At 41.3% G+C, this 144,179-nt stretch overlaps 1 protein-coding gene across 3 annotated transcripts; it reads right to left on the bottom strand.

The window, feature by feature from the left end:
• Positions 1-48,274: 48,274 nt before the first annotated feature.
• Positions 48,275-100,492, bottom strand: LOC149460351 (uncharacterized). 3 transcript variants are annotated; one of them, XM_089679941.1, is made up of 18 exons: positions 100,389-100,492; positions 77,707-77,730; positions 74,080-74,109; positions 70,642-70,674; positions 70,019-70,045; positions 69,683-69,715; positions 67,515-67,535; positions 67,370-67,390; positions 67,089-67,109; positions 63,450-63,470; positions 63,330-63,350; positions 62,432-62,452; positions 62,182-62,202; positions 57,953-57,973; positions 54,585-54,605; positions 54,460-54,480; positions 52,867-53,009; positions 48,275-50,344 (listed from the first exon to the last, which is right to left on the bottom strand). In XM_089679941.1, exons 1-18 carry the CDS (start codon positions 100,450-100,452, stop codon positions 50,333-50,335), a joined length of 576 nt encoding a protein of 191 aa, XP_089536067.1. In that variant the 5' UTR covers positions 100,453-100,492; the 3' UTR covers positions 48,275-50,332. The 3 variants fall into 3 exon arrangements, with proteins under 3 accessions (XP_089536067.1, XP_089536068.1, XP_089536069.1); XM_089679942.1 differs by lacking the exon at positions 63,450-63,470; XM_089679943.1 differs by lacking the exon at positions 70,019-70,045.
• Between the last annotated feature and the right edge of the window lie 43,687 nt (positions 100,493-144,179).

Raw genomic sequence — 144,179 nt, 5'->3', positions numbered from 1 at the left:
GGTCCTGTACACTGTTAGCCAAAAAGTCTCTCACATGTAGTATGCCCATACTCGGGAGAAGTAGAAAAATGTATTTTGGGGTGTAAATCCATATATATCCATGGCATGTGTGAGCAATATATCATTTAAGTGACAACTTTGTGTAAAATATATTTATTTTTTTTGTCATTTTCCAAAAACTTGTGGTAAAACATTTTTTTGCTATTGACTCAACATGCCTCTCAGCAAATAGTTTTGGATGTCTACCTTCCAAAAAGGGGTCATTTGGGAGGGGGGGGGGTGTTCTTAGAAGCTTATGCCACACATCACTTGTTCTTCTAACCACTTGAAGACCAAGCCTTTTCTGACACTTTTTGTTTGCACAATAAAAATCTGGATCTTTTTCTAGAAAATGACTTTGAACCCCCAAACATTATATATTTTTTTACAGCAAATGCCTTAGAGAATAAAATGGTGGGTGTTGTTATTTTTTTATGTCACACAGTACTTGCGCAGCAATTTTACAAATGCAAATATTTTGAAAAAAATACACTTTTTTGAATTGTAATGCACCAAAACAGTGGGGTTGATTTACTAAAGGTAAATATACTGTGCACTGCAAGTGCAGTTGCTTTAGATCCTAGGGGAAGCTCTGCTGATTTCTTTCAACCAATCATGTGCAAGCAAAAATGCTGTTTTTTTTTTTCCCTGCATGTTCCTCTCAGACCTAGAGCAACTGCACTTTCAGTGCACTTGGAGAGTACTGGCACTACTCAGCCTATTTTCCTTTAGTAAATCAATCTCAACATGTCCTGTTAAGGAGATAAGTCACAGCCATCTGAATGTTGGGTGACAAGTCTCAATGTCCCGTTATTTTTGTAGGACACAGTTATGTAATGTAAAGTGTCCTACTGGCTTCTCCTCTTGGCAAGACACTGAAGCCAAGTTTTGATGTCATCCAGACTTCAAAGAAAATATTATTTTGAATGGTGAAAAGTAAGAGAAAAAAGGGATGCTTTAAAAGGGTGGGGGAAAAGGGTACAAAAAAGACTTCATCAGAGATGGACTTTAAAAATTGAAGTTTTTTTAATGTATACTTATTTATCTTGTATATTGCTGTTACTCTGTATCCTGCTAGTCTTTCTCTCTTTCTGTGTGTGTGTGTATATATATATAATTCCATTAAACACTTTGAAAAACATTCACAATGTCATGAAATATTCTTCAGTAATATATATATTAAAAAATTCAGGGATCATATACATAACATGGTATAGGCATTAGTAGACTCACTATTAGCATAGTGTTTTTCCATATTGTGTAAACTTGCACTACTAGTGAGGTGGTACATTCATACTATACATCCCTGGGGCCAAGCATGTGGACGTGAGGCCACCTACGGTGTTTTGGTACTTATACAGCCCTTGAATTACAGCAGTCAGTAGTGGGAGAATTATTTGTAAGCAGGCTGCAAAGGCAGTGATCTCTTGCAGCCTCATGCAGGATGTTCCCAGTCTCTGATTGTTGCCTGCAGAGGGTCTCCAACCATAACTGTAACTTCAACAATCTCCTATAGTAATTCCAGAGAATAAGGAGGAATTGTACCAACCTGGATACGTATTATCAACAAGCCAGCATTCTAAAACACAGATTCATAGAGAAAGGTTACGAAGAGTCCGCACTAAATTGCACTTTAGATGAGGTCGCTAAACTTGACAGGAAATTACTATTGAATGGAGTGGCCAAATCACGCCCGTCCAAAACATGTCCGTTTGTAACCACCTATTTGAATCAATACAAAACAATAAATAGGATCATAAGGAACAATTGGAAAATTCTTAAGGCTGACCCTATACTAGCACAGATCCTGCCTGATAAACCTGAAATCACTTTTAGGAGGGCACCCTCCTTACGTAATAAAATTGCCCCTAATGTGATTAATCCTCCCCCAAGTATCCCGTTTTTTAATAATTTAATTGGCTTTTATCCTTGCAACAAGTGTGTGATCTGCACATGCAATGGGCATAGAAAAAGGAGAGTGGACAGCTTTATGTCCTCAACCACTGGTAGAAATTACAAAATTGATAACTTTATAACCTGCAACAGCAGGTACATGGTTTATTTGCTTCAATGCCCATGCAAGAAGCAGTATATAGGCCGCACAACACGACGCCTAAGGGATCGTTTACGTGAACACGTTTATAACATCAAACGTGGATACAAGGAACATTCCCTCTCCAATCATTATCGTAGGTGTCACCACAGAGATCCATCATCTTTAACATTTACGGGAGTTGAAGTTGTACAATCCAACTGGAGAGGGACAAATAAAAAACGGGCCGTATCACAGATGGAGTCAAGATGGATCTTTGAGATTGGATCTATGCATCCCAAAGGACTCAACGTTGAAATGGATATAAATTGTTTTATAGATAATAGTTAAATATTTTATCCATTTTAGCCAATATAATATTTTATCCTTTTTATCATATCTCCACTCTTTTGGCTAAATAGGTTTTTATAAACGTCCTAACTAACTGTTTTCTAGTTTGCTTTTAGGCCATTGCGAATTCTAATTTTTAATTGTATACAATTTTATGATATTTTGCTCATAATAATTTTCATTGTTTTATGGATCTTTGGATCTTCATATTTTATATTCTACGTATTTTTATGGGTATTTTATGTTTATTACTTTCATATATTTTGTTTTTATAGTGATAAGAACATAATGTACATGTTGTTTTCTGATTTACATATTTTTTATACATATGTTTTCTTGTGTCACCTTTCCAATCAAAGATTACCTTCATTTATATTTATATATGTTTAAGGTGGGTTGCGGAAAGTATTTTATGTAAACACCATATATATAAGGATGGCTTTGAATTTAGCATTCTTACTGATAATCCCAATAATATGGGCATACAGAGGGTGTTTTATTATACAATTACGTGATTGCTATTATTTTATATATGGCATTGTTATCATCTATATGTGCGTAAGTTGTCATAATATTTGCATATGACTAGCCTGGGATAATATATCCGGGTGCCCATACACGTTACCCTGATTACGAGTAGTGAGGATATCTCACTCAATATCATTTGCTTCCCTTTTCCGGTTCTCTTGCTTGGCGGTGACACAATTATATTTGGACTCCAGTAAAATGGCGCCGCACATGCGCGATCGAAGCGGTGGATTCAACGCTCACGCGTTCCCCGTATATATCATTATCGCGCATGTGCGGACTTCAACAAAATGTCGCATGTTTGAAGACATAAGTCTATTACAAAATGTCGCACGTTTATTGAACGAGCGCGGATTTTTCTCTATATATATATATATATATATATGCATTATTAAACGTCCTGCGCCCAGAGCATACCCCCTATGAGTAAGTGCGGTTGCACGAAACGCGTCAGGGAGGAACTGCGGCACAGTGACGTTTACCACCGCCGGCACCACTGGGGTCCCGGCGGCTAACTTTCTTGTCTGGTCAGTATTGTCTTATTATACCCTTTTTGCTGGATGAAATAAACGCACGCACGTTTAAGCGGTATCACGCTATTCTGGCCTCCTTGTTTCTTTCTGGGGCTCTCTGGTGAGCTTCCAACTACCTGCAGAGTAAAGAGCTATAGGGGACAGAGCCATGCATGACAGCTGAGGGTCTACATCGTAGAGATTGCCCAGATCTTGCCTTTGATGAGTCCTGGAATCATACCTTGAGAGGGGTTATCTCTTACATGCGCATATTGGTTGTGCATCTGGTGAGTGCACAATCTTTTACCAGTTTTGGATATCACCATACATCACCTTTTTTTGGCTATCACCGTGTGTCAACAGAGATCCTTCACCTCACCCTACTCACTGGGAGATTGTGAACTATATATTTGTGTGTCAATTGAGACTATAAGGGGCAGTATAATAATCATACCCTGCCTGCGTTTTGCAGTGATATACTCTTGCACTTTGATATCTTGCATGTTTTAATATATAAGCGCTGCACCTTTTTATATGTGAATCTTTGGAGGTTGTTTTTGGTACCTTTTGTGTTCAGCAGCTTCGTTACCTTTAGCGCTCACTTATACCTATTTTTACAGCAAATCTCCTATAGTATGTTGGCAGTCTCTGACAGTGTTCAGTAGCATTACACAAAATAATTATGTGCCACAGATGGAGTGCACTATATCTTGTAAGAGGACCGACAGTGCTCTATATAATACAGTGACGTTCAGTAGGAAGCACTAGAGAGAGCAAGCTGATTTAAACAGCAGATTAGAGGAATCTACTTCTATGTACCATTACCATTTTTTTTAAGAATTTGAGAGCAGTGAATATATAGCTTTCAGGTCAGGCTTTACTACATTCCATAATATACATGTAGCTGGATGATTTGAAGGGAATCCTCAGGGTTGAACTCATCATGTTTCTGCTGCTTCACCATTTATTCACAAGCTTTGGTGGTCCTTGGCCAAGCTGTAAAGTCTTAATTGCTGTGGAGAAAAGTGACATCAGGGACTTGGATATGCTGTATGAAAAGGTGTCAAGAATCAAAGTAAGATTTACAAATGTGTTGGCAGCTAAGACAGTCTATACATTTTGGCTGCACTTTTAGCTTCTTATAGTTCTACTTCAGTTTGCAGGAAAATCAGCCTGACAGGTAATATTTGTAAAATACAACACAAAAACACAATGGCTACATGTGTAGCATGTTACAAATTTCAAACGTTGACCAAATTTCTTCAGTGATGACACCAAGGACTCCCAGCTGTCAATTTACATTATCACAGCTTGGGGTGCAGGTCGTCATAATTGATGTTAGATTTACATTGTGGACATTGTAAATGAAGTGGATTACATCAGCACATGCTATAATTGGTATGAAATTACAATAAAGGGGGACAATAAGGGGGGGGGGGGTAAAGTGGATGACAGAAATGATCAACCTTTGCTGTTTTCTTGTATAAATACAGTTTTTCAGTTGGAACAGAGTGATCTCTGGGTGGATTGGCCACCCGAAGTCTGTTCATAAACAGTGCTGGGTAAATAAAAGACTGCCGATCCACCATTGGAAAATGTACCATGGTAGAATGTTGGTTAAACAATATCTAACTCTGGAATAAATAAAATATTTATATTTTATTGTTCACTATTAATGCACATAATTATAGAGGTCCAGGGACATCTTAGTGATTTATAATGTTGCTGCTATAAGGACTGCTATATTCAGAAGTGTTTGAGCAACTCTATTTAGCATCAATACATGCTTTTTCATCAAATGGTAATAGACCCGCTGTGACCAGTGGAAAGCCACGAGTTCTGTTAGGCTATTTTTGTTCTTGCTAATGTGAAACCTCGCTGCCAGCCAGCTTCTTTCAAAATATCATTACTGTGGCTGTAAACCTTTGCAATGGAAATTAATAAAACATTTTTATAGAGTGTACTGGCATCAATAGCACTTAGTGTGGATCCTGGCCGCTCTCTCTTTCAGTTTTGGCAGTTTTCTCAGACACTAGGCAAACCTTACTAATGCCACCCCCCCCCCAGCACACAGGAGATGATTGGCAGTCTCACTGAGATGATGATATGCATGTTTCCAAGTTTCCCATGGAGGCTGTTAGGGGGTATCCATTATCTCCTCTCAGGTCTCAGATTACACTCTACACTGTGCTGTGCTGGCAGTGTGTGATGTCAGATTCGCACACCCTGCCTCCAAGAAGCTGAAACATACTATCTGATCTGTGTACATTAGAGGGTTCTGGAGGAAAAAGTGTGTGTTTAATGCGTACCAATTCATTGGGTTTTTCTAAAAGACTTTTACAGTTAAAAGACCACAGATGATACCGTAGTGTAAAATAGCAGGACACTACTGTTGGAGAATTGACCAAAATGTACTAGAGACAAAAGGATATCATTTTAAAACAGTGAATCTGATGTTCATCAAACCTTCACTACAGGTGCATGTATTTTAAAATGAAAGTGACTAGTTCACCTGCAGTGAATGTTTGGTTGAAAGTCACATCCACTGTACTATAAATATGCTCCAAAGAGTACAGTCAGTTATTCTACTACAAGAATTACAAGAAGGACCACAGATAACACAATAGTGTAAAACTGGCAAGAAGCAGGACACTTTTAACAAAACTAGGCCCAAATATACTAGAGACAAAATGGTCTATTTTTAAAGCAGTGAATCTGACACTCACAAAGCATTTGGACATCAGCATTATTAATCTGGGGGGAGAGGAGTATTAGATGCACTAACAAATTTGTAGACACTAACAATTTGAAGCCAAACAGTTTTTTTCCTTTTGAATAAAAGATTTACATGCAGTAAATGACAAAAGCTGGCCATTGTAAGCACCCCTGCCAGTGGTAGATGGTTTGTCTCTTCCCTCTAATTGCTACATGTGCAGGGCACACTTGTTCTTTTGAAAAAGAACAGACTTAATGGTCAGATCATCAGGTCAAAATAAAAGAAAGAGAGCCTGAAAAAGAAAGCGAATGTAGGCACCATATCTAAGAACTGGTAAACTGCAATATAATAAATGTTTGCTTTTGGGTTTAATATCACTTCACTTTAAATGAAAGTGATTGATTCCCTTGTAGTGCATGTTTGGGTAGGGTGTGAGATGGGGAAACAGCTCTCATTGTTTGAACACTGTTTGTGTGGAGTAAATTAAATGTTCTGGACTGACATTCTGCGGTTTAGCCACAAGATGCCACTGTTTTCCTAACACAGCCTCAGACTGCATAGATATTTCTATATTGATGAAGAGGTGGGGTTTTCACTCAGAGTTTAAAGAACAGGAAGAGGAGAGAGAGGAGCCATGTTTGGAGGATGGTGAATGAAGGAGCCGTGTGAGCAGAGAATCTGATGGCATACAGGTGTGAGAGCATCCCTCAGTAACCAGAGCTGCAGCTAAGTGAAGTTGATTGTGTCCAAGACCCTGATCCTGTTCAGAGAAAGGAAGATTGCTGCCAGGAATGCTGATGAGAGCAGAGGAACAAAACAACATACACTGCGATACCGCATGCTTGTTGGAGAGATATTTGTTCTGTTCAGAGTCACCAGGGGATACAAAGCAGACCAGAGTTGGTAAGATTGTGACCGCACCTCATTTCAGTGTTGGCGCCTAGAGACTGAGATCAGGCCTATAGTTAGTTAGTTAGGGTCTCTGTTTGTGTCAGGCCACAAGTGTATTAGTGATCATTGGAAGGACTTCATAACTTAAAGCGACATTTCACATTGGAGAGCTGATAAAATCCCACAAACTCAAGCCAGACTGGCGTTTTGCTCAGAAGGAATACTCAGGCATGTTCTACAGGACCAGTTATGGGAGGGGGAATACTGTAGATTTGTGTAAGATTGTAAGCTGTTGTGCTGCACTGCAGGCTAGCCCATACCATACACACATACACTGATTCCTGCTCTTTTAGGGTAATAATAACAGGTAAGGTGTGTCAGCTTAGTTGTGCCCGCCAGCAGGTAAATTACTTCACTTTCTACCTTTATCCATCAGAAGGCACCGTGCTGTGCAGCACAATGGTCTCAGCCTTTGGGCTGGGTGTATGTAAGTTTTATTCTCAGCATTTGTAATTATAGACCAGTTAGTTTAACCGCTTAAGGACCGCCCTATATACTGCTACAAGGCGGCCCCTGTGCGCAAAATCACGTATATAAACGTCATTTTGCATTTCCGGGTAGGCCATTAGCGGCCACGGGTGATTACCCGCTGGCTCCCGGTGATTACTGGCGATCACCGACAGAGAGGAGGGCTGCTTTGCTTACCAACAGTTCTTTTCCGTGTCAGTTTGAGCACACTGCTCTGGACGGCTGAGCAGAGCCATCCAGAGCAGTGTGCTTAGAGTGAAGAACACCCCCCTTTCCCTAGTAAAACACTTCCATCACACAGTTATCCCATTGATTGCTCCTCATGTTAACACCTTCCTGCCCAGTGCCATTAGTACAGTGTCAGCGATTTTTTTTTTTTCAGCACTGATCACTTTATTGGTGTCACTGGGGATGTCAGTGACACCAAGTCAGTTCTCCCCAGTGTCAGAATGCCATTATTATTATATATAAAAAAAAAAATTCCAGTATCTATATACCGCCATTTGTAGAACCTATAACTTTCACGTAAACCAATTAATTTACACGTATTGGGATTTTTTTTTAGCAAAGACATGTAGCAGAATACATTTTGGCCTAAATTTATGATGAAATTTGATTTTTAACTTTTTTTACTGGACATGTTTAATAGCAAAAAGTCTAAAATATTGTTTTTTTTCTCAAAATTGTCGGTCTTTTTTTTTTATAGTGCAAAAAATAAAAACCGTACAGGTGATCAAATACCACCAAAAGAAAGCTTAATTAGTAGAAAAAAATGATGTAAATTTCATTTGGGTGCAGCGTTGCATGACCGTGCAATTGTCAGTAAAAGTAACGCAGCGCTATAACGCAAACCACTTCTTTAACTGCTTCCAGACCGCCCTATAGCAGAAATACTGCTACAGGGTGGCACGAGTGTGCAAAATCATGTGTATATACGTGATTCGCACTCCCGTGGTTTTCACGCCCCTCCCAGATAGCGTCAGATTGCCCATCAGTATAACAGTCATCACATTTAACCCCTTGATTGTCAGGAACACGCTTATACATGTTAAACCTCCATTGCTAGTATAGTGTCTGAACGGATCAATATCTTTTATCAGATCAGCACTATACTCACATTATTCACATTAGTATAGTGTCCCCAAAAACACAGTGTTAGCGGGATCAGCTCCGGCACCTGCCAGCACCTGCGTTTAGCCCCTACGCTTAACCCCCTTCTTCCCCAGCAAATGCAGTGTCTGTAGGTCACTGTCACTTGATACATTGCACACAAAACTGCAGTGTTCTCAGAATTAGGCCTAATATTTGCTAGCACTTGCCGGTAAATTGTGATGACTCTCATATGCAACAGAGTGCCAGTACTAGTCCTGCTCTACCTTTTGGTGAACTGGCGAGCACCAGCAGCCTAGTACATCCTGGTCTTTCACATACCAGCACTGCAGTGTCACTTGGTGGCGTGGCAAGTCCCATAAGTGCAGTACAAGCCGGTGCGGTGGTGAGCACAAGTATTGTCCTGCAACCACCAAGAATTCGCATACAGGCCCGTAGAGCCCCTAGTATCCTTCCGGATGTGCTTACAAATCCCGATTGGCAGCCCACAAATTCTGCAGCACCCATACTTCCCCCATTCACTGCCCAACCCGGAATTCAGGTGGAAACAGCAAATTTAACTACTCCCCTTGATTGTTTGGAGTTGTTTTTCACAGAATATCTGTAGGCATTGATTGTGGATCAAAGCAATTTATATGCACAACAATTTATCGCTGCCAACCCAAATTCAAACCTTGCCAGACCATTCGCATGGAAACCCATTACGGTTTCTGAATTTAAATTTTTTTTTGGGCCTAACCTTCAACATGGGCATTACTAAAAAAAATTAATTGTGATTATATTGGTCCACAGACCCGATTCATCATATCCCCATGTTCTTTGCTGCCATGGCCAGGCATAGATATGAGAATATAATGTGTTTTATGCATTTCAACGACAACACACTCTTGTCCTTGGGGTGACCCTGAGTTTGACTGGCTCCACAAAATTTGGCACCTTGTAAATCACCTTAGCCAAAAATTTGCAAATGTCTATACTCCCCAGCTAAAAATTTGTGTTGATGAGTCCCTCATTAATATTTCTGGCCACCTTGCATTCAAACAATTTCTCCCTAGCAAGCGAGCCAGATATGGGGTCAAGATGTTTTGGATTTACGAGGGAAAAGATAGTTACGTGGAGCCCCCCGGATGCCCAGACTACATAGGGAGCAGTGGCAAGACAGTTTTGGACTTGGTGTCATCCTTTCTCCATATGGGGTACCACTTATACGTGGACAATTTTTATTCATGCGTGCCACTATTTAGACATTTGTACAATCTTGGAACTGGTGCTTGTGGCATCGTGCGACCTAATGTGTGCCCACCATTAGAAGTGGGTGGATGCATGGAAGTATATTCTAATGGTGGGCATACCACACACTTTTTATGGCAAAGATTTCTTCCCTGTTTTTCATTCAGCCCACAGGCTGCATAAAAAAAAACCAAAAAACAACATATATACCCAACAAGGACCAGCGACATACTGGTACATCACTGGACTTTGAATGGTTATACCAGGATGATGCCTACAGCTTGTGCCATTAGGGGAACCTGAGAATGCAGCTGGTGTTTCTGCCAGCTGACCATAGAGCTGATTGGAGACCGGAATGGTGCCAATCATCTCTATAGTGTAAGAAATCGGAAGCTTCGAGCATTTCATCACTTTAGCTTTACAGGATATAAACAACACCATTTGTAAATTGGGAAAGCATCTGATCACACCGATCTTGGTGAGATTAGATAATGTAAGGGCAGAGGAGACCCCATATTTCACAAAAAAGAATATATGCCAATGCCCATTGAAGTTATAGGGGATATTTGCATTGCCTGTGACAGCATTAGAAGTGATAAAAAAAAACAAATTAAAGGGACGGTGTAAAAATAATAAAAAAAATCAAAATAACCAAAAAAAGAGCGTCCTCGCCCACCCCCTACTCTGTGTCAGTATGTAAACAGTGGTTGCACCATGCATATGAGGTATCACCATGAACGTCATATCAAGGGCAGTAATTCTAGCACTAGACCTTCTCTGTAAATCTAAAATGGTAGCTTGTAAGCATTGCCTACGGATATTAAAAATATATTCAGTTTGTCGCCATTGCACAGGGCATGCGCAGTTTTAAAACATTTCATGTTTGGTATTTATTTATTCTGCATACCATCATCTTTTATATTGTACCAAATAATTGGCCAATATATTGTGTTCTTGTGCATTAAAAGTAAAAAAAGTGTATTTTTTTTAAATTTGCGTTTGAAAAATTGCTGTGCGAGTATTATGTGACATAACAAATTGCAGTACCGACCATTTTATTCAATAGAGTGTCTGCATTAAAAAATATATATAATGTTTGGGGGTTCAAAGTAATTTCCTAGCAAAAAATACTGATTTTTTTCATGTGAACAAAAAAGGCTTGGTCTTCAAGTGGTCAGAAGAGTGAGTGATGTGTGGCATAAACTTCTAATGCTGGGCATAAAATGCCCCCACCCACCAAAACAACCCTTTTTGGAAAGTAGACGCCTCAAACTATTTGCTGAGAGGCATGTTGAATCAATAGAAGAATTTATTTTTTTACCACAAGTTTTTGGAAAATGGCAAAAAAATTTTTTTTTCTTTTTTACACAAAATTGTCAATTAAATGATTTATTGCTCACACATGCCATGGGTATATGTAGAATTACTCCACAAAATACATTCTGCTACTTCTCCCGAGTATGGGGATACCACATGTGAGAGACGTTTTGGCAGTCTAAGTACAGGACCCCAAAATCCAATAAGCACCATCATGCTTTTTAAAGGGCTTTATTTCCTCATTACACTTCCTGACTACCTATCACCGTTTTGGAGGCCCTGAAATACCAGGATAGCACCAACCCCCCCCCCCCCCATGACCCCTTTTTGGAAAGTATATACCCCAATGAATTTGATAAGAAGCATGGTGAGTATTTTGCAGATCTTGTTTGTTGCCACGTTTTTGGAAAATGAAGAAAAAACAAAAACATATTTTTTATTTTATTTTTTTATTTTTCAAAACCTTGTGAGAAAAAAATGAGATCTGCAAAATACTCATCATGCCTCTTTTTAAATTCTTTTTAAATTCCTTGGGGTATCTACTATCCAAAAAGGGGTCATTTTGGGGTGTTTGGTGCTATCCTCACATGTCAGGACCTCTGAAACTGAAACTGTGATAGGTAGTGAGGAAGTGAAATGAGGAAGTAACGCACCTTAAGGCTTTCAAAGTGGTCATTGGATGTCAGGCTCCTGTATGTGGCTAGGCTCCCAAAAAGTCTCACACATGTGGTAACAGAATGTATTTTGGGGTGTAATTCCACATATACCCATGGCTTGTGTGAGAAGTATATAATTTAAATGACAACTTTGTGTAAATAAAACATCATTTTCCAAAAACTTGTGGAAAAAATAAATCTTCCATGGACTCAATATGCCTCTCAGCAGATAGCTTAGGGTGTCTACTTTCTGAAAAGGGATCATTTGGGGGTGTTTGTACTGTCCTGGTATTTTAGCACCTCAAGAAATGTGATGGGTAGTCAGAAAGTAAAAGATGTGTAAATTGCATTATCTGTGCCATAGTTTGTAGCTGCTTTAGATACTTTCACACAAAACAATCAAACACTTTTTGGAATTTTTTTAACTGAAAACATGTAGCAGAATACATTTTGGCCTAAATTTATGATGAAATTTGAGTTTTTTGGATATTTTTTATGACAGATATGAGAATATATCGTTTTTTTCAAAAACATTTTTCAAAACATTTTTTGTTTATAGTGCCAAAAATAAAAAGCGCACAGGTGATCAAATACCACCAAAAGAAAGCTCTATTTGTGTGAAAAAAAGGACATACATTTAATTTTATGTACTCTATTGCCCTATTGCATGACCACGCAATTGTCAGTTAAACTAGTGCAGTGCTGTATAGCAATAAATTGCAGTATCTATACCATAGTTTGTAGATGCTATAACCTTCACACAAAGCAATCAATATACACTTATTGGGATTTTTTGGGACCTCTAAAAATGAAGCAAAAAAAGTTTGCTATGAACATGACAGTAGCTAAAATTGACTGCTGACCTAAATTGAAGATGCATAATTAAAGTAATTTCGTAAGGTGTATGTGTGAGATGAAGCTCATGCACCATCCAGCATTGCAGTAATCCGTTATAAAAAAAGTTTCTTCTAAAAGATCTTGTAGAACTTAAATCTCCCTGGAAAGCTTTGGTAGCAGTGTTTCCAAGGAGCACCTGTGAGATCTTCCCTATGTCACCAGTGCCTCACTATACCAGGAGGTGACTCAAGAATGTTTATAGGTTGGCATGCATAGCTGTCTGCCCAAGGGATTTTTAGTTTTGAGAGGGAAAGGTCGACTTTAGTAGCTGAAGATAAAATTTACTCACAGAACTAAATGACTCATAAAAGTTGTTCATCCTTTATTTAATGGTTCATCTGAGGTTTCATTGAGCTGCATTCTGCCTAAAAATACAGTTTAAAGTGAATCTTGGTAAAATATAATTTCCAATAAAAGGGTCTCTGGTGAACACCACCAAACTATACTATAATGAAGAGACACTTCAGAATCCAACACTTCTGAGATTTCCTGCTCCCTACCTGCACTTTGTGGTTCCTCTATGTGTCCCTTTATTTATTATTGTGTAATGTAAGAGTTGGCAGGAGGAGTCACTAGTGCAGCAGACAACCAGGAATCAAACACTCCTGGAAATGTTAGATTCTAAAGAGTCTCCAGAAGAGATTTCTCTACACTACAGCAGTGTTTCTCTACACTACAGCAGTGTTTGGTGGAATGGGCAACTGTTTCCCTTGCATGGAGCATTTTTTTTATAGACAGATTCTTTTAAAAATATTAAACCTTTAAATTAAGTAAAATTAACCCCAAACCACTACGGTTTTCATTTCAAGATGACATCAACTAATCAATCCTTAATTCATTTTTTTCTAACCTTTTGGAACCTTTTCTTACCTGTTTTTTTTACGTATATTACCCCAACAGTTCAAAGTGATTAAAAGAGAGACTTGTGCTTGTGAGGGACCACTTGGCACCCCACCTGGGTGCCTCTGCCAAACAGTGCCCCCTGCCCTCCAAACCCTTCCCGCAGACTGATAACTAATACCAGCCCTTTATCCCAAGCATCATACACAGACAAGATGTAAAGGTAGAAACCAAGGAATAACTTTATTGAACTGAAATACAGTTTTTTTATACACTTCAAAAATAGTGGCAGTCCCTACTTGAACAATAAATGCACACCTAGGAGGCACACAATGGGGAAATTACACAATGGGAGAAAAACACCCCATACGTAGACAGGATAGGCAAACACAGGTACACATAACTCCTTAATACAGATTACACATAACAGCAAGAGACCCCAGCATCAGGTTTTTTTGAGCTGATTATAATCTGCTTCGAGCCTAGGAGGGGGTTGGAACAGTCAATGCTGGTTTTGGCATAGAGGCCCCAAATCTCTATCCATGTCCTCTAGTTCTCAGAGTCTGTGTGTTTTGGGGAGACATGGACTTGAATCTAAAGTAAAACTATTCCACAGGTTCCCCAGGCACACACCTCCTGAGAATAGAGCCCCCTGAAATGCCAGGACCCATAGTCAGAAGGCAAAAGGTTAGCTTGCAGTCGTCTCCAAATTCTCCTGTCCCATTTGGGTCTGTCACAGTGTTTGCAGCATTTTTATTGCTTATTTTTATTTCTCAAGTGCGGGGTATTTATAACAGTGATTATTTTAATTTAATTTAATAAAGTGAAAGGTATATATTTTGCCATGTGATCCCTGAAACCAAGTAAATATGAGGCATACACTTCCCCTACCATAAAATCACCAGCAGTGGCATTAAAGACATTTTCCTTCTTTGTGAAAGTGTATTGGCTTTCCTTTATGGCATAGCACACATATCTGTGAATTCTTTGGAACCACAACATCATACACGCATTGCTTGTTCTTCCTCTCTTGGCAGATGGCGAGTCGGACCTTCATGGGGCTTGTAATGTACTTTTTCTTCATAGCTTTTCTGCAAATGCTCAGAACTGTTTTCTCAGACTCAACAATGAAAGTGTTCTTGGCTCTGCACTTCCCATGGATAAAGAATAAGGGATACTTCATTTTTTCTTTGCAGTTAATGTTCCGTGAGCCAACTATATGTTTGGTCTTAAAGGAACTCCAGTTTTGACAGCTGGACAGATGGGTGAGGCTGATCAGTATGATGATAATCAGAAAGCAAAATGTAGCCTTGGACATCCTGGCTGTTGGGATCTGAAAAGACATGAAGACAAAGAAATTTATAGATTCTTACAGCCTGGCACCTGTTAAACCCATCTTGTTTTGATTCCTGATTAAAGTCACACAGTGTGTGAATTACCACTAAGGGGAACAGGGATTGCTGCACACATAAATCTGCTTTAGATGCTCTTCATCAAGCTTTGGAATATAAGCGTGTGCGGATCTGTGCTGTGCATATTGTGTAAGGCAAATGATGGTTTCTCTTCAAAAGGATGCAACTTGCCAATCAGTTGACACGTCCAATCCTGTTCTCACTCTCAATGAATGACAGCTTCTGGGCCCCCCCAAAAAAGGGTAGGGGTCTCCTAGGTGATGTCATTGACCAAATATGGACATTGACATTAGAGTGGCGGGATCAAACACATTGGCCAGGTATGGGTCAGGGAGACATTCTCCCTTTTTTTTTTTTTTTTTTTGTTTTGGGTTCCCCCCTTAAAATCTGAATGATCTGGTATGGAATTATGGGGGCCTCATTTTTGTGGGGTCTACCTGCAGGCCCGGAGATGGAATGGAAGAAGCTCAGACCTTCACTGGCTCCCAGAGCAAGAATCACCTGCATGGTAAGGAAGAAGAGGCCCAGCTGTAAAGGTCTGGCAGCAGCCACCAGCAAACTAGTGGTACAGGAGCGAATCTGAGTGAGAACCCCTGCACTCAGGGAGGAAGGAGCTGCCTTTTTGGGACTGTCCACTTTTAAAGGAACAAGCACCAGATCCCCTGTTCAGGGATACCGCCAGATTGTTGGGTGAAGAAGAGGAGTTCATCTATGGTCTGGGGTGGTATATTAAGGAAACTCTTGCTAGCTCTCCAACAAAGTCTGTGATGCAGAGAAGGCTTGTAAATAGTTCCAGAAAGTTGCCCTGATTTAATAGTTTCCTTGGGCATCCTGTACACCTCTAACCCTATCCCAGATCAAATCCCCTAAATAAAACATCAAAACAAAAGCTCTAGGACTGACCTGTGACTCTGGATGCAAGCCTGTGTGAAGATGTGTGATGCCTGACTGTGCAGGACTGTAGGGGGACCCAAATCTTTTAGCGACTCCTAAGGGGGTAGTGCTATACTAGTTTCTTGACTGCCATTCTAATCCAGTAGCTTTAAAAGTTTCTAAAACAGAGCAAATGTGCTCATCAGAACTTCTGCCTTCTGCATGATTGCTCCACATAAGCATGGCTGGCTTTATGATTAGACATCATAGACCTGTGTCTGCAGCTGGCAAAGGAAAGATACAGTTTTCCCTGTGTAGGTATTGGCTACATATTTTCCCCATTATCTTTATGCAGAGATATCCTATAAAATGACCACAATGCTCTAAGCCAAGTTAAAGTGGTTGTAAAGGTTAAAGGTTTTTTACCTTCTCTGCAAGAAAGCAAAAAACCTTCTGTATGTTGCTCCCCCAAACCCCTCCCTTATACTCACCTGAGCCCCCTCTTGATCCAGCAATGTGCATGGGAGCCTCGGCTGTCCCGAGTCTCTCTTTCGTCATTGGCTGAGACACAGCAGCAGGTATCATGGGCTCCCACTGCTGTCAATCACAGCTAGTGAGCCAATGAGGAGAGCGAAGGACTGGGCCGACCTGTGGCTTGAAGTGGGTTGCTATTGGGGCACTGATCAAGGGGGAGAAGCCAGGATCATCGACAGTGGACCTGAGAAGAAGATCAGGGCTGCTCTGTACAGAAGCACACACAGAGCAGGCAAATATGACATGTTTGTAAAAAAAAAATGAAGCTTTACAACCACTTTAATGTTTTTGAGCAATACATGGTAGATTATTTTTGTTTTATTGAAGAGTACATTTTCCTCCTTAGGCTATATGGTTGGGAATGCAGGGATGTTGGGAACTAAAGGTTGTGTCACTACAGGCTCTGCAGATGGAAATCAAGCCCTGCAGGTAAGTAAAAGTACCAATACCACACCATTATAAAACCACTACATAAATAAAAAGGTGAAAAGAATACTAGGTGGAAATACATTTGAATACACTGCAAAGATAACACCTACTTAATTATATATATATATATATATATATATATATATATATATATATACACAGAGGATAAAAATAGCTTAGGTTTTGTTCAAAGTTAAAGTTTAAAACAGAAAAAGATAAAAGTCAGCAGCTACAAAAACTGTAACTTTTAAAAAATGGACACTTACCTGTCCCTGGATCCCACGGTGTCCTTCTTGCAGCCCGTTTCACCAGCCGCATTGTCTTCCTGGCGCCGACATCTTCAGTGTGGGCACCCGGCTGTGACAGCTTGTGGCTTCACAGCTGGGTGCCCACTGCTCATGCGCAAGTAGCGCTGTGCTTTGTGAATGGTCCTGTAGTCTTCTGGGACCTGTCACACGTCCCAGAAGACTATGGGGAGAGAGGGGGGAGGACAACTTCAGCTTACAATCTCCTAGCCAATAGCAGCGGAAGTGGGAGTGGGTACCTGTCAATTCCCCCTCCCCCCACAGGTGCCAATCCTTAATGGGGAACTGCCCCTTTTGGGTGGAGCTCCGCTTTAAATTGATTGGCACTGACTTGATTCAGTACATAGCTGTTCAAAAAACTGTACAAGTGTGGAAAACTTAACAAAGTGTTAAATATGTTGCAAATTTTGATTATTCAAATGATGGATCTAGGGTTGGCATAGCTCATCAAGCAGCAACATTTTTTCTTCCTTTCTGATGTTGTCTTTTTACATAATAGCTTATTTACAAAGCAGTGAATCTGACATTTACCAGATATTCACTGCAGGAGAATCTTCCAGATACATGTGTTTTAAATGACAGTCATTGATGCACTACAAATACATGTTTAGTGAAAGTCATTGCTTTCTATGAATGCCCCATGTTTACCCTGTTAAATACATACGGAAAAATAAATGTTGGGCATCCGTAACTATAAAAGCTTTCTAAACCTATGTCTCAGATTATCAACATTGGGGTGTTAATCATCCAGTGCAATCTCAAAGAGATTAATCTGATTTAATAAAATCTTGGACTTCAGTAACTGGTGTTTTTAGTAGGGGGACAGCTTATTTCAAACTATTCTGTGTTTTGCGAACTCCCTTATTTAAAAGTCCACTTTCCTGTACACAGTAGTTACAGGAGACATATACTGTAAATGATGCCTTATATTTGGTGCAAATCTCCACTTCAAGTGTTTGCCTCAATCTGGATCAAATATTAAGCCAGGCAAAATAATTTTCTCCCCTCTTGAATCTTCACATTTATGCTGTCTTACCACATAGGAACTTGTTAGTGTGCTGTTATTCACTTTGTACACTTTCTTTGTCAGAGCAGAAATAGACTACTTAAGGGCCGGTTCACACCATAGAAACTCAGTCCAGATGTGTTCCGGATGCGTTTCCGCATACGCATTTTTGGCGTATTCCGGTACGTTTTTGATGCGTTCCAGAGTGTTTTTGATGCTTTCCAGTTCATTTTTCCCCCTTTCTTTTACTTCAATTTAAATAGGGACATGTATGTTCCAGTGCAGTTTTGGTGCATTCCAGTGTGTTTTTGATGCGTTCCAGTGCAGTTCTGTGCAGGATACATGCAGCCTGTTCTGCAACTGGAACACACTGGAATTGCAAACACTGATGTGAACTATGACATTGACAACCATATAACCTACTTTCTGTGCATTTTGGATGCAGACAAAAAGCAACTGAAACACATGCAGTGTGAACTGGCCCTTATCCTATTAGCAATGTATGTTAACTTTGCAGAATATTGCATGAATCAATGTTAATGCATTGCCACACACTGTACAGGTCAAAGGGCGTCTAAAGCTGAAAAAAAATATTCTTTGAAAAATTGCATTGGTCCAGATACCTATTACTTTCCTCCTCCCATCACATCTGCCCTGTTGATTTACTTGTACAGTGAGCAAATAGTCAGATTCAAGTTAACATTGCAAGATATTGCATGTATCATTAAAGCATTGCAACACAGGTAAGAAAGAAACCTAAAACGGCAAATTTCTGGTCCAGATGACTATCACTTCTATGCACCCACATCTGCCACAGTAATTACTCTCTCAGCAATCAAGAAAAACTTGCAAATGATTAGATTACTTTAGGCCGTGTATCAACAGGCTTTTATTCATCAGTTCCCATACAAGTCTATAGGAATGCAAAACCTTCTTGAAGTAGGTCAGGTTAGGAGGAGGTCAACTGTAGGTCTGATGGACTTATCAGTGAATTCTGAACAATTTCAGAAGCATCTCAAGATATCAAACTGATGCCATCAACACAAACCCAAAGCTTTCTGACACAGACTACTATTGCATGTCATTCTATTCTCCCCAACCCCCCTGAAGATTGCTGTGATATACCGGCCTCCTGGATCCATACCCCGCTTCCTGGATGACCTCTCCTCCTGGCTACCCTTCTTCCTCTCCTCTGAGCTACCCACCATAATTCTTGGGGATTTCAACATCCCTGTCAACCTCGACAACCCGGACACAGCCCGTCTCCTCCACCTAACCTCCTCCTTTGCACTTGCACAGTGCATACAATCCACCACCCACTCCGACGGAAATATCCTGGACCTTGTCTTCTCCAACCGCTGCGCTCCCCACAACCTCACTAACACCCCCTTCCCTCTCTCTGACCACAACCTGATCACCTTCTCTATCTCCTCGTCCTCCAACGCCTACCCCTCCAAATGTCACACTACTACCAGCCGTAACCTCCGCAACCTTAACCCTGCCTCCCTCCACTCTGCAGCTGATCAACTCCACGACCGCATCCTCCCCCTGTCCTGCCCCGACTTGGCTTTGACCGCCTACAACAATGCGCTCTCAACAGCCCTTGACTCACTAGCGCCTTTAACCACACGCAACATCAGACCCCGACCGCTCCAGCCCTGGCAGACTGATCACACCAAAACCCTCAAACGACAAAGTCGTGCCCTAGAGCGACTATGGCGCAAAACCAAATCCAAACAAGCCTTCACCCGCTACAAATCTGCCTTCCACACCTACACCTCCTCCCTCCATGCTGCCAAACAGGCCTACTTCTTGACCCTCATCAAGGCCCTCTCCTCCAATCCTCGCCGACTCTTCTCTGCCTTCAACTCTCTACTCTCTCCACCCCCACCTCCACCCAGCACCTCACTCACTGCCCTTGAGATTGCCAATCACTTCAAAAACAAAATTGACACAATTCGCAAGGACATTGCCGCAACTCACACACCCTCTCAACCCCTCCCCTCTCACACAGCTACCCCCTTATCCCCCCTCCCCCTCGACATAACCCGCAGGGACTTCGTCGCTGCTCAAACTCTCTCCAACCCCCTTCACCCTCACTCAGCTACCCCCTCATCACCCCTCTCCCACAGCCCCACCACTGCTCTGACCTCCTCTTCCACCCCACCCTACATTCCTCATACTGAAGCTCCCCCAACACTCCACACCTTTGACCTTACTACCATCGAGGAAGTCTCCAAGATCCTCTCTGATGCCCGCCTCACCACCTGCCCCCTCGACCCTATCCCCTCACAACTCCTACGACCTTCCTCCTCCTCCATCCTACGCTCCCTCACCCACATCTTCAATCTCTCCCTCTCCTCAGGCACCTTCCCCTCCCCTCTGAAACATGCACACATCACCCCCATACTTAAAAAGCCCTCCCTGGACCCCAATGACCGGAACAACCTCAGACCCATCTCCCTGCTCCCATTTACATCTAAACTCCTCGAGCGCCTAGTCTACACCCGCCTATGCTCTCACCTCAATGACAACAACCTCCTCGATCCCCTACAGTCCGGCTTCCGTCCCCTACACTCCACCGAAACTGCCTTACTCAAACTCTCCAACGACCTGCTAACCGCCAAAGCTAATGGCCACTATTCAGTGCTCCTACTCCTTGACCTCTCTGCGGCCTTCGACACAGTCGACCACCCCCTCCTCCTCAAAAAACTACACTCCCTCGGCCTCAGAGATTCTGCTCTCTCCTGGCTCTCATCCTACCTGTCACAACGCTCCTTCAGCGTTACCTATAATGCTACCACCTCCCCCTCACTCCCCCTCTCTGTTGGGGTCCCTCAAGGCTCTGTCCTCGGGCCCCTTCTCTTCTCCATCTACACCTCCTCCCTTGGCCAACTCATACACTCTCACGGCTTCAACTACCACCTCTATGCCGACGACACACAAATCTATCTCTCAACCCCCCACCTCACCCCCTTGGTCTCAGCCCGAATCACACACCTACTGAGCGACATATCAGACTGGATGTCGCTCCACTTCCTTAAATTGAACCTCTCCAAAACCGAGTTTCTTGTCTTCCCCCCAGCCCGGACACCACCCCCCATTGATTTCTCCGTCACATCCAACAACGCTACCATCAAACCCGCCCTGCAGGCCAGAGTACTGGGTGTCATTCTGGACTCCAACCTATCCTTCCAGCCCCAAGTCCAATCTTTAACAAACTCGTGCAGACTCCACCTCCGCAACATCACCAAAATCCGCACGTTCCTAACCCCAGAAACCACTAAACAGCTCATCCACTCCCTCATCATATCACGACTCGACTACTGCAACTCCCTCCTCACTGGCCTGCCTCGCCGCTGGCTATCCCCTCTTCAGTCCATCCTGAACACGGCTGCCAGACTCATTCACCTTTCCAACCGCTCTGTCTCCGCCACCCCCCTCTGCCAATCCCTCCACTGGCTTCCGATTGTGCAACGGATCAAATTCAAAATCCTAACGCTGACGTACAAAGCTGTCCACCATACTGCCCCATACTACATCTCTGACCTAATATCCAAGTACCGCCCAGCACGCACACTCCGCTCCTCACAAGACCTCCTTCTCTCTAGTTCCCTGGTCTCCTCCTCCCATGCCCGCCTCCAGGACTTCTCCAGGGTGTCACCCATCCTCTGGAACTCCCTGCCCCAACCCATCAGATTATCACCTACTCTCCTCTCCTTTAGGCGCACCCTGAAAACCCATCTCTTCAGGGAAGCCTACCCCACCCCCTGCTAACTTGCCGACCTCCTCCACTCTTCCTACCACTCCATCCCCCACAGCTATCTCCTCCTGTGCCACCACCCCCTCCCTCCTAGATTGTAAGCTCGAAAGAGCAGGGCCCTCAATCCCCTCATGTTTTGCATTGTATTGGTATTGTTCTGTCACATGTTCTGTCTCCCTTTGTAATGTACAGCGCTGAGCGAACTATTGGCGCTTTATAAATATTGTATAATAATAATAATAATAATTCTTCTCTGCAGTGAAAATGTAACTTTCCTTAAAACTGTTCTTCAGGTTTAATACACATGTGAAACACTGCATATCAAACCAACTCTTCAACCTGATTATTCCTATTACAAATTTAACTAATGAGGGCTTTAAACTACTTACTATGTGCGGAGACTGGGTATGGTAGAACCTGCTGTTCTTCCTCCTGCCAAAGTAATGAGCCAGGTACTTTATAGCGGATGGGTAACCCTTCAGCACATCCTGTTATTTGAGTATGCAGAGCAGGCAAATCAAATTTACTATTTAAAGGGATCTTGCCACAAATATATAAAGTAGAAAAAAAAAGATTCCTATGTAAGAAAGAGATATAATACTTACCTGTCCTGCCATCCATGGCACAGATCTTTGCTCTCTTCAACAGCTATAGTGCCTGGGGAATACTATTCATCTGGAATGGCTTCTTCATAATGACAATAATGGATCAAGCCTGAGCAATTTGTGCCAACATACCATTTATGCTTCTCCCTCTTTCTACCCTCCACAAGGCTTTTAGTTTCAACTACATCCCAAAGTTGTTAGGTCATCCCATACCATTTTGCAACCACTTTCCTACAATGCTATAGCCAAATGACGGCTACAGTGCAGTTATCCAGTTTAGGGAGGGCATCATATGACATCCTTCCAGAACACACTCCCAGCGCATGCACCTGGTACTGTCTGTGATTGCTGTGTCCTTTGGACACAGCCGATCACATGACATGGTAAAAGGCCAATCACAGTGGCCTTTTGCCATGTGACCAGCTGTGTCCAATCACAACTGATCACCATGTAAATACACTTGCTGGTTATCAGCAGTACTTTCCTCAGGCAGTCACAGTATGAGGAAAGTACTGCTGATAACCAGCAACTGTCAAAGGATATATATGCACTGATAATCAGTGCCTTGATTATCAGTGCAGCCCCAAAATTGCCCATCAGTACCCAACAGTGCTGCCCATCAGTGCCCAGTAGTGTTGCCCATCAGTGCCCAGTAGTGTTGCCCTTCAGTGCCCAGCAGTGCTGCCCATCAGTTCCCAACAGTGCCACCAGTCAGTGCCATCAGTGCTGCCAGTCAGTGGCACTAGACAGTGCCTTTCAGTGCTACCTATTAGTTCCCATGAGTGCTGCCTACCAGTGCCCATAATTGCTGTCTATTAGTGCCCATCAGTGCAGCATCATCAGTGCCTCCTTATCAATGCCCACCAGTGCTACCTCATCAGTGCAGCCTATCAGTACCCATGAGTGCTGCCTATCAGTGCCGCCTCATCAGTGCCCATCAATGCTGCCTATCAGTGCTGCATATTAGTGCAGCCTCATCAACGCACATCAGTGAAGGTGAAAAAATACCTGTTTGCTAAATTTACAATAGAAAGAAAGAAAACTTTTTTTTTTTCAAAATTTTCGCTCTTTTTTTCATTTATAGTGGTCCCAGTAGTGATTAAATACCACCAAAAGAAAGCTCTATTTGTGTGAAAGAAAAGATAAAACTTTCATAGTGTGACAGCGCTGAAAGCTGAAAATTGGCCTGGACAGGAAGGGCGTAAAAGTGCTCAGTAGGCAAGTGGTTAAGGCTGACTGTGAGGGTTTCTCTTCACTGCATAAATATGTATGTCCAGATGAAACGAGTTTGCACATCTACGTGACAGTCTATCTACTGATTGATATTTAGGGAGGATGGGTCTGATGTGGAAAGTAACAAAAACAACTAGGCAGTGAATTTCCAAAAAGAGCAGGAGGCTTTATTAACATCAGCTGCAGCTGGGAGCAAATTCATTACTTGCTCAAAGAAAGAAGGAACGCAGGCCACATTTATAAGAATTTTTGATCATAGAATTACATGTAGTTCAATACGATTGGTTACTAAGATCTACATCATTGTAAATAACCATAAATCTGACATCTGTCATACATCTAGACAAACTTATTCATTCCCACAATTCCTATATGTTTATTAACAATTATTTATAACTGTTTTGTCTATATTTCATATATATAGTTTATATATACTGTATATTTATGCAAAGTTAGCTGTTTTATTTAATATTTTTCAACCCCTTCCTCCTTGATTGTAGGCTCTAACGAGCCAGGCCCTCTGTTTCCTTTTGTACCAAATTGTATTGTAACTGTAATGTCTACCTTCATTTTGTAAAGCGCTGCACAAACTGTTGGTGCTATATAAATCCTGTATAATAATAATAATAACTATTAATATATACATACACTCAACAGCCACTTTATTAGGTACACCTTGATAGTACCAAGAAAATATCCTCACACCATCACACCACCACAACCACCAACCTGAACCGTTGATACAAGGCAGGTTGGATCCATGCTTTCATGTTGTTTACACCAAATTCTGATCCTACCATCTGAATGGCACAGCAACCAGTCTGCCCATTCTCCTCTGACCTCTGACATGAACAAGAAATTTTTGTCCACATAATTGCCGCTCATTTTCTCTTTTTTTAAATACTCAGACCAGCCCCTTTGGCACCAACAACCATGCCACGTTCAAAGTCACTTAAATCCCCTTTTGTTCCCCACTCCGATGCTTGCTTTAAGCTTCAGCAAGTCATCTTCACCACATCTAAATGCCTAAATGCATTGAGCTGCTGCCACGTGATTGGCTGAGTGGCCGGTGAGTGCATGTCAGATATAGTGTTTTCCTATTCAAGTATATTTCAAAGTATTAGTAAAAATGGTTGTAAAGACTCAAGGTTTTTTACCTTCATGCATTCTATGCATGAAGATAAAAAGCCTTCCTGTGCAGCAGCCCCCCCTAATACTCATATAAGCCCCCTCTCAATCTAGTGATGTACACTGGAGTCTCGGCTATCCCGGGACTCCCTCTCCTCATTGGCTGTGAGGCCGAGCTGGGGCTTCATGTGTGAATGGACACACGGAGCAGCGGCTGGGGAGTGCACGTGCTCGGGTGCCCCCCATAGCAAGCTTGTAAGAGGAGTTTACATTATGATTAAGGAGCCCTGACCTCTGTCTGGACAATGCTTATTGGCCCTGTGCTGATCATATGCATTCTTGCAAGAAACAAAAACCTCTCTGGCAATGCACACCAAACTGAGCATGTCCAAAGTGACTCCACACGATATGTCTTATCAGTAGATAAGAGGGGGACACTGGAAGAAGGGGAGGATCAGCGAAGTTGGGATCAAATAAGGGTTTTACACAATGTAGAGGAATAACCCCTTAGGTTCCACAGTGAGTATAACAAGCATGCTTTACTGCATACATATAGACTGATTTCACTATTGTGGGTTTAGTAACACTTTAAGACACAGACAGAGCCTTACCTGTGGCCCTATCGACTTAATTAATGTACATGGTTTTCCCATGTCATACGCTAAGTACTTCAGACAGTCTAGGATCTAGTTCATTTTTTGTCAAGGTTGTTTTTCTTGATACTGATCAAGAGGTCAACTTTAAATGAATTCAACTTTAAATGTAGATTTTCCATATTATGAAATACAGGCGTACCCGGATTTACGAATTTAATGAGTTCTGTGGGACTTTTCGAAAGATTCATAAACTGAAACACAGTTTCCCATAGGAATGCATTGAAAACCATTCTGGAGGTCAGAAAACAGTAAAAAAAAAAAAGTCTTTTATCTGTTCAAAACTCTTTATAAAGTGCACTTTAAAAGCATAAATACCGTTCAGGGACATGATTAAAAATTAATTCGTAAATGCATTGAAAACCAATTAATCCACTCCAGAGATCAGAAAAAAGTCAAAAAAAGTTTTATCTGTTCAAAACTTTTTATAAAGTGCACTTTAAAAACATAAAGGGACATGATTAAAAATAAAATTCGTAAAAGCATTGAAAACCAATTAATCCATTCCGCAGGTCAGAAAAAAGTCAAAAGAAGTCTAATCTATTCAAAACTCTTTATAAAGTACACTTTAAAGACATAGTACTGTACAGGGACATAATTAAAAAAGAATTTGTAAATGCATTGAAAACCAATTAATCCGTTTGTATTGCGGAGAAAATTTGTAAACTGAGGCAATATTTTCAATGGATTTTCATTCGTAAGCCGAAAATTATGATAACCGAGGCGTTCGTAAACCGAAGTACACCTGTAGTATAATATACCTTGCTAGAGCCTAAAACTATTGCTTATTATTGAAATAATAGTCATAATGATGATAATATAATACTACTAATAATAATAATATTAATGTGAATAATAATTATATTATCAATAACACATTAACAAACTAATATGAATAATATGTAATTCTACTACAGGTCATGTGACCACCATTATGTGGGCATGACTAGCTTTAGCATCATACAAAGTGATAAGTCCCCCGACCACAGACCACCACAACTACCAGGTTAGGGTTGGGGGGAAGAAGCCCTTGTGCATCCTTGGATAAGGGTCGGCATAGGAGAACCTATGCATTTATTTTTGAATGGGGTCCCCCTTAAAATCCATACCAGACCTTAAGGGTCTGAAATTATTTTGGGGAACCCCACGTGTTTTTTTTAATGCTATCCCTGTCCTTTTGTCTACATACCCCTATCAGCCGGAAATACTCAATACATCACAAGTATTCAGGTCATAGATCCCAGTGATACAAAGCCACAGTATTACCCAAAGCTAAAACTGGTACTGAGGTTCATACTGTGAACATGTAGATCTTTTGGCTTTGATTTCATGAGACGGGCACTTTGTCATTGTTTTAAAAGTTGACCTTTTCTTTTTCATGAATTTACATAGCTGCTTTACATATTTGAGTTTATTTTAGGATCATCACATGCATATTATACAATTAGTTGTATAAACAATTTAACATTTTGCTTATTTTATATTTACTTGTACATTTAACAGTCACATATAAAAGAGTTATTGTGTACTTTGGAAAAACCCCAGAGGAAGTTCCTGAAGGTGTTTTAATTTTACGCCTTACACAAAAGGCAATTGTGAAGGTTAGTGTAATGGACATGTTTTAGGGCCAAGAGTTAAAGCTGTACCATTGGCATTGCTAATGTGGGGCACCAACATCTCTTGTGGGGTGCACTGGGTTCTAAAGCTGTGACTGGCTACCAATTGTTCTTTATTATATAGCTGTGTTACCACAATTGCCAATACCACATGCCCCGCATCTCATGGGGGTAAGGGGGAATTAGAGGTAAGGGATGAGAGTCCTATTACAGATGGGATTTGAGAATGAGGGTAACATCTCTTCAATGGGGGAAATTAGGGAGAAAGATCTGTAGGGTTTGGGGAGAGGTAATTTTTGGTTGTAAACAAGCCTGTGTGTGACCTCGTCCTGATCCATGCACTTCATATATTGCAAATTCCTAACTTCTGCATTTTGTGTTAGGCATTGCTGACCCCTGCATCCTGTGCAATATAGACTCCTGAGCCCTGCACCATATGAGAGTTTTCCCGCCTGGTGCCCTGTACCCTTTGCAATAAATTGTCCTGAATTCTGAGCTCTGTGCTTTGTGCACTTTTATGATATGCATTTCTGACCCCTGCACCCTATGAACTATCAGCCATGCATCCTATGCATTACGCACTCCTGACTCCTGCAATCCGTGGTGAATACACTCTGTAAACTTTGCCATGGAGTGTCATAATAAATAGTTACACACCTACTTATTCCAATTACAGTGGTTAGACATGAGTAGCAACTATTCTATACTAAAATTTAACTTACCTGTGGATTCAATAGGCTCTGTGTCTTTATAGGGTGCTGCTGTGTTGAGCTGTGATCCCCGCAGACAGGGTCCCTCTTTATATACCACTGTGTTACAACATCAGGCATGTCAGCATTTCCCTCGCTCATTTGTAAAGCTCATGTGAAGGTTGCGACAGACCACAAATTAATATAATTTATTGCAACATTTTATCAATTGCAGTATAAAACAGGGAACTTGCTTGCATCATTTTACTCGTCTGCATCTCTGAGTAGAAACACAATGGTAGAAAAGGAAATTGCAACAGCTAAAATATTATTATTTAAATATCTGTCAAACCACTTTTTATTGCATTTTGAAATCTAATGCTAAATGGAATTTTTACTTTTTCATAACCATTGAAGAACAGACGTCCAGAACAAATGTAGCAACTTCAATGACCTGACAGTTATGGCTAATTTTCCTACCTAAATAATTTTTGCATTGTTTTTAAGGAGATACAAGTCCTTTATTTGACATACTGATTTAAAAAACACACTGCCCATTTTTTTAAAAAAACTGATAAATGTAGAAAAAAAAAAAGTTTATTTTTAACCCATTACAGTTTTTGATAAATGTTTTCAAACTTATTAAATTAATGTAGTTTTGTACATACTGTAATGTTATCTAATACCATACTGTATATCCCCAACCTGCAGATGGCCCTGTGCATTGTTTGTAACCAAACTTCATGTAACCGTCATGGCTAACTAATACATAGATGAATGGTGCACTCCACTGTTGGCTCTTCTAACTATATTCATTAAACAGTAAAAAAAAAATACTGCATACAAAGTATATCTACCCCAAAACCAGACCTCATTGATGCATTTCACAGCTCCTGGTATGTTTTCACCATGGCTGGCTGCCATGTTGCTCACACGATCGGGTACCATGCTGATTAGTTCCTGATTACTAGTCTGATGCTGGTTGCTGTCAGAGATAGCACTGTCTCATTCTTAGGAACCCTTATACGTGTGTTCCTAGTTCTGAAACAAAACGTACAATCAGGGGCAGACTGACAACTCATGGGGCCTCCGGGCAATAGGGGATCATGGGGCCCCTGTGTCCTTGCCCACACTCAAAGCACACCCAAAAAAGCCTAGAAAAGGTACCATGGGCATTTCATGGGGCCCCCTACTGACCCCGGGCCCTCGGGCAGTACCCAAGTGCTCGAATGGTCAGTCTGCCCCTGCGTACAATAACATGCTATCAGTAAAGGCCCGGTGCCCAAGACAGTGATCATGGAGAGGTTATCATTTAATTTTTAGTTTACTCTAATAAATCAAAATCTCCCCAACAAAACAAACAGAATTAACTATTCCCACTCCAAAAATAAAAAGAAGTTTGCCTTTAAATACACTTTAAGGGAAAAGACCAAACAGCAACATGTACTGCTCTAACTTTTATTGCACAAATAAAATATTATCTGGACTTTGTTAGACTGCTAACTCTAATAACTTGTGTACATGGGTATCATACAAGTCAATTCAGAAACAAATCAGGAGGAACATGGAAGGAACTCAAATGTATCTCAAATACATTTAGTTATACCCCTGAACATAATTGCTAATATAACTCAAGTAATATGTTTATGGTAGAAAGTATTTTATTTTTAGCATTAACATCATTGACTCGCATTTAAGATGGACTTGTGATGCTTATTTTATCAGCCACATAGACCTGTGTAGAAACCTCCTAGATAGGTGCTAGGTTAGGTAAAGTTAGTTCTGGCTCACTGTAAACAGGCTGCATGTGTCTATCTGGGAGAATTCTAGAATGCAGGCTGGAAGAGTCAAATAGGTATCTATATTTGCCCCCCGAGGCAAGCGTGCTGTGTGCTTGTGGTTCATTGAGGCCTCAGCTGGGCTGGTTGGAAGGCCTAGTTTGCTGAAAGCTGCTAATGCTGAGTGAGGGGCTTTTCGTCTTAAGATCTAGTGTGGTATCACTGGGAGAAAGTGTATGGAAGATATTGCAAGGAGGCAACCAGCTATCTAAGGATATTAGTGAGTACAGGCTGGTGTGAGAGATCCTAGAGACTGTGTGCTGTTGCCACCCCTCTGGTGCTATAGAGTTAGCTGTGTGTAAAGGGGACATTGTGTCTAATGTCTTGAAAAGCTCAGTCTATTTAATTCTTAGTGAAAGGACTCTGCTCAGATCTCTAAGAAGAAGATTTATATTCTCAAGTCTCAAAGCTCAGTCCATCATCTACTTGTACTAGGACTTGGCTCATAGTTCTAAAGAAGGAGTTGAGCGTCCTCAACTTGCTACTAAAGGTTACCGGACTATCCCATAGTTACCATGCTTCCATCCAAGTTTACTTTCTACAATATAGCACCAGAAAAACATGCCCCAAGTCCAGAGGTAGGCAAAGTTTCAGAGATCTGCCTGGACATCATGAATAAAATCAAATATTCACGGGGAAGGGGGGGTGCCCTTTAAAATAATAACTATCAAGCCGACGATAAAAACAAAGCATAGTGTCCTGAGCCCCCTTCCCCCACCCCCACTAGTTTCTTCAGCTTCCTTTCAGATCATCCCCCTCACAGTAGTGTATTCTGCCCCTTCCACAGTAGTTTGCTTCCCCCTCCCCTACAGTCGTGCCCCCCATACAGTACTATCCTCTGCTTCTTCATAGCAGTGTCCTGCCCCCTTCACATCACCCCCCACTATAGTGTCCTCTGCCCCACCTCCACTCCACAGTAGGGTCCTCTGCCCCTCCCCCTATAGCAGTGTCCTGTGCCCCCCTAAGCAGTGTCTTCTGTCCCTCTTCACATCACCCCCCCCAACTGTAGTGTCCTTTGTCCCTCCCCCTATAGCATTTTTCTCTTTCCTCTTCACATTACACCCCCCACTCTAGTGATCTCTGCATCCACATAGCAGTGTCGTGTGCCCCATTCACCCCCCCCCCACTGTAGTGTCCTCTTCTCCCATAGCAGTGTTCTCTGTCCCCCTCACACCCCCCACTATAGTGTCTTCTTCCCCCATAGCAGTGTTCTCTGTCCCCCTCACACCCCCACTGTAGTGTCCTCTTCCCTCCCATAGCAGTGTTTTCTGTCCCCTTTAAACCCCCCTTCACACCCTCCCCCCCACTGTAGTTTCCTCTACCCCTCCAAAAGCAATGTCCTCTGTCCCTTTCACACCCTCACCCCACTGTAGTGTCCCCTATGCCTCCCCAGGAGGGGAGGAGCTTTGGAGGATGTCATGACACACGTATGGTGTCGGCGATCAATACGGGGGGAGGAAAGGAAAGGGAAAAAAGAGGGTGTGTGTCAATCAGTCAGCCCTCCTCTCCTATAAGCAAGAGTCTCCCTATCTGAAAAAGCTACATTTCCCCCCATTGATAGTGTCCGGGGGGAATATCTAGGGCAAAGCTCCCCGAAGGGCCTATTTAGCAAGCAGAAATTCAGAAGAGTTCTTCCCAGAGAATTCGATTAAGTACATCTCAGGTAGTCCGCAGTGGACTTAAAGTGAATCCAGTCAGACCAGATAGTGTGAAATTTCTGTATGTTTTCATGCAAAACATGAATAAGCTCTTCCATTTCCTCAGTTTTGTTCATTCGCAATAAACATTCTCTAATCGTTGGAATAGTCTGTGAGCGCCAGTGGGTTGGTATACACATTCTAGCCGTGTTCACCATGTGTATATCAAGGGATTTGAAATATTCCCTTCTAGGGAGAGTGGAATGATGCAATAGATATTGAGACGGGGTAAACTCCAGGGGCAACGTTGTAATTCGACAAATTATTTTATGGACAGATGACCAAAAAGGTGTCAACTCCACCAGATGTGAAGCATAGATCCCTCCTGTTTTCCACACCTCCAACAGAGGATAGATACCTAGGGGTAGCACTTGTGCAAGATCGTCGGAGTTCTATACCATCTCGTTCTGACTTTATAGGCGTTTTCCTGAACCGACACTTTAAGTGAGCCTTTGTGCACAGACTCATTAAGCTTTTCCCAGTTGTCATCTGGGAAAGAGATTTGAAGTTCCCTTTCCCAAGCCTCTCTCGCTCTATCCGGTACAAATTGAGAGTTTGCTAGCAGCATAGAATATATTGCAGAAATTAAATAATGTTGGGGTCGCTTTTGAGTACACAGGGATTCAAAAGCCTAGTCCTAGGGACCTAGTCCTTCGTAGAGGAGATTGATTCAAGGTATGCAAGCGTGACAGATTTACCCCGAAGGAAGAAATGACTGCTCAAAACATCTTTGTGGGGCCACTCTAGTTCCAGAAACGAGTCTGATAGCCCTGGAGGAAAATCCTTATTACTATGAAGGGATGTTAAAGGGCCAGGGCTAGACAAAAAAAAGTGGGGACTTACATGCTTCCTGAAAGCTTTTGAGGGGAGGGACCTATGAGAGGATGAGTTAGCACATTTTTTGGCCAATGTTGGGGAGGAGTCCAGGGTAGGAGTAGCAAAGATCGCTGACTCAAATCCCTTTCCAAGTCTACCCATGCTTTTCCTGTAGCATGGATATATCTGTCTACGATATCAACTAGTTGTCAGGCTAAATAATATTTATGGCGATCCAGGAGGCTGATACCACCTTGCAGTTTTGGGAGGGTAAGCTGGGAGTATTTAATTTGGGGTGCCAAGTTTTTCCAAATAAACTGGGAGCAGGAAGTCTTATATATTTTAAAAAATAGTTTTGGGAGAGTAAGGGGAATAGTTTGCATTACATACAGCAATCTTAGAAGTATGTTCATTTTAATCAACGCCGATCTTCCTAACCATGAGATATTGAGACCAGCCTACTGTTTGAGAGTGTCTTGAATTGTATTAAGAATTGGTTTAAAATTTTTATCATAGAGTTCAGCAAAAGAGGCTAGGATCTGAATACCTATGTAAGTAATAGCGTGGCATTAACAAGTAAATGGGAAGTGTTCCTTACATTGGGTCACAACAGACTGCGGCAGAGAGATGTTAAGAGCATGAGATTTATGGTAGTTAATCTTCAGATTGGAGAGAGTATTAAAATGTTCCAGTTCATGGAGAAATACAGAAAGCTGGGGTGATTGCAAAGACAACATGAGATCATCAGCAAATGCAGCCACCTTGTATTCCCTACCTCCTATGGAAAGGCCCTTTATATCTGGATTTCTATTCAAAAAGGGCTCTAGTGTTAAAACGAAGATGAGGTGGGAGAGAGGACAATTGGCATGGACATGAGTAGTCGGGTTGGAGCACAATGCTAAAATATTGGACATCATCCTGGGGAGTAGCCCGATTGCTCAGAGAACTTCCTGCATGTATGGCCATGCTACCCTATCAATTGCCTTTTTGGCATCAAGGGACATAAAAAACCCCTGGATCTTACTAAATGTAAGCCAATGATGAAGTTTGAGCACTTTAATAGTGTTATCACGAGTCTCCCTTCCCAGAACAAAGCCCACCTGGTCTAGCCCCACCAAGGAGGGCAACAATGGAAGTAGTCTGTTTATTAATATTTTTGGGTACAGCTTTATATCTACATTTAGAAGTGATATTGGTCTATAGCTCTCAACTCTGGATGCGTCCTTTCCTTCCTTAGGGATTACAGTAATATGTGCCTCTAAAAAGCTTTTAGGAAGGGGTCAGAGTCTGCTAGAGAGTTAAACAGCTCCAGTAATCGAGGTGCTATTACCTCTTGGAAGCATTTATAGTATTGTAGTGTCAGGCCATCTGGACCTGGGCTCTTCCCTGGTTTCATCTGTTTCAAGGCAGTTATGAGTTCTTCCATGGAAAGGTTGCATTCAAGGTCATGAGCCACCTGTTGGAAGATAGCTTTCAGGCCATATGTAGCCAGAAACCATCTAATCTGTTGGGTATGGGAAATGGGAGCAATATGCGTTTCCGAGCGTAAATTGTAGAGACTCTTATAGTAGTATTTGTTTATGTGTATATCCTGCTTAATTCTGTCCTCATTAATATACAAGCAAGAAGCCCAACTACTATATCAACCTTTCTCACTCTTTTAACCCTAGAGGAACCATTGAAATAATTTTCATGTGTCAGGGAACCCCTGCTAAGATTAGCCCATCAGAGGTCATAAGGAAAATTTGGGTCATTGGAAGCTACCCTTACAGTGCTGGTTGGAATGCCATCTTTACAGTTTGCAGAAAATGTCATTGCTTGCATGTAACAGGTTCTGCCAAGTGGCAATGGACCTAAAACTATGAAGGCACTATCAGATGGAAGTTCAATTAGTCACAGCTCAAGGTACACCTAAGAACATCTTGAGGAACCCTAGGGTTCAACAGCACCATGGTTGAGAATGCCTTCTCTACACATTTAACCCTTTGTTAGGATAGACAGAGTTCAAATCTAGTTGCAATTGATAATGAAGATTAAGTTTTCGGCCCACTGTGATTGGCCCTTTACTTTGTCATGTGATCAGCAGTGTTCAAAGAACACAGTGATCACAGACACCGTCAGGTGCACGCTGCTGTTGGAACGTGGGGAGCGCGTTCTGGAAGGATGTCATATGACGCCCACGCTATAGCCATCATTCAGCTATAGGGCAGTCAAGAAGTGGTTAAATAGAAGCTTTTAAACAGTATCATGCTATGTGCAGTGAGCTTCCTTTCTAATTATATTGTCTATGCGGGAATAAGTGTAGCAGCTTGAGTGACTGAATACCTGCGGTCCCACTGTCCTGCGGTGTCAGATGTATGCCCTGGAAACCATCCATGTTGGTCCTGTGAGTTGTTTGAGAACCTGGGAAAGACATGTGAGCGGGTCCAGAGCAGGAAGGAGCGTGGAATGGTGGAATAACAACAAGTTGTCACAAACCTGTGGTAGTGAGCCCTTGTAGACCACCAATTCGGAGTTCCCCTGGGCGCAGAGTCTAAGCCCCAGCCTGCTTCTCCACCAGATCCCCTGATGGTGGGAATGGATTTGCAGCAAGCTAGAACAAGGTCGTGGCCCCCAGGTACGCCCAGCTGAGGATGCGGAGACCAGTCGCGTAAGCAGCGTGTAATGGCAGGAGACAACAGGGAAGCCAAGGTCAGGACGGGGGGAAATCAAGCACAGTCAGTGGAAGAAGCCGGGGTTGGTACATGGATAGTTGACTACAGGAGTAGTAACAGACAGGAGCTCAGAGAACTAAGAAGTTGCTCAAAAAATGTGGGCTAGACTGAGCATGTCTTAGTTTGAGACAAGCAAACTAGGAAGCGGTCCAGTTAGTGATGGAAGGGAAAGAAATAAAACCCAGAGAATAGCAGACGACACCCATAGGTGAGCACAGACAAACCACACAAGTGAAAGGAATCAGGAACAGCACTACAGCAAGGAGGTAAGAATACACAAACAAGAAACTGAAGGCTAACTAACTTGTGCCAAAAGTGCTTTTTGATCTTACAGGGTAAGGTGTTTGGCTATCTTTTCTGGTGCTGGTGACTTTTTATAACTTTATTATTTTGAATATAAAAGACTCTTTTGGGGGACTTTATTTTAAACATAAATTGCTTGTGGTGTATTGTAGATTTAAAGGGACATTACCTATGTTTGTGATACCTGAGGATGGAGCTTTACATATATGGTTTTAGAACTATATGTACTTGTTCATGGAACTTTTAATGTATAGTTATACTATTCTACATCACTGTATGTATTGTTTTGTATAGAACTCCAGGAGATGATGGCACTGTATATATTAATGTTTAAGATAATGTAATTCATGATCAAATATTATATCACATATTAAAATAATACTTTGTGACTATTAATTACAATACAGCTAGGTTAAACCAAGCTAGTAATCTTCAAAAAGTAACATTTGCTTATTATACTAATTATTGACTAGTTGCTGAAGTAGTCTTCTTTCTAAAACATGTGACTCACTTTTCTCAAAGTGTGCTGATGATGTCTGCAGGAAATTAAAACATAATGAAAATTAAAAAGTAGGCAAAAATGTAATATGAGCAATAGGTGACAATGAGGAACTAATATGACTTATAATTACTAAAGCGTGTTACAGATGAATATAGAAAAACAAAAACTATGAGGCAAAGACACTCATACCTCTGAGCTGTATTTAAGCTAACTTTCTGAAAGCTTATAGAGGCTGCACTGTTACATAGGGAAAGATTTACTAAAACTGGTGCACTCAAAATCTGATGCAGTTGTCCATAGTTGCCAATCAGCTTCCTTCTAGCTTCAACTTGCTTCATTAATCTTTGACAATAAACCTGGAAGCTGATTGGTTTCTATGCAGAGATGCGCCACATTTTGCTCCGTGCGGTTTTAGTAAAGACCCCCATAGTGCCCTGATTGTGTCGCAGAGACTTTACTTTGAGGAACTCCTATTTGCACATTTTTATAGTCTGTTAGCATTGTTCTGTACTGTATCTATATACTCTTTGCCATTCTGACTCTGTCTATTATTACTCCCACTCTGAAGTTACTTAGTAAACTTTAAGTTACAGTTGCCCTCTATTTGATCATTTGGCTGATTACACATACAACAGTGACTGGCCAAGATCTGTCACATGAATTGAGTCACATGCTCTTCCATATTCAGAAGTGCTGACAATTTCGTCAATCTTGGCAGCTAAACACCTAGTGGTTGGGGAAGTGAAGGAAGGTTAGGTATGGGCAGATGGTGGGGGGATTACAGTAAACCTGGAACTTTTCTCTGCATGAGCAAAGCATAGGTTTGCTTTGAAGTGGATCTATACTGTATTAAGAACCCTCTCTAATCTCCCTCTTCTGCTGCTATTAAAGCAGAACTAAAGTGTATCTGAGCAACACTAACTGAAAATACTGTTTAATTAATGTTTAATATTCAGAGTAAACTCCTTCATCTATCCATGTCTCCATGCTTTATTATGCTGAGAAATGACTTTGATTATTATCACCCCTAACATTTCTAGCCATGACTATCTTGAGAAAGGGCAAATGATACATGTAGGATTTAGTTCCTGGAATCCATCTGCCGTTAGCTCAGGCATGCAGACAGGAGGGTGTGCTTAGCTGAGCAAGCCTCTCCTCCCCTTCCCTCCTGAGCAAGTTCAATTTGTGCAGGACAGTAAGTGCCCTCGACCCCTTTGGCTGAGATCAATGGCTCAGCATTTTCTTATCTAATGAGCATAAGTGGGATAACAGAACAGTGATTTTTTTTTTCCTTATACTTTATGCTCTTTTACCATCTAACATCTAGCAGGTGTGCCAGGTTTGAAGTCTTCTTTCAGCCACAGAGATGCTTGTGACTACTCTGTACTGCCTCTATATCCCAAACACATATGCTTTTGGCAAAGAAAATGGTAAGGCAAGTTAAAAAAAACCCATTGCCAAGTTCTACTTTTTACCCACATTAGGACTATTTGAAGAGTCTTTGGTAGGGTAGACACGTTCAGATGGTTGGACAATGCATGCATCTCTGGCTGTTTCATATTTAAAGACAGGGCATGGCATCCTATAAACATTTTCTGTTTCATAACATCTATACCCAGCTTGTAGTGGGGGCGTGTGGGAAGTGGGCCATTGAACATGTACTGTTCCAAGTGACTGCAAGCCCACCAGGTTCTTCTGGATTATTCTAGGCACTGAGAATGGGGCCACTTGCCACGTGCCCTGCACATCATGGCTAGATCTAGGGGGTGCTGGGGTGGGCATGGGGGGAGGCTAAGCATTCCTCCTCCTGACCAATGTGTTGTGGGATTCCTGCACTGCACAATGGTCAGTGGGATTTTCCTCCAGCTTCTCTGACTCGCCCCCCCCCCGTACTGCCTCCCTTCAGAAATCCCCTGGCACCCCTACCCTGCAGCACTGCTTGCTGGATTTCCCTCCTTTCACTCCTTTCTCCCACTGGCTGCTGCTGAGGTGGAGATCTGTGTCAGGAAGGGGGGGGGGGGGGGGACTGGTAAACATATCATGTTTACCAGTCCCTTTCAGAATGAACACTGTGAGAAATCATTCCTGTGTTCATTTATTACTGAAGCATAGTAAACACAGTTTGCTATGCTTCAGTTTAGGAATGAATAGGAGTCTCTGTGCAGAGACTTCTATTAATTTAGCTGAGGCTTCAGAGAAAGGGAATGAGAACTGTCTGCATTTGGGGCCGTGCACCTGCACCCACACTTATGTCAGCTTGGGGCAGCGACTGTGTCCGTGCAGCTGCTGCGTCCCAATTGACATGAATTTGGCTGCCTGCTCAGGGATGCACAGAACACCTGTGCATCCCCATGTGCATAAACAGGGCCCTCACACTGGCATACGCACCATGTGATTGAGGCCTTAGTAAAAATTTACCAGTAATTTTGTAAGTTATGTTGTGTTTATGTGCGCTAAAAATGATATAAATGTATTTTTAGATCGCGCATGATATCTGTCCCTGCTGCACATGGGGTACCTTTACTGTGTTTTGCTCATCAATGCCTCGGGACAAGGTGGGGGTATCTTTCAGTGTGACTCAACATTGTGGAGTGAGTAGCGTCAGGCACCTCCGACAGATAGGGCAGATGACTCAGAGCACTTTGCAGGTTTCCATGTAGCACAGGGTGAACCCGACAGTTGGTTGCTACCAGAATCTGATGAGAAGAGAGGACACAGGCATTGTAGGTACTGGCTCTGAGGAAGAGGCAAGACCTCAAAACGCGTCAACCATTTGGAGATCTATTAGTCTCCATACAGACATCATCTAGTGAGATTGGACCTTGCTGTACTTCATATGGTGTGCCTTTGATATTTTATCCTTTTTGAGTATATCACCATTTTTATACAATAAATTAATTTTTGAAAGGTAATGCACTAGACCCGTGCGCCCTCTGTTTGTTTCTTTGTATGCACCAGATTCTGATGGCTGGTAACAATGAACGTGATGGAGCTCAGCATCTTCCGGGACTGATTGCTACATACTTCCCTTATCAGCATCTCCGTCATTTCAGTGAGGACACCTCGTGCAGGAGCCAATCAGGATGCAGGCATGATTAGTCAGGTACACTATTTCTGGGCAAGCCTGGACAAGTTCTAACTAGCCAACTACTACCATTGTCTCTTTGGTGGTGGTCTTCAGGTGTATGAACAACTGATGATGGCCAATACAAACCTCCCCCAGATCCGGATCAGTGAGTCAGACCCAAAAAGCCCACCAAGAAACTACGAGAGCGGCGGCAAAAGAGTTAAGCTGACTACTGTAGGCAACTTGCCTACAAGCTAACCTGTAGAACCTCTGCCTACCATAGGCAATCTGTACAAGCTTGCCTGTAGAACAGGGGTGTCAAACTGGCGGCCCTCCAGCTGTTGCCATACTACAAGTCCCATGAGGCATTGCAAGGCTGACAGTTACAAGCATGACACCCAAAGGCAGAGGCATGATGGGACTTATAGTTTTGCAACAGCTGGACACCCCTGCTGTAGAACTTCTGATTACCAATTTGTATCTGTACAATGGTTTTACTGACATTGATATATGTGATGACACTGTTGCATTACTGTTGAGACGCTACAGTTTTACAGCTGACATATTCACTCCTCTCCATCAGAACCTTCCCTAACAAAAAGTATCACACTTTTTTTTATGTAGTATTTTTCTGAGAATTACAACTTGAAGCCAATGGTAGTCTCTTGATATTTTCTGCATATGATAAAGTGAGCAACTTGTCACAAGACCATATGTACCATGCAGCGCTGGCTAAATTGGCTAAATATAGCTAATCTGAAGAACATATTTAAAAAAGATATATTTTTAAAAATATATATTTTTCAAATATATTCTTCAGATTTTTTTTAACATATAAAAAAGTAATTTTAACATATATTTTTACATATATTTGTAAATGCATTCCAAAAATGTAGATTTGTATTTTTAAGGACATACAGTATATTTGAAATTTTATTTTTCATATATTTTGTAATAAAAATGCATTTAAACACTTTGAAAAGTGGCTACAGCACGGAAAGAGCACCCCGGTTGTCAGGGAAAGTGATAGCAGCAGAGAAAGGTTCCAGACAAGTAGGGACAGGCTAGGGAGTCACAATCCTGTACTGCAGCCTCCCCTTTTGGACCGGACCAGCAAGGAAATATTTCACCCTCTGAAGACAGACACTGTCGGTGCATCTTTACATGCTGCTTCTCTGCCCTGAACTAAACTGGCACTTCATCCTTACATTTTCCAGTTCCTAATCTACACTCTGACCAGAAAGAGAGGGGAATCTTCAGGATAATTATATATCTGCGTAATATCTATACGCTTCTGGTTAGTGCGCATTTCTATCATTTGCACTGGAAAAACAATGAGCACCAATACAGGACTGTATTTCTTGTGTGATCTTCTATTTGTAGTTTATTACTGTCATCTACATTTGCAAATACTATACAGCGCCGCATTTTTATATATCTGTATTTATATTGGGATTTTATGTGCATTTTCCTTTAATGTTCAGCTGCTGACAGTTTGGAGCGCTCACTGTAGCATTTCTTTCGATATATATATATATTTTGAAATATATTGAATATGGCCAAAATTGTAGCATTTCAAATAAATGGCAATATATTTGGGAAGAATATTTTTAAAATATATTTCAAATATATTTTTCTTCCATTTGGGTATCCCTGCTATATCTAAAACTGAAACAAAAATTCAAATACAACCACTTTAAAACATCAGTTATAAACTTTAAGATAAAATCAACCAAAAAACTTTATATTTGCTCTTTAAATAGGAAGCATTTTCGCAGTCAGTAATTCTGGTGTATTTTCTTACATCAGCACAGCTAATACATCACCTTCGTATTGTGATGTGAACTGGGAGATGCCAGACTGACTGATAATATCTGCAAACTTCTAGGTGAATTTGCAACATTGCAATTGTTAATCCTTTAAATTTCCTTACTTCAATGTGTCAGTGTACATAGTACATATATTTGTGGTCTCTTTTTCTACTTATTAATGTTCCACCAAAGTGGTTAATGTGCTGACTCAAATGCTGGCGATCTGCAGTACCATGGTTTGGAGTTCTGAGTCAACTGAAGCCATGTGATGCCTTGCCTGGGTTGCAGACGTACTTCTCTAGTTCCTGTGTGGTTTTTAATGTCTTGCTACATGCGGTGAAAATGACTTCTAATGACTTCTTAATTTCCTAGAACAAAATTGTAATATATGTTTTATCCATTCTATATCTTCTATATGGAAATAGTGTTAAAAAAACAAAATACACTAACTTACAGTTGAATATATTTGTTGGATGCTTGACAATTGCACTGTGGCAAATGGAATTCCATCTGGACCAAGTGGTTTATTGAGTCTGCTCACGGTTTTTTATTTTTGTTTGAGGATGTTTAATGTCACTTACTTTTGAATGACTAACTGCATCTGCTGGAAGTCTGTTCCAAGCATCCACTACACTTTTGGTAAAATAATACTGTCTATTGTTACTACTATTGTTACTACTTTCATCCTGCTAGTTTGAGGCCATGCCACGTTGTTCTTGAGTTCATCATCATAATGAATATACTGTCCTCCTTACCCCAGGAAGTCCAGGAAGATTAGCTACAGTGACATGGGCTGTAAACTTCTTGACAATGTTGTGCACAGTGGACACAGGAGCATTAAGAGCTCTGGAGATGGACTTGTAACTTTGAGATTCTCCATGCTTTTCCACAATTTTTGTTCTCAAATCCTCAGACAATTTTCTGAAGCTCACTTCTGACTCGACATGAGGCTTCGAATTTGAACGATACAACGCTAACACTTAATGTTTTGATCATGTGCACAGCACTGTGTGCTGCCCATAGTATTATTTGCATAGGAGTTTGAGGACCATTAAAAACACCCCTCAAATGCTTGCTTTCAGTGCCAGTGTGAACTAGTCCTTTCTCTTCTCCATGCTCCATGTGGCACACAGACACATACCACAGAAAGGTTGAGTCAATGTTTCACTATTTTAATTAGTTGCCGGAGTGATTTCTGTATTGTCAGCACCTATTAATTGATACAGGTGAGTTTAATTACAAATCACAGGAGCATCATAAACTTTTGCTGTTATAAACTGCAATTATTTCTTAAAATTTTGAGGAGTTGTCAATTTTGTCCAGTCCATTTTTGAGGTTTTGTGTGGAATGTGTAGGATTTGGTTTTGGTTTCTCCATTTTTTTGTGTCATACCAATACAAACAAAAGAAATAAACACAAGAATGTCTAAATATTTGTAATTGCAACAATTTTCTGGGCAAGGTGGTGCATTATCTGACAGAAATTCAGGGGTGCCAATATTTTTGGCTATGACTGTAGGATTGTGTATATAAGATTGTATATTTTTTTTCTTTTTTATTGGTTGAACAAGATGGAGTTGTGCCTTTTTTTCAACCAGACTAATTATGTAACTATGTAACCAGGCCCGGACTGGGAGGAAAAATAGGCCCAGGAATTTTAGACTGAGCAGCCCCAAGCCCGGGGACCCTTTCCTCAGAGCCCGGTGGCGGAACTCCAGGGCCGGTTGCAAGAGTGACCTTTTGCAACCCTGGTAGTTCCGCCACTAGTGTCAGTAGGTTTTTATTTTTATTAAATTTTTTACAATTTTATATTTTATTTTTTTTTTTGTAGGAGAGAAATGAGGGAGAGAAGGAAGGAAAGGGGGAAGGAAGGCAGGAGGGAAAGAAGGAAGGAAAGGAGTAAAAAAATAACGCACACTGATTAGTTGCTAGGGGCTAGCGCACATCATTACCACTCATGGCCTGGTTACTAGAAGTTACCGCACATCATTACCGCTCACTGCCTGGTTGCTAGAGGTTACAACACATCAGTACCACTCACTGCCTGGTTACTAGAGGTTACCGCACATCCTTACCGCTCCCAGCCTGGTTGCTACAGGTTAATGCACATCATTACCGCTCACTGCCTGGTTGCTAGAGGTTACAACACATCAGTACCACTCACTGCCTGGTTACTAGAGGTTACCGCACATCATTACCACTCACTGCCTGGTTGCTAGAGGTTACAACACATCGGTACCACTCACTGCCTGGTTACTAGAGGTTACCGCACATCATTACCGCAGCCTGGTTGCTACAGGTTAATGCACATCATTACCGCTCACTGCCAGGTTACTAGAGGTTACCGAATATCATTAAACCTCACTGCCTGGTTGCTAGAGGTTACTGCATATACTGAGAAAAGGTTAACAGAAGGCAAACTGAACACAGCTTGTCAGCACAACAAAGAGTTAAACTCACAAATTGTCTTTTCAAATATCAGTTTGCACACTTTTTCCTCAGTTCGTGGTGTCTGCGGCAGGTGGCAGCAGTGACACCTATACCCGACACCAGGCTATGGCAGGGGTCCTCAAACTTTTTAAACAGGGGGCCAGTTCATGGACCTTCACGCTGTTGGGGGGCCGGACTATAGTTTGAAAAAAATATGAACAAATTCCTATGCACACCGCACATATCTTATTTGTAGTGCAAAAAAAACCATGAAAAAACAATACAATATTTAAAATACACTGTACACTGACACACTGGACACCAAAATGCACTGTACTCTGTAACATGCTGGACACTGCAATGCACTGTACTCTGTAACGCGCTGGACACCGCAGTTCACTGTACACTGTAACACACTGGACACTTCAATGCACTGTGAACTGTAATGTACTGAACACGCAATGCACTGTACTCTGTAACGCGTTGGACACAGCAATGCACTGTACTCTGCAACGCGCTGGACAACGCAATACACTGTACTCTGTAACGCGCTGGACACCGCAATGCACTGTACTCTGTAACCCACTGGACACCGCAATGCACTGTACTCTGTAACGCGTTGGGCACCGCAATGCACTGTACTCTGTAACGCGTTGGGCACCGCAATGCACTGTACTCTGTAACGCGCTGGGCACCGCAATGCACTGTACTCTGTAACACGTTGGGCACCGCAATGCACTGTACTCTGTAACGCGCTGGACACCGCAATGCACTGTACTCTGTAACGCGTTGGGCACCGCAATGCACTGTACTCTGTAACGCGCTGGGCACCGCAATGCAGTGTACTCTGTAACGCGCTGGGCACCGCATTGCAGTGTACTCTGTAACGTACTGGGCACCGCAATGCAGTGTACTCTGTAACGTGCTGGGCACCGCAATGCAGTGTACTCTGTAACGTGCTGGACACCGTAATGCACTGTGCACTGTAACGTGCTGGGCACCGCAATACACTGTACTCTGTAACGTGCTGGACACCGCAATGCAGTGTACTCTGTAACGCGCTGGACACCGCAATGCAGTATACTCTGTAACGCGCTGGACACCGCAATGCACTGTACTCTGTAACGCGTTGGGCACCGCAATGCACTGTACTCTGTAACGCGCTGGACACCGCAATGCACTGTACTCTGTAACGCGTTGGGCACCGCAATGCACTGTACTCTGTAACGCGCTGGGCACCGCAATGCAGTGTACTCTGTAACGCGCTGGGCACCGCATTGCAGTGTACTCTGTAACGTACTGGGCACCGCAATGCAGTGTACTCTGTAACGTGCTGGGCACCGCAATGCAGTGTACTCTGTAACGTGCTGGACACCGTAATGCACTGTGCACTGTAACGTGCTGGGCACCGCAATACACTGTACTCTGTAACGTGCTGGACACCGCAATGCAGTGTACTCTGTAACGCGCTGGACACCGCAATGCAGTATACTCTGTAACGCGCTGGGCACCGCAATGCAATGTACTCTGTAACGCGCTGGACACCGCAATGCACTGTACTCTGTAACGCGCTGGGCACCGCAATGCACTGTACTCTGTAACGCGCTGGGCACCGCAATGCACTGTACTCTGTAACGCGCTAGATACCGCAATGCAGTATACTCTGTAACGCACTGGGCACCGCAATGCAATGTACTCTGTAACGCGCTGGGCACCGCAATGCACTGTACTCTGTAACGCGCTGGACACCGCAATGCAGTGTGCTCTGTAACGCGCTGGGCACCGCAATGCACTGTACTCTGTAACGCACTGGGCACCGCAATGCACTGTACTCTGTAACGCGCTGGACACCGCAATGCAGTATACTCTAACGCGCTGGACACCGCAATGCAGTATACTCTGTAACGTGCTGGGCACCGCAATGCAATGTACTCTGTAACGCGCTGGGCACCGCAATGCACTGTACTCTGTAACGCGCTGGACACCGCAATGCAGTGTGCTCTGTAACGCGCTGGACACCGCAATGAAGTGTACTCTGTAACACGCTGGGCACCGCAATGCAATGTGCTCTGTAACACGCTGGGCACCGCAATGCAATGTACTCTGTAACGCGATGGGCACCGCAATGCACTGTACTCTGTAACGCGCTGGACACCACAATGCACTGTACTCTGTAACGCGCTGGACACCGCAATGAAGTGTACTCTGTAACACGCTGGACACCGCAATGCAGTGTACTCTGTAACGCGCTGGACACCGCAATGCAGTGTACTCTGTAATGCGCTGGACACCGCAATGCAGTGTACTCTGTAACGCGCTGGACACCGCAATGCACTGTACACTGTAACACACTGGACACCACAATGCACTGTACCTGCTGCCTGGTGTTCTCTCCTCCTCTCCTGTTGCTCCTCTGGCTGCAACAGAAGAAATCAGGGGCTTCCAGGCTGCCTAGCTATTTTTTTTTTCGGGAGAGTGGATAAACGGCTTTGGCTGGCCGTATTTGGCCCGCAGGCCATTGTTTGAGGACCCCTGGGCTATGGGATCTCTTCCAGCGCTTTCCCCTTCACAGTCTGCTGACCTGCCATTTCCGCCCCCCCCGGCCCCGACAGCTGAACAGCCGGCCACAGAGAGGCATAGTGAGCAGTGTGAGCACAAGGAGCAGAAGAGCTGCCACAGCTGCTTTCAGAGTCCCAAGGACATGGAGCCCGGCAGCTGAGCTAAGTGCATGGATGAGGCTTGATGAGGGGCACAGGCTCAATGAGCAGCCCCGCTGCCACAAGTGCTTTGAGAGCCCTAAGGATATGTGGCCCTGGCCCACCAGGCATTTGCCCAGTGTTCCCTATGGCCAGTCCGGGCCTGTATATAACTATATTCCTCAAACCTTGTACCATTTTGTGGCAGTCTATAATCTCATTTTAACTTACTATTACGGTTTTGTAAATGAGGTCTCTAGAGCTGAACAAAGTATTCTAAATGGGGTTTAAATAAGTGCTATCTAGTGGTTCTTTGTATAGTGGAATCAGGGCTTCCATCCACCTATGCAACAGACATCATCGGATCTCTTTATGAAGATAAATGTCATCATACCATGTGACCTTGTGGTCACCATATCCATGTTCTACTTTTGCAGAGAGAACTTACAGTAAGTGCTCATGGCAAAGTAAAAGGTAAACCCCTGATAACGTCATATCGGACGAAACATATGTAGAGTGGACTCTGACCCTGCTGGTATCACACTCTGCTGTCTCGGGAGGCTGCAGTGGCTCTATACGTTTTTAGCAGATAAATGAGTGTTTTATGTTTGATTTTATAATAAATCTTTTATGCACTGTTAGAAACCTCTGCTTATCTTGTCCTGAATGCTTACGGTGTTACTGAGCAGCATTTAAACAGCAAGGCAGAGACACGTGAAGTGCTGCTGTGTTGGAACTGCTGTGGATCAGGCTGCAGTATATTTGATGTACAGAGATATCCATTCACCCAGGGAATTACTATATACATGTTGTCTGCTTCTGCTTGGGAGGGTAAAGTTCTGGTAAACCTAATACTTCCTCAGGGTGATGGGTGCCTTATTTCCATTGTTTGCAGATCCAGAATTTGGGTGTCACTTTATTTTACACTTTTCCTACTGGTGGATGATAGGTTGCACTCTAATTGATTGATTCCACAATGAAGCCTTTTAATGCTGCACCATGAGAGCCCTCTTTTTATCTTTTCCTGCATGCTAATGTAATGTAATGTAAAATGTAATGATTTTGAGCAAGATTTAACCAAGGCAAGGTGACTATAAACATCCTGCTGTGTGGGAAGTGTTTGTAGATCAGACTGCAGTGCACACAAGGCACAGATTCATCCATCCATTAGTTCCAATCTGTCCATTGTAATACATGCATTGTCTACCTCTACTTGGATGGTTTAAATTGTGTAAGCCTAATTCTTACCTATTGGTGACAGGTGCCCCATTTCCATTGTTTGCAGATCCCGGATTTGGATGTCACATTGTTTTTCACTCTTTATATATTGGTGGATGATTTGTTGCACTTTAATGAATTGATTTATGGATATTTTTTAAAACTAATTATGAAACATTTTTTGAATTTTTTATTGAGCCCTTTTATATAAAGTTTATGTGCTCCATAATTTATTTTTTTGGTAGGCGCTACAAATATTTAGTGAAAGTATAAAGTTCACTTGATAGGAGCCCCCCTTTACTAATCATATTTGCAACGCTCATACTTACATAACATGCTTATGTTACATTACAAAAGCCCCATTTGCCTGTTGGAGTCAAATAAAATGTGAAGTACTTCTGGAGGAGCAATAAAGGCCACTTTCTGCTTCTTCTAATGATGAAATGATGGATGGGTAAATAACTTGTTTCCTTGCCTAACCTTTCTTCATTTCACTCCAGCAGGATGGTAGGGGAAGTGTGGGTAAGTATCAGGAACAATGGGCGGAAGGGGTTGTTAGGTGATTTTTAGACGTGCAATATTTTCATTATTCAGAGATTTGGATGTATCTGAATTTTCAAATCACAATAGTAACAAATTTCAATGAATCTAAACTAAGTTATAATGAAATGACTTATGTGAATTTGAAAATAAATTGGAATTTGAAAATAAATTTGAATTCGAAATGGAAATGGAAACATATTGCAATAAATACAGTAAGGTATAAACGTGAAATAAAATGACTCCTACTTAGGCTGCTGAATAGAATAGAATAACAGAATAAAATAGAATAGAACAGAATAGAAGAGAAAATAATGGAATATAATAGTACAGAATAGAAGAGAAGAGAACAGAATAGAATCTAATATGATAGAATAAAATAGAATAGAAAATAAAGAAATAAAATAGAAGAAAATAGAATAAAACAGGATAGAATATAATAGAATTTAATTTACAAAATAAGGAATAGAATAGAATACAGTAGAATAGAAAAGATAAGAAAAGAATAGAATGAAATAGAATAAATATAGCTGTCTTTCAAAATTTGAACTTTAAATTTACAAATAAAAAATATACCAAATAAATTATATATATATATATATATATATATATATGAAACATGTTATTTGCTACAGTTCCTTCACATATCCACATTCAGTTTCTTTTCGCTAAATATTCATCTTTTATTGGTTACATATTCCTGGGGTTATAAATACCAGGAATATTTCTGGTAAACATGTAACCAAACAGGACAAATCCAGGAAGGCAAATAACCCTAGATTGGAACCATATATATAGACAGACCTCCTAAAAATTTTAAAACATTAAACACATTTTAAGTTATTTCAAATATGTATTTATTATGGTTTCTAATAATATAGATATCTATGTAAATAATTGAATATTACATAATATAATATATAAACAAATATATTTTTCTTTGCTGTTTCTTATTTACAGTGGAAAGGTCTTTTGGAACAGAGCAAGTACAAGGTACATACCTTATTATAGCAGACATACTGTACAGCACAACAATCATGTAAATGAAAGTGTATATCTAGTAATGGAAGGTTATTGTATTACTAAATAAATTCACATTATAGCAATATTTATATACTGTAGATTTCTACAAGGCAGTACTCCTGGGAAATTTGTCACAAAAGAGAGAACATGTTACACAAATTCTATACAATACATCAGGGTGAGGAGATAACATTAATAATATTTACTATTACAAGCTGATCCCCAGGCAGATAAACAAGGAAAAAAAATCAATGCCGTTTTGTATTTATTGATACATCAATCCATGCATTTTTATAAAATGGAAACCATGCAAGTACCCAAATTTTAAACTGGTATTGGTCTCTTGTAGCCCAGAGCAGCAGACCTCAGAGTGAGAGAGGAAAAGCAGCACAAGGAGCCAATCAGTTCATGAGCTGAAAAGGAGCATGCTGATTGGAGGAGAGAATAGTGACAGGGAGATGATCTAATCACTGTGCTTCTTCCCCTTCACTGTCTAATCACAGTTTAGGGGTGGGTCCATGAGAAAGAAATCGGGTTGATTGGTGCTTGCCAACCCAGAAGACAAATGACATTAAGTAGAAGAAAAGAAGTATTGCAGTGGAAACTCAGGATTGAAGGTGAGTATTGAAGAATTATAGAATTTTGATCCATCTATGGCCATTTCCTTATAAGAGGAGTCAAAATAGAGATCGATCCAGCAATCCAGCACTGTTGGAACATTTGTGTGCGATCAGCATATGCAGCCAATCAGCTGCAGCACTGATCAGTGTATTCTGACAGTAATGGAGTCCCGCTGCCATAATACAATAGCTCATCAGGGAGGGTTTCCCCATCCACCTTAAAGATGTTTCATTCAGCTTTTTTTAAAGTTTAACTCTGTTCACAATATAAAATTAATTCTCAAGTAGACCCTCTGTACAGTAAGGGTCCACTGCTCATTTTGTTTAGGGTGGGTTGTAAAGCAAAGGAATTCTTATTTTATTTTTCATTCCTGCACACTTCTTTCCAAGGGGCATCAAGATGGTCCTGCAAAGCAGCTTTTTTCCCAGTTGCGGGGGTGATTCTATTACTGTCACCATATATAATGGAGAACCAGCGATGCTAAAGTACATGAGGATGATGAGGTCTTCCCCACATTTCAGGGCTGGAGAGGGATTGGAGAAGCATTTCTTCTACCAAGGAAGAAAGGAAAATGGCATACAGTATTCTTTTCTGTTATGTTACCCTATGTTGAAGTACCATTAGACTCTAATATACAGAGAACCACCCACAATTTATGATTATAAGCTGATCACAGGTAAGATTTTAGCGCTTAAAGGGTCATTCCACTGAACTGTGACATTTTAGTAATAGGTGAAGCCTAGTAGGCTGAGTGAGCCCCTTCATTTTTATGTATTAGGTACCCCGAGAACAAGGTTTGCCTTCCATATTTCTTATACATCAGTTTCTCTTGCATTTCAGGTGTTTTCTCCCACCATTGTGTTTTCAATTTCCTCCTGTTATGTTCTCCATAATATTGATAAAATGTTTTATAAATCCAGCACACAAATTGGAAGCACTCATAATGGACACAGCAGGTGTGCCATCCTGTGCAGAGATCCCACCAATAGAAATCTTGAGAGATATAAGAAACGGTCTGGTAGCCTAATTCTCCAGCAGTACTTGGATTGTAGCTGGTAATATGGTGTAGCTGGATGACCACAGCTAAATCGATATTCTCTTTCCGTCTTCTGTTTTTGTTCAGGTATTGCCTGGAGAAATTGTACTCTACAAGATATCTTTACTTTACAAAAATACCTGCAAAGAAAATTAAAGGCAAGTTCACAAAAAATAAGGTCATTCTTTTCTTTTTAGAAATGTTTGCACAAAGATCGTAGGTTTGGAAAGAACAAGACTCACAAATTTCAGTTTTTGGCCTAGTGCACATGGCCCTATTGATTTTATGTTGGATCTTGCTATCAACATGATCCTGCATAATAGATTTTCCACATTGTATCTAAACATCCGCTTATGTCCGTATTAGTTGAGATCTTGATGTTTACATGTTCGCCCTATATGCGTCATTTGTGTAGTGCCGATGCAGGCGCAGAATTAACTCAGCCTTCATTCATTCTGAATGACTGAAAATAGAGGTCGCTGTACCCCTGCACCGCATGAATTCAGGGCTGATCATTCAGGGCTGATGTGTAGACATCAATAATGTGCAATCGGTGGTGGTGCAGGCACAGAATTACCCTTGCGTTCAGTCATGGTTTTGAGTTTGGAGAGACATGTCAACTGAAAGGAGCATGTGAGTGACCATTTCAGGTTCTGCTGTACAGACCAGGCCAGGTTGAGCTGCATTCAACAAAGCTGCTAGTGAGATGAGGAGCAGACTGCTGTGCCAAGCACTGAACCTGAGGTGTTGAGAACACCATTCTGGGGAGACTCTTCAGCATCCCGAGTTGCTGTGAGAAGTGCATGCATCCATACTGCCACAACTGCATTACCATTTAAGGGGGTCCCCACCGCATGGCAATTTGCATTCTCCCCAGACTGCCACAGAAGAACTGGGTGAGAGGGTCACCAACCCACACTTCAGTGCTACTCATTACAATTAGTTCTTAAAATGTCCACGCAGACCTATTTGGGGTATATTCACTTCTGGACACTGTTGAGTTAAATACATTGCTGACATCTATTGCTGTAAGCTGCTGCCCTTTTCACACTAAAGCTGCAATTGAGCCCAGCCTCCTCTTTTCCTGCTTATAGGACCCCTTGTTTCAGCAGCATTTACCTTTGTTTAGTCAACCTAAAGAGGCACTCCTACTGTAAGGAAATATAGCTTATTAACTGGCATCCATTTTGTATAATGCCTCCATTTTAGATGTGTGAACAAGTTAGTTTAGTTTTTGAGTTTCACTTGTTAATTCTTTCGTTTCATAGCTTTGGTTTCTATTCTGATGAAACGGAACTACCTTATATGGTATCCCTCAGTTTCTGTTCTTCACGTAACTTTATTGATAAGAATGGAATGTTTCATTGGTCATCCTAAGATTAAGTAATGCCTACTGAATTCTGTATAACAGTTCTTGTCATGCATTAAACTTTCAGAGATTTAGCTTTCACACTTTGGTGTCTGGAGTTTTATTTCTCCCAGGCCTAATCGGGAAAATATTCTAGGACATTTTGGGCTACATACAGAAATTGATCTTTTTACCTACTAAGTTAAACCCTTCCTTATGGAATTTTCCCATTAACTTGTCATCTTAAAGTGAACTTCCCCATTGACTCCATACCTTAAAGCAACATCACCCTGTTTGCACTCCAACGTAAAGGGTCCAAACTAAGCTGGCAGAAGCTATAATAAAGCGCTTTTCAGATGAAAGAGTCTGTCTGGTATCAGCACTGGTGTGCTGGAGATTTGTTAGCCTGACTCAGAGCTCCTAAGTGAACTAGTTAGTTTTCTTATTGGTAGCCATCTGAAGTCACTTGGAGTGTGATCCCTCAGTCAGAGAGCTATTGTTAACACTTCTGGTACTGGACTACATATTTAGTCTCACTTCAGAGGTAATGGTGTTAAATCCACTGTATTGTTATTGCCTTCTCCTTGTGTGTTAACTTTGAATCTTTGAACTGTTGTATTACCTTACCACTCTAAACATGCCAATATAACCAGTTCACTTTATTACAGTCAGTGTGTGCCCTGTTTGTCTCGGCAAGTGTATTTTTGTGGTTTCAGCAGAAGTGAGGTTCCACCTAGGGCAAGGAAAAGAACAGAGGACCCAATACTACCAGCAGCTCCTGTGGAGGTACAACACAACCATGTTTAAATTCACTTACTCATGACTGACTCGCACCACTGCTGGAAGACTGTTCCAAACATCACTGTTCTTTTGGAAAAATAATACTTTCTAAGGTTAATTTTGAAAGTTTCTCCTGTCATTTTGAGCTCATGCTCCTATGTTCTTGATCTTGGCTTCATATTACAAATAATGTCCCCCTGAACTCTTTTCATATAATTAGGGGTCTACTTCACTGGATAAATGTCACAAGCATTCGCCCAGCTGTCACGAATTCTGACCCGATTTTCTGTAATATTTCCTTTGATCTACAGCTTCATCAGGAAAATTCACTTTATGGGCACTAGATGGAGGTGACATTTGTCCTGCTAATTGTTTTTTTTCATAAATAGAACCCTTAGTGTATCCAAAGTTTTCAGTTGTGGCCCCTCTTTTGCCTTCTTTTCCTAAAGCTGTACATATTAAGTTCCTGATTTAAGAAAATGTAATTTGCATTTGATAAAAGGACTTTTGTTTGAAAATTGTATATATACTTACAGGTTTAACAAAAAAGCAGATGACGCATACCACCAGAACTATACCAATTGCAACGAAGATGAGGATAATGATCAATTTCCAAAATGCTATACCAATAAATTCAGGCTGTGGCTTATGATATGTCTCTACCTGTGGCCCTACTCCTGTGTGAAAAATAGGAGAACAGAAAAATTTGAAGTTTGCTTTCAGTAAGGAAAAATATAGTTTTACAATTGCTGATTGTCCTTTCAGCTGAGCTTCCTGTATTATCACTCATGGTAAATTCTGCATATATAGTAAGTCAATTTAAGTGTTTTAATCAGAGCACAGTGACAGGTGCTCTTGTACTCTTAAAAGAACAACCCCCACCCCACTGTGCTGATTCCCCACAATCCTCTTCCACTCTGTGAATCCTAACCTTTTGTAAGCTCTGGGTTGAATGGCATTGGTTTTACACATGTTAACTTACTCCTCTTCTTCATCAAGTGATGGTGCTCGGTGCATGACCAGTTCTCATCTTGGGAAAAAGTTGCATGTTTTTCCATACCCAGGAAAACTAGATGATTACCAAGGGCTTTCATGGAGCAACTGAATGGTGGGGGAACTTGGCAAAGGTGTAAGGTTTGTATAAGAGAACCCAACACTGACCACAGACAGATCAAAATTTGGTTGGTTCAGCAGGGATCTGCTGGGGGCGTGCAGGAGGGCGCTTTCTGGAAGGACATCATATGATGCCTTCCCAGAACTGGACAACCGCGCTGTAGCCGTCATTCGGCTATAGCGCAGTTGGCAAATGGTTAAATGAACAGCAAAAAAAGAAAACATTTAGATTAGCACATGGGGTTGTTGATGTGAAGGTGGTAGAAATGTAATATAAATGTATGGCAAGGTGGTATATCACACCTAGTGTGGCACATAAGCAACAAGCAGAGAAATCACCTTTATGTTGGAGAGGGTGCGGGATAAAGGGAACAATGGCACATATATGGTGGGACTGCCACCATACAGGGAGTATTAGGTGGAAATAATACACCAAATACAGGTGTTTAGGGGAATGAGTATTCAGAGAGATCAATGGGCTTGTTTATTTCATTATACCAACCACTCAGTGAAACAATATACTGTAAGAACATGATAATATACCACCTGATTAATGCAGGAAACGGTTTAATTCTGAAATTCTGGCAGGCTCACGATGCACCAAAGATAAAGGATTGGGTAAATAGGGTGGATTATATCTATAGGATGGAGGAATTATATCATATTGCAGAGGATAAAATAGGGAAATTAAAAAAAAAAAACATGGGAAAGTTGCAAAGAGTTTAAAATCTAAAAGGGATATGTGGAGTTGGTGGAGCCTTGATGAAGAAAAAAGAGAAAAATTTGTTAAATGCAAGGAAAGATATAGGAGAAAGATAGACCTGGAGAAGGAAGTCGGAGGGAGTAATGGAGGAACAGGAGAACTAGGAAAAAGAAGATTGGGAATAAAAAAAAATCTTTACTACCAAAAACATTGCCTGTGTGTGAGGGAAGGGGTGCATTTTTCTTACTACCCGGGAGTCTACTCAATATATTATATGGGTAAAGTTTTATGAAGATTAAAATTTCACTAACCTGCTACATTCATTGTAGTTGCTGAGGAATAATTAAAATAAATATATTGTTCACAAGTGGGAACTACACACATACCATACTTAAAATTATAGAAAGATTATCATATTACATGAACTTTTACTAACCTGTTACATTGTCTGTAGTTGCTGTGGAATAATAAAATAAATGAATGATTTAAAAAATGAGTATTTTAAAGCTCTACAGACACACACAGCTTATACAGCTTCATCAGAGGTGGGCCTATGACTTCTTACAGTCATAGTAAGTTCTCAGTCTAACAGGTCGACATTTGGTGTCATTCAACCCAGAAGACTGAGGACATCTAGGGTGGAAAATCATTACTGTGTGGGAGAGAGCCAGAGAGGAGGTGAACATTGCAGCCATGGCAAGTGGTTTCTCCTCTACCTTGTCCAAGGCAATTTATCATCTATTATTTATTTATTGTTTAAAATAAAGTCCCTATGATCCCCTTATACTTAATACATGGTCCTGTGATGTTCCACTGCACTGGTTCCAGTGAAGGTGACCGGTCAGCTGAAGAATCTCTGTTTGTCTTGTTTCTATCCCTATTGTTAGATGTTGACATCACACTTTCACTGTATTCACTACAGGCCTGTTTAAATTCTAAGCAGGTAAAAAGTTGGTATACACTTAATCAGGATTGGGCTTGGACACTGCCAGAAGAAGACTGGAGGACCATGATGCTGCACTGTTGATGAATTAAAGTATATTTGTGTCTTAGAACAGAAACTTTTAAAATATATATATATTTATTGTTTTTGTGTGCTGGTGTCCTCAAAGGTCTGCAGCATGGAGCTGGGAGAACAAAGTGGTCACCCAAAGAACAATATGGGGTATGAATACGGTAACGTACATTCAGCAAAGTGCATGTAAGACAACTGGGTAGAGCATGCAACCTTCTGTTGGCAGTAATGGAGAATACCCCTGTCTCCACCCAGGATAGAGTTGGTTAATCTCAATACCTCAGGGGTCCTGTTCCTAGATCCTCATAAGGGACTTCAGGTAGGTGATGTAATTGTTATTGGAGAGAAAGTAAAAACCCATCAGTGGTTAGAACACAAAGGCACCTTGTGGAATGTGTATCAATGTGTGTCTACTGATTAATTGAAGTTAATGTATTTTATGAACATCAAGTTACTTTATTTAATCAAAGATGCATTTTTATAGCTCAAACTTGTAACTTTCTCAGTTTAAAGGTGATACAAAGATGTTCTGTACTTCCTGGTTGTACAGGCTTCACCAGAGTGTGTTTGTGTGGAGCTCCGTAGAGACACAGTTGATGTAACTTGATACTTGTAGAATACGATGACTTTGATTATGTATAGAAAACAATGTGCGCTACCACAAATATTAGTAAATTGAATAAAAACTTAATAAAATAATGAAATGTGATTTGCTGCAAAACAAAAATAAAGTAGTGTTTTTCTACTCATAATATTAGCACATATAATGATGTACAAAAATATATAAAATAAACAGTGCCTAATAGTGCACAAAAAAAATATATATACTGTATATATATATATATCATATCATCAAAGAGTCTTGCAGTGCACAGTCATCCCAAAGATTATACATTATTGTGCTTCCACTGATAGCACTCCATATCAAAATAAATTCAGTGCTCCTCCACCTGAAATGGAATGGCTGCTCACCTCGGGTTGTGGACGTACAGTAAATAGCAACATAGGTCTATCAAGCATGATCATCCCATACATGAACTCCAGATGGCAGCAAAGGACTTGTACTGTGTAATAACAGGGATAGCAATAACTATCACCCACAATCACCCACCCCATGCTTTGATGTTTTTTTTGCCTTCCTCTGGATCAACTGTGGGTATAGGATTATAACTGTTTTTTTTTTAATGGTTGAACTTGATGGACTTTCGTCTTTTTTCAGCCAGACTAACTATGTAACCTCCTCACCACTCAGCCTGAGCATATAAGGAAGAGAGAACAGCCTCCAATCGTGTAAAACCATTTAATAAATGTAAAATATGAATAACAAAGTTTTCACTCACAATATAGCATGGTATTTAATGTGTATCAGCATGAAAATCCGAACTTCCGGTCCACGGAAAGTAGCTTTCCTATCCCTGATGAAGCCACGTGGGTTGGCGCAATGTGTGGGGCGGAGCTTAGTGACATCACTTCCAGTCATGGAGCCGTGGGCCGGAAGTTCAGATTTTCATGCTGATACGCATTATATACCATGCTATTTTGTGAGTGAAAACTTTGTTATTTATATTTTACGTTTATTAAATGGTTTTACATGATTGGAGGCTGTTCTTTCTTCCTTATAGGCTGAGAGGTGAGAAGGTTCCTGTGGGTGATCGTATTACCATCCCTGTTATTATACAGTACAAGCCCTTTGCTATCATCTGGAGTTCGTGTATGGAATGATCCTGCTTGGTAGACCTATGTTGCTATCGTGTTTCCCCGAAAGTAAGACCTACCCCAAAAGTAAGACCTAGCGGTACTTTTTGACGTACCGCTAATATAAGCCCTCCCCCCAAAAGAAGACCTACCTCCACCAGGGGTGGACTGACCATTCGGGCACTGCCTGAAGACCCAGGGTCACTGCAGGGCCCCATGAGAGGCTCAGTCCGTCCCTGTATGTGCCGCTTCTCAAATAGGCAGGCATTGAGGGGACGGACAGTGAGGCAGGCACTTCGGACACCTCTCAGCAGTTTCAGCAGAGGGGCGGGTCCACATCCCTGCCATGGGTGCTGAAGTCGGAGTGCTGGAGGGGCGGGCAGAGTGTGCAGCAGGTAAGTATGTAATCCCCCGACCCTGGTGACATGTAGTAGGTGGGGGGGGGGAGAAAGAGGGCAGAGAGAGAGAAGGCAGGGGGGGGGGGAGAAAGAGGGCAGAGAGAGAGAATGCAGGGGGGCTTGCTTTAAAACGTACCTTTTTGTGGAGCTGGAGGAGACGTCAATAAAAATAAGACCTACCCAAAAATAAGCCCTAGTGCATTTTTTCCACCTAAAATTAATATAATACACTGTCAAATTTTCGGGGAAATATGGTATATAGGTCCACAACCAGGGGTGGACTGACAACTCATGGGGCCTCCAGGCAATTGGGGATCATGGGGCCCCTGTGTCCTTGCCCACACTCAAAACACACCCAAAAAAGCCTATAAAAGGTACCAGGGGCATTTTATGGGGCCCCCTACTGACCCCGGGCCCTCGGGTAGTGCCCGAGTGCTCGAATGGTCAGTCCGCCCCTGTCCACAACCTGAGGTGAGCCATCCTATTTCAGATGGAGTGGCACTGAATTTATTTTGGTATGGAGCACAATTAGTGGGAGAGAGAGAGAGAATGGGTTTTTTGCTTTCTCTCCAACAACATATACATTTATTACCTATGTGTGGGTGAAGGGGTAAACACTATCGCATTTTTCCTGTTCAGGAGTGCAGCCAGTATATTATATGGGTAAACTTTTATGAAGCTTAAAATTTCACTAACCTGTTACATTCATTGTAGTCCCTGTGGAAAAATGTAATGAAAGAATTAATTAAATAGTAAGTCGACAGGCACGCAGTAAAAAAATGACAAAAAGGAAAATATTATGTGAGTATATTTTTAATCAAGATTTAAGATTTACAAACCTGTTATATTCATTGTAGTTGCTGAGGAATGATTGAATATATAAATAAATTAAAAAGATAAAAAAGCTTTTCTAACCTGTTATATTGTTCGCAGTTGCTGTGAAATATTTAAGTAAATATAAGGTTTGATGAATGGGTATCGTAAAGATCTATACATATACACATATTTATTTCAGGTACTTATATAGCACTGTCAATTTTATGCAGCACTTTACATATATATTGTACATTCACATCAGTCCCTAACCCTCAAGTGTACAATCTAAGGTCCCTAACTCACATTCATACATACACATACTAGGGACAATTTAGACAGGATCCAATTAACTTACCAGCATGTCTTTGGAGTATGGGAGGAAACCGGAGTACCCAGAGGAAACCCACGCAGACACAGGGAGAACATACAAACTCCAGGCAGGTGGTGCCGTGGTTGGGATTTGAACCTATGACCCTAGTGCTGCCAGGTGGGAATGCTAACGTGTGTGTGCGTGTGCGTGTGTGTACACACTGCTCAAAGAACACTTTGAAAACACATCAGATCTCAATGGGGAAAAATTTCATGCTGGATTTCTATACTGATATGGACAGGGTAATGTGTTAGGAATGTATGGATACCCCATCGTTTGATGGAAATGAAAAATTTCAAACTAGAAAGGACTGAATTCAAATGCACCCCAAAAATCAAAATGAAATAATGATGCAGCAGGCTAGTCCATTTTGCTGAAATTAATTTCAGAAACTCAAAATGGTACTCATTAGTTTGTATGGGCCCCACGTGATTATGTATGCATGCCTGACAATGTTGGGGCATGCTCCTAATGAGATGATGGATGGTGTCCTGGGGCATTTCCAGGGCATCTGGATCAGGACCATGGCATCTGGACCAGGGCATCACTGAGCTCCTGGACAGTCAGTCTGAGGTGCAATCTGGTGGTGTCGAATGGACCGAAACATGATATCCCAGAGGTGTTCTATTGGATTTAGGTCAGGCAAGCATGGGGGACATTCAATGGTATCAATTCCTTCATTCTCCAGGAACTGCCTACATATTCTCGCCACATGTGGCCGGGCATTGTCATGCACCAGGAGGAACCCAGGATCCATTGCACCAGTGTAGGGTCTGACAATGGGTCCAAGGATTTCATCCCGATACCTAATGGCAGTCAAGGTGCCATTGTCTAGCCTGTAGAGGTCTGTGCATCCCTCCATGGATATGCCTCCCCAGAGCATCACTGACCCACCACCAAAATGGTTATGCTGAACGATGTAACAGGCAGCATAACATTCTCCATAGTGTCTCCAGAGTCTTTCACGTCTGTCACATGTGCTCAGGATGAACCTGCTCTCATCTGTAAAAAGCACAGGGCACCAGTGGCAGACCTGCCAATTTTGGTGTTCAATGGCAAATGCCGATTGAGCTCTATGGGGCCGGGCAATGAGCACAGTGCCCTTCAGAGGACGTCGGACCCTCAGGCCACCCTCATGAAGTCTGTTTCTGATTGTTTGGTTAAAGACATTTACAACAGTGGCCTTCTGGACGTCATTTTGTAGGACTCTGGCAGTGCTCATTTTGTTCCTCCTTGCAGAAAGGAGCAGATACCGGTCCTGCTGCTGGGTTAAGGACCTTCTACGGCCCTGTCAAGCTATCCTAGAGTAATTGCCTGTCTCCTGGAATCTCCTTCATGCTCTTGAGACTAGAGGATAAACAGCAAACCTTCTGGCAATGGCACGTATTGATGTGCCATCCTGGAGGAGTTGGACTGCCTGTGCAGCCAGGTCCAGATATCTCCCCATGCTACCAGTAGTGACAATGACTCTAGCCAAATGCAAAACTAGTGAAAAACAGTCAGAAAAGAGGAATAGGGGAAAAAATGTCAGTGGCTTCCACCTGTAACACCATTCCTGTTTTGGGGTTGTCTCATTGTTGCCCATCTAGTGCACCTGTTGATAATTTCATTAACACCAAAGTAGCTGAAACTGATTAACAACCCCCTCTGCTACTTAACTGACCAGATCAATATCCCAGGAGTTTAACTGACTTGATGCTATACTCTGACTAAAAAGTGTTCCTTTAATTTTTTTGAGCAGTGTATATACACTATATTGCCAAAAATATTGGGACACCCCTCGAAAGCATCAATCACCTCCATGGCCACAGGTGTATAAAATCAAACACCTAGGCATGCAGACTGCTTCTACAAACACGTGTGAAAGAATGGTTCCCTCTCAGGAGCCCGTTAAATTCAAGCGTGGTACCGTGATAGGTTGGCACCTAGGCAATAAGCCCAGCTGTCAAATTTCTGTGCTACTAAATATTCCATGGTCAACTGTTAGTAGTATCATAACAAAGAGGAAGCAACTGGGAGCAACAGCAACTCAGCCATGAAGTGGTAGGCCACGTAAAATGACAGAACGGGGTCAGCGCATGCTGAAGCGCACAGTACTCCTAAGTCGCCAACTGTCTTCAGCGTCAATAGCTACAGACCTCCAAACTTCATGTGACCTTCAGATTAGCACAACAACAGCGTGTAGAGAGCATCTTGGAATAGGTTTCCATGGCTGTGCAGCTGCATCCAAGCCTTACATCACCAATGCAAAGCCTTCGATCGGTGTAAAGCTTGCCGACACTGGACTCTAGAACAGTGAAGACGTGTTCTCTGGAGTGACGAATCACAGTTCTCTGTCTAGCAATCCAATGGACATGTCTGGGTTTGGCAGTTGCCAGAACGGTACTTGCCTGACTGCATTGTGCCAAGTGTAAAGTTTGGTGGAGGGGGGATTATGGTGTGGTGTTGTTTTCAGGGATTGGGCTTGCCCCCTTAGTTCCAGTGAAGGGAACATTTAAGGTGTCAGCATATCAAGACATTTTGGACAATTTCATGCTCCCATACTTGTGGGAACAATTTGGGGATGGCCCCTTCCTGTTTCAACATGACTGCACACCAGTGCACAAAGCAAGGTCCATAAAAACATGGATGAGTGAGTTTGGGGTGGAGGAACTTGACTGGCCTGCACAGAGTTCTGACCTCACCCTGATAGAACACCTTTTGGATGAATTAGATAGGAGACTTTTCATCTGACATCAGTGTCTGACCTCACAAATACACTTCTAGAAGAGTGGTTAAACATTTGCATAGGCACACTCCTAAACCTTGGGGACAGCCTTCCCAGAAGAGCTGAAGGTGTTATAGGGTGGGCCAACTCAATACTGAACCCTATGGACCAAGATTGGGATGCCATTAAAGTTCATGTGCATGTAAAGGCAGGCGTCCCAATACCTTTGGCCAATATATATATATATATATATACACACACACACACGTAAATCTCCAAGGAAAACTTTTAAAGCTTCCACTGTGAATGCAGAGTGCCATGCTGGTTCTCCACCATGGGTGAGCCCGTGACATCCTGCACTCATAGTATTTCCTCAGTATTTCCCCACCTATTAGCTAAATGTTCTGTGTACAGCAGCTCCATACACAAGAATGGTTGTACCTAGCTGTATACTGGTATACCTGGTACTTGCATAAACCCGTGCATGCATGCAGGTGTAAACCTTGATTGCAGACTGTTGGCATACAGCCATTCTTGACTATGTGTTGGCTCTATAAAGCAAGTTTGGCTCCTAGACAGGGAAATATGCCCATACTTTATGTATTATGGCCCCAGGCAAAGATGTGCAGGAGTCCTAACAGGTTAACACTGGAGATCATTGATTCCAGGACCTTCCACTATGCTGGTATCAGTAAAGGTGATCAGTTAGCTTAAAGAGCTCTGTTTGTCTTGCTGCCATCCTTTAGGTTGACATCATCAAACCTACACTGTATTCACCACAGGACTGTTGAATTCTAGCCAAGCAAATCGACAGTGTCCATGTAAGGGACAGGATAGGACATGGACATTACCAGAAGTACCCTCCCCACACCAAGATGGGAGGACTGGGATGCTAGACTGTGGATGAATTCAAGTATATGTGGGTTTTAGACCAGAAACTCTATAGGGGTAAACACTAGTGCACTTTGTTTCCTGCCAAGAAGTGCAGCCAGTATATTATATAGGTATTCATGAAGATTAAATTTCACTAACCTGTTACATTCATTGTAGTCCCTGTTGAATAATTTATTGAAAGATTTAATGAAATAATAAGTCCAAACACAGTTAAAAAAAAAGTTTAGATATTAAATGGGTTTACAAATCTGTTACATTCATTATAGTTTCTGAGGAATAGTTGAATGAATACATTAATTCACATTGAGGACTATACATATATCTAATCTAATAGAAAAGATTTCCATAGTACATGAAGTTTTAAAACAGACTAAAAAGCTTTACTAACCTGTAACATTATTTGTAGTTGCTGTGGAATAATTAAAGAAAAATTATTTAAAAAATACATTTTGTAAAGATTTATACAGATTTATATAAATACACAATTAAAGTTCATAGTCAAAAAACAACTTTTTAGGTTTCATTACCCTGTGGGTGCAGGGTGTCATACTGATGCTCTGTCAGCAGTGGGCCCATGACAAGCAACAAAAATCACCAGTGGTTTACCACTCTACCAAGTCCCAGGCAATATGTCATTAAAAAAATGTAGTTCCTTTGACCCTGTTATACTTACTTTAATGCACGGTCCAGTGATCTTCCATTAGCTGACTGGTCACCTTCACTGCCAACTAGTGCAAAGAGGTTCTGTTTGACTTGTTGCTCCTCATGTTGAATCAGAAAACCTACACCGTATTCACTACAGGACCATTATATTACATTCTAGCCAAGCAAATTGGCAGTGTCAATGAAATCAGTACGGGACATGGGCACTATCAGAGTACCCCCCCCCACCCATGGGCAGACTGGCCATTTGGAAACTCGGGCACTGCCCGAGGGCCCGGGGTCAGTTGGGGGCCCCATGAGATGCCCCTGGTACCTTTTTCATAGGCTTTTTTGAGTTTGGGCAAGGACACAGGGGCCCCATGAGCCCCTATTGCCCGGGGGCCCCATGAGTTGTCAGTCAGCCCCTGCACCCCCCCCCCCCACACACACACACACCAAGATTAAAGGACTGGGATGCTGGACTGTGGATGAATTAATGTAATGTATATATGGATCTTAGAACAAAAACTATACTGGAAAAACATTGCCTGTGTATGGGTGAAGGGATTGCATTTTTTACTGCCTGGGAGTCTACTCAATATATTATATGGGTAAAGTTTTACGAAGATTAAAATTTCACTAACCTGTTACATTCATTGTAGTTGCTGAGGAATAATTGAAATAAATACATTGTTCACAAATCAGAACTACTCACATACTTAATATAATAGAAAGACTATCATATAAGATGAACTTTTACTAACCTGTTACATTGTTTGTAGTTGCTGTGAAATAATGAAATAAAAGAAAGATTTAAAGAATGAGTATTTTAAAGATCTACACACACACACACACACACACACACACACACACACACACACACACACACACGCACACAGACTTAAAGTCCATCCTCAAAGAAAACCCTATCAGACTTCATTATACAGCTTCGTCAGAGGTGGGCCCATGACTTCTTGCAGTCATAGTAAGTTCTCAGTCAAACAAGTTGACATTTGGTGTTATTCAGCCCAGAAGACTGAGGACATAAAAGGTGGAAAATAATTACTGTGTGCGAGAGAGCCAGAGAGGAGGTGAACATTGCAGCCATGGCAAGTGGTTTCTCCTCTACCTTGTCCCAGGCAATTTATCATCTATTATTTATTTATTTTTAAAATAAAGTTCCTATAACCCCCTTATACTTAATACATGGTCCTGTGATGTTCCACTGCACTGGCTCCAGTGAAGGTGATCGGTCAGCTAAAGAAACTCTGTTTGTCTTGTTTCTATCCATATAGTCTGATGTTGACATCAAACTTACATTGTATTCACTACAGGCCTGTTTAAATTCTAAGCAGGCAAAACGTTAGTATACACTTATTCAGGATTGGGCTTGAACTCTGCCAGAAGAAGATTGAAGGACCATGATGCTACACTGTGGATGAATTAAAGTATATTTGGGTCTTAGAACAGAAACGTTTAAAATATATATATATATTTATTGTTTTTGTGTGTTGGTGTCCTCAAAGGTCTGCAGTAGAGATGAGCGAATTGAACTTGGCGAAGTGGAATTCGTTTCGAATATTAGGAAAAATTCGATTCGCATTGAATCCAAATTTTAGCAAACTTCGGATGCACGTATCGAATTTTCCCCGATCAGCCGGCAAAAGTGTCACTGCAGAGAGCTCCGCTATTTCTGACAGTTCTCTGACAGTTCTGACAGTTCATTTACAGCGGTTGAAACATTGTATCTATTTGTTTCCATTTAGGATACAGATGTTTTTATTCGGAAATAAATAGATACAATGTTTCAACCGCTGTAAATGTGAAGGAACTGTCAGAGAACTGTCAGAAATAGCGGACCTCTCTGCAGATACACTTTTTGCTGTACTGGAATTCTTCTTCTTTTCATTCTTCTTCTTCTTTTCATTCTTCTTCTTCTTCTTTTCATTCTTCTTTTCATTCTTCTTCTTCTTCTTTTCATTCTTCTTCTTCTTCTTTTCATTCTTCTTTTCATTCTTCTTCTTCTTCTTTTCATTCTTCTTCTTCTTCTTTTCATTCTTCTTTTCATTCTTCTTCTTCTTCTTTTCATTCTTCTTCTTTTCATTCTTCTTCTTCTTTTCATTCTTCTTCTTCTTTTCATTCTTCTTTTCATTCTTCTTCTTCTTCTTTTCATTCTTCTTCTTTTTCTTTTCATTCTTCTTTTCATTCTTCTCATTCTTCTTTTAATTCTTCTTTTCATTCTTCTTCTCATTCTTCTTTTCATTCTTCTTCTTCTTCTTTTCATTCTTCTTCTTTTCATTCTTCTTCTTTTCATTCTTCTTCTTCTTCTTTTCATTCTTCTTTTCATTCTTCTTCTTCTTCTTTTCATTCTTCTTCTTCTTCTTTTCATTCTTCTTTTCATTCTTCTTCTTCTTCTTTTCATTCTTCTTCTTCTTCTTTTCATTCTTCTTCTTCTTCTTTTCATTCTTCTTCTTCTTCTTCTTTTCATTCTTCTTCTTTTCATTCTTCTTTTCATTCTTCTTCTTCTTCTTTTCATTCTTCTTCTTCTTCTTTTCATTCTTCTTTTCATTCTTCTCATTCTTCTTTTCATTCTTCTTCTTTTCATTCTTCTTCTTCTTCTTTTAATTCTTCTTCCTCTTCTTTTCATTCTTCTTTTCATTCTTCTTCTTCTTCTTTTCATTCTTCTTCTTCTTTTCATTCTTCTTTTCATTCTTCTTCTTTTCATTCTTCTTCTTCTTCTTTTCATTCTTCTTTTCATTCTTCTTCTTTTCATTCTTCTTTTCATTCTTCTTCTTCTTCTTTTCATTCTTCTTCTTCTTCTTTTCATTCTTCTTTTCATTCTTCTCATTCTTCTTTTCATTCTTCTTTTCATTCTTCTTTTCATTCTTCTTCTCATTCTTCTTTTCATTCTTCTTCTTCTCATTCTTCTTTTCATTCTTCTCATTCTTCTTTTAATTCTTCTTTTCATTCTTCTTTTCATTCTTCTTCTTCTTTTCATTCTTCTTCTTCTTTTCATTCTTCTTTTCATTCTTCTTCTTCTTCTTTTCATTCTTCTTCTTCTTCTTTTCATTCTTCTTTTCATTCTTCTTCTTCTTCTTCTTCTTCGTCGTGCCCCGTGACTGCCCAAATGAGTGAAGTGTGCGGTGATTCTAAGATCGACGGCACTCATCTGCATGTCATACTGACTGACAGTATTATTTCTCTTCCCCAGCAGACTCCAAGGGCATTTAAATTAAAGGTACAGTGTTCTGCACTAATATAAAGGCTCTCTGAAGCCTAGAAACCCTTTTAATAAGTTAAATTCGCGGCGAATAAATTCGCATCAAATCGAATTTCTCCCGCAAATTCGGCGAATCAGCCGAATCGAATTTTTGAATAATTCGCTCATCTCTAGTCTGCAGCATGGAGCCGGGAGAACAAAGTGGTCACCCAAAAAACAACGTGGGGTATGAATGTAGTAACTTACATTCAGCAAAGTCCCTGTAACACAACTGGGTAGAACATGCAACCTCGGGGGTCCTGTTAACTTTTTCATAGTTGCTGTGGAATATTTAAGTAAAATAAGGATTTATGAAGGGGTATATACAATATATATATATATATATATATATATATATATATACACACACACACACGTAAATCTCCAAGGAAAATCTTTTTAAGCTTCCACTGTGAATGCAGAGTGCCATGCTGGTTCTCCACCATGGGTGAGCCTGTGACATCCTGCACTCATAGTATGTCCTCAGTATTTCCTCACCTAGTAGCTAAAGGTTCTGTGTACAGCAGCTCCATATGTGCAACCAAGAATGGTTGCACATATCTGTATAATGGTATAGATGGTACTTGCATAAACCTGTGCTTATGCAAGTGTAAATCTTGATTGCAGACTGTTGGCATACAGCCATTCATGTCTATGTGTTGGCTTTATAAAGCAACTTTGGCTCCAGGGCAGGAAAATATACCCAAACTTTCAGTATCATGGCCCCAGGCAAGCATGTGCAGGAGCCCTAACAGGTAAACACTGGAGATCATTGATTCCAGGACCTTCCACTGTGCTGGTATCAGTAAAGGTGATCAGTTAGCTTAAAGAGCTTTGTTTGTTTTGTTGCCATCCATGGGGTTGACATCATCAAACCTACACTGTATTCACTACAGGACTATTGAATGCTAGCCAAGCAAATCGACAGTGTCCATGTAAGGGACAGGATAGGACATGGACATTGCCAGAAGTACCCTCCCCACACCAAGGATGCAGGACTGGGATGCTGGACTGTGGAAAAATTAAAGTATATGCGGGTTTTAGAACAGAAACTCTATAGAGGTAAACACTAGTGCATGTTGTCCTGCCCAGAAGTCCAGCCAGTATATTATATAGATATTTATGACGATTAAATTTCACAAACCTGTTACATTCATTGTAGTCCCTGTTAAATAATTGAATGAAATAATTATTGAAATAATAAGTCCACACACAGTTAAATATGACAACAAAAGCTTAGATATTAAATGGGCACATTTTAAACAAGATCTAAAATTTACTAATCTATTGCATTCATTGTAGCTGCTGAGGAATAGTTGAATAAATAAATTAATTCATAAATAAGTACTTCAGAAATACATAATATAATAAATAAAATTACCATATTACATGCAGTTTAAAAAAAGAATAAAAATATTTACTAACCTGTTACATTCATTGTGGTTGCTGAGGAATATTTGAATAAATAAAATAATTCACAAATGAGTACTACACACATATACAAGTGTATAAAAGAAAAGATTACCATATTACATGTATTTAAAAAAAAAGATGAAAAAACTGTACTAACCTGTTACATTGTTTGTAGTTGCTGTGGAATAATTAAATAAATAAATGCTTTGATAAATAAGTATTGTAAAAATGTATAAAACTCACAAGCATAAACACACACAAACGCACACACACATGTAAATTCCATCTCCAAAGTAAGGCTAGAGAGTTTAGTAAGGCTTTTCAAAGATTGTGAGATTTGTCCAAAAAAGATATTAGTCCCTCAGAGTGTGGAGTGTTTAAACAGCGATCTTTGAATGGGGATAAATGTATTGGGTGGCTGGTGCATATCTTGATGAGGGTGCTAATATAAAATGTATTCTAAAGATATTGGAAGATTTTCATTTGGGGAATCTTCCAGTGCTCCTTAAGGTACTGGAAGAATTTAATATCATTCATCTTTAGAAGACTTTAAACATATGTTATGCCCCTCATGAACCATCAGAAGGTCAGGGAATTATTTTAAGCAGGAATTAGTGAGGGGTTGTGGAGGATACCTAATAGTGGTATATGGGATAATATAACGTTCCTGGACTATTTGTTCAAGTTCCCAATAACTACATTGCTTCAGGGATTGTTTTAGAGTGGGATCTGGTATGGGGGGGGGGGTCTACGTTTCAGAGGAATCCAGTTATTACATTGTAGAAGGAAATTGGTGTGCTCCGTATGATATTCTGGTGCATATAGGTTATCTGTGTGTAGAGATGCTAGAGGCACTATATAGACCACAGTGTAATACTTCCTCAGGTTTCAGACACTAATTTCACAAGTCAGTTTGCGGTGGTATAAGACTTCAGAAGCCAATCTCAGCCTTGGAAGGTAATTAATTTTAATGATATGTATTCTGCCAAACCACAATATTGAGAGGGTATGTCAGGCAGTTAGAAGGTCTGAGAATTCCTTGAAAAGGGATGGATAGTTTGCTTTATATAATGAGTCTAAGAGATAGGTATGTATGTAAATAGGGAGTGGTATGTATACCCAATAGGTTAGAGTAGTGGGCCAAATGAGTTTGTAGTTCATATGGAGTTACTGGAGGAGTTTGGATTTATGGGTTGAATTTAGCTGCTTTGATTTAGCTTAATTAAAATTAGGTCCTGAGAGGGTGTTAAATAGGGTAGACAGGCCCTTAAAGTCTGGTATGAATTTAAAAACTGACATGCGGTCCACCTCAAATTCTATACCATATCAATTTCAAAGGGGAACCCCACTTAAAAATCAAGAAAAAAAGAGTGGTGCCTCCCCTAGAAATCCACATCAGACCCTTAGGGGATGGAGCCATTACAAGGCCACATCCCTGAACCTGGTGGGGGTACCTTGTTGATGAGGACATTAAAAATATGGTAGATCCCTAGTTATTGTCCTTCCCTCTATGTGAATGAATAAGGGGTACACAGTACCCCTACTCAATCACAAAAAAAGAAAAGTAAATTAAAACACACTACATTTTTGACAAGTCCTATAATAATAATAAAAAAATAAATAAATAAATTAAACTCCACCATCAGTCATGTCATCCAGCGCCCTGCGCACTCCCAGTACATATGTCGGTGTCTCGCAGAAAGGTCTCGATTTCCCCTTGCAATTGGGACTTTTTCCAATCATGTGACTGATGTGACAGCAAATCACGGTGGCCACATGACTCTAAATCCCCGCCCCACCTCCTGGCGTCTGAAACCCCTTAAAGGGCCAGGAAGCGCCTGTGTGAAGAGGTTAACATTCAACTCCCATTAACTTCAATGGGGTTTGGATTTGGAAACCAAACTTCAGTCATGTTTGCCAAACCTGCCTCAAACTGAACCAAGGTATGTTTGGCTCATTCCTAGATGGAAAGTTGACTTCTTGGGCAGTCTACCACACCTGAAAAGTCTATTTTGTGATCTGTGAAACCACAAAATTTCATCCTAAGAAATATTCCAGGTGACATATTTTGTTTTTCCTCTTGTCCATATCAACATCTGGCCTTAAGTACCACCAGGGACAAATCTCAGCTTTAGCCATTCTATTTAAGAAACAATTGGCTATTTCCTAGGTAAGGTCTCATAACCTCTGGGCTGTGCAACCAGCAAGAGTTTATATTGAATACTATATCCTGCACAAGCTTTTTAAAAATGACCTTAAACTCTCTCTCTCTTTCTATATATATATAGATACAAAACTATATAGTTGATGACTGCATATACTGACCTGTTGTTTCAGAAGTAGCTGGGCTTGTTGTAACTGTGGTATAACAAATATCATGTAGAAATCAATGATACTGCTTGAAAGTGTTAAGACGATGCAGAGAAAAGAGATGAATAGATAGACAGGCAGACAGAGAAAGAAAAAGAAAAGATCAGATCTCTGGGGTTGATTTACTAAAACTGGAGAGTGTAACATCTGGTGAAACTCTGCATAGAAACCAATCAGCTTCCAGATTTTATTGTCAAAGCTGAAGTTAAAAGCTGATTGGCTACCATACACAGCTGCACCAGATTTAACACTCTCCAGTTTTAGCAAATCATCCCCACTGTGTTTACTTACTTGTTGCAGAAGTAGTTGGACTCGTAACTGTGGGTTATAAATCAGATATAGAAGTAAATTATTCTATGTAAAAAAATGTTAATATGATGCAGAAAAAGCAGACAGAGAGATAAATAATAGCAGATAGATGCAATGTTTTATAGATCACTGTGCTTACTGACCTGGTGTTTCAGAAGTAGTTAGATTTGTTGTAAGTATAGGATTAGAAATCGGATAAAGAAATCAGTGATATTGTGTAAAAATGTTCAGAAAATGCAGAAAAAAAAGTTAGATAGATAGATCACTCGATCTGTGAGGTTTAATTTGAGAGTGCAAAATCAGGCTCATTTCTACATAGAAACCAATCAGCTTCTAACCTCAGCTTGTTCAATTAAGCTTTGGCAATAAAACCTGGAAGCTGATTGGTTGCTATGCAGAAGTGAGCCTGATTTTGCACTCTCCAGCTTTAGTAAATAATCCCCATTCTGTTCACCAACAAGTAATTGGGGTTATTGTACTTGTGGGATATAAAAGTACTGATAAATCAGATGTAAAAGTAAATGATACTATGTAAAAATTAAGATAGATAGATAGATAGATAGATAGATAGATAGATAGATAGATCAGATTCTGTAGATACTGACCTGTTGTTTCAGAAGTGGATGAGATTGTTGTAACTGTGGGATAATAAATCAAACATGGCAATTGATGATACTGCTTAAAAAATGCTAAGAAGATGCTTAAAAAGGTGGATAGATAGATAGATAGATAGATAGATCGATCAGATAGATCCTGGCCCCTGAGCTCTGTGCACTACTTAATTCTGACCTGTGAACTTTGTGAGTTACCTAATCCTGTGCCATGAACTCTGTGTGTTACTTAATGCTGACCCCTTTGTTCTGTGTGTTACATAATCCTGAGCCCTGAACTCTATGTGTTATGAAATCATGACCCCTGAACTCTATGTTACTTAATCTTGACCCCTTTATTCTATGTGTTACCTAATCCTGAGCCCTAAACTCTGTGTGTTATGAAATCATGACCCCTGAACTCTATCCGTTAGTTAATCCTGACCCCTTTATTCTGTGTGTTACCTAATCCTGAGCCCTGAACTCTATGTGTTATGAAATCATGACCCCTGAACTCTATGTGTTACTTAATCCTGACCCCTTTATTCTGTGTGTTACCTAATCCTGAGCCCTGAACTCTATGTGTTATGAAATCATGACCCCTGAACTCTGTGTTACTTAATCCTGACCCCCAAAACTCTGTGTGTTACTTCATCCTGAACCTTGGACTTTATGCATTACTTATCCTGGACACTGTTACTACTCCTGACCTTAGAACTCTGTGCGATACTTAAAACAACAAACAAAAATTCTCAGCTCACTTACCAGCCAGCCTGCAACAAACCAAATTACCCTAACAGTTCACATTAAAACAAAGGATTTACTTTGCACACATTTGCAAATATATGTGTAAGCTGCAGAGGCCTCTTCACAGCACCCCAGATATACTGGGATGCCATAAAGTGGCTTCTGCAGCTTATGCATATATTTGCAAATGTGTCCAAACTAAACCCCTTGTTTTAACTTAACTTCGGCAGAGTAATTCAATTTGTTGCAGACTGGCTGGTAAGTGAGTTGGGGGATTTTTGTTTGTTGTTTTTTGACATGCATTTCTCTTCCATGTGCTCCTTGCTGCAAAGACCAGTTATAGATTGGGGTGGTTACTATTTGTCTGTACTGTTGGTAAATTAGTGAGGGGAAGCACTGTATGCCTTCCCTACCATTGTGCTATTTTTGTGTGTCCAGTGCGTTCCTACGCCTTCAAGGAGGGGTGGGCTCCCTCCAGGCATACCTGCCCTTAATCTATGCATTTATATATGTATTCCAACTTTGGAGACTCTCAAAATGTATAGCGTTAGGGCTGCAGATATACTGGGGTGCAGTGAAGTGGGCTCTGCAGCTTATGCATATATTTGCAAATGTGTGCAAAACTAAACATATGGTTTTAAGGCGACTTGTTCGACAGGGTCATTCGGTTTGTTGCAGGCTGGCTGGTATGTGAGCTGGGAATTTTTGTTTGTTGTTTTTTGCCATGTGCTGCCCTTCTGTGTACTTCTGCCTGTCTGTTCTTTGTCTTGCTTAATCCTGACCCTGTGCGTTACTTAATGCTAACCCTTGAACTCTGTGTGCTACTTCATTCTGATCTTTGAACTTAGTGCGTAACCTGATCTTGACTCCTGAACACTGCATTACTTAATCCTGATCTCTGAATGTCTATGTTTTACACATTCTTGACCCATATCAGCATAGGCTCAGGTTTAATTTACCATTTAACCATTTAAGCTCTGCCCACTGTAACAGCAATTTGGCTGCACCTACAATTTTTGGTGCACCCTACACCTCAATATTTCACATCTGGCCATCTTTTTGCCAGTTTAACAAATTGGGCATGGCTTTGTGGGTGTGTTAAGTAGGGTTCTCTCAGATTTAAATTTTGAAAATTTGGTAACTTCAGTTTAATGACCTCTTGTTTCATAAGTGTAACCAGAACCACTGTTATTAGAATGTTCAGGCTTTACAATGCATTATTATGGTGAACTTCCGGAGTGAGAAAAAAGGAAGGTCATGTGTGTAACGGAACCGAACCCCAACTGCAGTAGGGTATTTCCGTTAGACTCCCGCTTCCCTGTCCGAACACCAAGCACAGACCCCACCGCTGACCCTACAAGACTAGAGACCACCAGACTTGAAGGAAACCAGGAAATAGACTCCTTTATTTTAACACAGAGACAAGATATAGACACAGGGTGGGGCAATACACACCCAGTAACAAGAAACACATCAACAGGAAGTCCCATCAGGGGGAAGGGCTGCTGGAAACACCCCCCACCAAGCCAATACACAAACACATAGGTCCCATAATAGTTTTCTCCCAAGTAAGACACACAATAGAACAATGGGATACAACCACATGGCATTAAACAATGAACAACCCCCACCTATGTATGTCTACAAAATATCAGGACATTTCAACCTGCACCCCTAATAGGCATAGGGTGACTTACACATAAGAGGGATATGGGGAGCTGAGATGGGGTCTCCTCACTTCTCCAAAGTGAGCTGTGTTCTATGGGCCCCCCACCCAAAGTGACTCCCGTCACAATGTATTAGAGAGAGAGAGCCGGGGAGTCTGGATTACTTTGTTCTGCACTGGCTTCGGGACCTACACGTCCTGTAGAGTGGAGAGATCAGCTGCAGGCTACTGGACTGAGACAGAGACAAAGTGGTTTCCTGCTACAGAAAATCTTTGCACTGAGGTCTATCGCTGTTGCCGCCAGAGGAACCAGAGTGCCAAACCCAGTCCAGCTGACCACTGCTGCTGCTACACAGCGTTCCATTAGGTTCACCAAAATCCACCACTTTTCAGAGAGTTGTTGGAAGCCACCTGAGATCCAATACCAACTTAAAGGGGACCCCCCCCATGTGAACAAGGAAGCTTGATTCTACAAGTATTTAGGAGCTGTTAAATGGACTATTAATCGATTAGTTCTTTCAAGAAGGCCTGGGCTTAGCTCTCTCAACCCAAGTGCCCATAGGCAACGTAGCCCTGATCTGCATTGGCACCAGTCTATTGTTACCTTATGCTGTTCATTTAGTGAGAAGAGCTATGGTTTATGCTGGTTTGATATGAACTTAAGGTAGCACTCTAACCATATCAAGTAACATCCTAATATATCATATTCTGAAAAGAGACCCTCACTGTTGTATTTTGCTTGTCTGAACATTATTTAACAATATACTTTGTTAGTTTACCACAAGGTCTCAGGTGTAATTTCAGGGAGACTCCAAGGTATTAACAAAAGCTGTTCATCTCTACCTATTGTTGTGCATACCAGAGGAGTCAGTGGTACTGAGGTCTTTATCAAGGTCAAGGTGAGAACAGAGGACTCATCATAACCAGTGGCGGGAGTAGCGCTACGTAAGATAGATAGATAGATAGATAGATAGATAGATAGGTAAACAGTTACTTTAGATAGATGCAGATATGTTTTAGAGATTACAGTGTTTACTGACCTGTTGTTTCAGTAGTTGTGCTTGTTGTAGCTGTGGGATGACAGATCATATTAACACGTTAATGATACTGTGGGAAAATGTTAAAAAAGATGAAGCATAAACAAAATAAATAGATAGATAGATAGATAGATAGATAGATAGATAATACCAACCAAGGAAAAGACTGACCACTTACCTTCACGCAGCCTGCACTGCCACAACTCTGCTCTATTCAAGATAACATGCTCCATTGAAACCCGCTGGGAAACAAACACCTCTGAAAGCGCCAATCGCCTTGGTTCCCCGCAGCTCTAAGTCTAGGTTCATGCGTGCACATCGTGAAAACAGCAACTTATTCATTTAAATAGGCAGCTATACCCATGAGAAATGCAAGGAAAGAAGTCCCCGCATCTTTTTTAAAAATGCGTTGCATGGAGCATTGTGACAACAGGGGAATTTTGCTGATGCGTGGAGGTGCCTTTAAGAATGAGTGGCACCCTGTTATTTACTAAAGAGGAGCACGTTTTTGTGCAGATCAGGAACGCAGGCAATTATGCATGGATTCCTGACCTGCATGTATGTGAACCTAGCCTCAGTCTTGGTTTCAGTTTTTGTATGCATGGGCCCTAATCATAGCACACTTTGCTTCATGGCACACAGAAGCCTTCCTGTGCACCAGTAATTCCCTAGAAAGCAGGCATAAATAAAGTGTTACTAAGCCCACAACAGTAAAATCAATCTGTGTATGCAGTAAAGCATGCTTGTTATTCTCACTGTGGAACTTAAGGGGTTAATCCTCTGCATTATGTAAAACCGCTGTTTGATACTGTCTTCTCTGATCCTCCCTTCTTCCAGTGCCCCCCTCTTATCTCCTGATAAGACATATTGAGTGTAGTCACTCTGCTCATGCTCAGTTTGGTGTGTAGTGCTAGAGAGGTTTTTTTTTTCTTGGGAGAGTGCATGTGATCATCACAGGGCCAATCAGCACTGTCCAGACAGAGGTCAGGGGTTCTGCATCCTCCTAGAGCAAAATGAAAACTCCACCTTCAAGCTTTAACATGTACTCTGCTGGACACTGATAGAAGTCACAAGACTGCTCTAACTGCTGATGAGAAAACGTATTTAGCAGTTTATGACTAGAGATGAGCGAATTATTCAAAAATTCGATTCGGCTGATTCGCCGAATTTGCGGGAGAAATTCGATTCGATGCAAATTTATTCGCCGCGAATTTAACTTATTAAAAGGGTTTCTAGGCTTCAGAGAGCCTTTATATTAGTGCAGAACACTGTACCTTTAATTTAAATGCCCTTGGAGTCTGCTGGGGAAGAGAAATAATACTGTCAGTCAGTATGACATGCAGATGAGTGCCGTCGATCTTAGAATCACCGCACACTTCACTCATTTGGGCAGTCACGGGGCACGACGAAGAAGAAGAAGAGGAATGAAAAGAAGAATGAAAAGAAGAAGAAGAAGAATGAAAAGAAGTAGAATGAAAAGAAGAAGAAGAAGAATGAAAAGAAGAATGAAAAGAAGAAGAAGAAGAATGAAAAGAAGAAGAAGAATGAAAAGAAGAATGAAAAGAAGAAGAATAAGAATGAAAAGAAGAAGAAGAATGAAAAGAAGAAGAAGAAGAATGAAAAGAAGAATGAGAAGAAGAATGAAAAGAAGAATGAAAAGAAGAATGAGAAGAATGAAAAGAAGAATGAAAAGAAGAAGAAGAAGAAGAATGAAAAGAAGAATGAAAAGAAGAATGAGAAGAATGAAAAGAAGAATGAAAAGAAGAAGAAGAAGAATGAAAAGAAGAAGAAGAAGAATGAAAAGAAGAATGAAAAGAAGAAGAAGAAGAATGAAAAGAAGAAGAAGAAGAATGAAAAGAAGAACGAAAAGAAGAAGAAGAATGAAAAGAAGAAGAAGAAGAATGAAAAGAAGAATGAAAAGAAGAAGAAGAAGAATGAAAAGAAGAAGAAGAAGAATGAAAAGAAGAATGAAAAGAAGAAGAAGAAGAATGAAAAGAAGAAGAAGAAGAAGAAGAAGAATGAAAAGAAGAATGAAAAGAAGAAGAAGAAGAATGAAAAGAAGAAGAAGAAGAATGAAAAGAAGAATGAGAAAAAGAATGAAAAGAAGAATGAAAAGAAGAATGAGAAGAATGAAAAGAAGAATGAAAAGAAGAAGAAGAATGAAAAGAAGAATGAGAAGAAGAATGAAAAGAAGAATGAAAAGAAGAATGAGAAGAATGAAAAGAAGAATGAAAAGAAGAAGAAGAAGAATGAAAAGAAGAATGAAAAGAAAAAGAAGAAGAATGAAAAGAAGAAGAAGAAGAATGAAAAGAAGAATGAAAAGAAGAAGAATGAAAAGAAGAAGAAGAAGAATGAAAAGAAGAAGAAGAAGAAGAATGAAAAGAAGAATGAAAAGAAGAAGAAGAAGAATGAAAAGAAGAAGAAGAAGAATGAAAAGAAGAATGAAAAGAAGAAGAAGAAGAATGAAAAGAAGAAGAACAAGAATGAAAAGAAGAATGAAAAGAAGAAGAATGAAAAGAAGAAGAAAAAGAATGAAAAGAAGAAGAAGAAGAAGAATGAAAAGAAGAATGAAAAGAAGAAGAAGAAGAATGAAAAGAAGAATGAAAAGAAGAAGAAGAAGAATGAAAAGAAGAATGAAAAGAAGAAGAAGAAGAATGAAAAGAAGAAGAATGAAAAGAAGAAGAAGAATGAAAAGAAGAATGAAAAGAAGAAGAATGAAAAGAAGAAGAAGAAGAATGAAAAGAAGAATGAAAAGAAGAAGAAGAATGAAAAGAAGAAGTATTCCAGTACAGCAAAAAGTGTATCTGCAGAGAGCTCCGCTATTTCTGACAGTTCTCTGACAGTTCCTTCACATTTACAGCGGTTGAAACATTGTATCTATTTATTTCCGAATAAAAACATCTGTATCCTAAATGGAAACAAATAGATACAATGTTTCAACCGCTGTAAATGAACTGTCAGAACTGTCAGAAATAGCGGAGCTCTCTGCAGTGACACTTTTGCCGGCTGATCGGGAAAAATTCGATTCGTGCACCCGAAGTTTGCTAAAATTCGGATTCGATGCGAATCGAATTTTTCCTGATATTCGAAACTAATTCCACTTCGCCAGGTTCGATTCGCTCATCTCTATTTATGACTGCTAAAATAATTGCATTTCCATGTTCTGTGTACTGTGGGAGACCGGATATATTGAATGCAGGGTCCTGGGTTTAGTAACATTTTAAGATGTACATTTTTTGTTCATACACTCTGCGGCTCTCACTAGTTCCTCTCGCTGACCAACACTTGACTACTGTGTCCTGTTTGAGGTGTTGGTTGGTGGAAGGATCCGATGAGCACTTTGGGAACCAAGGATATTGACACTCCCAGAAGTGTAAGCGTAAGGATTATCATGGTCTTCTATGGAGTAGTGTTGTGGCAGCACAGGTTGCGGAACTAGGAAAGAATGCAGCATCTTCCTTTGCAAGTGTGCCTGCTCATTTTACTTTTTTTTTATGACAGGGTCTTTTTAATGCCCTTGTGAAAGGTTTCATCTATCTCTCTGGATGAATGGAGCTCTCTTTCAGACACATTCGTGAGCACAAGTAGTAAAATCAAATATTATAGAAACTACATTATAGGTATTCTTACTTGGTATGATCTGAGCAGAAATATCTGCAAAATAAAGAAATACATACAATTACAACAGAACAATTACAAGTTAAAACAATAAGGGGTCTATTTATGAAAAATAATTGTTGCTCAAATGTCAGAAGAATACCAAGAAACTGAACGAAATGTCACAATAATTTTTGTAACAGATTAACCGCTTCCCGGACACCCTGTAGCAGAACTACTGCTACAGGGTGGCAGGGCTGTGCAAATCACGTATATATCCCTGCCGGCACCTGGCGATCGCCGAGTATCACTGACAGGGGAGAGACCTGTGTGTAAACAACACAGGTCTCTCTGCTGCCAGCAATAACATGCTGCTGTGTATTTCTCTGGACAGAAGATAAATACACAGCAGTATGTCTCTCCAGTGTCAGAATACCCACCACAGTCATGCAGTCCCGCTATAAGTCACTGATCGCCGCCATTACTAGTATAAAAAAATAAACATTCCAGTATATATACCGTCATTTGTAGATGCTATAACTTTCACATAAACCAATTAATTTACATGTATTGGGATTTTTCTTTTAGCAAAGACATGTGGAAGAATACATTTTGGCCTAAATTTATGACAAAATTAGATTTTTAACATTTTTTACTGGATATGTTTTATAGCAAAAAGTAAAAAAAAATTTTTTTCAAAATTATCGGCCTTTTTTTTGTTTATAGCGCAAAAAATATAAAATGTACAGGTGATCAAATGCCACCAAAAGAAAGCTCAATTTGAGCGAAAAAAAATGCTTGTGTTGTCGTCTTGTCATCCATCTAATGGCCAAAATGTGATATAGTTTTCTGAAATACCTCAGTGTGAAAACTATAATGGCCACAAGATGAATGATCCAAGAATTAAAGTGATAATAAACCTAAAAACATTTTTTTTCTTAATGCATTGCTTGCATTAAAGTAAAACATGTTTTCTATTTGTCTGTGCTCCCCCTTCCTGTGAAGGGGAAGAGAGCAGAAAAGAGATCTGTGCATGACTGCATCTCTTCTCCCCTCTCTTCCTCTTCACAAAGGGACTCCAACAGCAACAGGAGCCATTGGCTCTTGCTACTGTCAATCAAATATATTTAAGAGGAAGTGGGGGGGTGGGGCTAAGTCCTGCTGTGTGTCTATGGAGCGTGGCTCCATAAACACACAAGTCGGGAGTGTGTGTGTCCCTATAGCAAACAACTTGCTATGGAGACACACAAAGAAGAGGGGGAGCCAAGATCGCTGGCGGGGGACTCGAGAAGAAGAGGATCAGGGTCGGTCTATGCAATACCACTGCACAGAGCCAGTGAATATAACATTTTTGTTATGCTAATTGAAAAAAATGTCAGACTTTCGTAACACTTTAATCCCTTATGAAAATTATAGTGACATTTTGCTCAGCTTGCACAAATGATTCAGACATTCATGCAACAAATGTTTTAGTTATATAAAAGTTGTATAAGATATAATATATATTCTGTATATATAGCGGTTGATTTGCTAAAACTGTAGAGTACAAGACCTGGTGCACCTGTGCATGGTAGCCAATCAGCTTCTAACTTGAGATTGTTCAGTTAGGCTTTGGCAACAAAACCTGGAAGATGATTGGTTTCTGTGCAGAGCTGCACCAGATTTTGTACACGCCAGTTTTAGTAAATAAGCCCCATAGTAGTGCTGCCTGGTTAGTATTGAGGTATGTACTCCAATTCCTCCTTTCCTGTTGGGACAGTCACTGATGTGTACAGAGGATGTGTACAAACGTCCATTTCACTTGAAGGACTTTTTGATACATTTAAAGGTTAAAGTGATTGTAAACTCTCATCTTGTAAAACAATCCATTCAGTTTAAAATAGAAATGAACAGCAACACATTAAAACTGTTATAAATACCTCTTTATAAGTGATTACATACTCTCTGTTCTCAGCTGCATAAGAGCTGGGGGAAGAGAAACAGCAGCACACTCATCTTCCCAATGAATGGCTGTACAGGGTGAGGGGAGGGGGACATCTCTGTATCGAGGAACAGGTAGGACCGAGGAGCAGGTTCTGCTGCACAGAAGAGATGAGCGGCCTGCCCAGTATTCTAACACGGCGGTGGGAATACCAGGCCGGGCGCTCCATATTCGCTCCATAAGACGCACAGACATTTTCCCCCATTTTTGGGGTGGAGGGGAAAATGTGTCTTATGGAGCGAAAATTACAGTATATATATATATATATAAATAATTATACAGGATTTATACAGAACCAATAGTTTGCACAGTGCTTTACAATATACAGGGGGACAGTACAATTAGAATACTCATTACAGAAGGAATAGGAGGGCCCTGCTCATGGAGCTTACAATATAAAGGAAGGGGGAGATGGTACAGAAGCTGACAGCTGCAGGGAATGACCTGATGGAGGTGACTCAAGTACAGTTCTTAGGTGGAGGTGGGGTAGGCTTCCCTGAATAAGTGAGTTTTCAAAGATCACCTAAAGGCGGATAGGGTGGGGGGCGAACAGATGTACTGGGGTTGGGAGTTCCAGAGGATGGGAGGGGTTCTGGAGAATTCCTGGAGGCGAGCATGGGAGGAGGCAACAAGGGAGCTGGAGGGCATAAGAGGAGATGACAAGGTATATATATATAGAGAGAGAGATAGATAAACATATATATACAGTTGCAAGAAAAAGTATGTGAACCCCTTGGGATTACGTGGAGTTTTGCATGAATTGGGCATAAAATGTGCTCTGAACGTCATCTAAGTCACAACAATAGAAGAACACAGTCTGCTGAACATAATACTACACAAACATTAGATGTTGCCATGGTTTAATTGCACATAACATGTAAACATTCACAGTGCAGGGAGGAAAAAGTATGTGAGGCCCTAGCTTAATGACTTCTCCCAGAGCTAATTGGAGCCAGGAGTGAGCCAAGCTTGACTCCAATCAGTGTGATGATATTGGATGTGTTGCTGACAGCTGTCCTGCCCTTAAAAAACATACACCCGTTTTGGGTTTACTGGTTTGAAGAAGCACTGTCTGATGTGAACCACACCTCGCAGAAAAGAGCTCTCAGAAGACCTACGATCAAGAATTGTTGACTTGCATGAAGCTGGAAAGGGTTACAAAAGTATCTCCAAAAGCCTTGATGTTCATGTGTCCACGGTAAGACAGACTATCTACAAATGGAGAAAGTTTAGCACTGTTGCTACTCTCCCTAGGCGTGGTCGTCCTGTAAAAATGACTGCAAGAGCACAGCGCAGAATGCTACATGAGGTAAAGAAGAATCCCAGAGTGTCAGCTAAAGACCTACAGAAATCTCTGGCACATGCTAACATTTTTGTTGACACATCTACAATAAGGAAAACATTAAACAAGAATGGAGTAAATGGGAGGACACCACCGAGGAAGCCATTGCTGTCCAAAAAGAATATTGCAGCACGTTTGAAGTTTGCAAAAGAGCACCTGGATGTTGCACAGCACTACTGGCAAAATATACTGTGGACAGATGAAACCAAGATTGAGTTGTTTGGGAAGAACACACAACACTATGTGTGGAGAAAAAAAGGCACAGCACACCAACATCAAAACCTCATCCCCACTGTGAAACATGGCGGAGGGAGCATCATGGTTTGGGGCTGCTTTGCTGCCTCAGGGCCTGGACGGATTGTTGTCATTGATGGGAAAATGAATTCCAGAGTTTATCAAGACATTTTGCAGGAAAACGTACGACCATCTGTCCACCAACTGAAGCTCTGCAGAGGATGGGTGATGCAACAGGACAATGACCCAAAGCATACAAGTAATTCAACAAAACAATGGCTGCAACAGCACAGAATACTCCTTCTGGAGTGGCCCAGTCAGAGTCCTGACCTCAACCCGATTGAAATGCTGTGGCATGACCTTAAGAGAGCGATTCACACCAGACATCCCAAGAATATTGCTACACTGAAACAGTTTTGAAGAGGAGTGGTCCAAAATGACTCCAGATCGTTGTGCAGGTCTGATCTGCAACTACAGGAAACGTTTGGTTGAGGTTATTGCTGCCAAAGGAGGGTCAACCAGTTATTAAGTCCAAAGGTTCACATACTTTTTCCTCCCTGCACTGTGAATGTTTACATGTTATGTGCAATTAAACCATGGCAACATCTAATGTTTGTGTAGTATTATGTTCAGCAGACTGTGTTCTTCTATTTTTGTGATTTAGATGACGTTCAGAGCACATTTTATGCCCAATTCCTGCAAAACTCCACGTAATCCCAAGGGGTTCACATACTTTTTCTTGCAACTGTATATATACATATATATATATATATATATATACACCCACACCCACACACACATATATATGTATATATATATATATAAATATATATATATATATATTTTTTTTAAATTTATATATTTTTTTAATTTATTTTTTTATCTTTATTTTTTTAAATGTATGCTGTGTGTACGGGAATATGTAACAAATGTAAAGTAGGTGTTGTCCTAATTTGGCTGCAAAAGTGGAAATACACTTTGCCATCGTTTCCCACCCAGGGTGTAACTATTGAAGTATCCGCCTGTATGACTGATCGGGGATACAGGAGCCCAGAGGTCTGGCACACCCCGAACCATCAGATTTTTGCTGGACACCCCTCTCATCCACACAGCTGCACCATCTGGCAGGCACTTTGGATGTACTGTATATAGAGGAATGGATCAGTGCAACAATGCTTTAAAAAATACTACTGCATGATAAAATGAATGACCATTGTCTTAGAATGAGACAAGTTCCCCACATGGGACTGACTTTAAAATACAGTTTAAAAGAAAGATACGTGAAAGCTGACTCCAATGTGTCCCACAACATCAAAGTGTTTTTCTTAAAAAAATACATAACAATTATTATTATTTAAAGTAGAAGTAAACCTGAGACAAATAACATTCAGTTTATTAAACACAGCGTATCATAAACAACTGCCATTTAAAAAAAATAAGATACTTGTCCTCTGCTATTTTCAGCCTTTGTTTCTGCTGATTTGTTGCAATCTCTTTGCAGCCACTTGTCTTCAATCCACTCCAGCAGTGGCTGTGTGGCATTTCTCATTTCTCTGTGTAACGTGTGGCACTTTTTTTCTATATCCAAATACCATATAAAATGGAGACAACGCAGGAGCACAATTGAGAGATACAGAAAAAGTGTTGTTAACCAATACCAGGAACTGCCCAAACAAGGACTGGCAAGACTACCAGGTATTATATATTGAATGTTGAAGATTTTAACATATTGAAAGTTTCTGTTAACATGACATTACCATGATAAAGCTTCTATGGGATTTTAGTGATTGGGTTTACATACTGTGTACTAAAGGGTCTATTTATAAAAAAAAGCATTGTGCTAATGTCAGAACATTCACACAGTTTTCGCAAAAAATCCCCATAATGTAACTAATATGTTTATTTCTTTTGTTCATCAGCTCCAACTAGTGGCTAAAGATTTCCCGATTGAGGTATTTCAGCAAAATACAGCACTATAGCCACTGGATGGAATTGACAATGATTGGAAAAAAACACATTAGACACATTATCGGTTTTATTCTTGACGGCTGTGCAAATGAATTTATACAGCTTTTTTTTTTCTTTTTTAACTAGAGCCTTTAAAGTCAATCTAAACTGAATCACCTAAATCTCATAATATTTTACATGTTGATGTAAATTCAAAAGTGATTATCAATCTTTTAAAATATGCTGCTTTCATTAAAAAAAAAAAAAAAAAAAATCCCTTGTGACCCTGAAATGAAGGTCCGTGTTTCTGTACTTTGTGTATAGAGTGACAGCTCTCTAATACTGTCTCCCAACTGTTCTGTGTTGTCATGAGGTTACACCCTCTCCCAATGGAGAATATTAGCAGATGTTCTAACACACATGGGACTGCACTATCGCTCAGAAAGCCAGCCATGAAAATTGACGTACAGCAGTAGATGGATTGCATGTAGACAAGAAGTGGATGCAAAGCAGCTGCAAGAGATCAGCAATACTGAGAAAAGAAAACAAGTATTTTATTTAAGTGGAACTGCAGGAAAAAGTACTTTTTGATGTTTTCTGCATCCAGCTTAGGTACCTCTTATTCTTGATTTACTATATTGTAAGTCCACAGGCTGGTTGGGGATGATAAAAATCTTTTTATAGTTGTTTTATGTTGCCTATCGCTGTCAGCTTTGATCTTTCGGGTGAGCTGCTGTGATGATAGGAGTTCACTCACTCTTCAACTTGCACATTCAGAAAACATATTGTATTCAATCCACAAAATACAAGGCATTTTGTGAATGGATAAGGAGGTAGGGGAAGATGAACGTCACAATCTCTACACAAAAATGTAGGTAAGTATGTGAAACAGTGGGAACAGGAGGGGAATTGGGGTTGTCTATACTTGAGGAGGGGGTTCTGTACTGAGGGGTCTACTGGTAGGGAGGGGAATGAGGGGGTGTCTGTACTGGAGGATGCTCTGTACTGAGGGGTCTGGACTGAGGAGGTGGACTCGGAGGAGGCATTTAAGATAGGGGTCTGTGCTGGGAAGGTGGAGGGGTTCGGATAGTGCTGGGGGGGAAGTCTGTACTGAGAGGTTTGTACTGGGGAGTCCTATCAGTGCTAAAGGGGGCCATTTGTGCTGGGAGGGGGGTCCATCTGTACTGAGGGGTCTTTGCTGGTGGACACTGAGTGGTCTGTGTTGGGGTATCAGCCTGTGCTGAGGAGTCTGTGTTGTGGGGTCAGTCTGTGCTGAGGGAGAATTTGTACTGAGCAGCTTGTGTTGGGGGGTTCATCTGTACTGAGGGGTCTGTGCTGGGAAAGTCAGTATATGCTAGGAGGGGAGTCTATAATTGGGGGTCTATGTTGGGTAGGGTTGTTCTGTGCTGGGAGGGTATTGATACAGAGGGGTTTGTGTTGGTGTGGTCAGTACTTTGGGGGTGGGCTGGGAGGGGAAATTTAGGGATGCTAAAGAGGATCCATACTATGGGGGGTATGGGCTTGTGGGGGGGGGGGGTGATTTGTACTCGGAAGAGGGGGTAATTTTACATGTATTCTATAAAGTGGCCTGTGCGTTAAATACCCCTGACCTGTACTATAGACACTAATTTTCCAAAATTGGAGAAGACAGAATTGGCAACCAACTTCTATCTTTCATTTTCAAGGTTTAACTGAAGAAACTGAAGGTAGAATCTGATTAGTTCCCATGTACAGCTGCTCCAGATTCTGGCTGTTCCAGTTCTGAACTGCACACATGGGCAGAGGGAGACACAAAATCAAAGCCATGCCTCTCCTCCTCCACAGCAGTGATTGACAGAGGCTCCCAACATTTGCCTTTTTTGTGTCTTTTGCTCTGCCTATGTGTGCAGTGCTGGAAGGGGTTGCACCTAAAAGTTTAGTTCGAAACAGGAACGTGCACAAAGTGGAGACTCCAGTGAGACCCCATAGGTCATGGCAGGCACAGGGGGTATCCACATAAAGCATGAGGAACATTGGAGGATTGGAGAAAAAAAATGTGCAGGTAAGCTCTGCTACCAACATCTCATTTTACAAAAACATGGCTGTATTATCACTTTGAAAGAGAAGTATGGCCAAAGCATTTTTAGTCATACTTCTCTTCTGGGTCCCAGGACTGCTTGCGTTCCTGTGACCCAGAGTCAGCATATAACAGGCTATTGTTCGCTGTCAGCTGATGTTACAGAGTTGATCCATTCTCTGGAAGGGTCCCAGCCATACTGTTGGGATGCACCCAGCTGCTTGATTTACAACTGGCATTGTCTCCTTGTAACTGGGAGCCAAAGCCAGCTGCACCCAACTCGTCTCCTGCCCGGTGCACTGGAGAGCACTGGAGGGGCAGAGTGGAGAGCGGTGACTGACTGAAGCAAACCGAGAGCTGGGTGATCAGTGGTCATGTGATTGCTTCGTTCTCAGGCTTAGAGCCGATGTGGGACAACTGCAGCATAGAGGTGGGTATTTTTTTTTTTTTATTCCTATACTTCTTTAAACTCCAAATGTTCTACATTGATCAAATGGCTAACATAGTATAAAACTGTACTACTCAGTCTTAGCTACACATTGACAAACACACATTTATTATTTAATGCTGATACATACCTATGGAATGCATCAAAGCAACATTTTACAAGATGATATACTTGCCCTGTTTATTTATCGATCTTTTAAATAAACCGTTTCACCGAAATGAAGAGGATTGTAAAACCGCTGTGACAGCTCAATGTTTATTTCACTCACCTGAAGCTAGTATATTAATTAAGTGATTTGTAAATCAGGGAAGAGGAAGGGAAAAAAAACCAGTTCAGAGAAATAATAAACACTCAACAGTAACATTTGCTCTAAAGTGTTGTGACAACTAGGTGGCACACTGTACATTTCTCATATAACGACTGTACATTTCGTCTTCTGATAACAATCCTGACAGTGCTGCTGCAGATCCCTGACACATTTCTTCCAGGGTATGGAAAGAGTAAGCACGCTCCTCCTTTGTCTCAAAATTCAGGACTCAAACAAGAACAACACAATCTGGCAGTGTATGCATCTACTGTACAATATCATACTTCCCAATTTTTGAGATGGGAACGAGGGACACCTATTAGCAAATGTATGTAAAAGAGAATTATACAAAAAAAAAAGAAGAGTTAAACTCACAAGTTTTTTTTTTTTTTGTGCTACTACTATTCCTTTATATTGGCTGTTGAAGTTTACAAATGCAACAATTTAGAAGCTGGATGAAAGGTTTAGCACTGGGAAACACTTTTGGAAAGATAAATAGTACATTACATATACAACTATATAGATCTGACTGAATGAGGAGGAATGAGGAGTAAAAAGGGACAGAGGGACTTTGTTCCAAATCAGGGTTAGTCCCTCGAAATCAGGAACAGTTGGAAGGTATGCAATATAGCAGTTACTGTATCTCAGCACAGTGCCTTCTCCTTACTACAAGAGCACGTTAAAGGGAATGTATAGTCTTTTTATATTTATATGGGAAATATGTTAGCTTAATCCTTTCTGGCCTACAATATTAATGCTACCCAGCAAAATGCACTTCTGGCCCACAATATTAATGCTATCCAGCAAAATACCCTTCTGACCCACAATATTAATGCTATCCAGCAAAATGCCCTTCTGACCCACAATATTAATGTTACCCATTGGAGCTTTCTTTGAAAGCCAGCAGCTTACATAAGTGGTTGCTTTTAACTCTTTGGCCTCGGGGCCTCCGGACATTTTAAGAGGTTTTAGATGGGGTAGGGTTTGTGATCATGTGACTGCTTTGATTGGCTGTCACAGCAGTCACATTATCAGGGAAAGCTCCCAATTGCAAGTAGCGAACAGGAGCTTTCTGTTAGTCACTGATAAGTGTGCTGGGAGTACACACAGTGCTCGCTTTTGTCACAGTTCTCTTTTGGTTTGGGTAAGCATATATGCAGGCTCTCAGTGGTAAGGCCCACCCTTTGAGTCCACCCTATGTGTGCAGCCGACAGGCTCAAGGTTCTTTACCTTCATGTATTCTATGCATGAAGGTAAAAAACCTTCTGTGTGCAGCAGCCCCCCAGCTCCCCCTCAATCCTTACCTGAACCCCCTCCATTCCAGTGATGTATTTGAAAGCCTCTGCTGTCTGGGGACTCTTCTTCCTCATTGGCTGAGACAGCTGAAGGAGCCTATTGGCTCCCACTGCTGTCAATCACAGCCAGAGAGCAAATGAGGACAGAGCAGGGGGTGGGGTGAGCCATTGCTCTATGTGTCTTATGGACGCACAGAGCAGCAGCTAAAACTACAATTGCGGGAGCGTGGAAAACACTCAGTTTCAATGCGCAGATTGAAGCATAAGGTCTCATGGATTATGGTTCATGGAAGGGTTGCTAGCATTGTTTGCGATAAGCAACGCCAAATTGAGAGGACATGGGAACTGTGGACAGCCTACGTGAACGTGTCTATTACTACATCTCATGCTGAATGCTTAGGTTATCTCTTCTTCCTGCGACTCCTAGGTCTCTTCTTCTCTCTTCTAATTTTTCCTACTTTTTTTTTCCTATTCCTCATTGCTTTCTGTTTCTACCTTTCGGAATTTTTCATGTGTACCCTTGGTAATTTATAGTAGCAGCCCACTAGACTAAATTGACTTATTTTCCAGTGTAGATGACTTGTTGTTGTTGAAGTTTTTTGATGTATGGTGACCACTTTATGTTTTATGTCAAGTTATCAATGCTTCCAGTTTTTCAGCAACTATGTCATGTACTGGATTACGTAATGGGGACTTTTCGGGCCCCTTGTTCAGTTTGCACTATGGAATACTATATTTCTATCTAATTTGGCTGTTTGCAAGTGATGTTTAACAAACTTCAATAAAAATGTATTTGACATTAAAAAAACTTCCTAATTAATGTGCTGTTGGTCATCATAAATAAAAAAAAAGGGAGGAGTACAGTACTGTCATATTGGCTAAACAAGGTCATGATTATAGCTGTATCTTTCAACACACACCTATTACTGAAATGTATGTATTACATACATGGACAGGGCATGTCAGTATCACCAAACTACATTAGACCACATTAATATGTTAAAAAAGGAAAAAATGCTTCTATCCAGGTTCCTCATGTGGCCTAAAGTCAACATCACAGGGTCTCTAGCTTCATGGTGTTTCAAGTCATTTAAGTTTGCAGAGAAGGTAAGAGTCATTTAATAAAGGAATAGAAACTGTTTACTTTACAATTGGATGTTACTAAATAAGGTGAACCTGTGCTCACTTTCAGTACCCAATCATAAAAAAGGGAACATTCTCTTTGCTAAGTGAATAGTCTCTTCTCCTTTACTAAATCAACTCCAGTTCATTATCTTCAGTAAACAAAAAAACTTTGGTATGGGAGGCTTATAACGACATTTGAAGACTGACAATGCGCAACCATTGTGAGGCCCTAGTTAATATCCAAAAACAAAAATGTAATATATTTCAACTTACCAGTCCTTAACCTCCCTGGCGGTATTCCCGAGTGTAGCTCGGGGTAAAATGTCAGTACCAAAAGCGGTAACCCCGAGCTACACTTGGGCTTACCATACGGCGCTGCATAGGGAGTCCCTGCAGAGCTTACCTTGTCCTTCGCTCCCGCGATGTGTCCCCTGCAGCATCCCCGGCCATCTCCTCCGGCCGATGCCGGCATCCGGCTTCTGTGTTCCGGTCCCTGTGACGTTGGGACGTACGGGCGCCGCCGGCGGTGGGAAATTTGAACATTTTAAAAAATTTCATTTTTTTCAAAACAAATTTTACATAGTAAAACATTGCTGTTTCAACCCATTTCACATACATATTGTCCCTAGTGCTTTGTCCTGTGCCCTGCCTGCATTTTGTCTGTTCTTTCTGCCTGGAAACTGAGAAACGTCCACGGCGTCCAAAAAGTGTCCCTTTATGTCAAAAGCGGGTTTAGATCAGCTAGAGAACAGCGATAGTAAATCAGAACCACTTGCAGAATTGAGTGATAATGATTTGTGGGGAAATTCGTCATCAGACACTGAAAACGATTTTGCGACTTTGCTCAGCAATGTGCGAACTTGGCGCTCTATTTCAAATTTCAGTGTTTTTGGTTTGATTATATTATTGAATTAAATGTATTATTATTTTATTATTATTTTTTATGATTATTTATTACATTATAATTTATGATGTCGTGTTTCAAATTTTATCATACCCGGGATGTTTAATAGACTCTTGTTCGGACAGATTTCAGTGAGTTATTCCTAAAAATTACAGCCTACAATAAAAAAACTACATATTTCCATGCAAAATAATGGTACCGCTTTCAGCACCAAAAATCTGAAATAATCATACCGCCTGGGAGCTTAAATTTGATTAATTTTCTGTTTTTTTAGGCCTCTTGCCCTTTATTTTCACCTAGTGATCCTGCCAATAACACACTTTCTATATAAAAAATGAGTGCGCTGTACACTAAATAATCATAAACAATATTCAATCAAATAAATGCTGCTACATAAAATATGCATAAATTAATTTAAATGACATAAGTCCACATTCATATATTAAATAATTTAAAGTTCCAAAATCCAATAACACAGTGCTGTGTGCTAAAGAAATCCTCCAATGGAAAGTGCATAGGTGTCCACAAATGTTTGACACAAAAGATAAAATCAGCCTCTTACCAGGCACTTTGATCTCCAATCAAGAGATAAAACAAGCAGATGGTGTTCAGATCCCACACTGACACCCTAGTTAGCCAAATCAAGGAGATGAATAGGAGATGAATGGACAACTGCCGGTTCACTTGAACAAATCCATCACATCAGACAGCTCTCCGCATCATGCAAGGAAAGGTTTAAAACAGAAGAAGAAAACTTCATAGTGTAACCCAATAAACCAGCAAAAAATGTATTAAAGTGTTGCACTTACATAGATAAGGTGCATAAAGGCAGTGTGAATATTAAAAATTCCCGCGGGGTCAGACCTCCGGCTGGAATGAAGTGATGTCACAGAAAGCACTGCGTTTCTCCAAAAATGGTGTCCTCTGGGAGAATGGCTCTCCCAGAGGACAATTGTTTTTTAGAATTTCAGTTCAGTGCACAGGATGTCACCAGTGCACTGGATTTCTGGTATGATCAGCAGGTATTCTCTGTACTTGCTGAACAAAAAGAAAACAAAGGTGGCCACCAAATCTAAGTACTGGTAAGCTGCAATAAGTTACATTTTTATTCTTTGGTTTTCATATACTTTAACCAATTACAAAACAAATAGTTTTGGCATAAGATACAGTATATTTTAATTTTTAGGAATACATTTTTGTTTCCTTGTCATTTGCTGTAATAGTTGGGGTTTGTTGGGGTTACTTGAAGCATAAGGTACATCAATAAACGGTGCATTGCTTACTATTACAGAATACTTTCTGTGTTGCTGAATGCAAATTGTAGCTCAACAAAAATATGATCAACTATTCAAATTCCCAAGCATTATGCACAATAATTGCTTTGGATGGTAATAGATAGTTGGATGAAATAATGTTGTCCTAATTACAGTGCAGAACATTACAAATGGTAGAAGAGGGAGGAGTACAATGTTATTCATCCTGATATCTGACTGATATACAGTTGTGACCAAAATTATTCAACCCCCACTGAAATTGAGTGTTTTGGCCAGTTTGACATTGCTTTTGATCATTCAGTCATCTTGCTTACATTTACATTAAAGAGGCACTTGTAGGTCAGACAAATATAACATAACAGTTATAATGAAATAACCACAAATGTCTTTTCTGTGCTCACAGCATTATCAGTTTTATTCAACCCCCAAGTGACATTCAATCTTAGTACTTAGTACAGCATCCTTTTACAGTTATAACAGCTTTTAAACGTGAAGCATAGCTTGACACAAGTGTCTTGCAGCGATCTACGGGTATCTTCGCCCATTCTTCATGGGCAAAGGCCTCCAGTTCAGTCACATTCTTAGGCTTGCGCACTGCAACTGCTTTCTTTAAGTCCCACCAGAGGTTCTCAATCGGATTTAAGTCTGGTGACTGCGATGGCCACTCCAAAATGTTCCAGCCTTTCCTCTGCAACCATGCTCTAGTGGACTTGGAGGTATGCTTGGGATCATTGTCCTGTTGAAAGGTCCAACGTCTCCCAAGCCTCAGGTGTGTGACGGACTGCATCACGTTTCCATCCAATATCTCCTGGTACTGAAGAGAATTCATGGTACCTTGCACACGCTGAAGCTTCCCTGTACCTGCAGAAGCAAAACAGCCCCAAAGCATGATTGACCCTCCACCATGCTTCACAGTAGGCAAGGTGTTCTTTTCATCATAGGCCTTGTTCTTCCTCCTCCAAACATAGCGTTGATCCATGGGCCCAAACAGTTCTAATTTTGTTTCATCAGTCCACAGAACACTATCCCACAACTTTTGTGGTTTGTCCACATGGCTTTTGGCATACTGCAGTCGACTCTTCTTATTCTTTGGAGACAGCAAGGGGGTACGCCTGGGAGTTCTGGCACGGAGGCCTTCATTACGCAGTGTGCGTCTTATTGTCTGGGCTGAAACTTCTGTACCCACATCTGACAAATCTTTTCTCAGTTCCTCAGCAGTCACACGGGGACTTCTCTCCACTCTACGCTTCAGGTAGCGCACAGCAGTCGAAGTCAGCATCTTCTTTCTGCCACGACCAGGTAGCGTTTCAACAGTGCCCTTTGCCTTGAATTTGCGAATGATGCTTCCTAAGGTGTCTCTTGGTATGTTTAACATCTTTGCAATCTTCTTATAGCCATTGCCCTTCCTGTGAAGAGAAATCACCTCTTCTCTTGTCTTCCTGGACCATTCTCTTGCCTTCACCATGTTTGTAACCACACCAGTAAATGTCTAGAAGGAGCTGAGTATCACAGTCATTTTAAAGCTGCCTAATTGGTGCTTATTATGCTTGATTGCTGCTCGGTGACATCCACAGGTGTTTTCAATACCTGATGGAAAGCACCTGTATGAACCTCTGTTCTTCAGAGTGGTAGTCTTTAAGGGGTTGAATAATTGTGGCAATGAAGAAACCACATAAGAACCATTTACTACTGTATTACATAAACAATTGATGTCATTTTAGTTGCATTTGGGTAGTTACAACGTCCTTGTAGGATTTGATTCTGAATACAATTCCAAATGTACACTATAGTCCCTAAACCCCTTTACAGCATTGGGGGTTGAATAATTTTGGTCACAACTGTAGGTCACCTTTGTAAGGGTAACTTTGAAAATGTACCTATAAAGGTCTTGTACTATAGACTCTATGCACTGTACTCTGTGGAAGATATAACAGGTTACTGCCAATCAATGTAATAATGCAATGTAAAGAAAACACTTTAATGGTGGCCACGCATGCTTCAATTTTTTAATCTGATAAATGTGCAATTTAAATAAAACTATCAAATCTGAAAACAACAGTATAGTCATAACTTTTCTTCTAATCGATTTAGACTCAGTTTCTATTGCCTTCTTGAGGATTAACCCCCCTTCTTGACCAGGCCATTTTATGAGTTACGGCGCTGCGTTACTTTAACTGACAATTGCGCGGTCATGCAACTCTGCACCCAAATGAAATTTACATCCTTTTTTCCCCACAAATTGAGCATTCTTTCGGTGGTATTTGATCACATGTGCATTTTTATTTTTTATGCTATAAAAAAAAAATGGCCGACAATTTTGAGAAAAAAAGCAATATTGTTGACTTTTTGCTATTAAACATGTCTAGTAAAAAAATTTAAAAAGTAAAATGTCATCATAAATGTAGGCCAAAATGTATTTTGCTGCATGTCTTTGCTAAAAAAAAAAAAAACAATAGGCGGAAATTAATTGGTTTACGCAAAAGTTATAGCGTTTACAAATGGCGGAATATATACTGGGATTTTTTTATTTTTACTAGTACTGGCGGCGATCAGCGAATTATAGTGGGACTTCAGGGACTGCGGGACTGCGGCAGGCATTCTGACACTGGGGGGAACTGACTTGGTGTCACTGACATCCCCAGTGACACCGATACAGTGATCAGTGCTAAAAAAAAGTACCTACACTGTACTAATGGCACTGGGCAGGAAGAGGTTAACATGTGGGGCGATCAAAGGGTTAACTGTGTGCTGTTTTACTCTGTGCTGTATCTGTGTGCTTCACTGTAAGCACACTGCTTTGGAAAGCTGTGCTGTGCACAGCCATCCAAAGTAGTGTGCACAGTTCTCCTCCTCGTCAGAGATGCTTGTGAATCAGTGGGTGCCAATGAGTAATCAACGGCTGGGACCAGCGCACCCCTACCCGGAAATGCAAAATAACGCATATATACGTGATTTTACGCACCCGTGCTGCCCTGTAGCAGTATATCTGCTATAGGGCGGTCAGGAAGCGGTTACAAAGGAACGATCACTCTTTTTTAATATAACATCAGCAGCTACAAATACTGCTGCTGCTGACTTTATAAAATAAGATACTCACTGGTACCTGGGCTCCGGTGCTGTCTTCCCACATCTGGTTCTTCTTACTGTTGTGGGTCTCTGGTGCTGCCATTTTGGATATAGGAGCTAACTGTGACTTTCTGAGGATCTCTGAGATTGCGTGCAGTTTTGGGACTTGGTCTTCAGCCTCCTCGGATGTGTGACGTGTCCCAGGAGGCTGTGGGCAGGGGCATACCTAAATGCACATAATTCTCACCTACTCGGGAATTGAGGAAGTGGGAGTGGGTACTCAAAAAAATTAGGGATGGGGGTGTGGAAGTGAATAGGCGGCACATTCACTTCTGAGTAAGGCCTGTTTCACACGGGCTCCAGCTTGTATAAGAGCAGTGTGAACAGTAAGCTCTGACAAAGCATTTGCAGAGCTTTCAGTAAGCTTTATTGACGCTTTTAAAATACCATTCAGCTCCAGTTTGATAATGCTGAACACAGATCCTAATAGGAGTGCTGACGGCCACTTTAGACAAGCTGTTAGCAGGCTTCAGCACATCTTGAAACTTGCTGAAAGCTTGTTGAAAGCCTGCTGAAGCCTGATAATAGCTTTCTTAAAATAGCAATCAACACTCCTATTAGGAGTGTTAGGCAGCTGGGTGGTGTCAGACTCTCCTTCCCGGTCCTCATCACGGCTTTGGCAGTGCCTGGGGGATGTAAAGCTGTGGTGGTGAGTGCTGGAATGGAGGATAGTATAAAACAGGTGAGTCATCCTTGACATGGTGGGGGCTGCTGGATGTTTTCTGATTGTCCAGCGGGGGGTTGGTTGTGTAGGGCTGCTGGGGAGGGGGGAGGTATGAAAGAAGGGGTGGCTGGGGGGGAGTGTGATGGGAGGTCGGCCGATTTTTGTGCCTAGGGCAGCACAAAAACAAAATATACAGTGAATAATAAAGTGTTGCGCTACTCAATATATACCTTAATTCAAAACTATAATAAATATAAATAATGAATAAACCTTAATTCATATATAATAAATAAATCAAAATCCCTGATAAACTTTCATTGTGGCCGTGCTTCAATTCACTTCATAAATATATTTGCTTCAGTGATCTTCAAAATATCTGTGTGCCTCACCAACGTGTCCCACCACTACACATATGGATAGCTGCTCACCTGAGAACCAGGACATATATTCCAAAATATACTGTACAGGTAACATGTACTTATTAATTCCCAAATATGGACTCAAGATGGCAGTACGTCTCCTGCTGTAATCCTCCTCCACATTGGTAATCTACTCCAATTTTTAATGTCTCCGCTCCTTCTCCTCCACTCGGTATCCCCATAAGGAAGAGAAATAAATAGCCTCCAAATGTGCCACATTTACACTCACAATATAAGATAAATGAAAAGTGCTTTATATCTAATAACCGTACTTCCAGTCCATGGCTTCATGCTGGAAGTGATGTCACTAAGCTCCGCCTCTTGCATTATGCCACTACCCACGTGGCTTTTTGTTGTTGTTTTATTTTTCCCCTGAAGAAGCCACGTGGGTAGTGGTGTAACGTGTGGGGCAGAGTTTAGTGACAGCATGGACCGAAAGTCTGCTTACAGAAACACTTTTCATTTATCTTATACTGTGAGTGTGAGTCCATGTGTATACATGGACAGTGAAGTATGAATGAGCTTCAGAAGGAATCTTTTTTGAAAGATTAAGAATGGTTGGGTGTTTAGCTTTGCCTGGAAATAGGCTTTAGTATAAAATGAGGCCTGTTATTTTTAAAGTGGTTTTAAACCTCAGACATGAAATAGGAACAAAGCATATCCCTCTATAGTTTGTACTTGTCTTTATTAAGAGCACTAAGTGTAAATTCTGTTTGCTGCTTTGTTTCATTGATATCAGCATGAATCTCTTCTGACAAGTATTCCTGACACCAAGAAAGAAATGGTGACAGGGGAAGGCCCTTCAGCAGATCGGCAGCCTCAGCTCTGTTCCTGTGCGCTGTGCAGAGGGGGTGTGTCCTTTCCCTCCAAGCAGCTCTCAAAGCTTTCCTCACTGAACTTTGCAGTGTGTAACTTCAGCTCTCCACCCATTTTTTTCTGAATTCTCAGGCAAGCTTTAGAAATTCAGCACTTTGAACGGATGTAGAGAAGAGAACACAGCAGATAAACAGGTACAACTTACAATATAATTGCCAAAAGTATTGGGAAACCCTTCCAAATCATTGGATTCAGGTGTTCCAATCACCTCCATGGCCACAGGTGTAAAAAAATAAAGAACCTAGGGATGCAGACTGCTTCTACAAACATTTGTGAAAGAATGGGTCGCTCTCAGGAGCTCAGTGAATTCATACATGGTACTGTGATAGGTTGCCACCTGTGCAATAAGTCAACTGTTAGTGGTATTATAACAAAGTGGAAGCAACCGGGAACAACAGCAACTCAGCCACCAAGTGGTAGGCCACATAAAATGACAATGCAGGGTCAGCACATACTGAAGCACACAGTGCGCAGACGTCACCACCTGTCTGCAGAGTCAATAGCTACTGACCTCCAAACTTCATGTGGCCTTCAGATTAGTACAACAACAGTGCGTAAAGAACTTCATGAAATGGGTTTCCATGGCTGAGCAGCTGCATCCAAACATTACATCACCAAGTGTTAGATGCAGTGGTGTAAAACACACTGCCACTGGGCTCTAGGGCAGTGGAGATGTGTTCTCTGGAGTGAAAAATCACGCTTCTCTGTCTGGCAATCTGATGGACATGTCTTGTTTTGGTGGTTGTTAGGAGAACAGTACTTGCCTGACTGCATTGTGCCAAGTGTAAAGTTTGGTGGAGGGGGGATTATGGTGTGGGGTTGTTTTTCAAGGGTTGGGCTTGGCCCCTTAGTTCCAGTGAAGAGAACTCTTAAAGGCGTCAGCATACCAAGACATGTTGGACAATTTCATGCTCCCAACTTTGTGGGAACAGTTTGGGGATGACCCCTTCCTGTTCCAACATGACTGTGCACCAGTGCACAAAGCAAGGTCCATAAAGACATGGATGAGTGAGTTTGGGGTGGAGCAACTTGACTGACCTGCACACAGTCCTGACCTCAACCCGACAGAGCACCTTTGAGATGAATTAGAATGGAGACTGCGAGCCAGGCCTTCTTGTTTGACATCAGTTCCTGACCTCACAAATGTGCTTCTAGAAGAATGGTCAGAGATTCCCATAAACATACTCCTAAACCTTGTGGACAGCCTTCCCAGAAGAGTTGAAGCTGTTATAGCTGCAAAGGGCGGGCCAACTCAATATTGAACCCTATGGACTGACACTGTGATGCCATTAAAGTTCATGTGCGTGTAAAGAGAGGCATCCCAATACTTTTGGCAGTATAGTGTATGTAGTAGGATTTGTTACATCTCTATGTATCACCGAAGACCAGTCACTTCACTAGATATATGTAAGGATTTACGACCCACCAATATAGCACAATTATTATTATTATTATTTTTATTAATAATATTATCATTAGTTACATCTGTATAAACAGCATGGATTTATCCACATTCATCCATAAACCTAATAATGGAATTATTAATTAAACTATGAGCTAAAAGGCACAAATTGTTGTAAATCATTAGATATAATAGGCCAATTTAATCGAACTATTGCCAAGTATTCCTAATGTAGCACCTTCTGAGTTAGTGTAGGTTGCTAGGCAAATTTAATTTGGCTCCTCTGTAGTCAGAAAAGCAGGAGTTGATAACTTTAGCCTGCTCAGTGTCTCACAGACAGCTGCTCTGATTGCTCCCTCCCTGCGTTCTGGAGGATTCTAGAATTATAGTGGGTGCAACTGGAATATTTATGTTGATCCAGCTAATCCCTGGAGAGGCATGATCAGTAGATAGCTGGAGAGTTGAAAAATAGTCTATGGCTTGGATCAGAGTCTAGTCCTTCCAGAGGAGATCCCAGTCCAGGGGCTCTGTCCCTAAGGACAGGCTTCTGGGAATGCTGTTCAGGAATCATTGAGGTCCCAGCTGGAGCATAAGCTGGGAACCTATTCTCAAAGCCTGGTTTGAGAGTTTCTTTTGGGTGTGGAGAGCTCACTGAAGAGTACCCAGGGGAAAAGTGTCCAGCTGTCCAGAACATGCAGGCGTGAATGCCACCTAGCTACCAGTGGCTAAATGAAGCAGAAGGGGAGCAAAGGAAAGGTATGTGCTTTTGCATGGGCAAAGCACAGGTTTGTGTTAACATTTTTACCTTTGTGTTAATATTTTACCTTATCACTGGTTATTTCTCCATTATGTTCTTCTATTTTATTTCATTTCTAGTATTTTTGGAAAATCTGAAATAAAATGTGATATAAAAAAATGCCTTTCTGGCCCAATATTCTATTTCCTTTCTGGAGATGGAATATTGGGAAACAGTGGAAGTTGATGTCCTGTTAGTCTCATACTGTACCTATGCCGGCAATGCAATATACTGTACTGGATCCAGTCTAACTCCTGTATCAAAATGGGAACCATCAACCAGAACTTGAAAAAAACCCTGCTTTTTCCCAAAAGTGATGGAACAGCAGAGGCCAACCAATTTGCTCTGAGCTGGATGCCAAAAAATATCCCCTTATGGCATGTAAAATGGATCATCCATACAAAGATATTTTTCATGTAATTTGAATTGCTAATAAAAAAAAGCACCACAGGCAGGTAGCAGACACCATTATGTGGTCTCTTTACTTTTGGGATCTACTGCTTCCACTCCCAGTGCAACCTGATACTGCTGGGCTTGGCTGAATGATGACTCCTATGCCTGCCATCCACAATTCAGCACTTGGTCCCCAATCAGGTCAAGTGCAAAGCCTGAGTGCTGGAAGTATGGTATGTCCAGACCCTCCAACATGAGACATACGATAAATAGAAAATGCTCCACTTATAATTATCTCTCTGCCTGTTTGAGTATACCTGTAATTTGAGCAAAGCCTTAACACAGGATTTGAATAGCCAAGCTAAGGAGAATGCAATTATAAGGTAGCAAGATAAGTAATGGCAGAGTATATTGTACCTACTGGAGTGGGTAATTTTTGGGTGATCTGCACGCTTAGGCCATCGCAGGTTAAATAGTCAGAAAGTGAATACTGTCCACAAACAAATGTAGTGAGAGTACCAATAAAATATTACCAGGATCTGATTTCTAAGTTTGCTTTATTGCGTATGTGTAAAATTCCAACACATTTTCAGGGCTGCCCACACCACAGTTTTTCAGGACTGATAGTATTTAAATACTTATGACAAATTTAGAGTGTTGAGCTTGAGTCCTGTGGTGAAAGGCATGGAATATATTATGAATGGGTTAATACTTACATGGGAATTAGTTTCCAAAGGTTATTGACTTCTGGTGTCAACTCTAGCCCAGAAGCTTCCTTAATGGATCTATGCCAATTTTTTTCCTTCTTTTCAGTGCCATCACCCATAACCTTTTGGTTCTTAGAAAGTCAAAAATGGAGGGGGGGGGGGGCAGAAGCAACACAGCCGGATACAAGAGATGGCAGACAAGGAAGGGGCAGTCCCTGTATGAATCCTGCTACCAACCTATGATGTGACCTTGTTTTTTTATTTTAATTTACTATGGAGTCACTCCAAAGCCAGTCCTGACATTAAAAAATAACTACCAAATACATTGTGAAAGTAAATAAATGGTGAAAAAAACTTTCATCGCAGGTGTGTCTCTTGAATCCTTATATAACTATAAAATTGCAATTACATAATTATAATAGCTTATAGTAAGTAAACATTTGTAATAGTAAACATTACAAGGATATCTTCCCTCATTAGACATCCCATTGAAGCATCTCATGATAGCAGCTAAAATGTATAATTACAACTAGAAAATTGGCAAATATTTGGAGAAAAATCAGTGAAACGCCGTGGCCTTTAAAAATGACTTATGGCCTTATTGAAATTTTTTAAAACTGTACATGGAAAATAAAGACACTATCAATACCCCTGATACAATATTATTCCTAAGATCCACTAAGATAGCAAGATACTAATAAAGTCTTGTGTAAGAGAAAAATACTGAATATAAAAAATTTCCTTTTTTTTTGTTTTCTCTCTTTTCCCCTTTTAGCTTATTCTCACTCTCTTAGTAAGAACACTCCTATTTATAAACTTCTGGAAAGAATTGTAACAGTATATGTACCTATGCATGATTGTAATATTATTTTTGATCTTTTAGAAACAAGCAAGTAATCTGTGCATATATTTTGTCATATGGGAATATGAAGTCCTGAGGAAGTGTTTTTTTTTACCACAAAACGTGTTGACAGCAAACGTATGTCATTATTGCTCTGATGACACACAAGTATTTTATTGTGAATATCTATGCGATCTATATGGATTGTAAATCCTTTTGCTTGGGTGTTTTATATCACCCTTGATTACCCATAACTTTTCCTCTTTTCTACTTTGTACTGAAAATAACTTGTCTCATTGAGACATTGGAGGTTATTTACTAAAACTGGAGAGTGCAAAACCTCAGCTTCCAGGTTTAATTGCCCAAACATAATCGAACAAGCTGAAGTTAGAAACTGATTGGCTACCATGCACAGCTGAACCAGATTCTAAGTACTTTAGTTATAGTAAATCTCCCTAGATTAATCAAGATTCATTGTTTTATGGATATCGTACATCTAAACTACATCAGCCTGCTGTAATATATATCAATATCTGTTATGTATCCCAGCATTACAACCAACCTCATGCACTCCTCACCTGATGCCCAAAGGCACAGAAGTGTCAGCATCAAAGTTACCGATACCATCTTTGGAGATCTCATCTTGTCATTCGTAAGATGTGTAAGATGTGTGTCCTTGTATAGGGCAAGAAAAAGTAATTATATTTTATGCTTTCTTTGTGCAGCTTATTTAATAATTCTGAAACACACCTTTCTTGGCTGAAACCCCAATAAAATCATTGCCTAACTGTCACCCTGTATCATTACAGAGTTATGTTCTCCCAATAAAAAAAAACCCTATCATTAATATTAGCATACATAGCTATTGTCTTGACTTGGAGCTTTTTGGGAAATTATATTTGACTCCATTCACAAAGTTTTAATACAAGGATAAAGATCTTTATTTTCAGGCCTGTAACTATTATTTTCAGATCTCCATGAATTCACCTGAAAATAATTGTCACTTTTTTGGAAAATAAGGATAATTTTTTCCGCTCTGTTAAGCTTGTGAATTGAGCCTACTGTATTTTATACATTTACCTTGTGAGCTCACTTTTGAGTTGTGATTGTAATATTTAATTTAAAGCGGAATTCTCTTAAACTCAAAAGAGGTGTAGCGAATTTATTTTTAATTCAACACGTTTTGAGCAATATAGTGTTTTATTGATAAGTAAAGCTAGAGTTCTGATATAAAGAGAATCCTTTGAATGGCCAAATTGACAGGCTCTCTTTACATGCCACCTCCCCACACTCTTTGATACTTGCCTTCACTGCATTTCCCCACTGCCCTTTTTGTTGGCAGATCCTCAGAAATATCAAGTTCTTCAAAGTGTGAAGGACCATGTGACCTTCTCCCGTTCTTTACAGGATACAGAACAGCCAATCACCAAGCCTGAACCCTATCACATGGAGGAATGGGAAACAAATATTACTTCTGTGTAGGCTCAGACACAACTGAGCCTACATAGGATTATACTTAGGGTCCCCACAGGCGAACAGAGCATGGGGGGGGGGGGGGAGGGACTGATCAAGGCAAAGGACAAAAATGTAATGAATTTTGCATGGTATTAGTTGTTGTAGCTTAATTGGTTTTCTTTTTCACACATTTTCCTTCTTTATTTTCTTCTACTGATCCTGCCTGGAGCACACTTCTTGTCCTAGGGTGACAACCATCCTTAGAATTGGAGGTCAAACCTGCTCTGCCAATTGCCTGATCTTCTGCTGTAACACACCATTTCCTCAGTGAGCACAACACTACCATATACATAAGTCATAGTCATGTGGTTACACACATTGAAGGGAATTTATTTAAGCTGGCCATAGATACATGAGAATTTGAATGGTTCAGCAGGCACTGGCTGAATTTTGACTGTTTCCACTCAGATAGGACTGTTGGAAAATCTTCTTTTAATCGGTGCCTTCAGTTAATCAGCTGAAGAACTGATCATTATACTTCGACAGGGAAGAAGTCCATGCTGTCAGAAAACAAGCACAGCCACCATCCCCCTCACTTGTGTGGATGGGGAAATCCATGGTTTTGTTTTATTTTTATTTTTTTGATTGGCCCTCTGGCTGACTGGTAAAAAGCAATCAATGTATGGCCAGCCTAAGAATGGAGCAGCCAGAAACTGAATGAGTTGTGCATGGCAACCAATCAGCTGATACTGTAGCTTTCATTTTCAAAGCTTAAAGAAGAACTTGGGGATAACCAAAAAAATCACCAATTAGTACACCCCCTGCACAAAACACTAAATAGTTAATAACATTTTGAAAATCCTTACCCTTTAAGAGAAAAGTCTAATTAAATTTTCATGACCTCATCTCTGTTATTCAGAAGATAACACCATCTGCTCTGCTAAGAGAAGGTGTAACAGCAAGAATTATATTATATAGTCCCCTCTCTCTCTGCAGTAAAAGGAAACTACATTTCCCATCATCCACATAGAATTGTAGTGAATGTGGGTGGGTACCCTAGGCCTATACAAGTTGAATGTGGCTGAGAGGCTTGGTCCACCCACCACTGCAAGTGAGGCTGAAATACATCACTGCTTTCTGGAGAAAGAACTACAGAAGGGATGGTTACTGGGATAATGCACTTAGCTGTTGCACCCCCTCTTTTTTGTGTTTATCCAATATGCTGTTGGGACTACCCCAGTCCTCAGAGAGCAACAAAGTATAGTGTATTTATATCTACAGTGAAGAAACAAATGTGTAGAAAGATCTCATTTTAGATCACTATTCTCATGTGCAGGAGGTGTTTTGCTTTGTTTACACTGTATCTGAACTATGTGCTGGGAGGGACGTTGAGAGAAATTAATAAGAGGATTTATGGTGGCATTTCTACTCAGGGGTGGAGGGTGGGGGGATAGGATTTGTGCTTGGAGGGGGGATTTTGGGGGGAATACATTGATTTACAGTGCGGTAGTATTTATAGTACAAGGGGAGGGCGGTTTGGAAGAGGGGTGCATATAATTTGTGCTATGAGGTTTTTTGGGGGGTGGGGGGATGGGAGAGAGGATTTACAGTGGCATTTTACTAGATGAGGATTTATGGTGGCATTTGTACTAGAAAAGGTGGTGGGGATTCAGGAAGGGGTGAATAGGATTTGTGATTGGAGGGGGTTTTGGGAAGGGGAAAAGAGGATTTATGCTGGAACTTGTATTAGAAGGGGAGATTGGGAGGGGGTGGATAGGATTTGTGCTTGGAGGGGGGATTTGGGAGGAGGTATAAGAGGATTTGTTCTCTGAGAAGGGATTTATGGAAGACAAGTTGAGAGGGGTTTGTGCTAGAAGGAGGGATGGAAGGGGGATCTATGCTGTAGGAAGGAGTTGGTGAGAGAAGAGAATGTGTGTTGGGGGAGTTGGGGAGAAGAAGATTTGTTCCAAAAGGGGAGGGGGATTTTTGTGTTGGGAGAGGAAGGGGATTTATGCTGAGAGGGATGTTGGGAGTGATATTTGTGCTAGAAGATGGAAAGGATTTGTGCTGAGAGGGTGAATTTGAGGGGATGGGGAAATGATTTGTGCCAGGACAAGGATAAGAGGTTGGTGGAAGAGGATTTATGCTGAGAGGAAGTATGGGGTGAGAGGATCTGTGCTGGGAAGGTGGATTGGGCGAAAGGATTTGGAGGGGAGAGGGTTTGTACTAGAAGGGATATTTGAGGGGGGAGGAGAGGATTTGTGCCAGGAGGGTAAGTCAATTTATGTTGGGAGAGGGGATTGTGATGGATAACATTTGTGCTACAAGGGAGGGGAGGATTTCTGCCAGGAGGAGAGATTTGTTTAAGATACCTGTAAAAGGTTTAGTCCAGAGTGGAGCTTAGCTGGGGGTTGAGGCATTCACATAGTGAGGCAGGCCGGGTTATCAACAAATCTTGACAGCAAGGTACAAAGTCATAATGCAGAAGTGTGGTTGGAGGCAGGCAGGGTCATACATATGCTGGGAGAGTAATGTAAAACTGTCAGGCAAAGAGTAATCCAGGAATCAGGCAGAGGTCAAAGTATAGACCTTCAGTAGCTCAGCTGTATTGCACGCACAGCCAAAAGAGCATTTCTCAGCATCAACACAATCCAGTATTGTTAGTATCAAGGCATTTTTCAGAGTGTGGACACTCAGCCTTGGTTCACATATATGCGGCCGTGCGGGCCGCGTTTTGCGCAGGCGCGATAGCCCATTCATTTGAATGGACTCCCATGCACCGTGACACACAGGGAAGAAGTCCCTGTACTTTTTAAAATGCAGCCCACACGGGAACCTCGGTTCCCAGTAAAGTTGTGTTTTCCAGTGCTGGCGGCGTGCCATTAGAACTAAGGGCCCCCGCCCGTGGATCTGCATTCCCTAGTGTGGGTGGTGTGGCTGCACGGATTTACGTGCGGATCTGCAGTGGCACCACCCACACATATGTGAACCAAGCCTTAGAGACGGACCTTCGGTTCATAACATTGGATGATAGATCTACACTGAGATGAGATGGTGACTGTATTTTTCTGAGATATGGTAGATATATAGATTAAGGTCATTACATCCTGAAGGATCAAATAGGGATTATGTATAGTTACATCTTATGCATAATTCTTCAAGGAAGTCTAATGTATCTTTTTAGCCTTCTAGCCTTCTATAGTAATATAGGGGTATTTGGTCTGACTGGTATGGGCTAATACATTAGTGTAACATCTTTTATAATGGTAACAGCATTACCCTAGGAAAGAACAGAATAGAAGTTGTAAACTATTTTAATCTCCTAGGCTCTCCTATGAACAAGGAAGCAACTAGCAGTGAGGAAATATTCCGCAGAATCGCACTTGGTAGCTACACAATGAAGACTCACAACAAAGTCAAATGCAAATAAATTACATTAATAACAAAGATCAGACTTGTCTATGCTCTCATTTTCTCAGTTGTCAATTATGGTTGTTAGAGCTGGACACTACAGGAACAAAATAGAAAGAAGATCAACTCATTTGAGGTTTGGTGCTTTGGAAGGGATCAAACTGGCTAGGTCACTAGAAGCCCAAATGATGAAGTTGCAACTGTCCTATTTTGGTCACACTATCAGAAGGGAGAGATAACTGCAGAAGGAAACAATGTTTGGGAAGATTGAAGTAACCAGGTGAAGAGGGAGACTGACTACTAGGTGGATGGACACATTGACTACAGCTGTGGGGATGACATTGGAGGATCTCACAAGACTAGCACAGAGCCGATCTCTTTTTAGAGCTCTTATTCATCAAGTCGCTAGGACTTGGAGTTGAGTTTATGGCACCTAATAATAATACATATTTTTTTCTCTTGGGGGGGAGGGGGGTTAACTCAAGGCAACCAGAGAAGATAAAGGTATGCAACATATTCAGCACAATGCAATGTGAAATGTGGGAGTGTACAGCACTGGTGGGGGACTCCAAAAGAGAAGGTACAGTAAGTATAGATCTCTACCCTTCATTTTCTTTAGGATCTCCTCCCTCCATGAAACACACACATCATTCAAACCAGACAGTTCAAAGTAAGGGGAAGTCCTCCTTCAGCTGTGTCATGTAATTGGAGGAGGAGAAAAGGAGAGCAGTGGCTGCAGTGATTGGGGAGTACAGTGGCTGTCAGTGCTAGCTGCTGCACCACAAATGCTCTGGGGGAGTTTGGACACCCTTCCAACCCTCTATTATCTATGCCCCTGAAAATTTAATAGAGGGGTCCTAATGGAATTTATTGTTCAGGTAGGTTCTAAACAGGGACGGACTGACAACTCATGGGGCCCCCGGGCAATAGGGGATCATGGGGCCCCTGTGTCCTTGCCCAAACTCAAAAAAGCCTATGAAAAAGGTACCAGGGGCATCTCATGGGGTCCCCTACTGACCCTGGGCCCTCGGGCAGTGCCCGAGTTTCCAGATGGTCAGTCTGCCCCTGGTTCTAAATCACTGGTGGGTCAACTAAAGGAGATTTATGGCTAGATTATACTGCACACGGCCACCCTTATACTTAAAGATAAAAAGTCACCCAGAAGGGGAAGTTACGGTTGTTTGCATCCTCCCCCTGCCACATTTGCCACTTTTTGGGGGGAGAGGGGTGCAGGTACTTGTTATGAGAGGTACCCACTCCCACTTCTGGGTCAGATCACTGTGGTGATCTGTGAGATTGTTCGGCCCCCTCCTCCCTCCTTTGACCTGTCATGTGTCCCAGAAGGCTGCGGGACCATTCACAAAGTGCAGCATGGCGTGCGCATGCTCAGTAGGAGACTCGCTGTGAAACCGGGAAGGCTTCCCTGCCGGTTTCCCTTACCTAAGATGCTGTTACCTAAAATGCTGGCGCCTGCACCCGAAGCAGATTGAAGAATTGGCTCAGGTGAGGACATCAGTGGATCTCTGGACAGGTAAGTGTCCTTATATTTAAAGTCAGCAGCTACAGTATTTGTAGCTGCTGATTTTTTATTTTTTGTGGGAGACTCGAGATCTTCTATAAGTGTCATTTTCACTAGCAAATCACATTTCCTGTGTTCATCAAGTAAACTACACTTGTTAAGACTTCTGTCTCTTTATTTTTATGTCACGTGACGAGTCACCAAAGTTGATTTGATACTCTAATTAATCTACAATTTAAATTATAATGTGATTGTATTTTTATGCAGCTATTGTAAGTACAAATTATCATATTAATCAGGCTAATTATGTCAATTTGAAGACTGAAAATAACATATAATTATATTTTTGTTGAATCTATAGAAGGCCTCAATGATGGAAAACTTTCTTACTTGATTATTTAAGTGAAGTTTTCAATCAACACGAAAAGCGAACAGACACACACCAATGAGGTCACATCTCCCTTAAAGTGATTGTACACCCTCACCTTATAAAACAACCCTTTCCGTTTAAAATAGAAATGAAAGGCAAAACATTTGTGTATAGATAGAAAAAAACCCATAATAAACACCTTTTTTCCCTTTTTTTATAAGTGATCACATTCCCTCTGTTCTCAGCTTCATAAGAGCTGGAGGAGGAGGAAACGCAACACATTGATCTTCCCAGTGAAAGTCTGCGCAAGGTGAGGGGGGCATGTCAGGACAAGCCTGATCATTGGAGGAGAGCAGGCTGAGTTCCCAGCACAGAAAGAGAACTGACCATGGTGTGTTCTCCTGCTTAGTGTGGGCAGTTTTTAGGCTTCATGCGCACTGGCTTAAAAAAACTCCAGTGGTCTTGGCAGAAAAAAAAGCTAATTTTGAGCATTTTTGTACTAGTGTTTAGGAATGTTTAGCAGCATTTAGGAGCTTTTAGCGTTGTTTGCTGCCAGAAAAATACTCAAAAAATGCAAAACAGAAGGGTTTTTTTCTGCCTCCAAATGCTGAGCTTGAAAATTGCCTCTAGACTACCTAATGTGCATAGCAGGCCCGAACTGCGACAAATAATATACCTGGGCATTTTAGACTGAGCAGCCAATTTTTCCGAGGGGGGGGGTAGCGGGTATTTGCGGGGAGGAAGGTTGGTGGAGTAGGTCCTAAGGTCCTCTGCACTGTAATGTAAAAGGGCACTGAAATGATTACAGTGATGTCCCCTTTATATCACAGTGCCCCTTGCAGTCATGCCCCTGCCTCTTTTCTCTCTAATCACAGTGCCCCCCTTTTACACTCTGCTTCCCCTGCACAGTCCTACCTTCAGAGGTCAGAGGCAGGGTTCAGCCTGTGAGTCCTCTCCAGGGTCTCCTGTCCCTCTGACGATGTCATCCTATCATAAATGCAGGGGCGAGAGGAGCTTAATAAGCGGGTGATAAGATTGTGACTATGAAAAGACTCCCGCTCTCTGTGCAGATCTGCAGCTCCTCCCACCCCTTGTTCTGCTGATAGGATGACATCAGCGGTGGGGCAGGAGACCCTGGAGAGGACACAGACATGGCCGCATAGCACCCCACTCTCTTGAGCACCCTGTATATTAGATCTATCTAAGTACATCACTCTCTCTTTATATATGGGATTCCTCTCTATATATCAGCTCTCTCTCCTTTTCTCTCTCTCCTTCTCTCCCCCCCCCCTCTCCTCTCTCTCTCCTTCTCTCTCCTCTCTCTTCTTCTCTCTCCTCTCGCTCTCCTTCTATCTCCTCATCACTCTTTCTCCTTCTCTTTCCACTCACTCTCTCCTTCTCTCTCCTTTCTCTCTCTCCTTCTCTCTCCTCTCGCTCTCTCCTTCTCTCTCCTTTCTCTCTCTCCTATCTCTCTATCTCCTTCTCTCCCCTCTCTCTTTCCTTCTCTCTCTCCCCTTCTCTCTCCTCTCTTCTCTCTCTCCTTCTCTCTCCTCTCGCTCTCTCCTTCTCTCTCCTCTCTCTCCTCTCTCTCCTCTCTCTCTCCTTCTCTCTCCTCTTGCTCTTCTTCTCTCTCCTCTTGCTCTCTCCTCTCTCCTCTCTCTCTCTCCTTCTCTCTCCTCCCGCTCTCTCTCATCTCTCTCTCCTTCTATTTCTTGCTCTTCTATCTCTCCCTCTCTCTGGGATCTCTATTTCTCTCTGTAGTAGATATCTCTTTCACACACTCTGCAGTATAATCATATAACACAATGAATTCCAAAACCTGCAAGACTGTTTTATTATTATTATTATTATACAGTATTTATAAAGCGCCAACAGTTTGCTCAGTGCTGTACAATACAATGGGAGACAATACATGCGACAGTACAATAACAATACAAGGCAATACACGAGGGGATCGAGGGCCCTGCTCCTTGGAGCTTACAATCTAGGAGGGAGGGGATAGTGGTACAGGAGGAAAGGCTGTGGGGATAGAGTGGTAGGAAGAGTGGAGGAAGTCAGCAATTAGCAGGGGGTGGGGTAGGCTTCCCTGAAGAGGTGGGTTTTCAGGGTGCGCCTAAAGGAGAGGAGAGTAGGTGATAGACTGATGGATTGGGGTAGGGAGTTCCAGAGGATGGGTGATGTCCTGGAGAAGTCCTGGAGGTGGGCATAGGAGGAAGAGACCAGGGAACTAGAGAGAAGGAGTGGAGAGTGCGTTTTGGGTGGTATTTGGATATTAGGTCGGTGATGTAGTTTGGGGCAGTATGATGGACAGCTTTGTACGTCAGTGTTAGGATTTTGAATTTGATACTTTTGGCAATCGGAAGCCAGTGGAGGGATTGGCAGTGGGGGGTGGCAGAAACGGAGTGGTTGGTAAGGTGGATGAGTCTGGCTGCAGAATTCAGGATAGACTGAAGTGGGGATAGCCTGTGGTGAGGCAGGCCAGTGAGGAGGGAGTTGCAGTAATCGAGTCGTGATATGATGAGGGAGTGGATGAGCTGCTTAGTGGTTTCTGGGGTTAGGAACGTGCGTATTTTGGCGATGTTGCGGAGGTGGAGTCTGCATGAGTTTGTTAGTGATTGGACTTGGGGCTGGAAGGATAGATTGGAGTCAAGAATGACACCAAATACTCTGGCCTGTGGGGCGGGCCTGATGGTGGCATTGTTGGACGTGATGGAGAAATCAGTAGGGGGTGGTGTGCGGGCTGGGGGGAAGATTAGGAGCTCGGTTTTGGAGATGTTCAGTTTAAGGAAGTGGAGTGACATCCAATCTAATATGTCATTCAGTAGGCTTGTGATTCGGGCGGAGACTGAGGGGGTGAGGCGAGGGGTTGAGAGATAGATTTGCGTGTCGTCGGCATAGAGGTGGTAGTTGAAGCCGTGAGAGTGTATGAGTTGGCCAATGGAGGAGGTGTAGATGGAGAAGAGAAGGGGCCCGAGGACAGAGCCTTGAGGGACCCCAACAGAGAGGGGGAGTGAGGGGGAGGTGGTAGCGTTATAGGTAGAGATGAGCGAATCGAACTTGGCGAAGTGGAATTCGTTTCGAATACTAGGAAAATTTCGAATCCGAAAATTAGCAGACTTCGGATGCGCGAATCGAAATTTTTCCAAAAATGGCGGCGACATGTGCGGCGACGGAGCGGGGATCTCTGGGAAGGCGCGCAGACAAGGCGCGCTGACCCATAATGCATTCATTCATGACATGTGATCGCATTAGCCAATCAGCAGCCAGCCAGCCAGCACTGTGTAATGGTTGAGCTATAAATTGCGGCCATTTTAGAATTCTCCATTAGCCTCCAGTCATTCAAGAGAGACAGACCACCTGTCTGTATTGAGGGACAGAGTTAGGGCCACAGAATCGTTACTTAGGGACACAGAACCGTTACTTAGGGACACAGAACCGTTACTTAGGGACACACAATCGTTACTTAGGGACACAGAACCGTTACTTAGGGACACAGAACCGTTACTTAGGGACACAGAACCGTTACTTAGGGACACAGAATTGTTACTCAGGGACAGACACAGAATTGTTACTCAGGGACAGACACAGAATTGTTACTCAGGGACAGACACAGAATTGTTACTGAGGGACACAGAATTGTTACTGAGGGACACAGAATTGTTACTCAGGGGCAGACACAGAATTGTTACTCAGGGACAGACACAGAATTGTTACTCAGGGACAGACACAGAATTGTTACTCAGGGACAGACACAGAATTGTTACTCAGGGACAGACACAGAATTGTTACTGAGGGACACAGAATTGTTACTGAGGGACACAGAATTGTTACTCAGGGACAGACACAGAATTGTTACTCAGGGACAGACACAGAATTGTTACTCAGGGACAGACACAGAATTGTTACTGAGGGACACAGAATTGTTACTGAGGGACACAGAATTGTTACTGAGGGACACAGAATTGTTACTCAGGGACAGACACAGAATTGTTACTCAGGGACCGACACAGAATTGTTACTCAGGGACAGACACAGAATTGTTACTGAGGGACACAGAATTGTTACTGAGGGACACAGAATTGTTACTGAGGGACACAGAATTGTTACTCAGGGACAGACACAGAATTGTTACTCAGGGACAGACACAGAATTGTTACTCAGGGACAGACACAGAATTGTTACTGAGGGACACAGAATTGTTACTGAGGGACAGAGAATTGTTACTGAGGGACAGAGAATTGTTACTGAGGGACACAGAATTGTTACTGAGGGACACAGAATTGTTACTCGGGGACAGACACAGAATTGTTACTCAGGGACAGACACAGAATTGTTACTCAGGGACAGCCACAGAATTGTTACTGAGGGACACAGAATTGTTACTGAGGGACACAGAATTGTTACTCAGGGACACAGAATTGTTACTCAGGGACAGAGAATTGTTACTCAGGGACAGACACAGAATTGTTACTGAGGGACACAGAATTGTTACTGAGGGACACAGAATTGTTACTCAGGGACACAGAATTGTTACTCAGGGACAGACACAGAATTGTTACTGAGGGACACAGAATTGTTACGGAGGGACACAGAATTGTTACTCAGGGACAGACACAGAATTGTTACTGAGGGACACAGAATTGTTACTGAGGGACACAAAATTGTTACTCAGGGACACAGAATTGTTACTCAGGGACACAGAATTGTTACTCAGGGACAGACACAGAATTGTTACTGAGGGACACAGAATTGTTACTCAGGGACACAGAATTGTTACTCAGGGACACAGAATTGTTACTCAGGGACAGACACAGAATTGTTACTGAGGGACACAGAATTGTTACTCAGGGACAGACACAGAATTGTTACTGAGGGACACAGAATTGTTACTGAGGGACACAGAATTGTTACTCAGGGACACATAATTGTTACTCAGGGACACAGAATTGTTACTCAGGGACAGAGAATTGTTACTGAGGGACAGACACAGAATTGTTACTGAGGGACACAGAATTGTTACTCAGGGACACAGAATTGTTACTCAGGGACAGACACAGAATTGTTACTGAGGGACACAGAATTGTTACTGAGGGACACAGAATTGTTACTCAGGGACAGACACAGAATTGTTACTGAGGGACACAGAATTGTTACTGAGGGACACAGAATTGTTACTCAGGGACAGACACAGAATTGTTACTCAGGGACCGACACAGAATTGTTACTCAGGGACAGACACAGAATTGTTACTGAGGGACACAGAATTGTTACTGAGGGACACAGAATTGTTACTGAGGGACACAGAATTGTTACTCAGGGACAGACACAGAATTGTTACTCAGGGACAGACACAGAATTGTTACTCAGGGACAGACACAGAATTGTTACTGAGGGACACAGAATTGTTACTGAGGGACAGAGAATTGTTACTGAGGGACAGAGAATTGTTACTGAGGGACACAGAATTGTTACTGAGGGACACAGAATTGTTACTCGGGGACAGACACAGAATTGTTACTCAGGGACAGACACAGAATTGTTACTCAGGGACAGCCACAGAATTGTTACTGAGGGACACAGAATTGTTACTGAGGGACACAGAATTGTTACTCAGGGACACAGAATTGTTACTCAGGGACAGAGAATTGTTACTCAGGGACAGACACAGAATTGTTACTGAGGGACACAGAATTGTTACTGAGGGACACAGAATTGTTACTCAGGGACACAGAATTGTTACTCAGGGACAGACACAGAATTGTTACTGAGGGACACAGAATTGTTACGGAGGGACACAGAATTGTTACTCAGGGACAGACACAGAATTGTTACTGAGGGACACAGAATTGTTACTGAGGGACACAAAATTGTTACTCAGGGACACAGAATTGTTACTCAGGGACACAGAATTGTTACTCAGGGACAGACACAGAATTGTTACTGAGGGACACAGAATTGTTACTCAGGGACACAGAATTGTTACTCAGGGACACAGAATTGTTACTCAGGGACAGACACAGAATTGTTACTGAGGGACACAGAATTGTTACTCAGGGACAGACACAGAATTGTTACTGAGGGACACAGAATTGTTACTGAGGGACACAGAATTGTTACTCAGGGACACATAATTGTTACTCAGGGACACAGAATTGTTACTCAGGGACAGAGAATTGTTACTGAGGGACAGACACAGAATTGTTACTGAGGGACACAGAATTGTTACTCAGGGACACAGAATTGTTACTCAGGGACACAGAATTGTTACTGAGGGAAACAGAATTGTTACTCAGGGACACAGAATTGTTACTCAGGGACAGACACAGAATTGTTACTGAGGGACACAGAATTGTTACTGAGGGACACAGAATTGTTACTGAGGGACACAGAATTGTTACTGAGGGACACAGAATTGTTACTCAGGGACACAGAATTGTTACTCAGGGACACAGAATTGTTACTGAGGGACACAGAATTGTTACTCAGGGACACAGAATTGTTACTCAGGGACACAGAATTGTTACTCAGGGACAGACACAGAATTGTTACTGAGGGACACAGAATTGTTACTGAGGGACACAGAATTGTTACTCAGGGACAGACACAGAATTGTTACTGAGGGACACAGAATTGTTACTGAGGGACACAGAATTGTTACTCAGGGACACAGAATTGTTACTCAGGGACACAGAATTGTTACTCAGGGACAGACACAGAATTGTTACTGAGGGACACAGAATTGTTACTCAGGGACACAGAATCGTTGAATTAACCTCCTTGGCGGTATTCCCGAGTGTAGCTCGGGGTAACATTTCAGTACCAAAAGCGGTAACCCTGAACTACACTCGGGAATACCATGCGGCGCTGCTCTGGCATGTGTTCTTCACTTACCTTACCCTGCGCTCCCACGATGTGTCCCCTGCAGCGTCCCCGGCCATCTCCTCCGGCCGATGCCGGCATCCGGCTTCTGTGTCCTGTCCCAGTGACGTCGGGACGTACGGGCACCGCCGCCGCCGCCGGCGGGAAATTTAAAAATTTTAAAAAATGTCATTTTTTTTTTTTTTCATTTTACACAGTAAAACATTGCTGTTTCAACCTATTTCACATACATATTGTCCCGAGTGCTTTGTCCTGCGCCCTGCCTGCATTTTGTCTGTTCTTTCTGCCTGGAAACTGAGAAATGTCCATGGCGTCCAAAAAGTGTCCCTTTAGGTCAAAAGCGGTTTAGATCAGCTAGAGAACAGCGATAGTAAATCAGAACCACTTGCAGAATTGAGTGATAATGATTCGTGGGGGAAATTCGTCATCAGAAACTGAAAACGATTTTGCGACTGAGCTCAGCAATGTGCGAACTTGGCGCTCTATTTCACATTTCAGTGTTTTTGGTTTGATTATATTACTGAATTAAATTTTTTATTATTTTTATATTATTTTTATGATTATTTATTAAATTATAATTTATGATTTTGTGTTTCAAATTTTATCATACCCGGGATGTTTACTAGACTCTTGTTCGGACAGATTTCAGTGAGTTTTTCCTAAAAATTACAGCCTACAATAAAAAAAATACATATTTCCATGCAAAAAAATGGTACCGCTTTCAGCACCAAAAATCTGAAATAATCAAACCGCCAGGGAGGTTAAAGAGTATGTCAGACAACACGCAGAGGAGTGTCAGAGGAGGCCATGTTTTAGGAGCGAGCAGACGTGGCAGCAGAGGAAGGGGTCAAGGCAGCACTAGTCGCAGCCAGAGGCCAGTGCTCCCGGTGTCATCCAGCGGTCGTGTCTCCACCGACAACCCTGCCATCATCGATTGGTTGGCTCGGTCGTCTTCCTCTTCCCAGGTCACCTCTGACACCTACAGCCAACGGTCGGTGGGTACGTCAGACACAACCGTTAGTTGGCATGGCCCGGGAGCAAGCCCACTGAAATCACGTGTCCTCTACCTGCCCCTGTCCTTTGGTGTTCCCTCACCAAGCGAAGTATCGCATGCTGTGGGCTCAGCCCCACTGTACAGTGAGGAAGAGCTAACAGAGGGCGGTCAGGAACGGGGGGAGACATCCGCCTCTTCAGCAGCCAGGCGAAGAAGTACTGGCAAGGAGAGTGGCTCGGTAGCCGGTCTAGAGACAGGTCTGTCTCCTGACCCACACACAGCCGAGGGGGCTAGTAGTGAGGCGGAGACCCTAATTGATGATGATGAGGCTGATCGCACTTGGCAGCCTCGTCGTCATCAGGCTATTGCTTCCGCATCATCAGGAGAAGAGGGTGCCAGCTTGGCAGCGAGCAAAACAGTCGGTGGGTTGCCCAGGAGGCAGCAGGGTCGCAGCATTGTCAGTGGAGGCAAACGGCCACGGAGTAGAGCACCAGCTCCACTGCAGCCTACCACCACGGCCAGTAGTGGTGCCGGTGTGCACGGAGGAAGTAGCAGTCAGCCAGTGAGGAGTAGCGGGGGCAAAGTTTCCTACTCGGCGGTGTGGCAATTTTTCGTCAAGCCGCCCGAGGAAGTAAACGTAGCCGTATGTCCACTATGTGGCCAGAAAGTCAAGCGTGGCCAGGGGGCCCATGTTGGGACTACAGCGTTGCGTCAGCATATGCAGCGTCGCCATTTGGTGGCCTGGGAAAACCGTGATAAAGATACGGCGGTTCTGCCTGCCCCAGCCCCCGCTCCATCACCCGCTCCGTTACTTGCTCCGTCACCCGACGTCAATCGCCCTCTATCAGCCAGTCAAGGCTCCAACACCTCCGCTGAGGGGAGTTGTCGCTCATTGGCATCTTCCGCTCGTTCAGATGCTCCTTCTCCTGCTACTCCTCTTCACGGATTCCGTCAGCAGTCTTTCTTGGAATCCGTTTCCAAGAGACAACAGTTTGCGAGCACGCACCCGACGGTGCAGAAGCTGAACGTCCTCCTGTCCAAGTTGCTGGTGCTGCAGTCCCTCCCTTTCCAAGTGGTGGACTCAGCACCTTTCCGAGAAATGATGGCTTGTGCCGCGCTGCGGTGGAGAGTGCCAAGCCGGCATTTCTTCGCCAAAAAGGCAGTGCCAGCCCTGCATTCACATGTAGAAGAGATGGTGGGCCAGTCTTTGAGCATGTCGGTCTCTGCCAAAGTGCACGGCAGCGCCGACGTGTGGAGCTGTAACTACGGTCAGGGACAGTACATGTCATTTACGGCCCACTGGGTGAACGTGGTGCCGGCACAGCCGCACCAGCAACTTGGACAGGTCACGCTGCTTTTGCCTCCACGTTTGCACGTCCTTGGTCCAGCAAAGATGTCCGCCTCTATCACCTCTTCTTCCGCCGTGTCCTCAGCCGCCACCCCCGTGCCAAGTCCCATTACCCGACCGGCATATCACATGTGCAGGGTGCAACGGTGTCACGCTGTGCTGCACCTGGTATGCCTTGGCGAACGTAGTCACACAGGGGAGGAACTTCTGAGTGTAATGAACAGAGAAATTGACAGATGGCTGTCTCCGCGCAAACTGAAAATCGGAACCATGTTGACCGACAACGGAAAGAACATGGTGTCTGCTCTGCGTCAAGGAAGGTTGTGCCATGCGCCATGCATGGCTCACGTGTTCAATCTGGTTGTCAAGCGGTTCCTAAAATCCACCATCCCACTGCAAGACATCCTTAAAATGTCACGTAAACTTTGCATGCATTTCAGCCATTCCTACACCACAAAGCACACCCTCCTTGAGCTGCAGCGGCAGAACGGAATTCCACAGCATTGCCTGATCTGCGACGTTGCAACAAGGTGGAATTCAACCCTACACATGTTAGACCGCCTTTACGAACAGCGAAAGGCCATCACCGATTTCCTGATGTTACAAGCGGATAAAGGTACTCCCCTGTGTAACTTAGATGTCAGCCATTGGCAGCTCATGCGTGACACCTGCCGCTTGCTCAGACCCTTTGAGAAGGCCACGCTATTCGTGAGTCGGCAGGACTATGGGATGAACGACGTCATTCCTCTGTTGCACGTCCTGGAACAAATGCTGTTAACAATGGCTGGTCAGGGTGCGGTAGACGTGGCGCACAGATCTCAACGCCACATGACCCCTGTGGGGGCAGGACAGGAAGAAGAGGAGGAGGTAGAGGAGGACATTGGTGCTCAGGAATTATTGAGGGAAATGGGTGGTTTTTCCACTCAGCGGACAGGAGTGGAGGAGCAGGAGCATCTGGTAGAGGAGGAGGAGGAGACAGAGGACCCAGACGCACCGTGGCAGTATGCTGTGGAGATGGAGGCAGGGAGTCCCTCGCATTCCTTGGCACAAATGGCCCATAGCATGCTCGGTTGCTTGCGTAGGGACAGCCGAATAATAACCATCAGACAGAGGGATGACTTTTGGCTGTCCACCTTGTTGGACCCTCGCTACCGTTCAAAAATGGTGGCCTTTTTCACACCTGCTGAGAGGGAGGCCAAAATAACGTACTATAAAAACCACCTATGTAGTCAGTTGGTCTCTGCCTTTCTGCGCCAACGTCCATCCTAAGACACTGTGGGCCCTGTGCGCTCGCGTTCCGCTGCCATGGCAGCAGGGGAGAGGTGGGGTGGTAGGAGCAGTGGCAGCTCCACCAGCAGCAGCTGCCTTAGTCTGCAGTCGATGATGAGTAGCTTTCTTCACCAGCGCAGTGAGGAAACTACTAACCAGCCGCAGCAGCAGCAGCATCAGGTGGACCTGAAGCAGGACCTCAAACAACAGGCTCGGGCCTACTTGGACAGCACCCTGCCAACCGAGGTAGACAATCCCCTTGACTACTGGGCAACGAAACTTGACCTTTGGCCCCAACTAGCTGAATTTGCCCTTGAAAGGCTGTCATGCCCGGCCAGTAGCGTGGCATCAGAGCGCGTGTTTAGTGTGGCAGGAGGTATTGTAACTCCGCGGAGGACACGACTGTCCTCCCAAAGTGTGGAGAGACTCACGTTTGTGAAAATGAATCAGGCGTGGATTAGTCTGGATTTCAAACCACCAGTTCCTGACACAACTGACTAAATCCGCCATGAATCATGCCCCAAACATGTTATTATTTTTAACATAGGCCTCTGTATGGCCTTCAATTTAAGCTGCTTACGCTTCGCCACTCTGCCATGGGCCCCTGTAACGCCTCCTCTTGCTGCTGCCAGGTCCAGAGTGTGTCATGGGTCCCTGTACGGCCTCCCATTGCTGCTGACTTCATCGCCAGACTCTGCCATGTGCCACTTTCAGGTCTCCTTACACTGTTGGTGGGTTCCATTTTGTCATAGGGTGCTGGCAGATTACGGGCCTCCCATTGCTGCTGCCAGGCCCGTAATCTGCCATGGGCCCCTGTACCGCCTCCTCATGCTGCTGCCAGGTCCAGAGTGTGTCATGGGTCCCTGTACGGCCTCCCATTGCTGCTGTCTCCATCGCCACACTCTGCCATGTGCCACTTTCAGGTCTCCTCACACTGCTGGTGGGTTCCATTTTGTCATAGGGTGCTGGCAGATTATGGGCCTCCCATTGCTGCTGCCAGGCCCGTAATCTGCAGGGTTCCATTTTGTCATAGGGTGCTGTATGGCCTCCCATTGCTGCTGCCTCCACCGCCACACTGTGGCTCCACACTCTGGTTTTGGCCCCGTGACTGCCCAAATGAGTGAAGTGTGCGGTGATTCTAAGATCGACGGCACTCATCTGCATGTCATACTGACTGACAGTATTATTTCTCTTCCCCAGCAGACTCCAAGGGCATTTAAATTAAAGGTACAGTGTTCTGCACTTATATAAAGGCTCTCTGAAGCCTAGAAACACCCTTTTTATAAGTTAAATTCGCAGCGAATATATTCGCATCGAATCGAATTTATTCCTCGAATTCGCCGAATCAGCCGAATCGAATTTTTTAATACTTCGCTCATCTCTAGTTATAGGTAATGCTGAAGGAGCGTTGTGATAGGTAGGATGAGAGCCAGGAGAGAGCGGAGGGGGTGGTCGACTGTGTTAAAAGCCGCGGAGAGGTCAAGGAGAAGGAGCACTGAATAGTGGCCGTTAGCTTTGGCGGTTAGCAGGTTGTTGGAGAGTTTGAGTAAGGCAGTTTCGGTGGAGTTTAGGGGACGGAAGCCGGACTGTAGGGGATCGAGGAGGTTGTTGTCGTTGAGGTGAAAACTTAGGCGATTGTAGACTAAGCGCTCAAGGAGTTTGGATGTAAATGGCAACAGGGAGCTGGGTCTAAGGTTGTTCGGGTCCGTGGGGTCTAGGGAGGGCTTTTTAAGTATGGGAGTGATGTGCACGTGCTTCAGAGGGGAGGGGAATGCGCCAGAAGAGAGGGAGAGATTAAAGATGTGGGTGAGGGAGCGTAAGATGGAGGAGAAGGGAGGTCGTAGGAGTTGTGAGGGGACAGGGTCGAGGGGGCAGGTGGTGAGGCGGGCTTCAGAGAAGGCCTTGGTGACCTCCTCAATGGTAATAAATTCGAAGGAGTGTTTTAAGTTTGCTATTATGGTTTTATCTATCTATAACTATATACAGTTGCAAGAAAAAGTATGTGAACCCCTTGGGATTACGTGGAGTTTTGCATGAATTGGGCATAAAATGTGCTCTGAATGTCATCTAAGTCACAACAATAGAAGAACACAGTCTGCTGAACATAATACTACACAAAAATTAGATGTTGCCATGGTTTAATTGCACATAACATGTAAACATTCACAGTGCAGGGAGGAAAAAGTATGTGAAGCCCTAGCTTAATGACTTCTCCCAGAGCTAATTGGAGCCAGGAGTGAGCCAACCTTGACTGCAATCAGTTTGATGATATTGGATGTGTTGCTGACAGCTGTCCTGCCCTTAAAAAACACACACCTGTTTTGGGTTTACTGGTTTCAAGAAGCACTGTGTGATGTGAACCATGCCTTGCAGAAAAGAGCTCTCAGAAGACCTACGATCAAGAATTGTTGACTTGCATGAAGCTGGAAAGGGTTACAAAAGTATCTCCAAAAGCCTTGATGTTCATGTGTCCACGGTAAGACAGACTGTCTACAAATGGAGAAAGTTTAGCAGTGTTGCTACTCTCCCTAGGCGTGGTCGTCCTGTAAAAATGACTGCAAGAGCACAGTGCAGAATGCTGCATGAGGTAAAGAAGAATCCCAGAGTGTCAGCTAAAGACCTACAGAAATCTCTGGCACATGCTAACATTTTTGTTGACACATCTACAATAAGGAAAACATTAAACAAGAATGGAGTACATGGGAGGACACCACGGAGGAAGCCATTGCTATCCAAAAAGAATATTGCAGCACGTTTGAAGTTTGCAAAAGAGCACCTGGATGTTCCACAGCACTACTGGCAAAATGTACTGTGGACAGATGAAACCAAGATTGAGTTGTTTGGGAAGAACACACAACACTATGTGTGGAGAAAAAAAGGCACAGCACACCAACATCAAAACCTCATCCCCACTGTAAAACATGGCGGAGAGAGCATCATGGTTTGGGGCTGCTTTGCTGCCTCAGGGCCTGGACGGATTGTTGTCATTGATGGGAAAATGAATTCCAGAGTTTATCAAGACATTTTGCAGGAAAACGTACGACCATCTGTCCGCCAACTGAAGCTCCGCAGAGGATGGGTGATGCAACAGGACAATGACCCAAAGCATACAAGTAATTCAACAAAACAATGGCTGCAACAGCAGAGAATACGCCTTCTGGAGTGGCCCAGTCAGAGTCCTGACCTCAACCCGATTGAAATGCTGTGGCATGACCTTAAGAGAGTGATTCACACCAGACATCCCAAGAATATTGCTACACTGAAACAGTTTTGTGAAGAGGAGTGGTCCAAAATGACTCCAGATCATTGTGCAGGTCTGATCTGCAACTACAGGAAACGTTTGGTTGAGGTTATTGCTGCCAAAGGAGGGTCAACCAGTTATTAAGTCCAAAGGTTCACATACTTTTTCCTCCCTGCACTGTGAATGTTTACATGTTATGTGCAATTAAACCATGGCAACATCTAATGTTTGTGTAGTATTATGTTCAGCAGACTGTGTTCTTCTATTGTTGTGACTTAGATGACGTTCAGAGCACATTTTATGCCCAATTCATGCAAAACTCCACGTAATCCCAAAGGGTTCACATACTTTTTCTTGCAACTGTAATTACTTAGTAATTATGTTATACAAGTTACGATACTCTGAAGCCCTATCTCTGACAAGAGATCAATTACTTGTGTTTTGCATTAACAGGGCAAGTACATGATTTATTGCAATGCAGATATCAAACAAGATATGCTGGATTATATGAGAGAGAGGCCTTCTGTATCTTGGGTGTGCTGGTTTATTCCATCTGGCAAATTTTTTCCACAACATCCATGGGTAGTAAGGATGAGTGAACTGGCTTGCAGTCAATCAGATTGAGCCTTAGATTTTATTGTTTGCTGCCCAGTGTATGAAGCATGAAACTGTCAGAGTTGGATGTATTATAGATGGTGCTAAAAGGCTGTGTTCAACCACTCACCGCCACTACACTGTAGCTTTAATGCTACAATGCATCTATATACGTGATCCAGCATTTCTGGGTAGGAGGCGTGCATGCCCACCGCTCCAGCACAGCAATGATTTACGGCCGGCACCCACTGATCAGTTGAGCTAATGACAGAAGAGAGCTCTGTGTCGGTAAACAACACAGAACTCTCTACTGACAGCAGCTATGTGCCTTTTTTCTCCACTAGCACATCTGTTAGTAAACACATTACCATTTGATAGGCACACAGTCAACCCTTTGATTGCCCCTAAATGTTAACCCCTTTCCAGCCAGTGTCATTAGTATTAGCACTGATCACTGTATTAGTGTCACTGGTGATGTCAATGTCAGTTATCCAGTTCCCACAAAGTGTCAGTTAGTGTCAGATTGTCCCACTATAAGTCGCCAATCACCATCATTACTAGTATAAAAAAAAAATTAAATTCCAGCATATATCCCCTAGTTTGTAGATGTTGGGACTTTCACACAAAGCAGTTAATATTTGCTTACTGCAATTTTTTTTTTAGCAAAGACATGCAGCAAAATACATTTTGGACTACATTTTTTAAGAAATTCGATTTTTTTAAAAACTTTTATTGGATATGTTTGATATCAGAAAGTAAAAAATTATGTTTTTTTTCCAAAATTTTAGTTTTATTTGTAATAAAAAATCCAGTGGTGATCAAACACCACCAAAAGAAATCTCTATTTGTGTGAACACAATGCTATACATTGTGTTTGGGTACAGCGTTGTATGACCGCACAATTACTACTTAAAATAGTGCAGTGCTAAATAGTAAAAAATGGCCTGGTCATGAAGGGGGTAAAATCTTCCAGAGTTGAAGTGGATAATGTAAAGTTGGGCCCAGATGAGGACTATGATGTAAAAGAGGGATCTGATTAGGACTATGATGTAATGAGGGAACTCTGCCAGGGGTGCTCTGATGGGTCTATAATGTAAAGGGAGCCATGGGAACTCTGCTGGGCACTATAATGTAGAGGGGGCTCTGATGGGAACTATGATGTAAAAGGCAGCCCAGATGAGGGAGCTCTTATAGGAGCTATGATATAATGAGGGTCCTGATGAAGACCCTGGTGTAAAGAAGGCTCTGATGGAGACTTTAATGTAAGGGGTGCTCTTCTGGGGACTATAATGTAAGGGGTTTTTTTGATGGGGACATTGATGTAAAGGGCCTTTTACAGGGTGCTCTGATGGCTCTATGATGTAAAGGGGGGCCCTTATGAGGACTCTTGATGAGAAAATGTGTACTTGAGAAAAATGCACATGAAAACAACCTGATGTCATCATGCATGAAAACTGGTGTAAACTTGTGTCTCTGCAAAATCTGCACATTTTTGCCATCTTTTTTTTTGATGGAGTGGAGTGGTGTAAACAAGGTCTTAAAATTAATTTTTATATGACTTTCTCATTTACATGGATTAGCCATTAGAGCAGGGGTGTCAAACTCCATTTCATTGTGGGCCATATCAGCATTGTGGTTGCCCTCAAAGGGCTGGTTGTATCTGGATGTCAAGAATCCTACACCCTCCCTAACATCACCGTGCACCCCCTTTGGGAGCAGAGCTGGAAAGCAGAAAGTGCAGGGTCTGCAGGAGGACCAGAGGAGGAGTGGAGTCAGTTACCAGAGTCTGCTGAATGCTGAGACAAGGGGAGGCAGAGATGAGGGAGTGCTGCAGCTGCACTGAGAAGTGCAGGATTTGGCAGAGGAGTTCTGTCCTCCGCTCTGTTGCCGACTGCTGAGACAAGGTGGGGGCAGAGAAAATGGGGTACCTGCAGGAGAGGTGTAAGGGCCACATGAAATGGCCAGGGGGGCCAGATTCGGCCTGCGGGTCTTGTGTTTGACACCTGTGCATTAGAGGAAGGGTATAATAGCTACTACTATGACTCTGTGGAACTGTTTACATGAGATATCATAGGGGTTAATTATTTTCAATGTGTCAGCCAGCAAAACGACTTTAGTTGTGGGCAAGAGCAGTAAAGCACACTCGTGTAGAATTGCAAAAGGCTATAAAACAGGACGTGAAAGGAAATCTCCTCAATGATATACAGATTAAAAAAAATCTTACAGGGGTTATAACCCTCCCTTAGGCTATCCAAAATGAAAACAAATGCCTTCAGTTCTGCTTTAATATTTAACCCCTAACCATCAATGGAGTGCATAGCTGGAAGTTGCTGCAAAGACACTGCAGGAGGTCAGCAGCACAAACATAAAACAAAGGGAAAAACAAGTATTTTATTTAAAATATAGAGTAAGGAAGAGTTAAAACCCTGTTGTGCCAGTTTATATTTTGCATTCTGTTTACCACTGGGGAAACTTATCTGCACTTCCTGTCCCAGAGAAGCATCAGAAAGTTAGAGGAAATCTCCCAAAGTGAGGATTATTTTGACAGTTGTCTGTGGAACAGGTGCCCTGTTGGAAGATTTCCTCTTTTTGCGGGGACAACCCTAAAAGGGTTTTGCCTCAATATCCGGTTAATTCCAATTAAATCTAATTGGTACTAATTTCAGTTGGAATTAGATCAAATAAAAAAATGGAATGTCTTTCATTCAGGATGTGCATCTACTTTAATTTAATCGTCTGTATATCTAAACTATGGCAGGCATTTTTAGAAGTCAATATTATTGGCATAAATGAGTCAGTACCCAGCTGTAGCCAGTTGTTGGGACAATAACTGCATGTTGTCCATGCTTGTTATGGCGACTGTTGACTATGGAACCTTGCCAGTCCTTGTAGGCAGGGAATTCTAGATATGGAGAATGACTATAGACTATTTATTTTTACGTGAGTCAATGTTTTAATTGAAAATGATGAATAATAGATTAGTGCGTGCAGAAGGTAAATACAGATAAGATTTTAAAAGTAGAGATAAGAGATGTTATGTAAGCATGAACTACAAGAATGGAATGAGAATGTGGTTAGTCAATCAGCTAGCCAAATATTGAATTTTGTGTGGACTTATCATATCCAGTGAGCAATTTAAGGGGCTGGGATGGCTAATTTCACTTAATAAAATGAGAATTAAAGGAAAAAAATACTCTAATATTCAGGCATGCCCGAAAGAACATTTATTAGCCTGATGTTATCTTTCATTTTCCCATTCCTGAAAGCAGTTCTTTATCTGCAGAAGAGCACACCCTCAGCCTGACCTAGAATAAGTAATATTGTTGAGAGTCCAGCAAAGCCAGCTTACAGAACACATTGAAATCCTGAACTATAATTGATAACAGCTATCCTGAATGGTCTTCTTTCAAGCTAGTCTTTACACCATTTTGAACTTTAAAAAGTCCTGCCTTAAAGCAGGCGGCATGGTTATATAGTATTTTACCAATCACGGGCAGCACAGTGGCTAAGTGGGTAGCACTTCTGCCTAGCACCACTAAGGTTGTTGGTTTGAATCCCAACTACAGCAGCACCTGCCTGGAGTTTGCATGTTAATCCTGTGCCTGTGTGGGTTTATTCCCATACTCCCAAGACACGCTGGTTGGTATTTTGGCCTAGTATGTGTATGAATGAATGTGAGTTAGGGACTTTAGATTGTAAGCTCCTTGAGGGTTAGGAACTGATATGAATGTACAATATATATGTAAAGTGCTGTGTAAATTGATGGCGTTATATAAGTACCTGTAATAAAATAATAATTAGAAAATGCTCCTTCTGTACACCTCTTCCTAACTATATACTTGACCTTCATGACCCAACATTTTTCCCTTGTGCCCAGGGAGATCGTCTTTACTGGCTTCTGAGCATTCTTACTGAATAGGATGCCAGCAAATGGACAAGCTTTGGCCTTGAACTCTGGAAATGGCTTCTGAAGCAAAATTAAACTAATTAAATTGGTATGAAACCCCAAAGGGTAGCACAGTGACTACATGGTTAGCACATCCACTTGGCAGCACTACGGTTGTTGGTTCAAATCCCAACCACTGTGCCACCTGCTGGGATTTTAAATGTTCTCCCGGAGAATGTGTGTTTCCTCCCGGTACTCTTGTTTCTTTCCACACTCCGAAGACGTACTGGTAGGTAAATTGGCCTTAGTGTGTGTATGTATGTAAGTTAGGGACCTTATATTGTAACCCTGAGGGTTAAGGAATGGTGTAAATGTGCAATATATATATATATGCAAAGCACTGCATACATTGAGTACCTGAAACAAATAAAATCAAACATTTATTATATTGCAGCTTACCAATGCTTAGATGTGATGGCTGCATTGGTTTTCTCTTTTAGGCTTTCTTTCCTGTAATTTCATCTGGTAATCCAGTCAGTAAGTCTGTTGTTTTTCAACAGAACAAGCTCTTTTGCAGATGTAGCAGTTACAGGGTTGAGACAAATCATTTACCACTGACAGGGGTGATTAAAATAGTCAGCTTTTATTTATTCATGTAAAACTTTTATCCCAAAAAGAAAAAAAAACTTTTGCTGTTATTACTTGTATAACTGCATTGTTTGCTGGAATTTGGCTCCAAGTGGTTAATGTATCTAAATCTGCTAGTATATATAATAGTATCCTTTTCCCAGACTGACAATACTGCTGTCCAAAGTTGCCCCTGTGCTCCTTCATCAAAAGAGGAGGCCCTCCAATACAGGAGGCGTGTTACTGGCCAGATCATCAGGTGAAAACAGAGGGGGAAAAAGCCTAAAAGAACAAAACTAATGCAGCTACCACATCTAAGGACTGGTAAGCTGCAATATATTACATTATTGAGTTTGGGTTTAATACCGCTTTAAGAAAAGGGCACATAAGAGGCTTTTCTGGCTAACAAATATAATAAGAGGCATCTTGTAGTATATGCACTTGGGCAGAATATTTACTTTTAAAGTTTTAAAGCGGAGTGTAGGTTTATGAGTGCCCCTCAACATCCAGAGAAATGTTACACAAGGCTGGAGACTAAGCAACGAGAAATAAATCATGTCTGTCCATTCCAGCTGGGTAATAAAGTCAGTATTGGGCCATTTTGCACTGGATTTCTGATCAAGCATGCCTGCCAGTTTTTCAAATGGACCTGATCAGAAACTCCATGCAGCTCCATGGGCAAGTGGATGTAAAAGGACTTGTGTCCACCTAGGCCTGGAAAAAAAAAGACGGTCTCCTTCTCTGTTTATTCCGATCCTAAATGTAAGGAATCAGAGAAAGCCTGATATAAATGTACACGAATTGGTTGAAATCCAAAGGCCATCATGGATCAACCACAGTCCACTGCCAAAATATGAACAAAAACTGAATAGGCACAGATATCACATAACGGACATTCATCCCATTCAACTTCCATTTAGCAGGGGATCTGCTTAAGGATTCCCTGTGGACATAGTGGGTGGTGTGGTACCATGTGAAAGGACCCCTGCTCTGTTTTTGGATCACTGAAAGATTAGCATTCCTAACAAACATGTAGACATATGGCCATATCTGGTTTTGTTTAAAGTAAATTTAAGCCCTAAATGAATGACAAAAAGCTAAACCATTGGGTATCATGAGCATTTACATGTTCTTTTTAATAATAAAATACTTGTTTTTACTTCTTTTTCATTCTTTGTTGTATCTCGGTACTGCTGATGTTCTGCAGTCTCCTGGTTGCCAATGCTGCATGACACTTCTCAGGGTGGGCTTCCTGAGGGTAACAACAGTGGACCGTACCACCCGATGTAATTAAAATGGGCACTTGCAATCTCCATGAAAAGCTAGTGAGACAAGATGACAACACAGAAGCACATTTGGAGAACAAGGACAGAGTGTTGTCGCCCTGTAACAGGAAGTGTCTGAACAAGTAGTTACATGAACTGCTGTCTTCATATATAATAATAAGACAACACATGGCAGGATCACCAAGTAGTATTTTAAATAAAGCTGCAAATTTAAAAATACTCAAAATGATTTTTTAAGGTACATTAACATGTTAAAGTGTACAGTATATCAGACTGATTATTTACAGCTCAACTAAAAGTAAAAACCCACAAAACTAAAACCACCACTAAAAGAAGCGCCATACTTGGGATGATAAATGCCAGAGAAGTAAACACAGGCAATGAACTGCTAATAAATAGGCCATAAAGCGAATATGACCATTCATGGGTTTTTAACCCCTTGACACCGAGTGCACGCAAATATGCGGCCTCTCGGTGTCTGGGTCTTGTTGCCGAACGGCCGCATATTTGTGTGAAATTAGAAAATACATGTGTGCTGAGAGCGTGCGCCCTGCACGCTCCCAGCACAAATGTCCGTGACTCACGGAAAGGTCCTGATCTCCTTTTTCAATCGGGACCTTTTCGATCAGGTGACCGCCGTGACGGTAAATCCCCGCCCTGCCTCCCAGCTTCTGAAACTCTGAAAGGACCTGGAGGCACCGGTGCAAAGAGGTTAAACATCAAAACATCTGTAAAAGGCATAACTCTTCGTGAGGTTGGGACTTTCTTTTTCATTTACTGCAAAACTTCATAACCACAATACAAACATTTGTACACAATATAATATGTATATTTATTCAATAAATCACCGTGAATCATCAGCTTAAAGTGGAATTTTTGTCCGAAAAATTAAATCCTGCTAGAACACTTCAGGCTGGCTCCTTTTGCAGATATAGCTACATAAAATAATAAAAAATATGTGCCCGTACTTTTTAAAATCCAGTAATACATTGTCTCACCTTGTTCTGCACATGCTCAGTTGCTCTCTATTTTTAGGCACAGTGCCAAAAATGTAGAGGCCACTCTGCTGACAAGCTAAAGATTTATTGCAGCTCAGGGGCTCTGGGCTTCAGCAAAATGGCAGCCTCCAGCAAGAAGAAATAGGAACAATACAGGAGGCAATTCACAGCACACACTAATTTTGGCATAGCTCCCAACCATCCCTGAATTCGAGGGACTGTCCTTCATTTGGAACAAAGTCCGTTTGCCCCTCCTTCCTCCTCATTTGTCTCTCATTTCGGTCTGATATATGTAGTTGTATATAAAATGCATAATTTATCTATCAAAAAGTGTTTTCCAGTGTTAAACCTTTCATCCAATTTCTAAATTGTTGCATTTGTAAATTTCAAAAGCTAATGTTAAAAAAAGCACTTTTGGGTTTTACCAATCATTTTTTTGTATAATTCTCTGTAAAGGGGGGCGTGGCAGGGGGTGGTCCTATGCCTATGTACTTTTGCTAATAGGTATCCCTCGTTCCCATCTCAGAAAGTTGGGAGGTATAAGTTTGGTGATGTGGAATGTATGTTCCTTGCTATAGAACAGTTTTATATTTTATCAATTTGTTATGGGTAATGTTCTGCTTTAACTGTCAGCTACACCAGCTTCCCTCTATATTTTGGCTTCCTTTTAAGTACTTTCCAATGGGGATTTAAAATGAGATTTTGTCAACTGGAACATCTGTTTGTTTTATTACTTAGGCGTCAAAACATTTAGAAAAAAAGCCCTCTAGGTCAATTGAATCAATTTACATTTATAGAGATATTTAATCCATTATATACTATGATATGCAGAATGCTTAGGGCAGTGAGCCATAGCAAATAATCAAAGATCATTTTTGTTTTCTGTGACTATATTCAGCAGACAATTGTTGCTATGGGTTTGCTATAGATGTCAATGCTTGTTTTCTTCTTTATTGTCTGTTCTGGGTGTTTGCAGACAATGGAATCACACTGTAATTTCATACAGTATATCTTCATCACCTCAATATCTTTACCAATTCCCAGATACACCCAGATATTATTGTCATTACAAAGCAGATAATGGTCTTATACTCATTAAATAGATACGCCCTTTATAGAATAGGCAGAGACACAAACTACTTTGGCTTTTTATAAACACACACATACAGTATCAATGACTCTCTCACAGTACTTCCTCAGTATTCTGGGTTTAATGATGCCAGGCACTGGATGTCATTCAATCTAGAAGACTGAGGACATCTTTTGGTGAAGAGACACTGGGGAGGGCAGCACCAGAGTTGAGGTGAGTGTATATATACTGTATATATATATATATATATATATGCAGTATATACTGTATATTTAGCACAGACCCCAGACCAATGTTGCAGTTTTGTCCCAGGTTCTATTCCCTATTTGGTGCACAGCAGAAAGGCACACAGCATCTTCAAAGTCTCTCAACACATTGACCAGGCAGTGTCTTTTTGAAGTTTTAATGATGATTAAACTTGAATGGGGTATAAGGTGAGCCCACATATAGTGCAAAGTACAACAGAGGTTATATTATAACTAGAATCCTCAGGGTGAACTCTCTTTTGACAAATAGTAGATGGAAACACACCTCAGGGGACTACAATTGTAGCAATGGTTCTAAGCCAGCAGCTCTGGAACAGTCTCTTAAAGGGTTAAACGACAACTGCCTCTTCAATCTCTTTCACACCTCTGCTCACTGTGTCCCTGTGTACATGGATGTGTCCTTGCAGTACCAGCCAGACCCTTTACCTTGAGCCTCCAGGCTAGATTCTCAGTTGACTATCTCCAAACTGTTCTCAGTTGCTTTAGAGATAGGATCCCCTGCTTTCCATCAGCTAGGACCTCAATGAAACTCCTGCAGTCTTCAGCTGACTTGCCTAGAGTGGCTGCAATCCTTCAGGCTGGGTCTTTTCCACCACGGCAAGGACTCTGATGTTCCAGGCCAAAGCCAGGCCCCAGCCTATTTATACACACCCCACCTCCGTTTTGGTCAGTCTTTCTTCCAGGGATTGGCTGACACAGTATGAATATGCGAGTTCAGGGTCTGCCTTTTCCAACCCACCAAATTTTAGGATTCATTAGAAAGTAAGGCCTGCAAGCTGCAGAACCCAGAACAATCAAAAGCAATCCACCTAAAAACTAAATTTACCTTACTCCTACAAGCAACCTAACTAGGAGGGTGCTACATTCACCCCCCCCCCCACCTCTGCCCAAAATAGGCCATGTCCTCATGGGATGAACAAAGAAAACTCTTGTTACCAGAAGTGGAGTATTCTGTGGCAACAACGGGAGGGGAAAAGGGAAGTAACAATTTAACAGATGCTATGTGGTTTAAAGTAAAACTTTAAACACATATATACATTTATACGATCCTATCACATAAATAATACCCTAGTGCTAACTTTAACTGTAAATATACAAATAAATATTTCACAGTAGTTTGAGCGTGAGTACCTGTAAGAAAACCAGCATTAGTCAAACGAAAACAACAAAAGTTGGAACATTATTTCCAAAGAGTTAACTCTCCAATATACCAACTCAGTGGCAATTCCTAAGGCCTATTCTATAAATACTAGAAATGTCCCCAAAGTCCATGAACCCCTTCCCATATCTGAAGTACATAGTCCTATATCTAATGGTCTAAGCTAACTGAAGGCCCATAGTTTGCAAAACACTCTTGACTCACCATCTCTCCAAGAGCCCCGAAACGAAACAGAGAGAAAGGCATCCTAACTAAATAAACGTATCTACACTATCTACATTCTTCAGCAAAGCAGTAAAAATTCCCTATATAGAGATTCTCTTGTGCTGAAAGTTTTTGTAAACTACTGAGTCCTGGCTCTGCAACTCCCAAAGTCCTTAGGACCCAAAAATTAGGCAATGGAGAAGTAAACTTTTTTAGCTGGAGAAATGGGGTTGGGGTAAAGGGGGTTGCTCTTTCCTATTGATGAATGAATGATTTCTTTATATGTTTATGTTTTTTGTTTATCACATAACTGAGGAAGGGTCCCTGCACGATCATGAAATGTTGCTTTTCTATGTGATCATTCAAGAATAAAGAGCTGTGCATTTTAAAACAAGCTTGACAGTGTGTTGGTGACCTACAGTATTTATCCGGCATTTATAGCCACATTTTGGGCTGTGTTTCATGTGTGGATATAAATGCTGGGGTATGTTTTTGATGCTCATTAGAACTGAAGAAGCGACTTGGATAAGCTACAACACATCTAAAACAATACAAAACAAGTCTAGTTGAATTTGACTAACTACTGGTAGCCACGACATGTCAATACCTCACATGTACAGCATGGCAACTAGACAAAGTGATTATACAAAAATATAGAGCTTTGCAAGTTGTACTCTGTGACCAGTTGGGAGTCATTGCAGCACCCTTTTAAAGTTGAATTATAGGTTTAAATCACTTTAAATAGTATGTTTAAGCCAAGCTGGCCCAAACAAGCCTTTCCCATTACATAACTATGCAGCTGCTTTGTGTGCTGTAATATATTATAGGAGCATTAGCTGCTTCCAATAGACGACACTGTGTTCTGCAGGAGTACGGGTGACTTCCCCTGAATGCTTCTCCACCATTCTGGAGAGGCATTGTATTTTTGCAATACAGAGGTCCCTGTAATTGGTCAAGGTGGAGAGGTGACTGGATGACGTTACAATTTCTGCCATGACCAATCAGAGGAAGCTTTGTATTAATTGTTAAAAATGCAAGGCTTCTCCTGAATGGTGTAGAAGGATTCAGCCTATTTGGGCTGCATAATCTGTATAGCTAATGCTACTACAGTATATTATAGCGCTGACAGCGAACGCATCAATGTGTAATGGAAAATCAAGTCAACTTGGCCGAAACAAGCTTTTTAAAGTCATAGTAAACCTAGAATTCTACTTTAACCACATTGTCATTACAAGTTATGAAGTGGTAAACACCTTCAACATTACAGAACAAAACCAGTGGAATATGACTAATTACTACTAACTACATTATGACCTGGATAAAAGAGAACCTTCACAGCAGCTGTGGTGTACGTTTCAATTATCTTGGGTGTCAAAGGAATTTGAAGGATCAGTAACAATCCAAGAGCATTACTTAACAGGAATAAAACAGTTTGTACTATAAATAGTTCATATAATAACGAAAGCACAAATGTATTTCAAAGTTTATATATTAAGATATTTATTTAGAAATAATATAAAAAAGGAAGGTTAATCACAACTAATACGATTTTAGAAAACTGATGCTGTTTTTTGCACAACCATATTTCATGAAACAGTTCATTAAATAGTTTTACCTGGGAAAGTTTAAAGAAGAACTAAAGCCAAAAACTTTTTTTATTTTGGATAGAGAATTGGAGAGTTCTACCCCGTTAGCTTTTTGGCTATCTGTGTCCCATTAGGGAGATCCACCTTCACTTCATGTCTCACAGCCAAAACAGGAAGCAAGAAGAATTCTAGTGATAAAGTCTCTTTAAATTTCTGGACTTGTGACCAAAAGCCAGACGTTCTACAAATCTTTATTTAAGGATTCTGAGATCAACCCCAAGCACTACAGACTTTAGGGATGGAAAGTATTAAACCCTTCCTCACTCTCTCTGAAACTGAAGTTGACTTAACATTTAATGTAGAGAAACAGAGAAAATGTTCATAACTGGAACCACATGTATAGTCTAAAGGCTGCCATAAATACAGACCTGGATTTAGAATTAGGAGTGCTGGCCTGAGCCCAAAGGCAATTAGGCAATGTTTTCCTGTTAGCTTATCACTCAATTTTTTTCTTCTTATTGGTAAAAATATAATAATATATTTACCTATAAGATCTAACCCAGTCATAAAAATTTGATGGAGCTGTATGAAATTGGAAGATCTGACGTGATGTGCGTGCTCTGATTGTACAATAAATAATAGTTTCTGTGGATGTGATTTAGATTGTAAATTTCTCTATACTGTAGTGTTATATTTTTGAAAGTTTGGATCACCAGCCAGCCGAGTTGGTAAAGGCAAACAGACTTTATTTACCAAAAGGTAAAATGAAACAGCTTGACTTCAGTGAATTGAAAGTGGAAAATCCAGATACTCCTGCGGTTAGGGATGGACTCTATGTCATAGGGATCACGCAACGAAAATCTTGGAATATGCATGCCTTGCTGCCCTCAAAGAACTGGGGAGTCCAAAAGTACTAACAGAGAAAAACAAAACAGAGGGCGCACCGGCCTTGTGCATTACCTGTAAAAGTATGTTTATTAAATATAAAAGAATGTATTCTACTCACAAAAGTACATAAACATAGGCACATCATAAGGGACCGCTCTGTCCAATTCGCACTGCGTTTCTGAATAGTGATGAGAATGATGGGCATCCAAAATGGCTGACACGTTTTGAGGACTAGCCTATTCCTCAGATCCTCAGCCATTTTGGATGCCCATCATTCTCATCACTATTCAGAAACGCAGTGCCTATATTTATGTACTTTTGTGAGTATAATACCTTCTTTTATATTTAATAAACATACTTTTAAAGGTAATGCACAAGGCCGGCGTGACTTCAGTGAATAATATACAACACAGTGAACACTTCCGATACACAAGAGTTTGGCTCACCACCAGCATAAGCTTGTCCCACCACAGGGTTTTTTAAAGTTTCCACCTGCTTCAGGGTCTCGAAAATGTTACAAGAGCTCAGCAGCAGTGTTTCAGTAACAATACAGCTGTGTCCTGCTCCACTCAGCAACTTACAGACTCTTGCTTACTGCTTGCAGCCCTTTTCAGCTCTCTCCTGAAGAAAGGTTAACTCCTTCAGGACGTAAGTACCCGTAATCAGGGTTGGAGGATCTTTCTCACCCAAAATTTCTTCAAGCATCCACATTCCAGGTCCCATGTTAGGACTTAACAGTCCTGGGAGAACTGCAAGTAAGTTTTGTCAGAAGAGAGAGGGGATGAGAAAGAATGAGGGGGGGATAAGAGAGAGAAGGGGTTAGAGAGAGAGGAGGGGGTGAGAGATGGGGATGAGTGGGGGGATGAGAGAGAGAGTTGGGGGATGAGTGGGGGGATGAGAGAGAGAGGGAGGATGAAAGAGAGGGGAGGATTAGAAAGAGACCACTAGCCCTGTCACTGTCTGAAGTCCCTCCTGTGCCCCCCTTGTACCAGTCCTTGTCTGTGGGTATGTGTGTCATGTGCGTGAACGCCCGGTACATTCCATGCCAGCAGCAGATGCAAAGATGGACTGGCCTGGCTGCTTGTGCCTCCTGCCATCCTCATCCTCCAGGCCCACGGTCATGGTCAGCCTGTCCTCTGGGCTGCCATCACTGAGCAGAGAGGAAGTTGGAGGAGTTCAGCAGCTGGGAGGCGCTGAGGATGCTGTGCGCTCTGCTGCTCACCTTTTCGGGGGTAAGGGAGGTAAGGGAGGCAATGGAGGTCTTCTCCCTTCTGGGCTCTTGGTTCTAGCCACCCTCTCTGCCCACCTTCTCCATGGCCTCCATCTTCAGGGCTGCCCACTCACCACGTACATATGATACCCGGAGCAGGTCTGCCTGCAAGCTGAGGATGCCACTGTCAGCACCAGATTTAGATCCATGGGATCTGAGACCTTCGCTGCCCTGTTCCCGTCACCACCAAGACTCTCCACGACAAGGGGCAGCTGCTTTGGGCCCCACAACAATGACTGGGCCTGGGTCAGCCCCTTTTGCTCTGCATTAAAGACAGCAGTGATTGTATCAAGATTTGTCCCCCAATTATTGACATATTATCGATCGATAACAACATATATGGTATATTTTTCATCGATCGATTACACTTACGGGGTTACATTTTAACACGTGCAGACAATGTAGATTTTTTCAAACTGCATTTGATCCGTTCCACTACTAATGTTTAGAAAATCGATATTTTTGGTTAAAAAAATCTAACATGACGGTTTGTTTTCTTGCCATAAAACTTTGTATTTCGATAATATAAATGATCCTACTACCAGAAATTCGAACGGTGGGGTTTGAATGCTTTTTTGAACACTTTTCTAACTGTGTTTGGCCAGCTTAAGTCTTATTTTTAAATTTGCTTTTACAAATCAAGGTGGCCAGCAAAACTGGCAGTTAGAGGGTTGAGACAAACCATTTACCACTGACAGGGGTTTTTACAATGATCAGCTTTATATAAATATATAAGGTCCATCTAAATCTAAGTTTGTCTAACACTATCTAACACTACCATCTCCAAACAGTGCTGCTGTCCAGGGGTGTCTCTGCTGTTTCTTCATAGATAAAGGGGCCACTCTAATTAAGGAAGTGTGTAACTGGAAAGGTGAAAATAAAGGGAAAAAACATTGGTTTGGGGTTCAGATTGACTTTAACTCTCCACGATTTACAAAAAATTAAATGCCAGTTTTGGGTGACACACCCTTTCTCAGTTATCCATGGCACAATGGGAGTGGGGAAATCTTTCAATATGCCCCAGTTTCAAATGATAAAGTTTGAATTTCTCCTCAATACATCTCACTTCCTGTTGAATCTCTGGAACTGCTAGTCAGTAGAAATCTATCCAATGGGAACACAGAGAGCAATGAAATCGTAGGTTTCTAAAACTTCTAACAAGATAAAGAATTGGCAACAGTTCCATGTTAATAGCTGTGTGCATATATTACAATAGTACAGTTTATTGCCAATAAAAGTACTTATTTATGGAAGTGTAATGTCTGTTGCTTGTACACATTGACAAAAAGTAGAACAACTGCATAGACAAAGAAAGTATTTAATGGAAGGAGCTACATTGTTTTCATGGGTGTAACCTCTATAAAGCTTACATAGAGAGAATCTCCTTGGGATACTGGAAGGATTTCTCTCTATGATTACTACATATGGGAGTGGTGATACTGCTGATTCACTGCTCAACCATGAGACACAGAAACTAAGGTCATGAATTTGTAATGAACCTTCCACCAGGGCCAGCTTACATAACTGCATGATCATGTATCCACCTGCACAGCGAGTCAGCACATCAAAAGAAAGTACAGAGAAGGATTCATAGCTGAATTCCATATTCTATAAACCCCAATGAATACATTTATTAAAAAGTAAATAAATATAGGTATTATATATTTTGAATGAATTACTGAAGAAATTCATAAATTAATAATCAAATGCCTTTATTAACAAAAATCAAATATAATTTATATAAGAATTGGAGATATGGATATTTTTTACTTAGTTATATTGATCCCTTGTGCTTGTGGTCAGTGGAACTTTGCCCCCTTGTGCTGGTGGTCAGTGGAACTTTGCCACCTTGTGCTGGTGGTCAGTGTAATTTTGCCCCCTTGTGCTGGTGGTCAGTGGAACATTGCCCCCTTGTGCTGGTGGTCAGTGGAACCTTGCTCCCTTGTTCTGGTGGTCAGTGGAACTTTGCCCTCTTGTGTTGGTGGTCAGTAAAGTTGGTGGTCAGTAAATCTATCTATCCAGAGGCATAACTAGAACCTTCAGGGCCATGATGCAAGAAACCATGGAGGACCCCTGACCCTTGGCTGGGGCCCTTCCCATTCGAGCCAGGGGCCTTTACCTATAAACCCGGTGGTGAAATATGAGGGACCCATCACAAGTGCTACCTTTGCAACTCTGGTAGCTCTGCCACTGGTGTCAGTAGTTCTTTTATTTTTTTATTTATTTTTTAAATCATTTTTTATCATTTTAGTTATTTATTTTTTTCAATAATATTTTAAATATGTTTTTACAGTTTTCTAGGAGCCCTATTGGGTGGCTTTGGTGAGATATCATGGGTCTAAACAGACCTCTGTTGTTTCTCCTTTGAGACAGAGAAAGGAGATTTAGGACACCTCAGTCTACTTTTCTACAGCCTCAGCAGCACAGAATGAATGGACATGAGTAGCTCTGTACAGAGATTCCAGTTTATCCACAACTGAAGCATCGTAAGCACAGGTTACGATGCTTAAGTTATGAATAGACAGAGTCAGTGATCAGTACTGATCACTGACTCTTTCCATTCAGACAAAGAATGGGCTGGTAAATGACATACATTATCTAAATACCCCTTCCCTGAAAGGAGGGGGGCCAGGAGAAAGTACAGGGAGTCCGGGAGATAGCACAGGGCCCAGAGGCAGCATAAAGAAACTTGATAGGAGAGGTGGTGGGGGCATATAGAGGAACTGCATCTTACATTTTCCTCCTGCAGCTGCTAAATGCCTGTGGGACAGAGAGGAGGAGAAGCGGGCATTCAGTGGCTGCAGGAGGAAAATGGTGGGATCGGTTCCTCTATAGGTCACCCCTGCCACCCCTTCTATGCAGGTGCACAGGTGAGCTGCATGGGCCCCCTGGAACTGGGGCTGGGTCTCAGTTGTGGTCTCTGCGGCCCCTATAATTATGCCCCTGTATCTATCTATCTATCTATCTATCTATCTATCTATCTATCTATCCAAAATCAGTGTAAAATGTTTGTAGTAACTATAGTAAACACAATATAAATAGAAATATACAAAATTAGTTACGACAAGCAACATCCATATCATTTATTTCCTTCATGTTTGTTGGTTCTAAGCCGCTATCACTGTAGACAGTGCTCATCCAACAATAATGCCTCACTTCATACCTGAAGGAATGTGCATGAACATGTTTAGATATCAGAGGCAGCTGCTGCTGTGTAGGGATAATTGCAGGCTTACAACGTTTGTCTTTTGTATAGGAAGGATTAATGATGTTAATAAACCAAACAAAATATTTTTATACAATATAATATGCCTATTTGTATGATTGTATTGTCTCCTTCTACATTGATTCACATGATGACTCTGTTTATTTACATCAACTATATCACCTGCAATGATCAGAATAATGAAGGATATGTACAGCGTTGACAGTATGCACATTGATGTATAAAATAAAGGGACACAGTGGGCATTGCTTGTAAGAGCTTACAATAACTATATTATTATATTATTATTATTTAAGTTCTTATTAGAATTATCACCCCAGGCCTAGAATGAAATAATGGTAAGCAGAAATCATTAGCAGTAGCTGAAGATATTTTTTAACTGCTATGTTAATGTTTTTACTTCATTCCTATAATGCCGTCTGAGGTTTCATGTGAAGCTTGTACTTGCACCTCTTGCTTTGGATGGTGAAATAGGTAAATGACACATCATGTATGGAGGTTCTCCTTTCTGCAGCTTTGTTAATGTCATATTACAGATGTTGCTGTTGGGAGGAACAAGTGTTTTGACAGCACATATGTCAGTATTTGTTAACATTTGTCTGCCATTCATCAACATGCAGCTTCCAATCAGGTTGAGCTGAAAAACTGGCAGGTAGATCCAGAGGTGTCCCTAGGGTTAGTGTCACCCGGTGCGGTAACACTTGGTGACACCCCTCCGACGATCCCCGCAGAATGGATCGGATATGCGGATTGAGCATAATGGATCAGACTCCAATCCATTATGCTCAATCCGCAAATCCGATCCATTCTGCGGGGATCGTTGGCTTTCTTTACAACTTACCTTTTCTTGGAGCGGGTCCAGCGTCACCCCGTATAGGTTGCATGACGATCGTCGGCATGCAACCTATACGGGGTGACACCAGACCCGCTCCAAGAAAAGGTAAGTTGTAAAGAAAGTAGACGATCCCCGCAGGATGGATCAAATCCATCCTGCGGGGATCATTGGCTTGCTTTACAACTTACCTTTTTGTGGAGTGGGTCCGGTGTCACCCCGTGCGGTTGGTGTCACCCCATGTGGACTGCACCACCCACACCTGCCTCGGGACGCCACTGGGTAGACCTGATAGGGCCGTCAGTGTGAAAGAGGCCTTGGTCTTCACTGTGATTATAACTTTATGAAGCTGGTTAGATTTCTTTTCACTTTATTAACTTTTAAATAAAAGCAGTATTAATTAGGGTTATACAAGAATTTGAGCATTCAAACATTAATAATCAGACTCTTTAGCCTTTACAATGCTATTATTGGGCCCCCCCATAGGTTAGTAATCCTGAGTATTTATATGACTGATAATCAGTAGGTGTGGTGGAACTACCAGGGTCGCAAAGGTCGCACTTGAAACCAGGCCCTGGTGTTCCGCCACCATGGGGGAGCTTAAGATGGCAGGAAGAGAGCCCTTCCCCTGCGGGCTCCTAATTTCACAGGGAAGCGTTCAAGGAAACAAGCTGAGGGCCAAGAGCTCAAAACAAACAGTAAGTTGCCAGTAAGCAGTTAACTCCATACATGCCAGAATGGGGTACACAATTTCATGGGCAACTTGCAGTTCCTGACCATCATAATCGCTGCTTCTACAGGAGTATTGTGTATTGCCTATAGAAGCAGCACAGAGTTATTCAATGTGTCCATGCACATTAGGACAATTACAGGCATATTTTGAGCTCAACATTTAGAGGTAGGAAAAAAAAACCTTCTGCTTTGCGTTTTTGATTGGAGCTTTTTGGCAGAAAAACACAAAATTCTCCTAAACTCGCCTAATCTGTGAACAAAAACGCTATATATCAGCGGTATTTTCTGCCAAAGGAACTGATGCTTTTTTTACGGAGCCTTTACGGCAAACGGGGATACATAACACTACATTTACCTCCATCAATGCTGGGCAACAACAACACAGGCTGGGGGTGCAGAATTTCAGGAAGCTTTAGTATGATAGCTGAGTGTGTGTGGGGGTGGGGGGCTGTTGGGATGGCATTTGAACAGGGCAGACTTAACTTCACAGCTGCTGGGGAGGGAGCAGAGCGGGTGGCTTACAATGAACCCCTCAATTGCCAGACATAACTACCATGTAACCAACAGGAGCTATTTAAAGCACTGATTACCTTACAAGGAAACAACTGCAGGCGGGCTGGTAGCAAGTGGTTAATAAAAGCTAGGAATAATAATAATAATACTTTTTAAAAAAGCACTGTTCTGGAACTCATTTTTTGTCATATGCAGCTAAACACAAATATAAAAGACAAATATAAAAAAACATATTTTCACCCATTCTACAAAACAAATAATCAGAGGCGTCCCTAGGATTGGTGTCACCCGGTGCGGTAACACTTGGTGACACCCCCTCCGACGAGCCCCGCAGAATGGATCGGATCTGCGGATTGAGCATAATGGATCGGACTGAATTGCATTCAGGAGAGGAACGTTTTGGCAAAAAAACCCACAAAAAGTGGCAAAAACGCTTTAGCGCTTGGACATTTATTAATTTCAATGGCAAGTACTCCGGCCAATGAAATGAATAAACATCCAAGCGCTAAATGTGGCTAAATGTGGTACTGCGTTTACGTGGGTTTTTGCCACATTTATCATTTTTCAACTGCCAGGACAGCTTGGCGTCCAAGAGAGCTTTGTGTACATGTAGTCTTAGGAATGAAGACTAAAAGAATGCCTGTCAAATCTGATTAAACAGATCTGGTTGCAAATGAGCACACAGGACCAAATCTATGCCAGTGATGATACTCAGTGTACTCAGTGTTCAATAAAAAATACGCTATACCATATACACGATACTATATACACAATACTATACACACTATACCAGGGGTGTCCAAACTTTTTTCAAAGAGGGCCAGATTGGATGAAGTGAACATGGTGGAGGGCCGAACATTTTTCCGAACATTCTTTGAACCATTACAATTAAATGCAAATAAATTATTTTATGCCAAGTTAATTGCAAACGACATACTTTTCATTTCATAACACTAAGATCAACTGACAGCTGAGTTTTCACAATGTATTGATAATAAATTTAAAAAAAACTTACCTGCACTAATGTGAAGGGTGAAAAAGGTAGCTGGAGCTGAAGTCTCTGCTCAGCAGCCGGGAGGGGAAGAGACACTTCACGCTGGAAGCCCGGCCCTGATGTCACCGCCCTCTGTCGCTCCCAGCGCGGCGCAGTCACGCATGCGCACTACTCTCAAGCAGAAGACTGTCTGCCACAGAAGGGAGGGCCGTGGGAGGGCCACATTACACAGAGCAGGGAGGGCTGTTGGAGGGGCGTATTAAACTGACCCTCGGGCCGTAAATGGCCCGCGGGCCGGACTTTGGACATGCCTGCACTATACTATACACACTATACTATACACACTATACTATACACACTATACACACTATACTATATACACTATACTATATACACCATACTATATACACCATACTATATACACAATACTATATACACTATACTATACACACTATACACACTATACTATATACACTATACTATATACACCATACTATATACACCATACTATATACACCATACTATATACACAATACTATATACACTATACTATATACACAATACTATATACACTATACTATATACACTATACTATATACACTACACACTATACTATATACACAATACTATATACACAATACTATACACACTATACTATATACACTATACTATATACACCATACTATATACACTATACTATATACACTATACACACTATACTATATACACAATACTATATACACAATACTATACACACCATACTATATACACTATACTATATACACCATACTATATACACTATACTATATACACCATACTATATACACAATACTATATACACTATACTATATACACTATACTATATACACAATACTATATACACTATACTATATACACTATACTATATACACTATACACACTATACTATATACACAATACTATATACACAATACTATACACACTATACTATATACACTATACTATATACACCATACTATATACACAATACTATACACACTATACTATATACACAATACTATATACACCATACTATATACACAATACTATATACACCATACTATATACACAATACTATATACACTATACACACTATACTATATACACTATACTATATACACCATACTATATACACAATACTATATACACCATACTATATACACAATACTATATACACTATACACACTATACTATATACACTATACACACTATACTATACACACTATACTATATACACTATACTATACACACTATACTATATACACAATACTATATACACCATACTATATACACCATACTATATACACAATACTATATACACTATACACACTATACTATATACACAATACTATATACACAATACTATATACACAATACTATATACACAATACTATATACACTATACACACTATACTATATACACAATACTATATACACAATACTATATACACCATACTATATACACAATACTATATACACTATACACACTATACTATATACACCATACTATATACACAATACTATATACACTATACACACTATACTATATACACTATACTATATACACAATACTATATACACTATACTATATACACTATACACACTATACTATATACACTATACTATATACACAATACTATATACACTATACTATATACACCATACTATATACACAATACTATATACACAATACTATATACACTATACTATATACACTATACACACTATACTATATACACAATACTCTATACACTATACACACTATACTATATACACTATACTATATACACAATACTATATACACAATACTATATACACTATACACACTATACTATATACACTATACTATATACACCATACTATATACACAATACTATATACACTATACACACTATACTATACACACTATACTATATACACTATACTATACACACTATACTATATACACAATACTATATACACCATACTATATACACCATACTATATACACAATACTATATACACTATACACACTATACTATATACACAATACTATATACACAATACTATATACACAATACTATATACACAATACTATATACACTATACACACTATACTATATACACAATACTATATACACAATACTATATACACAATACTATATACACCATACTATATACACAATACTATATACACTATACACACTATACTATATACACCATACTATATACACAATACTATATACACTATACACACTATACTATATACACTATACTATATACACAATACTATATACACAATACTATATACACAATACTATATACACCATACTATATACACCATACTATATACACAATACTATATACACTATACACACTATACTATATACACAATACTATATACACAATACTATATACACCATACTATATACACAATACTATATACACTATACACACTATACTATATACACTATACTATATACACCATACTATATACACAATACTATATACACTATACTATATACACTATACACACTATACTATATACACTATACTATATACACAATACTATATACACTATACTATATACACCATACTATATACACAATACTATATACACAATACTATATACACTATACTATATACACTATACACACTATACTATATACACAATACTCTATACACTATACACACTATACTATATACACTATACTATATACACAATACTATATACACAATACTATATACACAATACTATATACACTATACACACTATACTATATACACTATACTATATACACCATACTATATACACCATACTATATACACAATACTATATACACTATACACACTATACTATATACACAATACTATATACACTATACTATATACACAATACTATATACACAATACTATATACACTATACTATACACACTATACTATATACACAATACTATATACACTATACTATACATACTATACTATATACACTATACTATATACACAATACTTTGGCTACCACAGTTTCAGTAATGACAGGACATTTTTTTTTTTTGGGGGGGGGGGGGTATACTTTTCAGTTCATTAGTCTTATCTATTGGATTTCTGAGTTGCTGCCAACTGAAGGCTTGGACTAGCCAAATCTAGTTGCTAATATTGTTTTTCAACAGAGAAATGCAAACAGTGTTTGTTTTTCTGAAAATACTAGATGGCAGACTGTCTTGCCATTCCACTAGCTTTAACCCATTCCGAATCATTGACCTGGAGCAAGGGAAGGTCAGAAAAAAAAAGTCCAAAGTCCTTATGTGTATTGTTGAAATGGATCAGTGATTCAAAATATTGAACCATTGAATTCCAGGATTCAATAACTGAAACATGACAGCCACGCAACTAGCATTTTCATGGAGCTCAGCAATGACAGCTTCCAAGATTTTTTCATACAGGTTGTCCTTCAGGAGTACACTTTTCACTTGTCTCGACAAACTTATGTTCATTCTGAACACCCAGCCGGGTGCAGAGGAATATAGGAAAATAGAAATTTCCTTGGTACTAGACGACTACACTGAATTAAAGGGACAATCCATGCAAACGTGATATGCTAGTTACAGGCAGAGCCTGGTGGGCTCAGGTAACCTCAGCCTTCCTAAATTTCTTTGATGCTCCACCAGTGACATCTATTTACCTTCATTTCTGACTCTGTTGTGTGTTCCAACTCTTCTTGTTATATTTATTTA

Source organism: Staurois parvus, unplaced genomic scaffold (assembly GCF_062004578.1).
Source record: "Staurois parvus isolate SC_StPar_1 unplaced genomic scaffold, SC_StPar_1.0 ptg000232l, whole genome shotgun sequence".
Lineage (NCBI taxonomy): Eukaryota > Metazoa > Chordata > Amphibia > Anura > Ranidae > Staurois > Staurois parvus.
This window is presented reverse-complemented; position numbering and strand designations above follow the sequence as displayed.

Bases quoted from the DNA above. Each gene is read 5' to 3' on its own strand.
- LOC149460351 (XM_089679941.1), bottom strand. From the start codon at position 100,452: ATGAGATCTCCAAAGATGGTATCGGTAACTTTGATGCTGACACTTCTG. The intron at 69,716-70,018 runs GTAAGTAAACAC...GTTATACCACAG, and splicing joins TCCAACTACTTCTGCAACAA to TTACAACAAGCCCAGCTACT. The intron at 63,351-63,449 runs GTTAGTAAAAGT...ATTATTCCTCAG, and splicing joins AACTACAAACAATGTAACAG to CAACTACAATGAATGTAACA.